The sequence below is a fragment of the Bos mutus genome, chromosome 14 (genome assembly GCF_027580195.1).
Source record: "Bos mutus isolate GX-2022 chromosome 14, NWIPB_WYAK_1.1, whole genome shotgun sequence".
NCBI classification, from domain to species: Eukaryota; Metazoa; Chordata; class Mammalia; order Artiodactyla; family Bovidae; genus Bos; species Bos mutus.
In genome coordinates this window covers 76,489,367-76,624,436 of record NC_091630.1, presented here as the reverse complement: position 1 = coordinate 76,624,436, position 135,070 = coordinate 76,489,367, and the positions used below count along the sequence as shown (strand labels likewise).

Sequence of the window (135,070 nt, the reverse complement as noted above, 5' to 3'; positions counted from 1 at the left end):
CAATCTTTCCCCACGGCCTCCCAGCTCCATCCTGCAATGCCCCATGGACATTAGTTGTTTCTGGACCCTCTCCAGCCTCAGTGGGAGAAGATTAAGTCTTCCAGATTCTTCTGAGTAAAGCATCTCTAACACAGAGTAGAATCTTGCTCCCAACTGTCACTTATAACCTTATGTTTGAAGTGGACATTTGTTTTGTCTCCATATTTATTCCTCTGGATCTTGTTGGAGGGTAATTTAAGGTGCCAGCTTCCTGATATAGAAGCCAGAGTTACTCACACTACCCTTTTGTTCTATTGCCAGGGTCAGTTTTCATTACTGTCAACAAAGAACCCTAACTGATACAACTTTGATGATTATGATGCTAATAGATACCCTTCCACTAATTGGGATAATGAGCAGAAACCAAAAGGTAAAGAAGATAGAGGGTTCAATCCTGCCTCTGTTACCATCCAAAGAGTGCAAACCATCAATACATATGTCCGTAGAAGGAAGAAACATTGATCTCAGAAAGCTGGTGACCAAAGTTTTTCCCTGATTAGTTTATTTATTTGCTTCAAGCTCAGGAATTCTGTCATTTTCTAGTACCTTCTGGAAGACATGCACTAGCAAGGGGTGAAGGCCTAAAAGATTGTATACAAGAGGAAAATAAAAAATTGTATCCACTTATTTAATTTTCTCTGAGAACTGGCTAAGCAGCAGCTTTGTTCAGGTTTGTGTTAGCACACCTGGGTTCAGCTTATAGAAGTCCCAAGATGAATAAGACTTTTATTTGAGAACCACTGAGCTCTATTAGCTATGGACAGGGATATGAAAAAATCGAAATCCACAAAAATTAAAACTGTATCCCAAAAAAACATTAATCCTCCCTTAATGTAATCTACAAAGATAAACTTGAAATGAGGCCCCTGGGGAAACTGCAAGTAACTGCCAATTTTGCTAATGATAATAAGTTTATTTTAATTGCTAATATATTCCTAATTACTCTAGTTCTAAAATGTTTACTTCACTGTCAGTCATCTCCTTTGATGTATGTTCTTTGAAAAGACTTTGTCATATCAATCAACCCTTTTCAAGTTGGGTGGCAGCTGCTGGAAATGATCTCACCTTCCTTATCACACAAGCACCATTTGTCCTAAGGCAGAAAGAGGCCTTGCCCACAAAATCTTCTAGAATTCATAACCTCCCATTTCAACTTAGAGAAAAGTATATGTTCAAAGGCCTTGATTACATGAACAGAGGACTGACCCTGTCTGTTCCAAATTCTGATCTTAATATAATCTTTTATTTGCTCTGTCTCCTTTTGCCTACCTGAATGTGTGTTTGTGTTGTGTGTGTGTGTGTGTGCATGCCTGTGTGTACTCAAATAATTGTTTCAAGAATACTATGTAGTTGGTGAAAAAATTTTTCATCTGGGTGGGCATTAAAGGGTCCTATTAACTCATTTATTTATCTTTTAACAAGCATGTACTGAATCCCTAGGGCTGGGGATACAGTGATGACTGAGATTTAAAAGTTTTGGCCATTCGGAAAATTATATACACATAGGGGAAGACAGCCAGTAAGCAAGTAAACAAAGACTACATAAGACATTTTGATATGATAAGGTGGATTATGAAGGAAAAATGGAAGATGGAATGAGTTCGGAGGAGGGCTACTTGGGCAGTCACATAGGTCACATTTAGGGAGAGACCTGAATATGAGAAGGAGTTGGTTACATGAAGAACTAAGAGAAGATTTTTCCCAGGGAGAGAGAAGAGGTCAAGCTCTCAGATGGCGAGAACCCTGCCCTGCTAAAGGGGTGGAGAAAGGTGACTGGCGTGTTGGAACAGATGAGCAAAGAACAAGGGCTAAGGGGCAGGAAGGAGGCTGACAATCATGCAGGACCTTGCAAGGCTTTTATTACAAATATGATGGACATAGACACAAATAGAAACCACGTGAAGACCCAAGGATGAGATGGCTGTCTACAAGCTAGGGTCAGATCCTTCCCTCCCTGCCCTTAGAAGAAACCAAGCCTACTGACATTTGATTTTGGACTTCTAGCCTCCAGAACAATTGAGAAGATACTTTTCTGTCCTTTAAGCCTCCTAGTTTGTGACACGTCATTACATCAACCCCAGCAAAGTAATATAGGAGTCAAGGAGGACTGTTGGACTTTTTATTGGGAAAGCCAAAAAATGGAATTACCATGAACTGACATGGTGAAGTCAGTGGATAGGGAAGATCTGGAGGAGGTAGGATTTGGAAGCTCTGTTTTGCACATGTTAAAATTGAGGTGTATTTTAGACATCTGGGTGGAAATTGTGAGAGGTCAACTGAGTATGTGAATGTGGAGCAGAGCTCCAAGCTGGAGACAGAGTTGGAGAGGTCACGGTTTGTAGAGGTGCTTACACTCGCATGCATGGATGAGACACTCTGGAAAGGAGTTTAGACAGAGAAGAGGTCCAAGGACAAAGCCGAAGATATTCTAAAATTTGAAAGTTGGTGTATGTGGAAGAGTTAGCAAAGGAGCTGTGGAGTCCTGCCCCAAGGCCACAGGTGCGAGGCCTGGTACTAAGGCCACAGAAGCAGAGCCCAGAATCAAGGTCACTCCGAAGCTGACTGAGCCCCTTTGCAACCATTGCCAAAAGACCCCCTGATCATCACCAGCCAGCTTCTTGACCCCAAATTAGGCAAGAATGCCCACCTCAGTAGTCACCCTATAGCACCCTAACCGATTACCTAACGTCAACCTTCTGGCAGAAATTTTCTCTCTCTTGAGGTTATAAAAATTGGCTACTAACCCATGAAAAGCATCAGCTCTCCCTGGCCTGTCAGGAGGTGCCACCCTCCTGTGCTCACAGTGCCCACATTATCTCTGCTCTTTGCTCTTAATAAATTCACTGCCTTCTGAAATGATCTGTCTCTGGAAATTCTCTTCCAACCCATGCTCAGACTGCCTCAATGGGAGAGACAAAACCAGTGAGGTAGGAGGTAAAGCCAAGTAAGAAACGTGCTTTGAGAAGGAGGGAGCGACTATGTGAAATGCTGCTATAGCTCAAGTCAAATGAGACCCACACTGGATTTAGCAACATTCAAAGTCCTTGCAGCTTTGACAGGGGCTGCTATGATGGATGGTTAGAGTGAAATCTTGATTGAGTTCAAGAAAGACTTGGAGGAGGTGAATTAGAGACAAATAAGTACAGAAGACAAGCCTACTAAGGAATTGTTCTACAACTAGGAGCAGAGAAACGGAAGAAGAGAGTTTTAAGGGGTGTGGAGTCAATCAAAGGCTTAATTAAGGCAGGAGTTATGACAGCATAATCAAGGCTGCAACTGCAGAAGGGAGAAAAATTCCTGGAGCCTTTTCTATGAATAGATAAGAGGGGGTGGGTTTCAGTGCATGAGCAGTGAGTTGGTCTTAGATAGCAGCAAGGACTTTCCATCCAGAGAACAGGAAGGAAGAAAGCAGGAACAGATGCTGGTAGGTGGATAGATATGGTTAGTTGTGTCTTCATAATTGTTTCTATTTTCTCAGCAAAATAGGAAGCAAGGACATCAGCTAAGAATGAGACTCAGAAAGATATCCTAAAGATTTGAGGGAAAGGACAAGGTATGAAATAGTCACCTATAGAGTAGGAGAGTCCGTACATAGGATGGGGTATGGTGCTTGCCAGGCAACACCAAGCACACTTTGAGGGTTGTGGTCATGAATTTAAAGAAAGGCCTGGTTGCATGGTCTTTCTCAAGTCATGTTCAGTGTGTGGGCAAAGATGCATAACAGATGTCGCCTTGGATATAACCAAAGATGCAGTTTTACCAGGAAAGCACAATGAACATAAATAACTGCAAATGAATGTCTGTAATGACAACTCAAGGAATCTTGGCCTTACCAGGTGGTTCAGTGGTAAAGAATCTGCCTGCCAATGCAGAACACACAGGACACGTGGGTTTGATCCCTGGTTTGGAAAGATCCGTTGGAGGAGGAATTGAAAACCTACTCCAGTATGCTTGCCTGGGAAATCCCATGGACAGAGGAACCTGGTGGGCTACAGTCCATGGGATCACAAAGAGCCAGACATGACTGAGTATGTACACATGGAACCCCAGGTGGAGAAGAACAAAAATGACATGATAGAAGATGGGAGACAGACAGACTGTCAGGACTGATATAATTTGACTCTGATAGCACTAAAGGAGGTAGAAAGATAGTGAGCCGGAAAGATGATTAATGTGATTTATTTTACATTTGTGAATTTCATCTCAATTGAAATTTTTAAAGAAAAAAAGACTATACTAGGTTTTTTTTTGCTACCAAGCAAGATAAATGTACTTGGACTAACTTCAGCTAAAAGGAAGTCTCTACTGGAAAAACACTGAGGTTTCTCAGAGACTCTAGGAAAGAACTGGGCAACCGGAGTGGGGAGACCCAGCCACAGGATGAGTGCAGCCCTCCTTCCAGGCTCTCTCACAGCCTGCTTCTAATCACCTCTGTCCCTGGGAGAAAAAGAATCTGATTGGCCAAGCTGTGTCCTGTACCTCCACCTCCTCCAGGGCTTGGGATTACAGCCCCAGTGAAACCCATGGGTTGGGGTAGGGGTGACTAAGAAAGGTGCTATAGGAACCAGACAGGGGGAAGAAGGGATACTGGACAGAACAAGACAGCTGGTGCCCACTATAGACACCCCTAGGACACGTGTTCTTTCAACAGCATCTGTCTTTCCAGTATTCACTGAGCACCTCCCTAGTCGCCCTGGCTGGGCACTGGGGAAAGAAGTGGTCCCTGCACTACTGGAGCTTATACTCATGAGGAACGACAGATGCTGGACTTACGCCAGTGAGACTGAGTGCTATGCAGGGGGTGTAGAGGACACCTGGGAGACTATGATACAGGCGGAGGTGGGAGCACCCCACCCTCTTCAGGTCCCCATGGCTACCTGGAGTCCCCTCTGTCTTATTGCCCATCAGGTTGATGATGTCACTGGCTCTGTGTCTGCCTCACCCATTAAACTGTGAGCCCTGAGCTGTGTGGAGCTCAGAGCTGCCACTGGGGTTAAGATTTGAAAACAGGGAGGGAGAAAGGGAGTGAGGGCACAGTGGCGTCCCAAATGCACTAGATTTTCATTTATTCCTGCTTCCCTTTTGATAAAGGCTCTTCAAAACTCACTTCCATTATGTGGCCATCTTGGCCCCCCATGTTGGGGGAGGGGAGAGATAACTTTCCTGCGGGGTGACAGCTGATGGCATGGCCCTTACACTAAAGCACAGCAGGGGTCTGGGCCTGTCATCGCTGGAGCTCCCTGCTTCCATCAGGGCAATGGCCGCACGACTGACCCCAGATGGTAGCTGCTTCCATGTCCAAAGTCCTCCTCTCTGGGGGGCCTGATTCCATGTCTCATCAACCTTGCCATCAAGACAGTTTTCTTGGCTGAACACCAAGATGTTGGCGGTGGCTGTCTTTGGGTTGAGGAATCCCGGGTTGCCTTTTCTCTTTTGCATATTTGAGTTTTCTCTTTTTTTATTTAAATGAAATGAGGGTGAAGCGCTTACAAAATGAAGAAAATTTAGCCGGTTATTTTTAAAGTGAATCCCTTCTCATGCCAAGATATAAGCTCATTTTCTCTTCTGTCTCCTCTTTGTCATTAAAGTGATACCACCACCACCACCCACCCCTATACTGTACAACCATGAGACGTGAACGTATCTGTTTTACGGCTGGAGTTCAGAGAAGCTGAAGTACAGGCCCAACGTCACAAGGTCATAAATGACAGTAGCCAAGTCCAACCTATCTCTGTCTAACTGCAAAACCCAATTGTTGGGGCTTCCTGGTGGTCCAGAGGCTAAGAGTCTTGCTTCCAAAGCAAGTGGGGCCAGGTTCGATCCCTGGTCAGGGTACTAGATCCTGAATGCTGCAACTAAGACCCAGCACAGTCAAATAAAGAAAAATAAATATTTAAAAAAAAAATATAAGGCTTATTGGCTTTATAATCACTCCACCTTGTGTTAAATATTGGAAGAAGTATTTATTCAGCCAGATTGACATGTCCTTGGCCAAGCTTCAGCCCACATCTCACCCGATTCTTATACCATCTCATCTACTAACTGAAAAACTCACATGGTCCCAGAAATCAGAAAAACTGTTACCACCCCCCAACTACTAATGTTACTACTTCTGTTGCTAACAATGGCAGATCCCATTTTGGAAGAGCTTGGCACGTACCTAAGCTCTGTGTCAAATTTTAAGTGCCTTGCTGGCATGCAATCATTTACTTCTCATACAAATACTAGGAATTAAATAATACTTTATCCTGTTTTATGGATGAGGAAATTCAGCCTTAGAAAGATTAAACACCTTGTCCAAAGTGACATAACAGTTAAGCAGCCCGGTCAGAACTCAGCCCCAGGTCCAGCCTGACTCCAGAGCAGGAATATCGTGCTATTAACTATTTTGCTGATTTTCAAAGGATGTGACTCAGCAGAGGAAGAAACAATGAAATGGGGAAGGTGGAAAGATCTAGAATGTGGTCCTTGATTTTTCCTTTCCCTGAAAAAAAAAGTGGGGGGAGAAAAAGGGAGTCCCTGGCATAGAGCTTCCACCACCTCCCTCACAGCAGATCATTTACAGCCTGAATGTCAGTTTCACCCACACAGAAATATGCTAGTGCAATTCAGGTTAGGGTGGTGGGCGGGTCACTCTCTCTTCACCACACCAATTGCATTGAAAATCAAAATCCTGGGGTACCAGCCTTTATCTCTCATCCTGCCTTGCATTTTCTTTGTTTTTCTTTCTTTTAAGGCTACAAAAGGGTGGTAGAAAATTTTGGTAGAGTGTTTGCCAGCTCTTAGCATCCACCTGCTAAATTGCACCCCCAACCCCCGAGGTACCCCGTCTGGTTCTCTAGCAGGTGTCGCTTACAGCTGTAGCAGATTTTACCCAGCATGGGACAGATGGAGGGGATACAACCATCACTGCGGGATAGATATTTTTTAATACATGATCAGACCTTCATCAAAGCTTGGTAGGGAAATGTGGCATTGAGGCAAAGAATGCCAACTTAGCAGGTGTCCGCTCTGCTGTATTGTATGAGCAATAGTGGGATTCCTTTTGGCGAGGAGGGGGAGATGGTTGGCATCCACTATAGCATATGCAGATCGTTTTGAGTTGCTCTGAAGTAACTACAGTAGATTTTTACTTGGCAGGAGAGTTTATACAGGAGCCTTAAAGACCTGGGGTGCACAAGTCATGCATTCTCTGTGAAATTTACCTGCCTCTTCTTTAAAATGAAGATCTCACAGGGTCTGCTTGAGCTCACCAAAGATCCAAATGCTTCCCTGCATTTCCCAGCCACCCCCACTAGTGGGATCATATGACTGTCCCTCACTTCTGGCACGTGTCCCTCGTCAGCCCGAGGCAGGTAAGCAGAAAAGCTTGGAGGTCAGAGATAGCCAATGGCATGGTTACAAGCAGAAAGAGAGCTGCCTGGACCACATTAGGAATTACATGGATTTGCCTATTGTAACAATTGAAACCCAACTATGGACTATGGTAAGGATTACAGGTAACCTAGATAGCATGTTGAAAAGCAGAGACATTACTTTGCCAACAAGTCCGTCTAGTCAAGGCTATGGTTTTTCCAGTGGTCATGTATGGATGTGAGAGTTGGACTGTAAAGAAAGCTGAGCACCGAAGAATTGATGCTTTTGAACTGTGGTGTTGGAGAAGACTCCTGAGAGTCCCTTGGACTGCAAGGAGATCCAACCAGTCCATTCGAAGGAGATCAGCCCTGGCATTTCTTTGGAAGGAATGATGCTAAAGCTGAAACTCCAGTACTTTGGCCACCTCATGCGAAGAGTTGACTCACTGGAAAAGACTCTGATGCTGGGAGGGATTGGGGGCAGGAGGAGAAGGGGACGACAGAGGATGAGATGGCTGGATGGCATCACTGACTCGATGGACATGAGTCTGAGTGAACTCCGGGAGGTGGTGATGGACAGGGAGGCCAGGTGTGCTGCGATTCATGGGGTCGCAAAGAGTTGGACACGACTGAGCAACTGAACTGAACTGAAGATAAGACATCTAGCACAAAGTAAAGGCTCCAATGTGAGCTGAATGCAGCTAAAGAAACCTCTACAAGCAGAGGTCCTAAAGCAAACCAGACAGCATTAGATGATTTCTCTGTCATCTCATTCACAACAAATCTTTGCAGGACTAGATTTGAGATATAAGATCCAAACAGAAACACACACACACACACACAAAGAGAGAGCAGATATACATATGGGTGATTAACTTTGTTATACTGCAGAAACTAACACAGCATTGTAAAGCAACTATACCCTTAATTTTTAAAAAAGTAAATCAAGAGGTTGAATAATTCTGAAAAATTGTAAATAAAATACTGTACAAACCATATCATGTGGGGGAAAAAAGGTAAAGGTCACGGGTGTCCCTGAAAGATAACTCTTTCCACTTAATCTTTCGACTCATGGAAAATATTTCCTGGGTTGGAATTTCCAGAGAGAGTGATTCAGGCAATGTTTGATCCTCAAGGTGCATGTCTCTCCCCTATAACCCTTCTCAGCAGCAATCAGCGGCGGGAAGAGTAAGGGTTGTGAAATCACACAGACCCGAGTTTGCCCTACCCTTTGGGTGCTTGGGGAAAGTTACCAAACTTTACTAAGGTTATCGATCAAATGCTGGTTATAACACCTGCTGTATTAGTCAAGATTCTCCAGAGAAACAGAACCAGTATGGCATATTAATACATATGGTATGATATCTATAGATATATTTAGACATATCTATCTATCTAGAGAGCTTTTAAGGAATTATCTTATGCAGTTGTGGGGGCTGACAAGTCCAGAATTTATAAGCAAGCCAGCAAACTTGAAATTCAAGTAAAAGTTGATATTGTGGTCCTGAGTCTATAGGCTGGAAATGCAGGCAGCATTTGTTTGTTGCAATCTGTAGGCGGAATTCCTTTTTCCTCAGGAAACTCCAGTCTTTTCTCTTAAAGCCTTCAATTGATTGCACAAGGCCCACCTACATGATGAAGGGTAATTTACTTTGCTGTTGCTGCTGCTAAGTCGCTTCAGCCGTGTCCGACTCTGTGCGACCCCATAGACGGCAGCCCACCAGGCTCCCCCGTCCCTGGGATTCTCCAGGCAAGAACACTGGATCTGGTTGCCATTTCCTTCTCCAATGCATGAAAGTGAAAAGTGAAAGTGAAGTTGCTCAGTCGTGTCCGACTCTTATCGACCCCACAGACTGCAGCCTACCAGGCTCCTCTGTCCATGGGATTTTCCAGGCAAGAGTACTGGAGTGGGGTGCCATTGCCTTCTCCGAATTTACTTTACCTAAAATTAATTGATTGTAAATGTTAATTACATCCAAAAAACACCTTCAGAGCAATATATCAACCAGTATTTGATCAAAACAAGTCAGTGATGATTGCTTTTATTTATTAGTATAATACTTTTCCACAAAAGAATACACTAAGTACAATCAATAGAAAAAGTGATACTTTGACCTTACCATTTTAAACACAGGCAATTTTCTCCATACAAATTTCTAGTTAAAGGATACCATACAAAGTAAGTCTGAATTGCAGGCCACGTTTGCTTTGGGAATATATATGAAGCAAGAGGAATGGAGAGGGAACATCTCCTATAATGCATGTGTAACCATACCATTTTCTACATATTTTAAAGCACTATGGTGTTTTGCCTTTATTTTGCCCCTAAAGGATTTTGTTGTTGTTGTATCTTTGCTTGAATTTCAATTTGAGTGAAAAGTAGTCATGAGTCCCAAGATGATTGAAAACTTGGTAAAGAAATTGGTTCAAAAGAAGAACTGTCTAAAAAATGGCTCTCTCCTGCCCGTTTTCCATCAACCATTATCTACTGTCACCACCTTCAATTACAAGGTTTCCTTGGGGAGAACCAAGGATAAAAAAGAAAAAGCAAACTTTTTCTACGTTGTATTTTATGTGCAGACCACATTTATTTACTTTCGAGTCAGTGTTGATTATGTAAATTCCCTTTCTTTGTTCAACTGCAGCAGTTCATCAAAGGATAGGTATAGACAGGCAGGCCCAGGAACCTGCATTGTTATAAGCTCCTCATAGACTTCTCTAACAAAAACTAATGTTTGAGAACCATTGCCTTAAGGTATAAGGTATAATAGGAGACCATTCATCCAGGTGGTTTGTTCTCTGTCACATTTCCCAGTCCTTTCCCTTCCAACTGCTAGTGTTTGCAAAGGAAAGACAAATTAATGCTATTTTCATGAGCATACTATCATTGTGAGGGCAAAACAGATTTTTTGAAAAAACCGACATAACCAAATAAAAATCCTTTTTTCCCTCAATTATCCAATTGTTCACTCTCTCCAATAAACAGTTGATTCCAAGCAGACCACAAATCAGACAATTTCTGGATATTCAGATTGAAGACATTCATCAGAGGCCCTCATGAATGGTTGTCAGATTTTGGCAAACCTGATCAGAGAAAGGAGAAAACAAATTCATCATTTATCCACATACACAAGAAATGTAGTATCTACTTGAATTACTGCATGAGTGAGTGTGTGTATGTGTAGGCACACACAGACACACACACACACACACACACACAAACACAGCTACCTTAAATAATCAAAACTAGGACAGGAGAGCCCCAGGTCTTTCCTTCCTACTCCCAGTTCTCAGTTCTCTCTCTTTCCTGGGACAGGCTACAGGGCTTTTTGTCCCTAAACCCAGCTTGGTACTTAGTTAACTACTATTTTATATTGTCCTTCTTTTCTCCCCATCCCTTCTAGGATAGAAATCCCTACAGAGTAACAAGTGAGTTTTCCCTGTATTTCTACTCCCTAAAGTTGATTGGAGGCTTCCCAGGTAGCTCAGTGGTAGAGTCCCCCTGCCAATGCAGGGGATGTGGGTTCTATCCCTGGGTAGGGAAGATCCCCTGGAGTAGGAAATGGCAACCCACTCCAGTAGTCTTGCCTGGAGAATCCCATGGACAGACAAGCCTGGAGAGCTGCAGTCCATGGGGTCGCAAAGAACTTAGCAACTAAACAATAACAAAATTGATTCACTCATTCACCAACTATATAAACATCCATTCCTGCATGGGAAAGTAGGAAAAGAGATGTTACCCATTTTGCTACTATGACGTCATAAATGCAAAATGGACCCTTCTGATGCTAACTTGTTTTTGGTGACATGGGTACCTCTGATGACCTTCATTGGAAAGGAGGCCTTTGAGCCAATGGTGAGCAGTACAGACAGTCCCCAAACTCAAAGACTTTAAACAAGAAGGCAGTTGAGTAAGAACTGCATAATGTTATGAAGAGAGATGTGACTTGAGAAGTATAAAATGTTAAAAAAAAAAAAACGCATGCTATCTATCTAACTATGTGCAGTGCAGGACAGGTATGGAAGGGCTGCTCCAGGATGTTGGACCAAGTACAGCACTTGTCCTCACCTCCCTCAGATTCTTATCCTTGGTTCTTAGAGGAAACTTATGAGTCACTCTTGACTCTCGATGCTAATAATCATGTCTTTGGCTGATTGGTTTCTGGATATGTTTATATGTAAGGAAGAGAGTTGCAAAATCTTTAATGTACAGGCTCAGAGCTCTTGGCTCTAAAGGAAGTACTTTAAGAAATGATGCAGCAAATACATTCAATGAATATTTATGGAGTACAGTACCTACTCTTTTCAAGGCATCAGATACGGAAATGAAGTCAATAGTCCTTGTTTTCAGATCTTGACTGCAAGAGTGTGTGGATATGAGGTCGGAAGGGTGGGAAACAGGGTAAAAAAAAACAGAGAGGGAAGGGGAGAAAAACAAGTTGAAGTGTGTATACAAGTAATCAAAGAAGTGATCTTGTTCCATAAATGAAACTATGGATGAGAATGTTTAAAATGGAAATATCATCCTGGTCTTGATATAATTTCTTTTAGGAGGAGCACAGAACAGTGGGCGATGTCCTTAAAGCAACAGATGACAACCCCTGCAGCTCAGACACTGGCTGATCCATCCATCCTTCCCTGCCCACCCTCCTCATCTCTCCTGGTCTGGCCAAACATCGCCCCAGGTAGTCCCACAGCCTCTGTGCTAACTCTACACTTGCACTCATTCACTTAAAAACACAACTTCACCTTGCCCTTCACAAGTCCTTCTAACTAGACTCAAATCTTGAGGCCTTGGCATCGTAACCCTGGCACTCAGCAACGGTGTCTGACCCTTGGCAGAGGCTCCGTAAACATCTGCTGAGCACCTAGCTCAGCGCAGAACACATTGTGAGTTCTAAATGAAGATAATGTCAGGTTAAGCAATGCCACTTTAGAAATCAAGGGATAAAGGTTTTTACAGACCATCTTTCCAAAACTTTCTTAGTTAATGTGCAAAGAAGTATCTGAAGAGGTGATTAAAAATAAAGAGCCCCTCCCCCACAAATTTGGATTCAGAAGTCTGGAATTGGAATCCATACAACTGGTTTCAAATAAACTACCCAGCTGATTCTAGAGCAGATGTCCCCAGTGCTGTGCTTTGAGAAACTCTGCCCTCATTACAGAGCTTTCTAATAAGATGACACTTGTTCTGATTAATTGTACATATTCATCTTGAAACCCAAAGAAAATGGATTTATACAATGTACACCATCTGACATTTCTGTGAGCTGGGTTACAAAACAACTCTGCCGTTGAGTCTTTTGTTCAGACATTATATGTTAGTCCAGTCCAGCCTGCACCAAAAGCTGAGCACCCATGCACATTGACAGTTAACCTTGTGTGAGGTGGGCCTGTGTGCAGCCCCATAGCTAGAAGGAGAAAATTGGGTATCTCAGGAAGGTTTTATTTTATTTTACTTCTTTTAAATTTTTGCCCATGCCATGTGGCATGTGAGATCTTAATTCCCCAACTGGACCGCCAGGTAAGTCCCTCTTAGGAAGATTTCAAACAAATGTCACTAATTTAATGAATTTGAGCCAATTCTGGGAGATAGTGGAGGACAGAGGAGCCCTGTGTGCTTCAGTCCATGGGATTGCAGAGAGTCAGACACAACTTAGTGACTGAACAGCAACAACATTAATTTTCAAGGGCTAAAGAATAAGGATTTCTCTGGTGACCTCAGGACCCAATTTTCTACCTATCAGGTTAGACAAAACTTAGCTCTACCAACGCCTGTCCCTAGAAACCTGGAATGCCAGGAAATGAAGGAAAACATTGCTCAGGGTGTCAGTAAATCAATATTGGCTGGAGTCCAAAACAAAATAAATCTTTGCTAAGCCCCGCTGTGATTTCAGAGTTAAATACAAGGATTTCATAAATAGGGCAACAGAGTGTCAAGAGCGAAGGCCAGTAAACTAATTTGAATTACAGACCTCAGCCTCCAAGCTCTGGGACTTTGCCTCTGAGAGCCATATTGAAATGAAGGTAATTAAGACAATCCGTCTTGCAAGGGGAGGGCGCTTTGGAGACTGTTTGAGATTCTGTGAGCGTCTCACCCAGACCCCAGTAACCTTTTGAAATATGCTGAACCATGCAGTCAGTATACAGGGGGATCGTTAAGTGGGTGAGAGATGGTGGAGAAATCAGTTTGTAACTGAGATCATTTCATGGGCAGTTTGCCAGCTCTTTAGGAAACTTTAAGATAAAGCCCTTTTAATATGAGGTATTTGTGAAGTACAGAGCTATATAATCTATAAAATCCCTTCAAAGACTATTTAAAAAAATTCAAAACTCATATTATTTCCTAAGTTTTGTTGCCTTAAAAATTAATTCTATCTATTTTGGTATAAATATTTAGGAGACAAGTTGGTAATAGAAATTATTCTTCAGGACAGAGTCAGGACTTTTCCTGCATGTAGTCATTGCCATCCGTTGCTCAGCAGAAAGCTTTCTCAGATGTCAGATTATGGTTATCTTTGTACAAACAAAGATAACACAAGAAATACTTACCAAGTGCCCGTGGTGGCTTTGAAATAGTTGGCAAGGCTGAAAAAGGATGACTTGACAACATCTTGGAGGAGAAAGAGAAAATATTTTTATTATTATTTTTTCAATTTTGAGAAAATATTTTTAAATGCCTCAAACTGGAATAAAATACGGGAATCAGAGCAGTGATGTGGGAAATGGTTACTTACAAGCAATGATTATCACCAAGGAACACGAGAAGACACTGGCTATGATTCCTCCCAGAAACCACCTGAAACAGCAGGATTGCTCAGGCTTAACAAACTGATTATATATTTCCAACACATGAGATGTTCTTTTAGACTCGCTATAGACGAATGAATTTAGGATATACTATAGAACGACAGTAATTGAAACAGTGCAGCATTGGCAAAAGGATAGAAATATAGCTGAATGGACAAGAATAGAAAGCCCAGAAATAGATACAAGTTAAGTGATTTTTTTTTAATGTTTAAAAATTGTATTTATCTATTTTTGGCTGTGTTGGGTCTTCATGGCCCTGTGGGTTTTTCTGTAGCTGTGACGAGTGGGGTCTGCTCTTCATCGTGGTTTGTGGGTTTCTCGGTGCTGTAGGTTTCTTGCTGTGGAGTGTGGGCTCTAGTGTGCAGGGGGGCTTTGGGAGTTGTGGCACATGGGCTCAAGAGTTGCGGTTCCTCGGCTCTAGAACACAGACTCGGTAGCTGTGGCTCAGGGGCTTAGTTGCTCCGAGGCATGTGGGACCTTCTTGGACCAGGGATGAAACTTGTGTTTCCTGCATTGGCAGGTGGCTCCTTTACCACCAAATCACCGGAAAAGCCCAAGTTAAGTGATTTTTAACACAAGTGCAAAAGCAATGCAATGGAGAAAGGAGACTCTTTTCAACAAATGCTGCCGAGTTGTTTGGACATGCAGAAGCATGAAACTCCACATAGACATCACACCTTAACATAAAACTCCACTCAAAATGAGTCATAGACCGAAATGTAAGCCACAAAAGTGTGAAACTTCTAGAAAAAAACAAAGGAGAGAATTTGTATGCTTAAGCTTTCATAACCTTGACAAATGAGGGTGTTACACTTTCAGGTTTTTGTCAATCTAATGGATGATGGTATCACGGAGTGGATTTTTTTCCTTTTAAAGAATAATATCTTCATAGTTTTGTGCTCAAAATATGAATATTGAAAGATATTACAAATAAGTACAAAGGCAAAAGGAAAATATCATGAAAAAAATCCCACCACCCTGAAGCATTATTAAAATCTGACAAATATCCTTTCAGACATCTCTTTATAGGCATTTTAAAAACTTCAAAAATTGAGCTTTCTACATATAAACTGCCAAAATCTCCAAACTCCAACACTGCTGACCTGCTACCAAAACATATGTGGGGAAACTTCAGGCACTCAAATTAAGGCTAAAATAATTCATCAAAGATTTTTAATTGCTGCCTGCCTATGCAAGAGAAATAGTTTAGAGTTTGAATTCAGGCAAATTAACTGCCTGCTTAAAAAAAAAAAATCAGTACAGGTGTACCTTGAAGATATTGCCGTTTCAAAGACCACTGAAATAAAGTGAATATCATAATAAAGCAAATCATGTGTATATTTTGGTTTCCCAGTGCATATAAAAATTATGTTTACACTATACTGTAAACTGTTAAGTATTCAATAACATTGTATCTTAAAAAAATGTATATACCTTAATCATTTTTTATGGAGAGACACTGCCTTTTATTTATTTATTTATTTTTCTAGATGAGTTTGTGTTTATTTATTTATTTATTTTACTTTATAATATTGTATTGGTTTTGCCATACATCAACATGAATCTGCCACGGGTGTACACGTGTTCCCAATCCTGAACCCCCCCTCCCTCTTCCCTCCCCATACCATCCCTCTGGGTCATTCCAGTGCACCAGTCCCAAGCTTCCTTATACCTTAATTTAAAAAGACTTTATTGCTGAAAAAAAAAATGAGCTTTAACAAATGTACATTAAAGCATATAAAGGCTTTTTAGTGTTATTTTTAAAACAAAAACCCTGTAATCACTCAAATCAAGAAATAAAATATTTCTAACACCTCATAATTTTTCCTGTATTGATCCTTCCTACTTTACCCTCCCAAATTAACTACTATGCCTACATCTATAGGAACTGATTGGTTTTGCCTTTTCTTGAATTTTTTGTGTATATACTTGTGTCTGTCATCTTTCACTTACATCATATTTCTGAGGTTCATCCATGCTATTGCCCATAGGAAGAGTGCTTTTTTGAAAAAAAAAAAAAACAAAATCACTTAACTAAACTTTTTACTTTAGAATAACTAGATACGCAGAGAAGTTGCAAAAAAATAATATAGGGGGTCCTCAAATATCCCTTATCCATCTTCCCCTGTCATTAGCATCTTGCAATACATGGTACCTTTGTCATAATCAAAAGGAACCAACACTGGTACCTCCCTAATAACTCAACTCCACACTTCATTTGAACTTTACGGCTTTTCCCTAATTGATCCATTTTCCAGCATCTTACATAGGATATCACATGAGATTTAGTCATATGTCTCCTTAGTTTGGGCTGTGACAATTTCTCAGACTCTCCACAGTTTTGATGACTTTGACAGTTTTGAGGAGTACTGGTCAGATAATGTGGAGTGTCCCTCAAGGTGGGTTTTTCCTGTGATTGGGATTCCCTGGTGGCTCAATGGGAAAGCATCCACCTGCAGTGCAGGAGACACAGGTTAGATATCTGGGTTGGGAAGATCCCCTGGAGAAGGGAATGGCAACTCACTCCAGAATTCTTGCCTGGAACATTACACGCATAGTGGAGCCTGGCAGGCTACAGTCCCTGGGGTCGAAAGGGTCAGACGTGACTTAGCTTCTAGACTACCACAACCTCCATGTTCAGACTGGGGTTTAGAAGACCCTAGAGGTGAAATGCCATTCTTACCATATCAAGGTAGTGTTTGTCAGGCTTCTCAACTGTCAAGTTTCCTTTTCCTCCTCTATCCAAACACTATTCTTTGGAATCAAGTTTCCAAAGGCAGTCAAGTTCTCCTCTTAAGGGGGAAGTTTCTACATAAATTAACCTAAGAGGAACATTCCATTAATAGTCCTGTGAAATAAAGAAAAGTCTCCATGATCAGCTAAGTTTGGGAAAAGCTAGGTTAAGCAAAGCTGAACAGGTTTCTTCACCATGTTATTTCACTGAGCCTTTATTATGCTAATGTACACCGTGATTTCCCCCAACTTGGGATATATAATACAGAATTCTGCAACATTATTTTTAACTACAGGACTGCCCCCCACCCCTTTTTGTTCATTTGGTCCCATTATAATCTAAAAATACTTTCCAAACCTCATAATTATCTGGGAAGCTGTTTTAAAGTATGGATTCTCACTAGATCTAAATTGGTATCTCCAGGGATGGGATCCAGGACTTCGTATTTAAAAATATAACTCTCCCAAGTGATGTGAGGCACTTGACCATCAAGAGGAAGGACTTGAGGAGAAGCAGCACGCACTAACCGGAGCGCAAGGACCACAAGACCCCAGGGTGTATCATTCATTCCCGTTTCATTGGTTCAACAAGTATCGATGAGGCCCTAGCACAATATCTCTGTTCTCAAGGGAACTTACAATCTTGTAGGGAGAGATAGAGCATTAACTTTTAAATCCGCAAACATAGACTAGGTCAGGTCATGATAAATGCTCTGGAGAAAAGCCAAGCGAGATGTGCGTGATAGAGAATGGTATTCTGTCTATATACGGTTGTCAGGGAAGGGCTCTCTGCCGATGTGACATTTGAACAGATAACCAGAAAGAAGTAAGGGCACAAGTTATTGTTTCTCCAGGGAAAAAAGACTGTAGTAGGCAGAATATATAGCAAGTGCAAAGGCCTTGAGGCCCAAGTGGGCTTAGCACAGAAGGGACTTGATGACTGCCCTGGAGACTTGGGTAAGAAAAGAATAGGAAGGACACGCTGGACAGAGGGTAGAACAGAAACATGCCTATAATCAGCCAAGAGCATTATGTCCTCTGAGATGCTGAGAAGACATTTTATGTGAGGTTATGAAAATATAATGGGAAAGATGGAGTCCCAGTGGGAACTCCAAGTGCCCTAGTGGGGATGTCATATGCCCTTGAACTCCATGTAGGGTGACTTAGATTATATCTGTAACAAGGGGTCACTGAGGATTTAAGCAAAGGATAATGCATGGTACAAATCCAATTTCTAGCAAGATCCACTGCCGTTGGTGTGTTTTGTGAGATAATGGGAAGAGGGAGGTAGTAGATAAAAAGCCAATGGACAGAAAAATGGACAAATCTTAACCGCAGAGCTACCTAAAATGCTTTGTGGAATAAGGCAAGGAAATCATCAATCAATTACAGCTTCATTAATTATGAAACACCACTGCATGAACATAAAAAGCTAAATTACCTTGCACAGGCAGAAATGATTAAGCATGCAGCAAGCAGAATTGCTTGAAAGGAGACCTCTCGTAACAAACCGGTTTCTAACAGGAAAAATAAAAAATAAATGAATTAGAAATCATTGTTGATTAAGTAGTCTTGGAACAACAAAATCATACTAAAACTTTTTTTTGATACACCAAAAAAAAAAATGTTTTTAAATGTGTGTCAGTTCAAGTAATTTGTCCTAAGTAATATGATTAAGAGCTTCCCTGGTGCTCAGCAGAAAAGAATCTGCGTACAATGTGGGAGCTGTAGGAGATGTAGGTTTGAACCCTGGTTCAGGAAGATCCCCTGGAGAAGGTCATGGCAACCCACTCCAATATTCTTGCCTGGAAAATCCCATGGACAGAGGAGCCTGGTGGGCTGCAGTCCACAGGGTCACAAAGAGTTGGACACCATTGAAGTGACATGGCACGGCATGGCAATAAGATCAAATTATCAAATGCTGTCTAGGGCCTTTCATTAGAAATTTTCTGAAAATTATCAGTTTTTCCCTAACACTTAAAACATAAGCGATTGTACTACATAGACAGTTTGGAGCTTGCCTTTTACCTCAGTGTTGGCAAAAGGCTTTGTAGACTTGATGCTAATGTCAGAAATCTAACTGGGATGATGATTATAATATTAAAGTCTAAATTTTGTAGAGTGCCTTATAACTCACAAAGAGGTTTCATACATCAGTTCATTTCATCACCATGACCAGACTGGGAGGCAGGAACCATGATCACAGTTCTGCAAATGAGAAGACCAAATTTCAAGTGATGAAATTCAACCAAGGTCACAGAGCTATGTGCTGCCAGAGCCAAGATTGAAAAACCACGTCCAGCCAGAACATCATGTTTTGTCCGAAATAGGGTGGGTAAAAGAATGGCAACTTGGCATACTGGGAGTCTCTAAAGGGCTAAACAAGAGAATAAATAGTCTGAACTATTTGTCCTTGCAAAACTCTTTGCTGTCTTAAAATACTTCAGCGCTACTGAGCCATGGTGGAAATGACTGCAAATCATCCAGCAGTTATAAAAAGGAAGAGTTAAACCAATTGTGACTCTGAGTCTTATTTTAACCGCCTAAAAGGAATCGGAGCTGCTTTAAGGATGACCACGTAAAGATCTAAAGGAAAATAGAACAGATCTCAGCTTCATTTTTGCCAAATGCTTCAAAAGCTCAATTTTGCAAGTTGTTTAAAACTTGTAAGGACTTTGAGCTCTGCATGTATTTATTTTTGCTATTTACGTTCTGAATTGAGATTGAGTCAGCTAACAAGAACCTGCTTAGTCCATAATATGGGTGAAACATTGAAGATGGGCAAATGCAAAATATAGCAGTTGTGAATGACATCACTGCACATATACAGTATTTCATATTAATATATACAGAGATTTAAATAAGTTATTGTGGGTTCAATCGAACACTCAACCATCTTTTAAAGTGTTTCTATTCTTAGCCTTCTCTGATTTCATGTGGAATTTGAAACATATTTTCTCCCAGAAATAAGTGTAGGTTGACAAACTGCAAAGATCCCTAGACTTGAATACTGAAGGAAGACTGGGTTTAAACTCAAGTTCTGTAAAGACATGCGTTGTGATTGTGGACAAGGTGGTCATTGCTTCATTCCATCAGTAGCCATTCACTTAGCATGAATTTTGGCTTGGCTCAAGTGTAAACTCCTTCAGGAAGTCTTGGATGTCTTCACCTCCCCCTTGGCCCTTAGCTGCTCTGTCTTTGAAATCCCATTATACCTCATGCATGTCTCCATCAACAAAGTTTCCACACTGAATTAAAATTATTGTTTTATTTCTCTATGTTTCCCCGTCAGACTATTGACAATAGCTGGCATCTATTTGCTGTTCTTCAGCAGCAGTGCCCATATTTTCCTTGAGAAGTCCCCTCTCCCTTCCTCCTAGTGTGTGGTTCCAGTGAACAGACTGATTTCCCTCCCAGCCTTTGATGCGCTCCAATCCACTTGGAGCTTCACATGCATGCATGTGTGCTATGTCACTCCAGTCATGTCCGACTCTTTGCAGCCCTATGGACCATAGATAGGCCTGCCAGGCTCCTCTGTCCACGGGATTCTCCAGGCAAGAATACTGGAGTGGGTTGCCATGCCCTCCTCCAGGGGATCTTCCCAACCCACGGATCTAATCCACATCTCTTACATCTCCTGCACTGGCAGGCAGGTTTTTTACCACTAGCATCACCTGGCAATCCCCTGGATCTTCATATACTTAGTGACAAAGGGATAGGTTTTGTTGTGTAATTGGGACCCTTCCAGAACCAAGGTAGCCAGCCCTCTTGTCCTAAGTCTAGAGTTTGTTTCTGCTGACTTTGACTGGGGGAAGTTGCAGGCACAGAGCCAGCAGAACTACCATGGAGTAATAAAGAGCATTTCAAAAAATAAAGTGGACAGAGGAAAAGAGACTTGAAGAGACTGACAGAGACCTGGAATCTTTGCCTGGAATGTTTATTAATATGAACCAATACATTCAATGACTGATCAATCCATTTTGAGTTGGGTTCTCCTCTGCCGGAACTCAAAAAACCCTGACTGATAAAATGATGCCAGGCACACTTATACCTTTAGCATATGGATCAGTACCTCAAACAATCTGCACACTCAAAACCTACATGAAGGAGATAAAACAGCATCATCTCCATCAGATGGAGACCTCATCCCCTCAGGGCTTTATAGCCAAGTGAAGCAAAGGAAGATGGCCCCAAGAGAGAGATACATGGTGCCGGGTGCTACAGCATCTTGGGGAAACCAAGTGCTACCTCCACCCACCAGCATGGGGCAGAGAAGGCCCCACAGAGGCAGTCTCCTCTAACAGGACCTTAAAGGAAGAGTAGGGGTCTTCCAGGCATATAGCCCGTGGGAGACATTCCAGACACAACAAAGAACTCGTGCAAAGGCTGACTTGGCCTACCGGAACTTGAGTATTCTATTCTGTAAAATGAAGACAGCTCATTTAACTGGCCCACCACTGTCTTGGAGCCCCTGTTCTGTGCCAGGCACTACATGGGCAGTTGGGATTCTACAGATGCCTGAGGTATGGTCACCATCATCCTGAAAGAGCTGACGGCCTGATGGAGGAGATACAAAAGTAAACATTCAAGAACAGTACAAGAAATGGGCAAGAGAGAGGGGAGTCCTGAGAGCTGGAGGAATACAAAAAGGGGTCACTGAAGATCTCTTCCCCAGAAAACAGGGTGGACTCCTTGGAGGAGGTGGGACATGAAACTGTCAGCTGGAAACTGTTTAAACAATAAACACTGCTGTCCCGGTCATCCTGACCCCTGGAAAGGGAATTAAAAAAATCCTCAAGACCTATCTAATAGCTGCAATGGGAACAAAATGAAGCAGGGCACGTTGGTCTTTGGGAGTAGAAGTGGTCAGTTAGATAAATATTCAGGATTTGAGGAAGGCGAAGAAAGAGAAGACATTATTTTTTCGTTTCACCTTCCATCTTAGGTAATCGTAACATCACATTTTTGGAGCGCTTAGTATACATGGCACATGATGCTAAGTGCTCGATGAGGATTATTTCAATCATTTATCGATACAGGGTGGGAATTATGATTATCTCCCTTTACAGATGAAAATGTGATGTTTTGGAGTGTTGGGTAAACTGAAGTGGGAACTGGGCTTTGAAACTTGGCAAGCTGGGGACAAGACAGCGCCTTGAGGCAACACTGTGCAAACCTGGTCCACCCGTATTAGCATAGAGATTAAGGGAGATGCTTGCTGAATTTATTTAAGATTTACTACTGACAGCAAGCATCAAGGCTTTGGTATCTTTTGACTTTCCTTGCCAGGGGCATATCATGAAAGAATGTTCTTTCTCCTGTTTATTTTCTTCTTCTAGCATATATCAAACACACAGCTAGATATGAAGACGATGATCACGGACAGCTATGTATGAGCACGACTCAGCTTTAGTCACACTTAGCATTTTCCCAAATGTCTTCAGGGTTTTTAAAAAACAAAGAAAACACCGCAAATCCAGTCCTTCTAGTACCTCTGAGATGACTCCTCCAGGTCAGTCACCTCCTCTGTGGATGCATCACCTGGCTGCAGGCTGATGCCAGCTCCTAAGGGGACATTAGTCACTTCCGGGCCCTGAAAGGAGGAATTATGTGGGTGCAGCAAAGGTTTAAAAAAACTCACTTGGATGATCCAACGCCTCTTCCTGGAAACGTTCAGAAGCCGTCCACTGGGACTGAGGAGACAAGCCGTAGGAGTTTTCTCTGGGTCTCTGAGAGGCAACAGGGCCAGAAAAGGAGGCTTTCACAGACTCTGCATTCAGCTTCTGTGACTCCCAGTCATCAGTCAGAGAACAGTCAAAATCACCTCCTGGAAGAGCAGAGGGGTTCAGTGTGTGTGTGTGTGTGTGTGTGTGTGTGTGTGTGTGTGTGTGTGTGCGTGATTTCCATGACTCTAATGATCATAGCAATAGTCTCAAGAAGCACAGAGAATTGGAACTGAATGAGCAGAAACATTTTTTTCTAACCTCTATTTCCATGGAGCATAAAGTGACGAAGGGGAAATGACAGCAGAGAGGAGAGCCAGAGGCAGCCCACGGGTGACTGAGCCCCCCAAGAAGGTGCCAAGCCCGAGACATTTGGGAAGGGGAGCCAGCATTGAGGGGAAGGCCAAAGCTTCATGGGCCTGGGGCAGGCAGATCTGTGGAGTCATTCAGCGCAGAATTATTGTATAACTGCATACGAGACACAGTTCGGGAGGCTGGGCGTCAGAAGTCAGAGTAGACAAGTGCTGTGTGCCATCCATGGCTGGGGAGGGACAGGCACACCGGATCACAGTTAGGAGGCAAAGAGGTCATCACTGCACGGAAACCTGGCAGAAGGTGTCCAGATGGAGCCTGGGAGGGAGTGTCTGAGTGCTTGAGCGGAAATCTGAAGGCCTAGGAGGAGGACTTGCAGAGAGACAGAAGGAAGAGCAAAGGCCAGGAAGAGACAGACAGAGGGCGAGGGGAGGGGGGAGGGGGAGAGGGAGGAGGGGGAGGAGGGGGAGGGGAAGAAAGAAGGGAAAGAAGAAAGAAAGACATCAGCCCCCGCACAGAATATGGTGGGCTCCCAGAAGAACAAGCCGTCCTATGTGGCCAGACAGGAGCCCCTGATCGTGGGCAGTCCTGGAAGATGGTTCTGGCTGGATTGCTAGTGCTGTGCTTAGTCGCTCAGTCATGTCCAATTCTTTGCAACCCCATGAACTGTAGCCTGCCAGGCTCTTCGGTCCATGGGATTCTCCAGGGAAGAATACTGGAGTGGGAAGCCTATCCCATCTCCAGAGGATCTTCCCAACTCAGGAATCAAACTGGAGTCTCCTGCATTGCAGGCAGATTCTTTATCAGCTGAGTTACTTGGGATTGCTCAATGGGGATCAAAATCATGAAGGGCCTCATGGGTCATGCTCACTCAGGAGCTCAGATTTATCCTGTGGGCAACTTGGAGGATGGGAGTACTGAGAGGTGCTTTGTGTGTTGAGGTGCTCACTCAGCGGTGTGAGTGGTGGAGAGAGTCCCAGCCCTGTTCTAGAAGCTGGGAGTGACTGAGGAGCTCCAAGAACTCTTGGGGTCTTCATATAGCAGTGCTTCTTAACCAGAAGTCATTTCTCTCCCCAGAGGACATCTGACAATGTCTGGAGTCATTTTGGATGGTCACAGCTTCAGCAGGGAAAAAGGGATAGGGTATCACTGGTATCTGAAGGAATAAAGCCCAGGGATGTTGTGATACCATATACACAGGACAGGCCTGGATACTGAAGCAATGAACTGATGCTTTTGGACATGGGAATTCCACCAACCCTGCAGGCTCCTTCCTACCCTCCCGCCCACAACTTGCTGCCTCTTGATAAAGCAGTCTGCAGAAGCATCTTTGCTGGTTGTCACAGAAAAAGGAAGTGGTAGGAAGTGAACCATGCCGAGCATCCAATAATGCCCAGACTGCAGAGGAGGTCCTGGACCTTGTTTACTGCAGCACTAATCACAATGGCTAAGACACGGAAAGAACCCATGTTCATCAATAGGCAAATGAATAAAGAAAATCCTGCCATTTGCATCATCACGGATGAACTAGGAGGTTCATCTAAGTGAAATAAGCCAGTCGTAGAAAGACAAATACCACATGATTACACTTATACACGAGGTATCTAAAATAGTCAAAATCAGAGAAGCAGAGAATAAAAGGGTGGCTGCTGGGGGAGAAGGGGCAGGGGGCTAAGGGGAATTGTTCAACAGATATAAGGTTTCAGTGATGCTAGATGAATAAGTTCTAGAGCTCTGCCACACATGTGGCTATAGATATCAATGTGGTATTTTATGTACTTCAAAATGTGTTGAGAAGGTAGATTTTTTTTTTTTTCTTAGCGTGCACACACACACACACACACACACACAGACACAAAAGACCAAAAAAAAAACCACCCAAAACTTAGTCACTCAGTCATGTCTGACTCTTTGCAACCCCATGGACTGTACTACTCTTACTCTGAATCTTGCAGTATTGGGGGGACGCTGGGCTCTGATATCTTGAGTAAAGATCATAGACAGCCAATGTTGACCTTAAAAACCTCCTGTAAATGTCCAATTGGCACAATCGTATAGAATGTGTGTGGTGTGGCATGTTAGTCGCTCAGTCATGTCTGACTCTTTGTGACCCCCTGGACTGTAGCCTTCTAGGCTCCTCAGTCCTTGGGATTCTCCAGGCAACAATACTGGAGTGGGTTGTCAATTCCTTCTCCAGGGGATCTTCCCCACCCAGAGATCAAATTCAGGTCTCCTGCTTTGCAATCGGATTCTTTACCATCTGAGCCACCAGGGAAGTTATTTATATATATATATATATATATATATATATATATATATATATCAACTATATCTCCATAAAGCTGTTTTTAAAAAAAAGAGAGGAAGCTATGTGGTCATATTCACATGGAAGTAAGAAGGAACTGGTACCTTTGTGGCTGATTATGTATTCAAGCGTGGCATTGAACTAAGATCTGGGGAGACGTGATGAGGATGTGACAACAGTAAAAATATTCCTGAGCTGTTGCCCAAAGCTACTCTGTTGAACTTATGCTTTGCTGCTGAGAGTTAGATGAGATAAAAATGTATCTCATGTAGAATTCTGGAAATATTGCACAGAAATTTCTAAAAGAAAATTCTAAAAGAAGAGATGGCATTAAAAAGAGAAAAAAAGATAAAAAAATTTTTACAGACAAAAGAGTCTTAACAAAAAATGATCAAGGAATTTTCATCTCTGAAAAGACATGGTTTTCCCCCAATTCACACTTCACTGACATTTTTTCCCCCTCTAACCTTAATAATAAATGAAAGGGGCTTTCCTGGGGGGCTCAGTAGTGAAGAATCCACCTGTCAATGCAGGAGACGCAGGTTTGATCCCTGACCCGGGACGATCCCACGCTCTGCAGAGCAACTAAGCCAGTGTGCCTCAACTATTGAGACTGTGCTCTGGAGTCCAGAAGCTGCAACTATGGAGCACACATGCCATAGCTGCTGAAGCCCTCATACTCTAGAGCCCGTGCTCCGAAACAAGACAAGTCACCACAGTGAGAAGCCCACGCACTGCCGCTAGGGTAGCCCCCAGCTTGCTGCAACTAGAGGAGAGCCCATGGGCAGCAACAAAGACACAGCACAGCCAAAATTAAATAGAAAACATGTTAAAAATAATAAATGAAAGAATCATCATGCAGTAAGTAAGTGAAAGTTGCTCAGCCACGTCTGATTCTGTGGGACCCTATGAATTGTAGCCCAGTAGGCTCCTCTGTCCATGGGATTCTCCAGGCAAGAATACTGGAGTGGGTTGCCATTTTTTCCCCAGAGGATCTTCCCAACCCAGGGATCAAACCTGAGTCTCCTGCACTGTAGGCAGGTTCTTCACCATCTGAGTTATGAAGGAAGCCCTGCATAATCCAGAGAACATATCAATAAATAATTCTTTGGGATTATATTTGAAGATATTAATTTTATTCTGTTTCTCTTGGTTTATTTAAATTGTGTGGTTGGCTTCTGATTTTTTTTTTTTTTTGGCTTCTGTTTTACAAGGATGAATCTAATTCTTTCGAGCAAGTTCCCTATCCTTACATACAAAATAGGCATTATCATTTGCTATAGAGGGAAACGCAAAGCCATGTACAGATGTTGCCATCAAAGACATTTATGGAGAAGGCACTAGATTAAGAGAAAACTGTAGACCTCAGACGGGGGTGCCTTGTCTGAGGTCATCGTGTCTTTCTTTCTTGGGACTGGCAGAAACAGAGCTGGAAGCCCTGATGAGTCCTCCCTGTCTAGATCCTGGATCCTCTATCAGTATGACTCATGGACTCTGAGGATGCAGTCCAAATTGCAGCATTGGATCTGGGCAGCCACGAAACATCAGAGCTAAAAGATGAATTGCAGCTAATGAGGAAAGGTGTCTGGATGCAGCTGTGGAAGGGGTGAGCTGAGGATAAACAAAATAGGCAACAACACCAACACCACAAAAAAAGCCCATTTTAGCCTGAAAAATTAAGGAAAAGAAAATCAGAGGAAGTAAGTTTTGATTGCATCCATTTCCCAGAGAGAAAACGGCAGAACAATTTAATTTTGAATTCTTCTCTCGAGTCTTCTAACTCGGCGATGTTTCCAGAGAAAAAGGATTTGCTGATAAAAGTCAGGGGGCTTTGGGTAAATCTGGAAAACAAGAAGTCTGGGGAAGATTTGATTACAGTTGACAGCAGAGATGAGCGCTTTCAAAGCCCCATGTGTACCCGGGTTGACTAATTACTGATTGGGGGTGGGGGTACTTGATTTTGTTATATTTAGAAGACATTCTGAAACCATGAGAGTTTTAACAAGATACCTCATGCACGTGCAGCACTGCTGCGGTCCAATTGCTTTCGGATTGTTTGGACATATTTTGAAGAGGCAGCAATGGGAAAAACAACATGTGAATTTCCAAATATGTGAAACTCTGCCTTTAGAGTGGTGATTCCCAAACTTTAAACATCCACGGATAGTTCACCTGATTTTTGCCACCTCCCAGGGCCTTCTTACAGAGAAGGCGATGGCACCCCACTCCAGTACTCTTGCCTGGAAAATCCCATGGACGGAGGAGCCTGATAGGCTGCAGTCCATGGGGTCGCTAAGAGTCGGACCTGACTGAGCGACTTCACTTTCACTTTTCACTTTCCTGCATTGGAGAAGGAAATGGCAACCCACTCCAGTGTTCTTGCCTGGAGAATCCCAGGGATGGGGGAGCCTGGTGGGCTGCCATCTGTGGGGTCGCACAGAGTTGGACACGACTGAAGCGACTTAGCAGCAGCAGCAGCAGCAGCAGCAGCAGAGCCTTCTTAACTCCTAGCCACTTCAAATTTTCTTAGACTGTTTCACCTTAGTCTTTTACTTTAAAGGAAACTTTATATCACTCATTTAAATGCCCTAAAGAAAAAGTAAATGTAAGAACAAGTACAATGAACATGAGACCTTATTTAATTTGCACTAAATACTTTTGTAGGGGAAAGCTCTGAGCCTGTTCTTTGTTAAAAGAGAGTAATGTAACTCCCAGTGGTTCGGGCTCTGTGCTCCCACTGCTGTGCAGCAGAGTTAATCAGCTATGTGTATACATATATTCCTTTTCTCTGAGCGATAAGAAAGCCTTCTTCAGTGATCAATGCAAAGAAATAGAGGAAAACAACAGAATGGGAAAGACTTGAGATCTCTTCAAGAAAATTAGAGATACCAAGGGAACATTTCATGCAAAGATGGGTTCAATAAAGGACAGAAATGGTATGGACCTAACAGAAGCAGAAGATATTAAGAAGAGGTGGCAAGAATACACAGAAGAACTATACAAAAAAGATCTTCACGACCCAGATAATCACGATGGTGTAATCACTCACCTAGAGCCAGACATCCTGGAATGTGAAGTCAAGTGGGCCTTAGAAAGCATCACTACAAACAAAGCTAGTGGAGGTGATGGAATTCCGGTTGAGGTATTTCAAATCCTGAAAGATGATGCTGTGAGAATGCTGCACTCAATATGCCAGCAAATTTGGAAAACTCAGCAGTGGCTACAGGACTGCAAAGGTCAGTTTTCATTCCAATCCCAAAGAAAGGCAATGTCAAAGAATGCTCAAACTACCGCACAATTGCACTCATCTCACACGCTAGTAAAGTAATGCTCACAATTCTCCAAGCCAGGCTTCAGCAATACGTGAACCGTGAACGTCCAGATGTTCAAGCTGGTTTTAGAAAAGGCAGAAGAACCAGAGATCAAATTGCCAACATCCGCTGGATCATAGAAAAAGCAAGAGAGTTCCAGAAAAACATCTATTTCTGCTTTGTTGACTATGCCAAAGCCTTTGACTGTGTGGATCACAATAAACTGTGGAAAATTCTGAAAGAGATGGGAATACCAGACCACCTGACCTGCCTCTTGAGAAACCTATATGCAGGTCAGGAAGCAACAGTTAGAACTGGACATGGAACAACAGACTGGTTCCAAATAGGAAAAGGAGTACGTCAAGGCTGTATACTGTCACCCTGCTTATTTAACTTCTATGCAGAGTACATCATGAGAAACACTGGGCTGGAAGAAGCACAAGCTAGAATCAAGATTGCCACGAGAAATATCAATAACCTCAGATATGCAGATGACACCACCATTATGGCAGAAAGTGAAGAGGAACTAAAAAGCCTCTTGATGAAAGTGAAAGAGAGTGAAAAAGTTGGCGTAAAGCTCAACGTTCAGAAAACTAAGATCATGGCATCTGGTCCCATCACTTCATGGGAAATAGTTGGGGAAACAGTGGAAACAGTGTCAGACTTTATTTTTGGGGGGCTCCAAAATCACTGCAGATGGTGACTGAAGCCATGAAATTAAAAGACGCTTACTCCTTGGAAGGAAAGTTATGTCCAACCTAGATAGCATCTTCAAAAGCAGAGACCTTACTTTGCCAACAAAGGTCCGTCTAGTCAAGGCTATGGTTTTTCCTGTGGTCATGTATGAATGTGAGAGTTGGACTATGAAGAAAGCTTAGCACCGAAGAATTGATGCTTTTGAACTGTGGTGTTGGAGAAGACTCCTGAGAGTCCCTTGGACTGCAAGGAGGGCCAACCAGTCCATTGTAAAGGAGATCAGCCCTGGGTGTTCTTTGGAAGGAATGATGCTAAAGCTGAAACTCCATACTTTGGCCACCTCATGCAAAGAGTTGACTCATTGGAAAAGACCCTGATGCTGTGAGGGATTGGGGGCAGGAGGAGAAGGGGACGACAGAGGATGAGATGGCTGGATGGCATTACCGACTTCATGGATCTGAGTTTGAGTGAACTCTGGGAGTTGATGATGGACAGGGAGGCCTGGTGTGCTGCGATTCATGGGGTCGCAAAGAGTCGGACATGACCAAGTGACTGAACTGAGCTGAACTGAGCCTTCCTCTCACCTTCCCACTGCCCCCATCTAGATCATCACAGGGCAGCAAGCTGAGCCCCTTGTGTAACACAGCAGCTTCCTCCTAGCCATTCCCATTTTCTTCAGTCCATTGCCACTCTTTAATATGCTGTGTAAAATGGTTTTTGTCTGTATTCATTTTCTGAACTGGGTCTTCAGAAAATCATTTTAAGTTTATCTTACTTTTCTTTTTCCCTTTTCTGATTAGTGCTTTCTGGGTCCTATCCAAAAAAAAAATCTGCTTGGTAAAGGTTGTGATGATAGTCTCCTAAGTTTTCTTCAAGAAGATTTATAGACCCTGTTTTTGCAGTTAGGTCTAATATCCACCCCAAATTGGGTTTTGTATATGGTGTGAGTTAGTATTAAAAATACTTGTATGTGTATGTAAGTACACATACAAGTACATTTATTATATTTCTTGATTAAATAAAAATATATAACCATAAAAAAGATGTGCTTTGAGTTCCTATCACTATATTTATATATGTATCTACACATACATATTTAGATGTATTAATATCATATAATGTGTACTATATAATATGTATACCCACTCCAGTGTTCTTGCCTGGAGAATCCCAGGGACGGGGGAGCCTGATGGGCTGCCGTCTATGGGGTCACACAGAGTCGGACACGACTGAAGTGACTTAGCAGCAGCAGCAGCATATAATATGTATATATTATATATCTAATTATGCATATAGCATAAATTTCGATAGGAGTATGTATATGTGTTACACTATGTATACATATCGGAGAAGGCGATGGCACCCCACTCCAGTACTCTTGCCTGGAAAATCCCATGGGCGGAGGAGCCTGGTAGGCTGCAGTCCATGGGGTCGCTAAGAGTCGGACCTGACTGAGCGACTTCACTTTCACTTTTTACTTTCCTGCATTGGAGAAGGAAATGGCAACCCACTCCAGTGTTCTTGCCTGGAGAATCCCAGGGACAGGGGAGCCTGGTGGGCTGCCGTCTGTGGGGTCATACAGAGTTGGACACGACTGAAGCGACTTAGCAGCAGCAGCAGCAGCATGTATACATATCTTATTTTTAAAATGAGGAAATTGAGACTTAGCAAAGTTAAGTAACTATCACAGTGTGCCCAAACTAGGACTTGAATTCTGATTCCAGTAACCTTTGTCTATCCATGTCCTGTACAGAAAAGATCCATTGGAGACATGCAGATATGTTCCAGGTATTATTGGCTTAATAATTTGCATATTTAAATTAGGTTATTTTGCATGAGATGCAGATGAATACATTTGGATCACATGAGTAGTGTGGAGAGGACTTCAGGTGATTATTTAAAAGTTGCTACTGCCCATTTGGAAATGCTACCTCACCATGGAAAAAAGAGGTTCAACTCACCATTTTCTTTGCAGTGGTTTGTTTCCAGCCTCCTGACCCCCTCCAACCAGACATCCTCACTGGGGGAGGAGTCAACATCATCAAAGATACTTCCACGCAGCCAGGATTCAGAGGCACTGAGGTTGAAGAGAGAAGAAAAAGAACGGCGGATTCTCCTTTTCTTTCTAAATATTCTGGAGAGAAATGAAAGTAGTAAGGTGAATAACAAGTAGCAGTCAACTCACGGGCAAAGCAGAGAATTCAGTGAAAGCAGACACATGGGACCCGTGTCTGTCGCCCAGGTCCATGAAGCGCATTTCTTTTTTTTCCTCCATTAATTCCAGAGAAGTTTCTTAGATTCCTGTATGTGCCAGGCGTTTGCATCAATGTCAAGGATATTGAGATAAAAGACAAAACCTTGGGTCGAAAGACAAAAGTAATGCAGATATAGCAAACACTTTCATTGACCTCATCCTGTGTTTGGTGTCTTTCTTAGTGATTTATGCCCAGTAACTCACATTATCCTTGGAACAGCCTCACAGGTAGGTACTACTGCTACCCCATATCTCACATCAGGAAACTGAGGCACAAAGAAGTTAAATAACTTGTCTGAAGTCTTACAGCTAGTAGCTGACACAGCTGGGATGCACACCCAGGCAGTCTGGCTCCATCGTTTCTGCCCTTGGTGAGTGCTGTGTGCACGTGTGTTCTGGCAGTGTCAACTAGGGCTGCTTTGAGAGCACCAGGAGAGGTATTGCTAATCTGGAGACAAGGAAGACTTTCTGGGGTAAACAAACAAACAGTCTCATATTGAGTCATGCTAGGAACTGAGGCAGGAAAGGTAAAAAGAGGGCCAATAATAACCTTGACTATTATGTGAAGGAGTTAGAATTTAACATAAAGGGCTCTGAAGTATGGCAAGGAGAAGCAGATGGTGGTGACCTGATTGGGTTTGCATTTCCAAAGATTTTGGTTCTCCATGTGTCCCCACTCCCCACAATCCAACAATCCATCCTCTACCTTATAAGCAGTGTTATCTTGCTAAGGATGAATCTGACAGTTTGTCAAGGGCTCCTGTCAATCTACAGAATAAAGCCCAGATTCCTCAGGCTGGAACGTAACCCCCTCCATCCAGCCCTGCTTCTGGGTTTAGTCTCCTCTCGTGGAGAGCAGTCTTTCCACCGTAAACTGTGTTTCTTCCAAACGACTTGCCATTCCTCACACTGTATCAGGGTCTCTTAGGCCTCCATACCTGTACCCTCTCTCAGGTAGTCCTCTTTTCTACATCCCTCTTAATTAACATCCAATCAACCGTCTTCATCTCAAGGAAGCTCGTTTTAATTTATCCCGCCAAAGAAAATGGGCCTCTTCCTTCTCCTTCTCCCCTCCATCCAGGCTTCTATCCCAGCACTTCTATTGCTTCATTACTTTTTAAAAAAAACTAGTTCATTCTTTTAATTGATTTTTTTTATTTTTGGTTGTGCGGGGTCTTCAGTGCTGTGCGGGCTTTTCTCTAGTTGCTGTGCAAGGGCTTCTCATGGTGGTGGGTTCTCTTGTTTCAGAGCATGGCCTCTAGGGCCTGTAGGCTCAGGAGTTGCAGCTCCCAGGCTCTAAAGCACAGGCTTAATAGTTGTGGCACCTGAACTTAGTTGCATGTGGAATCTCCTGGGATCAGATATCAAACCCATGTCTCCTGCATTTGCAGGCTGATGCTTTACCACTGAGCCACCAGGGAAGCCCATCTTCATTACTTTAAACACCAGCCCCCCCCAAAAAAAGGTTTTTTTTTTTAATCACACGTTACAGCATGCAAGATCTTAGTTCCCTGGCCAGAGATCAAACCTGCACCCTCTGCCATGGAAGCGGGGAGTCTTAACCACTGGACCATCAGGGACATCCCAGTTCATAACTTTTGTTCGTTTTCATGAGTCAGCCACCCCTGCTTCTTATGAGCCCGTGTACTTCCATGATCTGGAGCAGAAATAGGCTGCTTATACACAATGTTCAATGAACCAGTGAATGAATAATTGACAGATGGGTTGGAATGCAGATCCTTTGACCTAACCTCCTCTACTTACCTGACTAAGTTCTCCTTGTAGAGAACCCTGGTCTGGGAGGGGCTCAGGGTTATGTTTCCATCTTCGTCGCAGAGAAAACTGTCTTCTGTCCAGATGTAGTAGCCGTTGGTGAGAAGTCTGGGACTTCGTCGACAGGTGAATGGGGAGTCCATCAGGGGATCTCCGGAGTGGCCTCAAAGGGACTGTCACCATTGAGGAAATCACAGACAGAGCTACAGGGGGATGATTAAGCCCTTTCAGCCTGTATCCGGGTTCATCCAGCCACACATAAACCACACATGTAGTCACCATGAAGGAAAACCACCTCTTTGCCTTCCTGATGACCAACTACTTCTGCACTTCTGATGGTGTCTCTTTTAATCTTCTGAGCTTCATCTCTTCACCTGTGAGACCACTGAACTACAGCACGTTTAGTGCTTCTTCCTGTTTTAAACACTTTGATGAAAACTTAGGGTGAATTGGTTTCTTTGAGATATGATGCCCCCTCCACCCCGTCCTTGACATGGTCCATTTTCTTGGATGTAAGAAATTGCAAAACAGCCTACCTGGGATGCTGGAAGCTCCAAGCATCTTTCACTCCCCACCCTTTCTTTGAAGAGCCCTCCAACTGCTACATCCTTACTCTTGTCACTGTAGTAGGGGAATTGCAACTACACAGACCAGACACTAATGAGTTATAGGAGAACATGCAGTCAAAGAGATCTTTTGGGAGATTTCTCTGTGGTCCAGTGGTTAAGAATCTGCTTTGCAAAAGAGAAAAAAAAATCTGCCTTGTGAGGCAAGGGGTATGGGTTCCATCCCTGGTTGGGGAACTAAGATCCCACATGCTACACAGAGCAACTAAGCATGCGTGCTGCAATAGAGAGTCTGACCACCACAAGGAAAGATCTGGCAGCTGCGACTAAGACCTGATGCAGCCAAATAAATACACAAATATTTTTTAAAGAGTTTTTTGTGTTTTTTTTTTTTTTGGCTTTTGCCAATTTCCCTCAAATCAGCTGCATACGTGATCACACAGTTACCTTCCCTGATCTGCTATCCAGGGAAGTCCTCTACTTGGTCAGGCTCATCTGTAACTGCCTTAGGTTTGAAAAACAATCACATGCCTATATGGTTGAAATGCAACCTTGTGCCTCACCCTTTACTGAAATTCTGAAAAAAATTTTAAGTTTAAAGCTTATTTATGTTATATGTAAGATAGATAACCAAAAATCTGTGTACTATAGTACACAGATAGTGTACTGTGTAATATACTGAGCAATATATATATTGTAATAACCTCTAAGGGAAAAAATCTGAAAAAGAATATATATATATATATTCTGAATATTCACTCTGAATATACACATATCTATATATTCAAAATATATATAACTCAATCACTTTCTTGTACATCTGAAATTATCACAACATTGTAAATCAACTATACGTCAATAAAAAAATTTAAAAACTTAGAAAAATAACTGGTGCCATCAAAGAAAAAAGACTACTCACACTTACATGCACTAAAGTTAGCAAAACACTATTTTAAATGGATGTTATTTATGGAAAACTTACTATGAGCTTGGCCCCTACTTCACACTTTATCTGCTTTTCACAAACCTCCCTAAAAGTTAAAGATTGGTATCTTCATAGTACAGCAGGAAAAAAAAAAAAGAGAGAGAGAGATGGAGAATGGTAAATATATCAGGTATTTGACACATCTAGTAAGTGTCAGAGTTAAGATTTTGAATCTGGGTTTATCTGATTCTAAGGCATGCGCTCTTTCCATAAAAGCTGCTTGTTCCTCTGGCTGATTCATTTGATTGTAGCAGGAGGCCCGAAATTTATAAGAGGGGGCGGGTTCTAATATCACTGCATGATTCCTTTATACTACTGGCATGATTCACAAAATGTTAAAGGAAACATCAACTGATGCCTGTGTAAGGAATAAAAGACAGAGAGACCAGGGAAAAAAGAAAAGCAAAGGAAGGAAAAGATAGAGACTTCTTTGCAGAACTTGAACAAAATGGCAGATTCAGCATGTCTTCATGGAACATGATATTTGGCTGGCTTGTGCTTTGGTATAGACTCTCATGGCTCTTATAAAATAAGGCAGTAAAAGTATATTTAAGAGAATATCAATTTAAGAGAAAAAGTAACAATACATCAGTATTTGGTATGCACCAAACAAGAGCAATTCACATTTGCCCACACACTCCTCTTCCTTCCAATCTCCATTGTTAGGTTAGGCAAGTTTTCAGTTCATATGTGCATGAGACTGGAAATATATTTCCATATCAAAATTGGATGAAAGCTAAAACCAGTATATATATATATTGGTTGCACCACATGGTTTGTGGAATCTTAGTTCCCTGACCAGGGATTGAACCCAAGGCCATGGCAGTGAGAGCACAGTGTCCTAACCACTAAACTGAGAGGGAATTTCCAGTATTTTAAAGTATTTATTTGTTTACTTATTTATTTGGCTGTGCCAAGTCTTAGTTGCCATATGCAGGATCTTTCAGCTGTGGCATATGGTATCTACTTCCCCTACCACGGATGTAACCCGGGCCCCCTGCATTGGGAGCACAGAGTCTTAGCTACTGGATCACCAAGTCAAGAATACAACAAAATAATGCATACAGAAAAAAAAATCTGACTGATGTTTCACAAGAGAGGTCCCCTAGAATACCTTGGGAGAATGCATGGGGGAGACGGCTCTACAGCATACTCTTTCTCCGACTGGGAAGAATCTGCATAAACAAATGAGAGAGAAATACAAATTTATCACACTGCATCAACATGCATGATTGCACACAGTGGAGGGTGTGACTAGCTGATGTCCCAGCCTCGGCAGATTTCAACAGGTGCAACCCTCCAGTGACTCATGACTAACATAACTTGTTCTCAGGACTCTACGGGAGCAAGACCTAATCCAGGGGTTTCTATATTCTGTCTCATCTCTCCTTCAACACTCCTTGAGAGACTCCTTAGTTTGGACGAGGCAATAATAAACCAGGCTTCCCTTGTGACTCAGCGGTAAAGAATCCACCTGCCAATGCAGGAAACTCAGGGTTCAGTCCCTGGGTTGAGAAGATCCCCTGGAGAAGGAAATGATAACCCACTCCAGTATTCTTGCCTGGAAAATCTCAGGGACAGAGGAGCCTGGGGGGCTACAGGCCATGAGGTTGCAGAGTCAGACATGACTTACCAACTGAACAACAACAAAAATAATAAACCATTAGCATCAAACTGACCCATGAAAAGGAGGAAGAAAACATCTTGTGGGAAGCTGTCGAAAACCCAAATCAATTACCCAATGTGCTGTTTCGTTTAGCTTACTCATTTGAGGAATTCAATCATCTGCCTAGATTCTCTCTCATTAGTGCATCTGAAGGCACTTCTATTACAAAATAACGAGCAGAAGACATTGTTGGAGGAAAAAAATGTCTGTTTTCTAGAAATGATTTTCCAGTGTATGACACCTGTGAACATTCTTAATTTTTTAAAAAGATTGTGCATTCATTCATTCCGGTTTAACCAAAGGTCTGGCAACAGATTTCAGTTGGGAAAAGTTGCAGTTGATTAATATTCTAAATGCTATTGCAGCATTTTATATTGTATAGAAATGGTGTGAATACTTGTGATAGACAGCCTCAGTGAAACTTGGTTCCATTACTGATAATTAATATCTAAGACAAAGAAAGGAGCTTAGACTTTCAGACTGAGTTGGCTGATTTGAAGGAGAAAATTGTAGGTGTGTGAAGGAAGGTTAGAAGCAGGGTTTGGGGAAAAAACAAATGACAAGAGGAAGGAAGAAATTTGAAACCACTACCGTTTTAACAACGCCCATATTTTCTGTAAGTAGCTATCAAAATCATTCAGTATTTTTTTATAGACAAACCGTTTTGCATCTTAATAGTAGCTGATAAACAATCTTTCACGTTTATGCACAGGCATCTAAAAAAGTGATTTTTTTTCCTACTAAAAGGAAAAATACCACATTTCTCTCAAGGAAAGAAATGAAGTCAAAATCATTGCCAAAGTGAACGCTGGCATTTAAGAAGCACAAGCTACTGACAGATGGTTAATGGTATGAGTATCAGCAAAATCAAAGCAGGGAAATTGCTAAAAGGAATCTAATCGTTCAAAAGATAATTGCGTAGAGCAGTTCTCTTACATTTACTTGCTACTGGTGTTGACATCAGTTGAGATATTTGGTACATCTTGGGACGGCTGCTTGTTCAAACTTCACAGATTTTCTGCACAAGACATTAAAAAAAAAGGTGGATTATGTATTAAAAATAGAAAGATGATGCCAAAACAGATGGCATCTACTCATTGCACTAGTCAGATTTGTTTACTGAAAGAATACAGAGATAAATGGAAATGAAGGCAGAGTTGAAGGACCACTGAGTTTGTGTCTGCCTCGATGATTTTATATTTCATTTTCCATTGTCTCAGTGCATCTAAATCATCTTTTTCTGTAAATAAAGATAACATTTTATTTGGGAAAGCAAAACTTACAAAGGTTGACTTGTATTCAAAATAAAATAACGAAAATTAATTATTTGGTCAAGAAATCCGAAAAAAAAAAAAAGATTGGTTTTAGAATTCTCTAAATAGATGTATTTGTATTTTTATCATCCACCACACTTCAACCTCATTATCAAGTTCAAACAATGCTAGAAGATTGGGGACCGTCTTTTGCCTAACACCTCAAACCACTGACAGGTAGCTACAGAGAGGGCTGGTGGTCTTTATCATTACTATCAGCCTGGACATTTCCAAGTAGCATAAGAAGCATTGCACTAAAAATAGTATATTGCTGGGCAGATTTCAAAACTCACCTTTTATGAACATATAATTTACTTTCTCAGTTACAAATTAAACACATATACAAGTGTGTATATTATGTAAACTTTCATCACTTACCACTCATCGCATGGATCTGCTTTCCACTGATCATTCAATTTTGTATACATTATTATCCTAGCAGCAGAGTAAGGTAAGACAAAATTCTTCTCTGATTCATCATCTCTATTCACATTTTTTTCAAATGTGGTAACTACTAATGGATTGTTTCTGTAGCTGTCACACAATTAAAACAAACCCGAATAATTCTATATATTCAAATTGATTCTTTCAATAAACTAGACACAAAACCTGCCAGATAATATAGATCCTGCCTTATAGGGACCTTAAGAGAAATCAGGAGAACTTTCTGCCATCCCCTGAAAGATCTCTAAATCAAAGCATACGCATAGATTTCAATGGTTTGGAATATAAAATAATACTGTTTGCTCTACAATACTGTACAATGTCACTAGTCCTTTCCATTTTTGTTCAGCCCAAGTTACCCTATGTTAATTTCCCCCAATCATCAAGTTCAATTTTAAGCCAACAAGTTGCACAGCAGAAAGTAAGGTCTTACTGCTACATCTTATTAATGGAAATACAACAGGCTACGGTTAGCTAACAGTTAATCAAATCTTAGTAACATTGAAAAAGACTTCCGGTGCAGCTCTAAGACTTTTCAAGAAAACAGACCCTATCTATCAGTTCTACGAAAGCAACTCCTCTGTCCTGTAAAGCAATTTGCCCATGCGTCCGTCCATCTTCCTTCCAAAGAAAGTTCCCAACCTCTTCTTCTAATTGATAAATGAAAAATAGTTACTGAAATATGATGCTTCCTGTGGTTGAGAGTCAGCAGAGAGATCCAGGACTTAGCAGGTCTTCAGCTGAAAATAATGCCAGCATATCAACAGGTGCAGAAGTCTCTTAAGAAAGAGAAACCCCGTCTTTCCCTCCTCCTAATAGATAGCTGCACACATCTCCCTGTGCAGGCTTTTGCAGGGAACTTTTGTCTTCAGTAGCCACTTGTTCTTTTGGCTGTTTCCGAGAATAGAAGGGCATGTAGTTCTCTGGAAAGCAGCCTACAACTGCTCTTGTTTTCTTTTAAAAACAGCCTGCGTAACCAGAGGCTGAGAGGCACAATGAGGTCACACTTCCTGTGCAACTCACATCAGTGGCGCTCACGCTGAGGAACATGGTGAAGATTAAAGTGGTCTCCTAGACCGGCAGTGGGGGATGAATCAGACCAGCTGGACGCATCACAGGCACACCAGGGATGCTCTTCTGCACCAACTCATCACCCCAGCTGCAAGAAAAAAAGAAAAACTTTCAGAGAAGCAGCACCTCTCACTTATCATCTTCTGGCCATTTTCAGTATGAGTCGTGTGTGGTTGGGAAAACTCCCTGGAGCAGGGCACGGCAACCCACTCCAAGATTCTTGCCTGGAGAATCTCAAGGACAGAGGAGCCTGGTGGGCTACAGCCCACAGGGTTGCAAAGGGTTGGACACAACTGAAGCAACTTAGTATGCATGCATTTAGTGCATTGTAATGCTTTGCCCAAATCGTTATTGGTGACCAGGCATTGATGCTATTCAATTCAGAAGACTATCAAATTCCAGAGCTTGATCTTCTGAAAGTGTCTGCAGTGCCAATATGTTTATCCAACAAAGGTTGGACTTTTCAAGAAACTGTGAGTGGCATTTTAAATTTTATATTTAAATGTTTCTAGAGCTGAAAACTCTTCAGCTATTATAAAACTTCTTATGCTATTGTAAATGAAACTGTTAGTCACTCAGTCATGTCTAACTCTCTGCAACTCCATGGACTGTACCCCCCCGCCCCCTGCCCCCCAGGCTCCTCTGTCCATGGAATTCTCCAGGCAAGAATACTGGAGTGGGTTGCCATTCCCTTCTCCAGGGGATCTTCCTGGCCCAGGGATGGAACCCAGGTCTCCTGTCCTGCAGGCACATTCTCTACCATTGGAACTACCAGGGAAACACCAGATGCTATTGTAGGGTCTCTACAAAGCCTGCAGTTGTCGGTGATAAAAGAAATAGAACTTCCATCAATACTGAGTTGCATAGGGTAATGGAGAGTCACCCAGACAGACATATAAACTCTGTCTGCCATACTAGCTGTGCCCCCAGTTTATGACTTAACCTCTGAGTTGTAACTTTCTCATTACGTTTATAAATGTAATAATATGTATGTTACTGGATGGCCTGGAACATTAAATGAGGTTTAAAAAAATGAGACTTAAGTGAGTCCTCAGCTCATATGTCCAAGATGGATTCCTTGTTTGTTTTCTGTAAATCAGCTTCCCTTCTGAGGCACCAGTCACCAGGCTGCAGAAAAGTTAATCTCATTCTTTCTTGGGGGTTTCCTTTCCCCCTGAGGTTATGCCAAAGGCAGAGTCTTCTGTAGAACACCCCCAGGCAGGAAAAGCTATTAGGAGGCAAGTCCATCTAGTCCGTGGTCAGCAGCTTTCAAAGCTGTCCCCTAAGAATCCTTTGCAAAATCCCCTCCCCTTCAGTGGGGGCCGAGACGAATAATTTGCCTCTTCTAAATAGAACAAGACAAAACTGATGGGTTGCCACTACTGTGCTTGGGTTACAAAAGTTGGAGGCATCTGTCTTACCACTTTGTCTTACACACTTGGATGGAGCAAGCTGTCATGTTGGAGAAGGATCTGAAAGTTGTCTCAAAAGTTGTCCTGAATCCATGAGCCAAGAATGCAGCCAACAACCAGGTCAGTGAGCTTTATGAAAGTGGAATGGTGGTTGCCCGAGACTGGGAGGAGGAGAAAACAGGGGAGTGTTAGTCAAAAGATGCAAAGTTTATGCAAAGATAAATAAGTCCTAGAGATCTACTGAACAGCATAATATCTACAATTAAGAATACTACATCGCATACTTAAAAACTTGCTAAGAAGGCAGATCTTATGTTAAGTGACCTATCACAGATAGTAGATAAATAGAGCAGGAGGAAATTTTTGAAGGTGATGGATATATATTTATTGGCATTGATTTTAGTGGTGGTTTCGTGGGTGTATATTTATCTCTAAACTTAGATTGTGTACATTAAATATGTTCAGCTTTTTCTATGTCAATCATGCCTCAGTATGGTTGTAAAGTAATTTTTTTAAAGTAGTTTTAAAAAAAGCTTCTGGAAAATATAAGTTTTCAAAATAGAAATCATTATAAATTCTTTAAGCAATAATGGGCTTTGAAACTACTCAAAAAACACCTGTTCTCATCATTTATGAAAATAATATTCCTTGGAAACCTTTTGGTCACATAACATTTCATAAAACTTGGTCCTAAGTCTGTGTCTCAGAAACTTTAATGTACTGTGAATCACTTGGGGATTTTGTAGAAGTGAGTAGGTCTAAAGTAGCAACAGAGATTCTGTATTTGTAAGCAGTTCCTGGGCTTCCCTGGTGGTTCAGACAGTGAAGAACCTGCCTGCAATGTGGGAGACCTGGGTTTGATCCTGGGTTGGGAAGATGCCCTGGAGAAGGGCATGGCAACCCACTCCAGTATTCTTGCCTAGAGAATCACCACTGACAAAAGAGCTTCACAGGCTACGTTCATGGGGTTGCGAAGAGTCAGACATGACTGAGTGACCAAGCACACACACACACACAACCAGCTCCTGGGAAAACACTGTAGTTCATACACTGTTTTTTGGTGAGCAGGATGCTAGTGAGTACACTTTGGGAAATGCTAATAGTACTTGGTGCATGTCATGAATTAAATTTAAAATACTATAAGCAATAAATAAACATGCCTGCATGCTTGCTTAACTCCTTCAAGTACTCATGATTTCCCTTCCTACCTAAGCCTCACCCGCCTCTGGATTTCTGTGTCTCATTGAATGGCATCACCTTCCATTCAACTGCTCAGGTCAGGGGACTAGGAGCAGTCAACAGTATTCCCTCTGTAGCCCTTGAATGAGACTCTCTCCATCTCCACTGTCAGTTCTGGCGCTCCAGAGGCCACCTTCTCTCATCTGGACTTCAGTACCAACTTTCTGTCATCTGCCTCTTCCGAACACATCCGGGTCCCCAACCTTTGGGATGTAATGCCTGATGATCTGAGGCTGGAGCTGATGTTATAACAATAGAAATGAAGTGCACAATAAATAGAATGTGCTGGAATCATCTGGAAAACACCCCCCACCCCACCGTTACATGTGGAAAAATTTTCTTCCACAAAACCAGTCCCTGGTGCCAAAAAGGTTGGGGACTGCTGCTCTAAGCCACAGCCAGAATGATCTCTGCAATGTAAATATCTGATTACGTTGTTCCTCTGATTAAATACTTCAGTGGTTTGTCATTACTCCTCTCTCAGATCCAGTTCAAAGTCCCTTCCAGTATCTACAAGGCCCTGGGAGGTCCAGTACTGCCTATTTTCCAGCCTCTCTTTCCCTCACCACACCCCATCTTTCTAGAATTCAATCATGGTGGCTTTTTGTTTTTTCAGGTTCTCCAGCTTAGTTCCCGAGAAGGCAATGGCACCCCACTCCGGTACTCTTGCCTGGAAAATCCCATGGATGGAGGAGCCTGGTAGGCTGCAGTCCATGGGGTAGCTAAGAGTCCGACACGACTGCACGACTTCACTTTCACTTTTCACTTTCATGCATTGGAGAAGGAAATGGCAACCCACTCCAGTGTTCTTGCCTGGAGAATCCCAGGGACAGGGGAGCCTGGTGGGCTGCCATCTCTCGGGTCGAACAGAGTTGGACGCGACTGAAACGACTTAGCAGCAGCAGCAGCTTAGTTCCACCTCAAACTCTTTGAACACGCTATTTCCTTTGCCCCTGGCCATCTCCTTCCCCAGCCACTGTCTCTCCTACTCATCTTTTAGATGCAAATAGTTCTTTCTTCAGAGCAGAGCTATAGCTTTCCAGGTGGCACAGTGGTAAAGAATCCACCTACCAATGCAGGAGACACAAGAGATGCGGTTTGATCCCTGGGCTGGGAATATCACCTGGAGTAGGAAATGGCAACCCACTCCAGTACTCTTGCCTGGAGAATCCCTGTTCAGAAGAGCATGGTGGGTTATAGTCCATGGGGTCTCAAAGAGTTGGACACAGTGGAGCAACTGAGCATACATAGTAAAAGTCAAAGCCCAAATCTTAGTGGCTTGTAGTAATTATCACATATTGTCCCACATAGTGGCTTTATGTGTCAATATGGTTAAACTGACCGTATGTCTCAGAGTTCTTTCTCTGTATGTCCCTAGCTAGGATGGGCCAGAATTGCAATCAGTACAAGAGTTGGAAGGTGGGTATTCAGCAGGATCCATGGTATTCCTTGGAAGGTCCATGTGGCTCAGGCCTCATTGTTGCTCATGCAAAATTTCACAGACCTACCTACTGGCTCACTGCATGCACTGGACCCATAGCTCTGATCCCTGATGGATGGTTTCCTTCAGCTTCCCAAATCCTGGTCCAGGAGTGAGAGTGGCTCTATAGCAGGGCAATCATGGCAATAAAGTTAGAGGCTTAGAGATGGGAAGAGGCCAACGTGGGTTTCAGTGATAGATGGAGTCATGTTCCAGCTGGTTCTCCAGGGATTCCAGTGGTCCCCACTCACCCTACTTCCTGGCAACTGTTTGATCCTGACCAATCTTCTTATAACTTCTGGTTCAGCATCCCTGCAACAAAAAAAATAAACTGAAACTTTTTTACTAGTGTCTGAAATTGTTCCCTTCTCCCTCAAAAACCTAACGCAAAGAAACTGTATAAACAGAGCATGTATACCTAACATAATCTCAGATTGTCTGGACCACACTCTTGGTTCACAACCTGGCCCCCATACACAGAAAGCAAGGACACACCAAAGAAGGAGACAGAGAACTCCAGACTGGTAGTTGGCAGGCTGAATAAACCATGGAACCTACTTCCAAGACTTGTCCTGAGCACCACAAGATGAGTAGATCTCTGTACCCACCCGACTGAATCTCCAAAGTTTACATAGATGTTTTAACCTGATTTAGTCATGTATTCAGTCCAGGTTGTCCCAATAACAACTTACTCTCTCAAAGCTGCATCACTGAAAGTGACTCGCTTGGCAGAAACAGTGGGCAGAACAAATATTCCAAAGACAGAGGGTGGGGGTTTGGGGGTAGGAAGGGTGAGTAACCTTCCACTGGCTGGATCCAGCCCACAGGTCACCCTTTGGTCACATTCTGTCCATGACCTCCTCCAATAACCACACGTTTCCTTGTAGCATCTTTATAAGCAAACGGTAAGGAGCCCAATTTTTCTTCCTATTGTGTGGATGATCGATCACACATGTTTACACTGTTCATTTCAGTAACTCACATCTTTCTACCAGCCAACTGTTGTGATTAGTGGTAAACAAGGGCAACAGATTTTTTTTTTCAATGTATTTAAGTACCTTGCATTTTCACAGACTTTGTATTGTCACCAAAAGAAAATTCTCTTCTAAAAGCAAGTCTCTTAAATAGTAATAATAATCATATCTGCAAAAATAACATAAAATTGTCTAAGAGTCAATGCTTATTCAAAAAAATCATACTTTTCATCATTCCTGATGATTCTGCCTCTTAGCTTAAATCTGACCAACATGTCTTGCCCTATATTGGCTGCAAGTTGGCTGTAGTTCTGCCCCTCAGGCCTTTATTCCAGGAACCAGGCTGGTGGATCAGCCCCTGGGGCTGGGGTGGGGAGGACATGTCTTGAGTTGGCACTTGAAATTTCCACTTGTATTTTATTGGTCAAAGCAGATCATGCAGTCAGCCTCAGTGTCAGTGGGGCAAGTACACGTCTCCAGGGAAAGCACTGCAAGTCACAAGGCAATGAATGGGGATTGGAGTAGATGTATGTAGGGAAGAAAGGGAATAGCTTGAAATGATTATGTAATTTATAGCCCTCCATCTCGGTCACAAATATTTACCTCCTCTCTAACTTTCAAAAATGCTAAGAGGATGCATCTCCACAGAGAACACCCCCAAATCCCATTCAGTCATGACCACAGATTTCAAGTCTAGAATCTTCTAATATTTCTATATTGGTTGCTTTTTATATGGAGATTTCTGAACCGTCTTGCCCCCTATGCCCAACATTCAATACTTGAAGAAGGACAGGATATTTCCCCCCTAAACCTTCCCCTTTAGAAAGGGGATTAATGGCAGACACACAGCAATGGCTGTTCCATAGAAATTCTGTAACTGAATAGTCAAGACACTGCAAGAGCCCTACACCCAGCAAATGGAAGACGCTCCTGATAAGACCCTAATTCTACTCCCGAGGTGTGGCAACCCAGGCAATTATTTGTGGCTCTTGGTTATACCCTCTGGAAAGTAAGTCATTCCTTTTCCTTACTCTCCTTGACCACCTCTGAAGATGAGGGGACATACCTTCTTTGGGAACAGAGCAACTTTCTCAGTCCATTTTCTGTTCCTAGGAGTAGGAAAGTGGGAGAAGTCCTCTGAAATCTTGAATTGTTATAATGTCTTTGATACCAAGCCAGTACCTCTTTGTCTGTGCATTCTGTCAAAAACATAGTCAACCATTTTAAGAAATGTATTTATTTTTGGCTGTGCTGGGTCTTCATTGCAGCTTGGGCTTTTCTCTAGTTGCAACAAGTGGGGCTGCTTTCTAGTTGCTGTGAGTGGGCTTCTCGTTGGGTGCCTGCTCTTGTCGCAGAGCACAGGGCTCGAGGGCACTCAGGCTTCAGTAGGTGTGCTCCTGGGCTCTCGAGTGCAGGCTCAGTAGTCGTGGCGCGTGGCTGAGTTTCCCCACAACATGTGGACTCTTCCCGGACCAGGGATCGAATTCACATACCCTGCATTGGCAGGCAAATTCTTAACCACTGAACCATCAGGGAAGTCCTACATTAGATTTTCTTAAAACTGATGTTCTCAAACTGCCTTTGTTACTAATGCGTCTTTTTAAAATTTACATAATACTTCTTGCAGTTCTAATTGTCATGGGAGTACTTTTTAAAGGGAGAGTTGGAGAGAGACAAGAAGCAGACTGAGAAACTGGGGGGTGGGGAGTTTGTCGAGGAGGAAGATAGAGAGAGACTGATTCGTTAGTGAAAGGCCTGTAATAAAGTCTTAATAAAAGCTTGCATTCTTGGCAGCGAGAACAGTGCCTTACTCATCTCCATGATCTCCAGCAGCAAATAGAGGACTTGAAGCAAAGTGAGTCTTCAGAAAATGTGTGTTTTCATAGAATCACAGAGAGGGAACTAGAGAACCCCCAGAGATGACAGTGATCAGATATAAGGGTCCGCATGAAAGGTGAGAAAGGAACATTTGGAAACATCTGGCATTTATGTATCAATTTTCATTTGGAAAACATATAAGGCTGCTTCCTTCTAATTTAATCCTCATTACAACTCCGTGAAGTAGACTTAAGATTCTCATGCACCTGTGAGGAAAGGAAAATCAGAGAAGTGTCTAGACCCCAGCCACTCTGGTAACAGCGTCAGGTCTAACATACAATTTGTGGTATTCTTAATCTCTGCTTTTCATACGCTTTCTTATTTTAAGTTGCCATTAAAAGACAACAGCAAGAAATACATTCATGGATTGATTTCCTTCAAATATATAGTCTCCTATGATCTTCATGGTACTCATAGTTCTCAAAAATAGATACATAAAAAGGAAAGCACATAAAGGAAATCAAAGGATGTTTACCTTTTTCTTGGGGACACTGACTCTGTTGAATGTTTTGCACACTGCAAAAGAGGAAGTAATCTAATACCTGACCACAAGGTTGGATTGCCTCAGCGCTTTTTCTCTAAGACAAAACTGTGGACTGTGGCAACACATGTCCTAACAAGTTCTCTGCCCTGGTCCAGCCCTCTCCCATCCCCCACAGGTAGAACTCTCTTTCATCTGAGTGTCTGGACAATTACCTTGGAGATATTGATATTGTTTTCTGGTCCTGACCAACAGGACAGATACTTAGTCAAATTGCAAGTGACCAGTTAGAGCACATATTTTGACCCTGAATATGCCTTCACGCTGTATCAAGATGACCTGTTAGTGTGTTGGTCTACTGGACTACACTGTTAACGCCTTTGATCAAGGATTAAGCTTATTCATCCTCATGCTTCTTGGGCCTAGCGCTGAACTTGGCACATTGCCAATGGTCAACAGCAGCTGTGGAAGAACTGGAAGTAGCATGCTGTTTTTGATTTGTCAGAGTTTGAATCAAAACTAGAAAGAGTATGCATCAACAGACGAGTGGATAAAGATGATGTGGTATATGGGGAACGGAATATAATGGAATACCCACTCAGCCATAAAGAAAGGATGAAAATTTTGCCATCTGCAGCAACACGGATGGACTTGGCATGATGCTAAGTGAAACAAGTTAGACAGAAAGACAAATACTGTATGAGATCACTTATATGTGGAATCCAAAAAATACAAGAGACTAGTGAACAATAACAACAAAGCAGACTACTCACAGATGTAGAGAACAAGTTAGTGGCTGTAAACTGTCGTTTGGAGTTAGAATCAGTATAAGTCAGTGGCGATGAATATCAGTTGTTTTTGTTGTCCGTTTCCCTTCTTCTTTCCAGTAACAGCACCTCTATTTTCTTTTAAGGACCTGCTTATCCCCATCTCTCAGTCCTTGGGGTTGGGGCTGGGCTCCATTCCCACTGGCTCGGTTGGGGACTGGACCCAGGTTCATGACAAAGCAGTGTAAGTCATTTCCAAGGCCACTACATTTGGCTCAGAATTGGGCACTTGATTCAATTTAGACCAATGAGAGAATGATGTCCAGGACACATTTGTATGTTCTTTAAGATGTTTCAGTGATAAGTCGGAAGCTGTTGGGGACCTGGAGGATGCGGATCCCAAGAATCAAGCTAATCCATAGGAAGCAGAGTGCAAGGTATTATCATTTGATCCCTAATTCAAACCACCCCAGAAGGCAAAATATCCCATCTCCCTTTTTAATTCCACAAACAGAAATTCCATTTATGCTTAGGTCTGTTTGTATTGAATTTCTGTCTCATGCAACCACAAGACCCTTAACATACTGCAGGTATGAAACTTCCATGTACATAAGAATCATTTAGGAAGGCTTTTAAAATGCAGATTTTCAGTCTCTATTGCCAAGATACAGGTTAGGGCCCATGAACTTGCATTTTAACAAACAGCCTGAGTGGATCTAATGCCAGTGACTGATGGACCAATACTAGAGAAACACAGAGTGCATGAAAGTGAAACAGTAAACAACAATAATCAGAATCAGAGGAGCTTCAAAGTATTAGCACGTGCATGCATGGCAAGTCACTTCAGTCACGTCAGACTCTGCGACTCCATCGACTGTAGCCCGCCAGGCTCCTCTGTCCATGGGATTCTCCAGGCAGGAATAGTGGGGTGAGTTGCCATGCTCTCCTCCAGGGGATCTTCCCGACCCAGGGACTGAACCCACAGCTCTTATGTCTCCGGCATTGGCTGACAGGTTCTTTACCACTAGCGCCACCTGGGAAGCCCATTGACATCGTACCTGGAAGTAAGGAGCTCATCCTCATTTAGTTATCAAAAATGGGAAAATTCATCGAGGAATCAGGAGTTGATTTCATATTCAATTCTTTTCCATTTAGGAAATCTCTGATTTCTCTCCTTCTTTTCCCCCTGCTTTACGTAGCACGATCATATGTCTCAGTTTGTCCAGGACTGCCCAGATATCCACCTGTTGTTCTGGTATAATTATTAATCACACTTCTTCCCATTCTTAAAATTGCCCCTGGTTTGGATGATAAATTTTATGGTCACTCCATTGCTTCAGGGCAATCTACACAAGTTCTTTGTCATTCAGGCCGCTTACTGTGTTTTTCCAAGTTTTTTTCTGAGCCAAACTTTTATTTTTTTCTATTTTATGACCTTTACTAGCAGAGACTGAAATCATTAATTACTGCCAAGTCTAAAATCCTCAAAAATCTCAGGAACCCAGGTAGCTTTGGAATAGCATATAAACTTCGAGTAATATAAATAAAGTTGTCTAGAATGTCTCATCGTTCTCAGGGCTGACTCACTCTAGGAAAGCAGCTTATGAACCCAGAATCCCAATGGGAAATGCATTAGGAATGTGAGTAGAACTCCGTGTGTGAATATACAGGAGAGATATCGGTCTGGCAGGTTCATACTGGGTCTAGGGGCCAAACTGCCAGAGATTAATTCAGAAACAACTATCACTTCTGGTCAATTGATTAAAGGATACAGTGCTAGAGAGACAAGAGAACCAAATTCTTTGGCAGGTGAAGAATGTGACATTAGTGCCATTTTCAAAGATTTGTAAGTGGAATAGATAATGTGCAAAGGATGTTTCCTTCAGTAGGTTAAGTTTCTACCAGTCTATTTTTTAAAAATTTAAATTGCTTCAATTTTCTTCACTGATGCTAATTATACGTATTAAAGCAATACACACAAAATAGCTTTCTTGTGTTTTATATGTAATTAAGGAATACCTGGTGTTTAGTAATGACTTCTTCTCTTAAGTTAGGTATAGACAGTTCTTGACTATTCCAGGAGATGTTATGGTTCCATATGCATATTTTTAATGTTGGAGGAATTTAGTTCAGTGATTTCTATCTAAAGACCCTTGTTTCAAGATAATTTGCCCACTGCTTGTTTGGTTCCACTCAAACACAGCTGTAAATTCTTTCTATCTAAATTTGGAGATGAAGTGACTGATGGCTAACATTTACCATCTGGATGAGGGGTGTGTTGGGTGGGAGAGAACAGAGAGGACAGGGCGATGCATAGCTTCACTGTATAGCTGGGGAGTCAGCTCTAGACTTTTCTATATCTCGCATCCCTTTCGGTTCTGACCTTTGACTTTCTAGAGTCAAAAGCAGCAATGATAGCCTATATGAGCTTTCTATCAATCTTATAGGACTTAATGTCCCCTTTTTAGAGCTAATACTATGTTAAGACCCACTGTACTTCTCTGAAATTAAATCCATAAATAAAAATAATCAAACTCCACATAGAAAAACTCCACATTGATTTTTTGTAAAAAAAATCAGTACAATGTCATATGACAAATTAAAAATACATTATTTATGAAAATAACTCAATAAAAATAATATACATCTCAGTACACAGGTGTTCAGCCTCGACTCACAGAGCCACAATAAAGTGGTCAAGTGCCAGCGTAGAAATTTAGGTTTATCCTGAATGTAACAGCTGTAAAATGCAGAGTGACAGGTGTGTTCTATCAGTGCTTCAGCTACTATGAGTGGCCCTGCCACTGGCGACACGATTTTAAAGGTGCAGTAAACTCTTGGTAATATACAAAGAGGAGAGCCTTCTGTCATGTTACACAGTGGTTTCAGTCCTTGAAAATGGAGTGTATATTAAAACCTTGCAAAAATATTGCGTGCTTACAAGACTGAGTTCTATGCTGTGAAAATGGTGAACAGTTTCTTTTTTTTAATTAAAAAAATTTTTTTACCTATATGAATGTTTGGAGGAGCATTCAAAAGTCATGTATGACCAATGGAAATTCTTCAAGGTATGGGAGTAACTTATGCATTCCTGGAGGTTGGTTGCTCTCCCCACTAAGGTGGGGTCCCTCTCCACTCAGTTTCCACAGTGCCTTACCCCAGTCATGTGACAACTAAAATTACACACACTCACATTCCGCACCCCCGCAAGCCCCCTGCCAATCCAGCCCTGTCCATTTCTACAGAGCCCTTTAAAGGAAGGTATTGACTCCATTGAGAAGACTCACCCATGCAATCCACTCAAGCCAGGAATCATTTATGTTAGACCTAGTTTCCATTTATTTTCTTTCAAATTACATTATTGGAGGGATCTCTTGCTAAATTCCAATTAAAAAGGAAGAATCATCTGTTCAGGGTAGATTGGTAGATTGTCAGCCAACTGTGGAGATTGGATAGAATCTCTGCTATCCTTCATGTATGTATTCTATTTAAATTACAACCTCAAATTTTCAGTGATGTAAAACAACAACTATACATATTTTTTCTCACCTACTGGTTTGTGGGTCAATAGGGATTTTGCCAGGGTTCAGTTAGTTAGCTCTGGACTGAAATCAGAAATGTGATTACTGGTATTTCCAGTGCTGCTGGAAATTTTTTTTTTCTCATTTTGAGCATCACTAGCAGTTTCTGATACAGAGTTCTCAGTGAGAGAGGCTAATTGGTATAGCTGAGAACAGAACTTTAGCTGCAAGGGAAACTGAGAACATGAGTTTCTTATATTTTCATCTTATTTAGTGCAAGGTTGAAAGTTTTTGCCCTGCGACTCATAAGGTGGGTGTATATGTCAGTTTTATTAGGTAACAAACAACTTTCAAAATTTCAATAGCTTAAACCAACAATTATTTTTTCCTTATACTATATGTCAGTTGTGGATTAGCGCCATCATAATCTTATTAGAATATGAGTTGTTAGAACAGTAACCATCTCAGAAATTGCATTTCACTGTGCCAGACACAGATAGCTTGGTGAACTGGCTTTTTAAATTACCAACTGGCTGTGACAAAACTTCCAATTTCATTTTATGAGCCAGAGCAAATCGAATGGTCACACATAATTCTAAGGAAGGTGCAAAATATAAACCTGCTATGTGTACAGAAGATTCTGGAAATATATGGTGTACTGTTCTAATGACAACCACAATGGGAAATTTCCCAAATATGGAAAGGGATTTCATATACTGGTCAACAGAAAAACCAAGAAGACAAATGTCCACAGAGATTGTCTTATATCTTTTCTGTATATTACTATCTTTCAGTGTAATTCAGTAGCTATAAGTAACATAGTAAGAGCTGATTGAATGTCTGTTGAATAAAGGATATGGATGTAATTATTTAAGTTACTGAATCTCACTATACTGGAAGCTTAAAGAGTGATACTTTGCTATTTTAACTCCACTATGTAAAGTGTTATCAGAGTATTGTGTTGTTTGTATGCAATGTTGCATTTAGAAAGCTTGAGAATCAAAGTGGCAACCTGGAAAGAGAAAAAAGATGTTTATCTCAAAATTCTTTCAATGTGTTCACTTGTTGGTTTCCCTTACAATAGGGACGCTTTGTTCTATGACTAGTACAGAGTTTGGGTTATGGTAGGTGTTCAAGTGGAGAAGGCAATGTCAACCCACTCTAGTACTCTTGCCTGGAAAATCCCATGGACAGAGGAGCCTGGTAGGCTGCAGTCCATGAGGGTCACAAAGAGTCGGACATGACTGAGCAACTTCACTTTCACTTTTCACTTTCATGCATTGGAGAAGGAAATGGCAACCCACTCCAGTGTTTTTGCCTGGAGAGTCCCAGGGACGGGGGAGCCTGATGGGTGCTGTCTATGGGGTCGCAGAGTCGGACACGACTGAGGTGACTTAGTAGCAGCAGCAGCAGGTGTTCAAGAAAAGTAGTTCTGCTATCATTCTTCGTTTATTCTTAGGCTGTCATGCCCTCTCCAAGGGATCTTCCAGACCAGGGATTGAACCTGGGTTTCCCGCATTGCAGGCAGATTCTTTAGCGTCTGAGCCATCAAGGATGGCTTATTCTTAGAAAAGTCACTTCGGTTTAGTCATAGGTTCTTCAGCTGCACCCGTCCCTTACAGGCAGTTCAGTTCAGTCGCTCAGTCATGTCCAACTCTTTGCAACCCCATGAATCGCAGCACACCTGGCTTCCCTGTCCATCACCAACTCCCAGAGTTCACTATCCAGCCATCTCATCCTCTGTCGTCCCCTTCTCCTCCTGCCCCCAATCCCTCCCAGCATCAGGATCTTTTCCAATGAGTCAACTCTTCGCATGAGGTGGCCAAAGTATTGGAGTTTCAGCCTCAGCATCAGTCCTTCCAATGAACACCCAGGGCTGATCTCCTTCAGAATGGACTGGTTGGATCTCCTTGCAGTCCAAGAGACTCTCAAGAGTCTTCTCCAACACCACAGTTCAAAAGCATCAATTCTTCGTCGCTCAGCCTTCTTCACAGTCCAACTCTCACATCCATACATGACCACAGGAAAAACCATAGCCTTGACTAGACGAACCTTTGTTGGCAAAGTAATGTCTTTGCTTTTCAATATGCTATCTAGGTTGGTCATAACTTTCCTTCCAAGGAGTAAGCGTCTTTTAATTTCATGGCTGCAATCACCATCTGCAGTGATTTTGGAGCCCCCCAGAATAAAGTCTGACACTGTTTCCACTGTTTTCCCATCTATTTCCCATGAAGTGATGGGACTGGATGCCATGATCTTCGTTTTCTGAATGTTGAGCTTTAAGCCAACTTTTTCACTCTCCTCTTTCACTTTCATCAAGAGGCTTTTGAGTTCCTCTTCACTTTCTGCCATAAGGGTGGTGTCATCTGCATATCTGAGGTTATTGATATTTCTCCCGGCAATCTTGATTCCAGCTTGTGCTTCTTCCAGCCCAGCGTTTCTCATGATGTACTCTGCATAGAAGTTAAATAAGCAGGGTGACAATATACAGCCTTGATGGACTCCTTTTCCTATTTGGAACCAGTCTCTTGTTCCACGTCCAGTTCTACTATTGCAACCCCACACAAAATGTCTTAGTAATATTTGCCTTTTGTGTTGTAAGGATCTCCTATGCTGCTGCTACTGCTACTGCTGCTGCTAAGTCGCTTCAGTCGTGTCCGACTCTGTGCGACCCCATAGACGGCAGCCCACCAGGCTTCCCGGTCCCCGGGATTCTCCAGGCAAGAACACTGGAGTGGGTTGCCATTTCCTTCTCCAATGAATGAAAGTGAAAAGTGAAAGTGAAGTTGCTCAGTCGTGTCTGACCCTTAGCGACCCCATGGACTGCAGCCTACCAGGCTCCTCCGTCCATGGTTTTCTAGGCAAGAGTACTAGAGTGGGGTGCCATTGCCTTCTCCAAGGATCTCCTATAAAGGAATACAATTGTGCGATTGTAGTTGTCATGTGATGCACTCACAGTACACTGCCTGCTATAAAGGAGGTATTCAATAGACGTTTATTCACTTTTACAACAGTAACCACTTGCTCTCCTTTATGTGGAATGGGGGTGCAGTGTGCATACATCAATACAAAAGTTTGCCCAGGATGCAGCGATTAAGGAAATTTTGAGAGTCCGGTTAACAACAAATGAACAGCATTAAAATTCAGTGGGCTTAGGCCTCATCTCCCAAAGGTTAAACACTTCACAACTGCCAATGAGGTGCCTGGGCCCGCGTTCCTCAGTTGCTAACCAGGGTCCCTGCAGCCAGCGGTCAGCCAACTGCCGCAAAGCCCCGCCTCCCAGGGCGGCCCTCCAATCGGCCGCGCGGCCCGCGCCCAACCCTCTTGCGTCACGTGATGCGCCCAGGCCCGCTTCCGGCGCGTCGCGGGTGGCTGACGTCGCTGGGCCCGGCGTCGCGTCAGGGCTGGCCGGCGGCGGCGACGGCTGAGGAGGCGATGGCAGCGGACACCGAGCGGGCTTGAGCGCTCTGACCTGCTCCCTACCCGGCGCGACCTCGGGACCGACCCAGCGCTGCGGCCTCGGCTCGCTCTGATCCTGCTCCCTCCGCGACCGCTGCCTGGGCGGAGGCCGGTGGCGGAGGCCCGGGCTGGCCGTCCTGTTCGCGCCCCGGCTCGGCCCCGGACAGCCCGACAACTGTGCAAAAAAGAGGAGGCCGAGTCGGTAAGAGACAGCGGCGGCAGCAGAGCCTGGAGCCCGCCGAGCCCCCCGCCTGGCCGACCGGGACACCCCCGCGCTGGTGTCTTGTCTCTGGCCCGCGTCCCTCACCGTAACTCGCCGCCCCTATTGTCTGGGCGCCGCCGCTCCGTCTCCCCCTCCCTTCCTTCCCCCGCCGCCTCTCGCCGGGGGCCGGACGGCTGTCAAACCCGGAGGCGTCTCCTACACCCTGCGAGCCGGGTCTGAGCCTTTCCTGTCGGTCTCTGGTCACCTCCCTCCCGCCCCGCATCACCAACCACCCCCGCTCCTTCCAACCACCACCGTTTCTTTGGCCCCGCGGCCATTCCCTGACCCCGGCTTCACTCTCCAGTGTTGTGTGTCTTCTCGCTAAATTTTCTCTTACTGCCGTTTGTCAGGTCCACACGTTTCACAGTCCTTATATATTTTTGCTTTCTTGTTCGTTTCCTTTCCAATTTTTTTTTACCCTCTTGGTTCTTTCTGTCCCCCTTTCTCTTTTGCTTCAAGTTTTACCCCTCATTAGAACTGTTTACTTGGTCTTTACTTTTCCTTAATTCACATCCCTCCCCATCTGCCCCTCTGCACTCAAGAAAAGGAAATCTTGCTTTTTCTGAAACCTCATCCAGAAGCACCTCTGAGAGGATTGTATGTCCTAACTTTGTCACTTCTTGAGGGTTCTAAGTTTGATCCTAGAAAATGTTAGTGTAACTGGTCGGTTACCCTTCCTAAGTTTTCCTTGTGAAGAACAGCAGGAAAAGTGGATTCGATTTCTTCGCAAAACGTTTAAGTAAACCGCCTTGGATGTTGCGGCACTGACCAGACCGTTATTAAAAATATTCATACTATTGTTTCTCTTATACCGAATGCCCTCTGGCTGAGCTTGCTGTTAACTTTAATGCACTAATCTTCGCTGCTGCCATGGCCGGCGGGAGGATATCACCCCCGCCTCCTTCTCCCCACTGCTCGCCACTCCATGAGTATTTATGTTTGATTTTTACATATTTTTTTATGGCATGTACTTTCCCTTACCTAGCAGATTCTTTCTAAGAGAAAAGGGCAGTTGGTTTTTATGCTTGCTGTTATGTCTTGTCCCTTTTCAGTTGTGACAAAACCATTGAAAAAGCATGGTACCGTTGTGTGTTTTCTTCTTTAAACTGGGAGGGAGCATAGTCATATTTGTAATTCTTAATTTCAAAAAGGTTTTAAGGATTTCTCCTTTCCCACATTAGCAGTAGGTTTCTATTCCTGATTAAATATATTTTGATTTAAGCTGTCTCAAAATGCATCCATCTTCCTCAGGTGCTAGTTTGTGAAAAAGAGACTACCAAGTGTGCTGAACATCCACTGGCTAAAATGATAGTGAATATTCTATATGTCCATGGTCTAGAGAGGAATAGGTATTCCTTTGTAGTTTTTTGTTTGAACTACAGCCACTTTTATTGCCAATGTGGGTACTGTCTATATAGAAATACAGTAGAAGTTCTCAGAGTTAAAACTCTGTGTCATTGTTGCTTATTGAATATGAAGAAAATGAGGTTTCCTCTGCAACTTTATGTTAGTTAAAATTATTGAATCATGTGCTACCAGGTGGGAGATCATAAGTGGTGAAAAATCCTAATCACTAGAGGAATTACTAAAATTTTTACTATAAGTGTGTGTACTGTTTCTTTCATCTTTATGTTCTTTAGTGTCTTATCAAGTGCTTTATATTATAAGGCACTCAATAAATATTAGTTGAAAAACTTGGTTAATTTATTCTCTTAAGAATTTCAGTAGTCATGTGCCAGATCACTCAGTTGTCTTGATTTTTCAAAGATGCAAAACATTTTCAACTGTTATCTTGAAGAATTTTCTTGGATATTTTCAAGTTAAAATTTAAAGCACTTCAACCATTAGTGTTAATCCTCATTTGTTCATTCTTTTAAAGTAGTTACCTTTTTAATGTCCTTTTTCTTAATTTATTAGTAAGATTGCCTGCAAGTTGCACAGTACTTTTATTGGCAGTCATCATTCAAATTTCTTAAAAATTTGGTGGTTATTTTAACTTCTCACTTAATGTTTAAAAAAATTGTTTAATCACTTGTGCCTTTTATGTATCAGAACCTAACATTTTTTTTTTTCTCTCTTGAGGTAGTGAAAAGAGAATCCTGAAGAATAGGATCTCAAGATGAGTAAAAAGCCCCCAAATCGTCCTGGAATCACTTTTGAGATCGGTGCTCGTTTGGAGGCACTGGACTACTTACAAAAATGGTATGGAAAATACAGGAGAGCCCCTAAAGTAAAGCCCAGTGTCTGTAGTCTACATGGGTTGGTTAATTGCTCTTTTCCTGACAGTGGCAGAAACATTACCTTGTTCACATTTTGAATAAGCATATTCATTGTTTTTTAGTTTTCCTACTCTTCAACAGATTTTGCAGTTATCAGCACTCTTGTGTACTTAATATGAGCTCTATGGGTGGTGGGAGAGAGAGTGGGTTAATCTAAATAACTAGGTTCCCAAGTTTTGTATAAAACTTGATATAAATCTGTTTTGGGGGGCCCTGTTTCATAGCTGTTTTTTCAAACTATAGAATTTGTTGATGATTAGCATAGTTGTCATTGACTATTCCACCTGAAACCAAAACCCAGTATCTCTCTTTCCTCCTCAGAATGTGGTGACCTAAAGGCGAGTTTTCACTGTTTCCAGTTTTAAATGAGTAATCCTTTCAGGCCTTCTCTTATTTCTTCTCCTCTATCTGCCATTTCTACCTCTGCCTGTGATAAGTGGTGAATTCAGATAGTCCCAGCAAACCCCTGCATACGGTGTAGGAGAAATTGGTTACCTGGCATAAAGTCACTGCCCAGAAAGGAGAGAAAGAAAAATAGCATACACCCGGATGGCTGCACCACAGTAGGAATAAGAATTCTCTCTTTCTGCTCGGGAATGCCTTCCTCATTCTCATTAGCTGGTCTCTAGCTCTGCTGTCTGGGTGGATGTCTCTTGGTGCCATTCTCAGCCCCCTACACAGAGATGGGCATTGGAGAGCTTCCTCTCCTGGTAGTGGTTCAGGCTCAGCTCCACTTGAAGCCCATTTATTCTAATGAAGGGTCTAGCAGTTCAGCAACTCGCCAGACTTTTGGACATTTTTTACAATTCTCTTAAAAATGTAGTGGGCATGTTGTAGATTTGTCTTTGATTGATTTGTATTAAGTCAACTTCCTGAGTTGGCAGTGGCAGGCAAAGAAATCTTGTTTAGTCATGATGTTTGACTTTAGACCAGCCTGGGGTTTTTGTCTGTTAGCATCCGGCATTGGAACTCTGCACACGTCTGTGAACCCCCAGCTTAATGGGTCTTTTTGGGTTGGTTTGAGGTGGGAAGGCAGTTATTTGGCCTCATGCCACCAAGCTGCATCTCAGTGAGTGTTTCTTTTTAGGGGGCTTACTTACTCTCATAAGGTGGAAAATATACACAGTGTTTTTAGGAGGGGCTTGGAAAATACCTGGGAACCAGGCAGTTTAGCATCCCCTCCTAGTCGTGATGGTAAACATTGTCGGTAGGTGTTGCCGGTTGTTCTGGGGTTGAGGGGCTCTCTGTGCCCCAAATGGAGAGCCTCTGCATTAGACTGTACAAGGAAAGATGCTATTTTAGTCCATAATTAACTCTCTTTGGTTTTGATTTTGACCAAAGGAAACTTTTTACTTTGAAGGCACTCACAGTTGAATCTCTCTGTGATAGAAGAGGATGAGAGATGCTACTTCTTTGATGTTAATCTTTACTTTTTTTTCTTTTGTTAAAGTTACTAACTTTTTGAATTTCTAGTTTAATTCATGAGATTCTTTTCTTAGGCTTCCAAACTGACAAAGTTGCAATTGAATTAGCTTCCAGTTTTGAAAAAGTAGATAGTTTATTAGTCCTTCAGTGGCCTTCAGAGATATTGACATACTTAATTTTGGTATTTGTAAGAAATTCACTTATGGTGAAATGCTTCCTAATTCATTAGCTGTTAAATCAATGATTCAATAGTTAAAAAGATTATAAAAAAGGACTACTTTAAAAATTAAGTCTGAGTTTGCTTTTAGAGTATGTGGAATTTCAGAGAACAAAGTTATAGCTTAGGGTTTTCACTGTCTTATGCTTCTCATCAAAAAATTTCAAGTGCTTAGATAGAGTGATATCATGCAGATGTACTGATTCATAACATTTAGATTTAATTTAAATGACCCCAGTAATAATGGTCTCTCTAAAGTGAGTAAAACATTAACCAAAATAATCACATATGATAATCACTGACACTTGTCAGTTTGATTTTTATGCATTCATTTATATGAAGATTTTAGCATTCTGCTATAGTGGTGCTATAATTAAAAACAAATAGTAGTATTATATATACATATTCTAGGTAATTGAAAGAAATAATTTTCTTGTTGTGACTTTATTAATGTCAGTAGTCTCAAGAACTGTTTAGGCTTCAGTGACCCTTTAATTTGTAGGACAACTAATTAACTGCTAAGATTTATTGAATTTTATGTGGGGCAGAAAGAAGTCATGTGAGACATGGTGCTCTTAACAGATTTTATTTCTAAATGGGATAAACTTTATTCTTTATGTTTTGTTAAGGACCATTCTGTATTCCATATAAATTCTATACATTTTTGCTTTAATATCAAGTAAAACTATTGAAGGGTTATTTAAGTGTTGAAAAACTTTGATATTGTTATGAGGGCAAAGCAGTTAATCACTGAAAATACACTGAACTTTCGTCCTTCCCACTCTCCTTTCTTTCATATTCTCTTTGGGTTGCATCCATATTGAATGCATCCATAGTTAGTCTTCTACATTTATTCGTTAAACTGGAATAGTAGTGAAGACCTACTTGACATAGAAGTCTTTTGAATTGTAGGCATTAGACAGGGAGGGACATGCAGGAATGCAAATATTACTTACTCTCTTTGTACTCAAGACATTTATAATAAGCATTGTAGCTATTATTAAGAAATGACTTCTCACAGGTTGATACATTAGCTCTTAAAGAGAAACACAGAGGAAAAAATCGTGATAGTGAGGCACCTGAATACCAATTTGTCTTATATGTAGCAGGTTTTTCCTATATAAGAAAAGGTAAAGGAAAATATGTTTTTAGTATATGCCCTATAAATAAAAGGATAAACTCTAAATTTAGTGGGCAGAAATAAAGTTAAGTGCCTACATTTAGGCTTGGGGTAGAGTTGATTTAATAGGAAGACTATTTTTCTTTGGTAAAATACATTATTGTTCCTTGAGCAAATCATATCACATGCTCTTAGGAGTTCAGAAAGATATTTCATCCTTGGAAATACGTTTCACATTTTCAAGTAGCAAATTATTACTTTTTTTGCTTTCAGAGTAGTTTTCCAGCTACATCAGAAAATCCTGGTGGTTTGATTTTACCAGCACTAATGAATGCAGGGTCTGAGAAGCCAGAGAGAGGCCACTCGCCTTCTATCCCTGGTGTGCTTTTAGATACCTGGATCTGTTCTCTGAGGACTAAACCTAATTCTTACTGAAAAGTGTGGGTTGCTTTAATTTTTAAAAAATTTATAGTCTGACTCAAAACATTTTGTTTTTTTCCTCAACAATCTTTTAATTTAAAAGTCTTTAAAAATGCTAATGTTTACAGTTAAGACAATCAACCATTTTCTCTTATCTTTATATCCTAACCTAAACATATTGGCTGTATAATCTCTTGGATGCAGTAACATCATAAGGATGAAAATAGATACAGGTTGTTGATACAGGTTGTGTTTGGGAAAAGAAAAAGTTCAGAGTTGAAGTTATGACACACCATCAGTGAATTCTAAAGAGGAAAGAGTCAGGTTGTCACTTTCTGATCTTGTAAATACGGGTAAGTCCTTGAATTTGGTTGGTTTAGCAGTAAAATGAAAGCAGTGTTACTTACTTTTACTTACTTTAAGGATCAAATAAAATAATGTATTTAAACTTGCTTCAAATTATATGAAATAATAGATAATTATAAAGCACTGAGGTAAATGCAAGGAAAGAGGAAGAGTTGAAAAATCTTCGGGGATCTGAAGACTCAGGTGTGTAAGTTTTTAAATGTAGCCTTAGTGTTGACATGAGAATGATCTAAGATGTAGAAGGAATATCATGTCATTGCAACATGCATAAACCATCTTTTTTGAGGTGATAATAAAAATCTTTGTTTTTGCAGAGTTTCATAATTTACAAAGCACCCTTAAGATATTCAAGTATCTAATCGTTCTGAGTATTATTCAATAAGAAAAGTGATAAAATCATACCAGTTTTGACTACTGATTTAACTTTAAGATTGAAATTAAAATATTCTATAGCAAATGATTTAGTTATGAAAACACAACAAGTAAAGTAAGTGTGCTCTGGTGTTACTCTTAAAATTGAAATTATAAAGTTAGTTTAAAACATTCAGATGAGTTATGCTCTTCTGACCTTTTTTGGAATATTTCTATTTAATTCTCTTCTAGATCTAAAGGAAAGGAAAATGAAAGATTAAAAAAAAGTGGAGATGTCTCCAAGTGTCAGAGTTTGATAGAACAGTATAAATTTGAATTGGCAAATGCTGTTTCCACACATTTGGAGTTTTTTGAACTGTATGGAACATTTGCAAATGTGAGTTTTTAAAATGTTCATGAACAGAATTTTGTAGAGTGGGAAAATTGAATAAATTCAGATTGTAGCAAGTACACATACTTTATAATTTAAATTAAAATTTTGTATTATCTGAATTAAAAGAGTTGTCTTTTTCTAATCGGATTTGCTATTCAAAGGAAAACACTAGTAGAGGGAAGCTGTGTGGTCTGTATTTGAAACAGAAGAGGAATGTTCCTGAAAAGGAGTGTGTAGATCAAATTTTGCTGGGAGAAATTGAGGGCAAGACGAGAAGGGGGCGACAGAGGATGAGATGGTTGGATGGCATCACTGACTCAATGGACATGAGTTTGAGCAAACTCAGGGAGATAGTGATGGACAGAGAAGCCTAGCGTGCTGCAGTTCTTGGGGTCACCAAGAGTTGGACACAACTTAGCGACTGAACAATGACAAGATCAAATTTAAAAACTGAAAACATACTTAAATTACATTAGGTGAGTTTGGAATTTGTAGAAACCATGGATGAATACTTTTAAAATATTCTTTTGCTAATGTAAATAAAGTATGTCCTTTTGTACATGGAACTTCCCTAAATCTATTTGTGCTTAGAAGATATTGATTCTAGTTTTGGGTCACTAACTACCTTTGAAAACTAATTTCAGTTGTAGACTCAGAAGAATGTACAATCATATTTACACAACAAAATAATTGAATAATCTATTATGGGTGGTGGTAGTAAGCTTAACGGGGAACTCCAGACTAAGGACCCTGTTTGTAGAGAATTTCAAATTGAATTTTGTAAGACTTACAAATTCTGAGATTCCTTACAGTAAGAAAGTTAAAAGTTTTGAATCCTAAGATCTAAGTGAACCCTAGTTTAATAATCATCAAACAGGTCTACACCAGTGTACAATCATTTTAGTTCTTTAATTTTTAACATTTCCACTTAGAAAGCTCTGAACTTTTTTTTTAATAGTTTTTTGATGTGGAGTATTTTTTTTAAAGTCTTATATTGAGTTTGTTGCGATATTTCTTTTGTTTTATGTTTTGGATTTTTGGCTGTGAGGCGTGTGGGAGCTTAGCTCCTGGACCAGGACTGGAACCCGGGTCTCCTGCACTGGAAGGTGGAGTCCTAACCACTAGACTGTAAGGGCAGTCCCTCTGTGAGCTTTCAAAGATAAAGTTCTCCCTTTCTCTCCCCTGTTCCTCCCCACAAAAAAATGTTGAAAGCAATATTAGAAATAGGTGTAGAGTAGACATATTTATTTTAAAATACGCCTACTTTATTCTTGTGGTCTTTTCTCTTATATTCTTTCATTATGTTAGTTCATTTTTTTTTTTTAGCTTTTTCTTGCTCAATTTTTTAAAAATTTATTTATTTTAATTGGAGGCTAATTACTTTACAATATTGTATTGGTTTTACCATACATCAACATGAATCCGCCACGGGTGTACACGTGTTCCCAATCCTGAACCCCCTCCCACCTCCCTCCCCGTACCATCCCTCTGGGTCATCCCAGTGCACCAGCCCCAAGCATCCTGTATCCTGCATCGAACCTGGACTGGTGATTCGTTTCTTATATGATATTTTACATTTTTTTTGTTTATCCTAGTTTTCTTGAAAGGCAGGAGAAAAGGAGTATTGAAAAAGGTAGATATAACTAAAGTCAGAAAACGTGGCTTTAGGTGCTGTTCTGCCATGAACTATGGGACTTTGGAGAGTTCTTTGCTTTAATGTCCCTAAAATGAAGGTGTGACATATTCAGTGATCTTTCAGGTCCGCTGAACTGGAAACAGATTCTTTTATCTACTTTTTACCTGTTGAGCAGGGACAGGTATTTTAGTCTCACTTTTAGATGGGTAATAAATGACTTGAGGCAGGAGTAAAGTAGGTAAAGGCTGGAAGTCACATGCAGTGTGCTCAAAACTGCCAGACTCTAGAAGAAGAGAAAATTAATTGAAAAAGATGGAGAACAGTGAATGTAATTGGAAAAAATATTTAGAATTTTATAGTACTTGTGTTATAGTGGTGTTGGGAAGGTAGTTACTCTTTCTCCATCCTGCTGTTCTGCTCATTTAAATGCTTTCTTATTAACTTTAATTTTGAAATTACTTAGAATTAAAACTAAAGGCTTTAAGAAGCCAGTAGTTATTCAGTACAAGACTTTAACTTCCTGTATGGTACCTATTTACTAACGAATTGATTCTCTTACTAAGTTCACTGATGCTAGTAACTATATTTTAAAAGTGATTCAGGTGAAGTCCAAAAGAGTGGTTCTCAAACTTGAGCCTGCGTCAGAGTCACCGGACGGGCCCCGGTGCTTTGGTATTTTTATATGACTGTGTATTGAAGAGCTACTAACCATTCCTCCTACTGCCTCATGCAGATCATTAATCAGCATATAAAAATTGTCTTTGTATTAAAGTAGAAGCTGGTACATAAGGTACATTATTTCTGTCATTAAAATTAACTCAACTTGGAGAGAATTATTGCAATAAAATTGAGGAAAGAATGTGGATGTTTAGTATTCAGTGTATATTAAAAGTCTCTTCTCATTGCCAAAAACCCAACCCTCTTCAGTGAAAAATGAGTATGTTTCTAGTATATCATGGGTAGGTAAGGTACTAAAGAATAAGCTACTAATGTGAAGTAATTATATGCAAGCCCTACCCCTTTTACTTATAAAAAGGTGCCCAGGAAATTTCATTGAATTTTAGTGGGTTAGTCAAGAATGAACCTGAAAGTTTTGGAAAGTGAAAGTGAAGTCGCTCAGTCGTGTCCCACTCTTTGTGACCCTATGGACTGTAGCCTACCAGGCTCCTCCCTCCATGGGATTCTCCAGGCAAGAGTACTGGAGTGGGTTGCCATTGCCTTCTCCAGGGGATCTTCCTGACCCAGGGATCGAACCTGGGTCTCCCGCATTCCAGGCAGACGCTTTAATCTCTGAGCCACCAGGGAAAGTTTTGGGGATATCTTGAAATTTGGTTACCACTGTAAAACACTACTGCAAATGAATTGTGACTTACTTGTTGAAAACTAAGCATAGAATAATAAGAACGATATTTATCAAACTATTAAGAAATTTCATATGTTTTCATTTTTAAAGTCACCTAGTGTTTTTCTTAGTTCCCTAACAACTCATATCCCAACTTTCCTATCTTAACTTTTAAATGTAAGTTATGACATAATCAAGCATGTAAGTTAAGCTACTTTTCCCCCTTACATTCTTTTATCATCATAATGTAATGTTTCATACTTAAACATAGTTGAGAGATGCAGTTTGCCTTTTTTTTTTTTGAGAATTTTTAATAATAAAACAGAAGAGTCTGTTTGCTTAGTCTTTTTATATGGGGTGAGAGGAATGTTTATTTTGTACAATATAATAAAAGCTATTTTCCATGCTTTCTGGCTAACAAAAACTTTTTGCATTTTATTTGTATCAGAAACAGAAGATTAAAATTAAATTTGCAAGAAAAAATAAACATATAACTTGATTTCATATTGTTTTTGTATCTCTTGAGAAAGAGCCCCCTGTATTTTAAGTACTGCAGTAAGGTTGACAGGAGCTGAAAATGATCAGTTGTAAGATGCAGAATATATGATAATCAAAAGCATATTCTTTAAGGATAGACAGACCTCCATTCAGGGATCTACCACTTACTGTTTCGACTTGAGGAAGTTACTTGACTTCCAGAGGTTCTATGACCTCCTTAAATAACTGGAAATAATAGTAGTACCTAACTCAAAGGGCTGTTTGAATATTTAGCAAGAGAGTGCACTTTAAGAACTTTTCATGGTCTCTGCCACATGGTAAATAAGTGCTAGCTTTAATGATAATAGCAGAATGAACATTAGTTATTCTAAGAAAATAGAATCTAATAGAGAAGTCACTGTAAATTCCTAAAATTTTAATCTTAGATGTATAAGCATATATGACTACGTGTAGTATATTAAATTAATTTTTAAGTGCTAAATATTAAGAAATAGAAACGGTCAACTGCAACCTGGTAAGGTTAGTGTTTGGAGTTTTGTAACAACAAAGTTTGATCATGTTGGTTTGAACAAATTATATGAAGCACATAAACTTGGAGTAGAATATTGGTGGCATTTTTAGTGGAGTGGGAAAGGAATTTTTGATAGTCTAATTGATTCTTACGGTAGGAGATGGTAATGGGCATAGAGATTGTGTTGTAAGCATTTTGATTTGGTCAGAACCGATGGCATGAGTGAATGCAGGCACAGAGGAGATTCAGATACTGAGGAGGTAGAGCAGCAGGAGTTTAAATTGAGTCATCTGAAATGAAACCTTGATTTGAAAAGTGGCTGCTACAAGTCACTAGGGGAAAATACACAGCTAACTCTGGTCTTACCGGTCTTTGCTGCAAAGATTATGAACAGGTAGGAAGCAGGGTGATCTGTTTTATGTCATGTGTGTGTCTTCGTGATGAATGGCTCTGAATAGACCTAAGGGATAATGTGAGACCCTTGGAATTCAGTGTTGGAACGGATGCAGTTTTGATGTATATAACCATCCTCTGAGTGTTCTTAAAATTTAGATTCTTTGGATTTATGCTTCATTTTGGAACATCAAGTTTGAATTAATCAAAAGGGTTTTGTTTTCAGCATGTTGTTAAGTGTGAAACAAACTAAGCGTGCAGTGCCTAGAAGCATGTTATCTAAAAATGCTGCTCTAGCAGGTGACGTATTGTAGTTGTGATCAGTTAATGCATGAGGAAACACCTGAAAATTACAAAGCATGATTGAATTTAAAGTGTTTCCAAGAAACTAAAAATTTTAAAAGGTTAGCAGGTTATAAGAATCTTAGGTTTGCGTTCGACTTCATTCTACATTAATTTTTATTATCTGGCAGATAAACCTCTTCTGACAATTATATGTAAGGAAGGTCTCTATTTCTATATCTTATAATATGTTTTAGTCATTTTTTATGATACATTGAGAGTTTCTTGCTAATGCAGTTCCTATCCACAAGACTGTTCTGAATTGTTAATTCTAACTCCTGGAGATCCTGCTAACATTTAAATTACATTGAAGTCATTTTTCAAGTGTATTTCATCCTTTAAAAATTGAAGAACTGCTTTATCCAAGAGAACATCTAATTTAGGTATTCTCTCTGTGTGCTACTGCAGTGTACCTTTACTAGCTATTACATCATGTTGTAATTGTATTACCTTATTTGATTCCCTTTTCTTCTCCTCTCCCTCCTAAATTTGTTGATTGTTTGTAGCTTTATTCCTACTTTAGTGTCTGACATTCAGTGAATTAGAGACTCAGTGCCGAGTTAAATGAAATGGATGAGGAACTGTCAATTTTTTAATTTGTGTAAATTAGAAATTTTACTGTTTTACCAATATAAACAAGGATTATTATTTAAAATACATAATTTGAATAATTTATTGGGTCAGTTGCCTTTTTGATTAACACAGTCCTTGTTCATATGATGGGTGAAATCTCGGAGTGAATTCTGATGGTCTTTGGGATATTTGGTAGTGCTCAGTGGGTGGTAACCTACTGATGAGTAGTTAACAGCCATGTCCTTTGGCTTACATGCTTTAATCTGTCAGGTTATAGTCCTGGCATAGCTGCATGCCCATCATCGTTTCCTTGCTCCCAGGAATATGGAGCACCTATGGTCTGAGGGCTAACAGATGGTCTTGCTTTCCAGAGGACTTTTTTTTTTGAATCGTGAACCCCTTGGAAATCTGATCAAAGTGGGGAACCCTTCTCTCAAGAGAATACTTGTATACTTCTGGGCCAGATGGTTTTTTTACATACATTCTCAGGGAATCTTGGTCTCCTGATCTAGCTGTCAGTCAGTACTTGTCATGTAAAACAGTTAATAACATGAGCCAGTGTAGTAATTCGTCTGTAATGGTAATTCCCATTGTAGGTTTCTTATTTCCTTTATGTTTTGACAATAGACTTGAGTTGATGTTATAGGGAACCAATACAGTTTATTCAGTGTGTACCTAGTCTCTTTGCTCAGTGTCTGGTTTTTAATGAATTACAGAGTTAGTTCAGAATCCATAAAGCTTGCTACTCTCTGACCCGTCTTGTGTAAGTGGGAGGCACCAGTGACAGTGTTAAAATGCTGGTATTATCGGATGAGGCAATAAAGTGGAAGGTGAAAGTAATTTTTGTTTTTAATAATGGTCTTGCTTTAGTCGGGCTTCCCTTGTGACTCAGCCAGTAAAGAATCCGCCTGCAATGCTGAGACCTGTGTTCGATCCCTGGGTTGGGAAGATCCGCTGGAGAAGAAAAAGGCTACCCACTCCAGTATTCTGGTCTGGAGAATTCCATGGACTGTATAGTCCATGGGGTCACAAAGAGTCGGACATGACTGAGCGACTTTTCACTTCACTTTACCCTGCTGTTACAGCCACGGTTGAACTGGACCATTAGAGAATTTGACCACACTGATTCAGAAAGAGTCCTAAGAAATCAGTTGCGAGATTGTGTGCTTAGTCAAGTCACTTCAGTTGTGTCTGAATCTCTGCAACCCCATGGACCATGGCCTGCCAGCCTTCTCTGCCCATGGGATTCTCCAGGCAGGAACACTGGAGTGGATTGCCATTTCCTTCTCAGAAGTAGAATTGCACATATGAAAATTTTGTTAAATTCAGCAAGAATCATTCGCAGCGTTTCTGAATGCTGTTTGTTTCCATTAAACCTAATAAACAATTTAGGATGGATTATTTTTTCTTGCTAAGTTTGCCCAGAGTAAACTCTGTTCTCTTAAGATTCAAGGGGAAAAGACATACAAGGGCGAGATAGGCCCAGAGCAATGGAGGCAGTCCCTTTATTTCTACACTGGTTAATACCATTTAAACAGTGCAAGTAGTTTAAAGTGGGATATGATAGGGAAGACAGATGTGGAAATTTTATGATATTTTGTTGTATCGTCATAAGGAATAGTAGAGCTCTATAGAATTTTGGCATCGAAGAATCATAGCCCAAGTTGCCTTCTCTCCATCTGTTTCTTTTGAACCCTGAAGAGGTGCCAACTATGTTATTTGTTTTTGTTTTCTTCTTATCCCTAATTGTTTTAAGTGCCAACTATGTTATTTGTTTTTGTTTTCTTCTTATCCCTAATTGTTTTAACTCTGAAATTCCAGTCTCCCACTTTTCAGATTTTTTTTCCCAATCATTTGCAAACATTTGGGACTCAGCCTAGTCACTGTTCTTTACTCTTAACAGCTTTCCATGATTCATCCTTTGAAAAGCAAAAACAAAAACATTATCACTGCATCTTCCAAATTCAGTAAGAAAAATTTTACATTCCATTCATACTCAGTTATAATAAAACATACATTGTGCATCAAAATAATTGCTGTGGTTCAAGATGTAGAGGCATTTGTGAATACATTTGTTCAGAAATATTTTTTATTCACTGAGTATCAAGGCATTACTATGGGCCATCTTGAATAGGGAAACATTTCACTGTATAGAATAAAATAATAATAGGGCTATATGTTAAATTACCCTTTTGTGTATTTTAAATGGATAGCAAATATCTTGATGTTAGGGTTTTTTTCTAAGGTTGACTGATAACCAAATTAAGTACAGACTTTACAGGATTCCCTGTTTAAATATAATGAATGAAGAGGCGTTTCACTGGTTCACTATTTCAGGGCCCTTTAGTTTGAACCTAGCTGATCAGTCCAGTCTGAGCTCCCACTCTTTTTTACTCACCTTACTACTTACCATATAGTCTAGCCAAAGGGAACTGTTTCCTGGAAGTGCCCCTCCAGTCTCTGGTCCTGAGGTCCTTGAAGACAGAAACCACATTCTGTTTGTCTGAATCCTCCTTGTCCAGCTGATGCTCAACCCTGAATCACATGATGGTTTTAAGTAAATGAACATTGACTGAATAAATGAGTAATGCTTTGTATACACTTTACCTTTGTACCATGTTGATTAAGTCTGAATCCCTAAAGTCCCCCACCAAGACCAACGTAGGTAACTTCTCCCAAGAATGGTCACCAGGACGCCAGTTTTCTCTGAAATATTAACTGTTGCATCTTATGTAGGATTTTTGTAAAGTCAACTATACTTCAATGAAAAAAGCAAATTATATTCAAATTAAAAAAAAATAAAGACAAAGAGAAATCAAAGTTGAAATTAGTATTATACTACTGCTCATTATCTTCAGGGAAAACTAACTTGTGAGGAAATGTGTTAGTGAGCGATTTAACTCTGAAAAATTCATGGTTGTTCAGAACTAAAAGCTTGATGCAAAGGAGAAAAAAAATGTTTTATTAACAGTTTACCATGTGTGGTATAATTACTTTGATATAGGCCTTACCGCATTTCTCCTGTAGGCTCTTTGTACCAGTTAGCTCTTACTTTGACTACTCTTACATGTGTGTCCTTGGACAGTCTTCATCTGTTAAATGGTGACTGTGTTATCTGTACCTTGGATGGTTACCAGGCTCTGATGAGATAAGGTATATAAAAATCAGCTGATGCTCAATAGAGGAAGAATATAGGGCCTGACGGATTTATGACTCTCAGAAATAACATGCAGCTTCTCTGTCTCCTCATCTGACTCTAAGTGAAGCTCCTTGAAGATAAGGGTTAGTTATGTTTCCTTTTAACCTGCCATTTATTTGTATACATTTGATTGTATACATTTAGAATTTGAAGGAACCTATAGAATAAACCTCTTATTTTCTTGTTCAAAATCAAAAATATATAAACACATAAATTAGAAACTTAGTTTTTATAATTGATAGAACACCTTTTATAGTAGTTAAATGGCTAGTGAATGTTGAAAAATAAAGAAGAACCTTATCTCTAGGCTTCCCTTAATGCTATTGGCATTGTTTGTTTTGATTTGAAAACCAGAGCAGCAGAAACAAATCAGCAAAACTACAGAAGACAAGCATTTTTGATTCTAAATGGGGAATCGGCATGCCCACCTCAGGGAGTGTGTGTTGATCCCCTAGGTTTTCCTGTGTTTGTGCTTCTCTTTAACAGAATGTTTCCTTACTCACACCTATGCCCTCTAAAGAGTGAAACTGCTATCTCAGCTCTGAAGAAATGCACAGATTTTCTTTCTTTAACATCACTTGTTCACCCTGAGCATTCCCACAGTAGCCAGTGTGTGTCTCTCACTGTGAAAGTGCTGGGGGTACAAAGGTGACTGTGACTCAGTCCCCGAAACTCACAGGCCCTTGTAATTGCTAACATCCTGTTTCTGAGATGTCTCCTGTCTTGCCAAGTGTTAGTAAATACTTTGTGATGAAAGGGGTTACATGCTTTGGTCGTAGTGAATGCCTTATTCCTGTCTTGTTGACAGAACCAAGAAGTCTTCAATAAAGAAAGTGGTTTATTTAATCTAGTATTTTCCTACCTTATTTGACCATAGGACCCCTTTTTTTGTGTCATATGTTTAATGTCTCAAGGGCTGTAAATGCTCCACAGCCCACAGTTTAGGATCCTGCGCAGATGATTGTGACGAGATGGGTGCACTGAGAGTACCAGGGGGTGGAGAGTTGGGGGTCTTCACACAGGTCATTCCATGTTAAATCAGGTCTTGAATGATGAGTGTACAGAGGAATAGAAGGGCAGCTTAGGTCTAGGCAGAAGGAACAGAACAGACAAAAGCATAGGTATGTTTAAGGAAATTCCAAATAGTTCAGTGTCATTAGACTGAAGAGAGGAAAGAATCTATAGCAGAGAACGATTCGGGGCCCTTGAAATGTATAAAAAGCCTTGAATAGCGTGAATGTGTGAAGCAGGTAGTACTCAGTTTTTAATTTAAAAGTTAATGTGAGGGCTGTTTTGTTTTTATATTTAAATTTATGTTAATATAAATTTATATTCTACAGGGGAAATAAAAACTGATATAACTAGTAAAAGTATAAGATAAACCACAGGGCTAAATAATCTACTGTGTGCTGCTGTTGAAGATTACATATTGTATACATTAAGAATTATGAAGCTTTTTTTTGTTTAAAGTTTCAGGTTAACTAATTTTTATTTTGGAATTAATCCTGGGAGAATCAGTACATGTGAAGACAGAACAATGTGATACTGTTTCTATATTCTTAAATTGAAGTTTTAACTAAGATTTTCATACCATCATTAATACTTATTATAAAATATTGATAGTGTGAAAAATAGAAAAGAGAAAGTAGACAAATGTATGTCATTTTTTGCTCGACCAATATTACTATTTAACATCATATATTTATAATAGAAATATATATTTATAATTCTAGTGATCACAATACTGCTTTTTTACATTTTCCTACATTATAAATTCTTTGTAAGCATTACATTTAAAATCTGTATGATACTCCATTCAGTAGATATACCATAGTTTATATAGTTATGGACAGTTTTCAGGTTTTTTTTTAACCATATGGTTTTTATTTTTTTGTTATACAAGTTTTGTGTGTATAGTTCCAAAATTGGAATTTTTGAGTCAAAAGTAAGAATATGTTTAAAGCTTTTGACGCATGTTATCAAATTATTTCCCAAGATAGCATAATTTATATTATAAATAATATAATTTATATGTCCACTGGGATTGAACTGTTAATATTTCAGTAGGTCTTGAGAGCAATCATTAAAAAGAAAAGACAAAGACTAAAGCAAACTTTGTTGGTCAGTAGTTTAAAAATATGGGTCCATATTGTTTATGGGTATAATAGTAAGCAGTATTCAGTTCATACTTTATGTAAACAAATGTAAGAATTTTCTCCTGATATGGCTTTTTTTATTTTTGAGGTATCCATCACGAATTGAAAAAATTGACTATGAGGAGGGCAAGATGTTGGTCCATTTTGAGCGCTGGAGTCATCGTTATGATGAGTGGATTTACTGGGATAGCAATAGGTTGCGCCCCCTTGAGAGACCTGCATTAAGAAAAGAAGGGCTAAAAGATGAGGAAGATTTCTTTGTAAGTAGCAAGGCTTTCTGTTTGTTAGATATGTAATGATGTATTTTTTAAAGGAATTCTGTTAAATTTTACAAAAGCTTGTTTTTTTTTTTAATTAAGGAAATGCTTGTTTATTATACATGGTATTGATCTTAAAAGTTGTTTAAAATAGGATTTTAAAGCTGGAGAAGAGGTTCTGGCTCGTTGGACAGACTGTCGCTATTACCCTGCCAAGATTGAGGCGATTAACAAAGAAGGTACGTATTTGAAATGATCTGAGAATTAAAATGGGATTTATAGTAAAATTTAACTATATTTCTAATTTTAATTAATGCATGTAGTTGTTACATGTAGCTGTTACTTCTCTTTGATTTATACTTAGTCTTCTAATACTTTTTAGGATAAAAATTTAATTTGTTATGTATTTAATTCGTTATGTATTATATAGAATAAGATGATATGTAATATGCTGCCTAAGTAGAGTATTTGGGTTAGTAGTTGGTTAAAATTTTTCAGCTTTTTCAGCTTTCAGTTGACAGGCTTATATTATACACATTTTATTTCTGCTTCTCTGTTTCCAGTTTGCTGGCTAAATAATTTTTTGAACATCTTTACCTGAGTGCTAAAGATACAGGAAAATTCAAATCAGTTCAGGTTGGAAGTAAAACACAGTACAATATTTTCTGAGGAAAGAGTATGGAACTTTATCAATATGAGGATTTCCTTTCTTGCATCTTTTTCCCTGCCCCCTTTTAATTAATTTTTGTAGATAATTAATTTTCCTATCAGCCTTTTGTGATATCTAACATTAATACAGAGGAAAAGTTACTGAATTTACCAGATATACAGAAAATAACACAGAAATTAGGTGTGCTAGTGTGGCATAAAACAAGAGAATCTGTTGCACAGATAATTAATTTTGAAACTTGTAGACCGACTAATTTGGAAATGGATTATAATTAATATTTAAATTATTATTGGAAGTATACTTAAATATTTCACATTTCTGACTTCAAATCTCATTTAAATAATAATTGTGAAATACTTATATTTTCCAAATCAGTAGTACGTTGTTCTCCTATTACAGTGATTTCTCAAACTCTACCACTCATTTATTCTTTTTACTAAAGAAACACATTGAGAGAATTCCCTGGCAGTCCAGTGGCGAGGACCTGGCACTTTCACTGCTGAGAGCCTGAGTCCAGTCCCTGGTGGGGAATTTTAAGATCCCATAAGCCATGCAGCAGGACCAAAAACAAAAAACCCACATTGATACGTTTTTTGTAAGACGAGCATCTAACTTAAGTAAGGGAATACTTACTTTACGTTGTATCTTGAAAGCCAAACAAATTAGCTAGAAAAGGAGGGTTGAAGAGGTTTTCTGGCAGAAGAAATGGCATATGCAAAAGAATAGAAGAGAGACATGCCGTTTTTAAGGAACTGCAAGTCTTTGATGTGACTGGAGTGAAGGATTCCTTTCAGGTTTGTAGAATAACAGAAGAGGTGGAGGAAAGAAACAAAATTGGTACATGAAGTGTCTTGTAGTCTTGCTAAAGAATTTAGCTAAGGATTTAAGCTGAAAATTTAACAAAAAACTTGAGAAAAATTACGAGGTAAGAGAAGATAGAAGAAGAAAAAAAGAAAACATTTAAAAAGAAATACAGTAAAAAATGTTAAGTGTGAAAAAGTAAGTTACAGTTGTCTGGCTAGAATTGATGATGTAACTTTACAAAAGCCTTAGTCTAATTTATTGTTTTAGTTAATTGAAATAACAGATATGGCTGTGAGCTTATTACTAGTCACCTGAGGGACATCTCAGTTGTTAAGTTTTCAGGTTACTTCTTTCCTAGTGGGGCCTTTAAATCACTGTTTACTTAAACTTCTGGAAAGCTGTATTTCAGAGCTCACATTCCCATGTCCTATATTGGCTCCTCAGGCGTCTAGTTCAGAGCCTAGCACAGAGTTAGGGAGTCAGTAACAATTTTTGGAAGGAGAAGAAGTAATGAATCCATTTCGTTAGATAATAGGATCTTCCCCAAACAGAAAAAAAAACCATGACTAATTCCTTGCTCCTTGGAAGAAAAGCTATGACAGACCTAGACAGTGTATTAAAAAGTGGAGACATCATTTTGATGACAAAAGGTCCATCTAGTCAAAGCTGTAGTTTTCCAGTAGTCATGTATGGATGTAAGAGTTCAACTCTAAAGAAAGCTGAGCACTGAATAATAGATGCTTTCAAATTGTGGTGTTGGAGAAGACTCTTAAGAGTCCCTTGGACTGCAAGGAGATCAAACCAGTCAGTCCTAAAGGAAATCAGCCCTAAATGTTCATTAGAAGGATGGATGCTGAAGCTAAAGCTGCGGTTCTTTGGCCACCTGATGCGAAGAACTGACTCACTGGATAAGATCCTGTTGCTGGGAAGGATTGAGGGCAAAAAGAGAAGGGGGAGACAGAGGCTGAGATGGTTGGATTGCATCACCTCCTCAGTGGACATGAGCTTGAGTAAGCACTGGGAGATCATGAAGGACTGCGAAGCCTGGCGTGCTGCAGTCCATGGGGTTGCAAAGAGTCAGACTTGACCTTGGTGACTGAATGACAACAACCCAAACAGAACAGAATTAAACAGTGCTCTCTGTTTTCATTATGAGAAATTTCTTTAAATGTGCAGAGCTTTGAGACCTTTCTTATAAGTGTGAAGCTTCTTTTACAAAGCACATGCATATGCACACGTACGACATACTCAGAAACAAGCCACCCTCCTTTTTTATCCTATCCCATTTGTCCATAGGCATGTAATACAGAAATTTAAGCTTACATCAGTGGAAGAATGATGTTACTCATTGCAACCTCTGCCATTTCAAGAGCAGTTTGAGGAAGCCCTTAGTGAAATATTGGCAGATATAACTTGTTTTTAAACATTTTCTATGGGAGGTATTAATTTAGTGATTTTCCTGTGTGGCCCACAGGCTGAATGAGTCTCCCTTGGTCTCCTGCCACCATCCTTCCCCTCCCCCCTTAAAAAAGGAAGCCCTCAGAGCACTTTGTTCACTGCAAAAGCTAAACAAAACTAACAAATGTGGACATTTAGGTATACATAATATGTCTTGGAGGAGTTGAAGAGAAGGGGCAAATCACTTTAGACTGGAGTGATCAGGGAGGTTTTCATATGATGGGTGGGATTTGAAGAGCTGATCCTTGAAGAGTGGGTTGGAGTTGAGAAAGGAAAAGGCGTCACAGCGGGGAGACTGTCCTCAGAGGCGGTGGGTGAGTGCATGGTCAGTGTGGCGCAGAGTTTGCCCTCATCTGCAGTGCCACGTGAGGAAGGAGAAGGGAGGGGCACAAACGGTGGTAGTGTAAGGGGCACAAGTGGTTTTTCAGTCTCACAGTCTTCCTGAATTCTTCACATTTTTGCTCTTCAGCTGCTCCGTTTCTTTCGTAATTTGGGTTTAGTTCTTTATGTCCATGATTTGTATGTAATGGTAATAATAGAAAGATATGAAATCAATGGTATTATTCATATTACAAAGAAAAGAAAATCTTTGTACATTGATTTATTGGCTTTGATGCCAATTGTTTATACCTCTTTTGTAAAGATCAAATATCTGTTTACATCAAGTGTCACTCAGCCCACATTGGTTTGGTACAGGAAATGATAGAAGAACACTGGGATTTCCATAAATATAAAATCTGTGTAATTTATATATTTTCTGATGGTACTGACAAGCATGAAAGCATGGAGTCTGTAACGAAAAGTGAGTGTCCTTTGAAATAGTCATGTAAATAGAATCATGAATCCCAACAGCAGGATGGTTTAGTGGGAAAGACACGGGAATCAGGGTTTCGGGGAATGGCTGTGCTGCTGGTAAACTGCCATTGGATGCAGCGTTCCGTTTCACTGGAGGTCAGTGTTTATTGGCACAGGAAGATTGTCATGCCAATGATACGTAAAATGGTGTGTAGCTTAAAAGCCCAGGAATCTGTAATTCTTGTTTGCCAGTTAACTAATATTGCAAAGAAATAATCCTTCCCTGAGAAAAGGAATAATCCTTTCCTGAAATTTTTCTCCCAGATTTTTCTGTTATTTAGAAAGAAACTTTCAAAGACAGCAAATGCTGATTCTTAGAAATATTATTCACTTTTGTAAATAATAATTTATTTTCTTCAGGTATATTATAACATAACTTGATATGTTATTTAAACATATATTTGTTATACATTTTAAAATCCTCCAGTAAAAATCAGAGTTATATGCAGCTAACTTATCAAGATGGAATTTGTGCACTCCTTAAGGGAAATCAGAGTTATTTTTACAGTGAAACAGACTGTAAACTCTGTACACTTGATGTGTGTTTGCAGTTACTGCAGTCACAGGGTGTTTATTTGTGTCAGGGCATTACTTGTTTGATATCAGGTGTTGCTGTAAGACTGAATTATATTGTCTAATGATCCTGACTTGCTCCTATTTCAGGAACGTTCACAGTTCAATTTTATGATGGAGTAATTCGTTGTTTAAAACGAATGCACATTAAAGCTATGCCCGAGGATGCTAAGGGGCAGGTAAGAGTGTTCAGCATTCCTAGATTCCCAAAGGGATGTCTTCTTGAATGGTGACTGATAAAATATATATATACTTTCACATATATATATATTTTAAAGTGAACTAATTGTAGGATTATGTGCTGATAGCCCCAAATAGCAGCAAGAAAGAGAAGCTTAGAATGTAAAATCAGTTATACACTTGATTTTTGCTTCTTTGGTTTTAGACCTGCCCAAGTTACAGGTCACTAGTTTCTGTTCCAGGTGAAAGCCCAGCATCCACTAAGCTGGTGTTGTCCTAGCGACCCAGCTGGATCGTGTAACCAGTCTATGGGAAGTGAGGTGAGTGCCTTTTTTGTTAATTCTGTTTCATTTTTCCTGGTGTATAGTTATCATTTAGAAAGTTAATTTTTAATATAAAATTTTATATTGAGTTTCTTATCTTCTTCTTTTCTTCTGTAAATCATAGTCATTAATTTTCTTTCAAAAGGCGCTTACCTGACACTCTGTAGGCTGTTTCAGGTAGGGCTTTCTGAGTTATATGATGTAAGCAGTGTATTACATGCTGTCACTGCTCAAAGCAAGAATGAACGGTAAGCATTTGAAAGAGAATCTGGGATGAAGTTAAAACCATAATTCTATTGATTGAATATGTTTCCTGAAATACTGGAAAGAAAAGGTGCCAGTAGAAATTTAAAATGTTTTCTTTTATGTTCTGCTGTTATTTGGGATTTTCAGCACCTGGACCTACAATTAATTTTAAGAAATTGAAAGTGATCTGTAAAAATGTCTAATATGGAAATATGCTACATATTTGTTGCATACCATGTGGTGAAAAATGTCATCTTAAACTGTGTTGAAATCACGTGGTCATTTCCAGTCAAGTGTATGCATTTAACAGACTACCTACTGCTGATTTGGGATGTAGACTACCACAGTTGAAACATTATTTTTGTTTTCTGAGAAGTTGGAATGTTTTAAATTACCTGGTTTTCAAAAATGTGGTTTTGACATCAAGTATCAGAGTTTTTTTCTTCAATTAATATGGAAATGCAATTTAAAATGGAAACACTTTTGATCAGGAAATTGCTTTGTGTTTTTCTACTTGTATATATAAATAAAATGTTCTCAAGCATTCAGTGATGTGATTCCTTGGTTACTACACAGAAAGATTGATTGAGACATTGGCAACTTAGTTTAATATATACTGTTTAAAATTCTCAATTTTTCTTTATTTTTTTTGCTTTAAAACTGTTATTTTGTTCGTTCAGATATTTATGTGATGGCACTAACTTTAAAACTCTATTCTTTCTGAAGTGACACTGAACCAGTTTGGTTTGTGGTAAAATAAGTTATAAAAACTAATTTTTTGGACATAGTGGATGTTTATTTTTAATGAGTATTCTAGTCACACCATGATGTGTGGTAACATTAAAATCAGTATCAAAATACAGACTCCTAAAAGAAAATATTAGTATATTTCTTTTAATTTTGTTTTTTCATAGTTTTTAATTACAAGCACATTAAAGACATGTATGGGATTGTTTTTTATAAAATATCCTTATATTTTGAGTATCTTTTTCCTCACAAGTTTTTGATTTGTTTTCACCTAGGTCATATAATAAATCAGGTGTTGTTTGAACAGTAATAAGAGAATCCAACTTTGCATACTATCTTCTAAGTTTTGAGTCCTTTGAGAATTTCTTTGTAAAGATATACAGTAAAATTTCTTTTGCTTAACCAGCAAAGGATAAGGAATCAAATAAATGCACTATGGGAATGTTTTTCTCTAAACTTTGTGTAGTTTTTTCTCACCTATTCTTTTTCTTTTTGAGGGTGTGCTGATATAAAATTTACACCGTAACTCACTAGTGTTAAGAGACTGGCCAGGTGGCGCTAGTAGTAAAGAACCCCCCTGCAATGCAGGAGACTTAAGAGATGGGGGTTTGATACCTGGGTCAGGAAGATCCCCTGGAGAAGGAAAGGCAACCACTGTAGTATTCTTGCCTGGAGAATCCCATGGACTCAGGAGCCTGGTGGGCTACAGTCCATGGGGTCGCAAAGAGTCGAACACGACTGAGCAACTTGGCATGTTCATAAGGTCCTTTACTATTGTTAGAACTTTTTTTTAATACATTGCTGTATTGGATTCTCATAGCAAATCATTTGACATAGGTATAGCTGGTATTTCTATTTCGCCGTTGAGGAATTCAGAACTGAGAGAATTCAGCAACTCACCTAAAATTTCACTCAACCATAGTGTGCAGAGCAGCTCTGAACTCATACCTGATTTCAGGCAGTGTTCATTCTAGTACAGTGCTCTGTGTTCTCATCTTTAGTTCTCATTCATGGAAGGAGCACACCAGTTATTTTTGATATTGAATCTTTCCAGTTAAAAAATGGAAGCATGAAATAATTGAAGAATTCTTTACTCACACAACTACAGTGATCCCCATGATTAACATGTCCTATGATCAAGAACTGTTTTATCTGATTTCACTTTTGAAGAGTACAACATTAATCTCTTCTATTTTTCTTTTTATTGGAGAGAGAAAACATTTGGGCATGGAATTTTTGCCCTTAGCATCTTTTGGCATTTCTCTTAACAACTTAAAGATTTCCCCACAGTGCAAAACCTAGAATTAAATGCCCTGTTCTTAGTAAGACTGAATTTAGCACTTTGCTTTGCTTGTCTGTTGTATATAATCTTGTTTTTTCTTTCTGCTTTGTTGATGGAGCTCTATAAGTCATTTGCGTTGGTGGTGTTTTTTTCCTTCTACTTAAATGTTAGTCTCAAGGCTCAACTTAGCCATAATACTTAAGTCACCCAGATTGCTCCTTGACCTTAAACCTCTCTTTTCTATTTGTATACACTTTGCCTTTGTTTAATGGTTTTCCTTTTGCTTGGAGAGTCCATTTCTCTTTCTTTGACTTTTTCCCCAGCAGATTCCTCTTTCAGGGTTCAAATCATCTATCATTTCCCCAGAAGCCTGTGTTTTGTTTATTCTCTACTATCTGTCCTGTTACATTGTCTTATAGTTAATTTTATCTGCCTGTCAATTCCTTATGGGAAGGACTAAAGAGGTGGTTCTGAGTAAAACTTGGGCTGGATAGTACTGGTGTATCTGGTTTTCTTTGTTAGTTTGTTTTTACAAACTAGAGATATAACATTTTGTTTCACAACCTTGTCATAATTTGCTTTCTAATAAGACATTTGGGGACATTGTTTAAAATATGGGGAAGTTACATATTGGGTGTCTTCCAGGCAGGAGCAAAAATGTGGTCACTCCAGGCCAGTGGGTTCCTGAGGTTTTCAGCTAGCATCTTCTATCAACTTAGCATGTTTCCTGGCACATCAATAGGGTATTCAATAGGAAACTGGTCAGTGGGAATGTGTTAGGTGCAATCGCATGGTGTTTTCAGTTCATTTCAGTCATGGGGGAGAGAGAGGCTTTTATTTTGTTTGTTTCCCTTTAATGGCTTGTTGTCTTTATCATATATTCTCAGTACTGAACAGCCATCAACTTGATTTGCTTAATGGCCTGTGTTTGTTAATACAACCCATGAATTAACATATAGTTGATGTTGTGAAATTGTTTTTAGTTGCTTGGACTAAGAATACGTGTTTTTAGTTCAAAGTAAAAGAGTAGAAATTATTTAGTCACAAACTAAAAAAAACCTCAACACAGGAACATAAATATTTGCATCTCAGAAGAATGACAGCTAATACAGATTCAGAAAGTTGTAAAGGGAGGGAAATTAAACTAGAGTCTGACAGTGTATACTTTACCTTGGTCAAGTAGCTTTTTTTTTCCTTTACTGGTAATATGGCAAGCTCTTGTGATTAATTGTTATGCAAACTTTAAAAACTTTGAAAAATAATAAAATCATACTTTGACCTTTGTGAAATTGACCTTACTTTGAGTGATACATTCTTCCTAATGAAGAGTAGTCATTTGCTCTGTGGGAACACAGTCATTTCTCATTATCTGCAGGGAATTGTTTCCAGGACCCTCATGGATACCAAAATCTGTAGATGCTCAAGTCTCTTGTATAAAATGGCATCATATTGCATATAACCTGCTCACATCCTCCCAAATCATCTCTGGGTTACTTATAGCGCCTACCACAATGTAAAAGCTATGTACATAGTGGCCGGAGCATGGCAAATTCAAGTTCTACACTTTGAAACTTTGGAAATTTTTTTCCCCTAAGTATTTTTGTTTTGCAGTTGGTTGAATCCCTGGATGCAGAACCCAAAGATAATGCTGACTGACCGTACATTTCTTTTAATATTTTCAGAATTGAAACATAAGCATTTTTTTCATATTATTTTTGTAATATGTTGCATCACAGAAAAGAAACAGACATTTAAACCCTAAAGTACTAAGGTAGAATGTCATGAGATATTTCCACATTTATCATAGGTTTTCTTATATTTTAAATTTTATTCCATCAAAAGATATTTGTTATTGAATATCAATATAAAATTAAGTATTTTCCCATTTTATGTGAGGTCATATAACTGATTAGATTATTAAATTTGATAATCTAACACATTGATGATCTACCTTGTAAATGTAGTTAATCTGATTTTCATATTTGTGTGCCTGTGAAAGTAGCTTTGAAAATATGATACATGTTTTTATTCATTAGTGTAATTTTAATTAAGTTTTTAATGCTTCACATGTTTTGTGTTTTTCCTTTGGAGGATTGGATAGCTTTAGTCAAAGCAGCTGCTGCAGCTGCAGCCAAGAATAAAACAGGGAACAAACCTCGAACCAGCGCTAACAGCAATAAAGATAAAGAGAAAGATGAAAGAAAATGGTTTAAAGTACCTTCAAAAAAGGAAGAAACTTCAACTTCTATAACCACACCAGAAGTTGAGAAGAAGGAAGATCTGCCTACATCTAGTGAAACTTTTGGTACAAAATATGTTTTTATGTTCACTCCCCATGGCAGTGGTAAACTCACATAGTGAATTTTCAGATCTTTTGGCTACCTGTAGTTTGAACATACAGTTGAATTATTGGGCTTTTTTCCCTAGCATCATAATGACGGTTAACTTTTCTATCAGCTCTGAAGGTTAATGGTCTAATACGGGTACTTGACAATGGATACCCTCAGTATTCTGAAATAGAAATGAGTTGTGATTTTGAAATTTAACTTCTTGGTAGTGGGTATTGAGATTCTTTTTGTGTGGGATTTTTTGTTTTGTTTTCTTTAACTTTTAAAATGCTTTTGCATGTATTTCAATATATAATACAGAAAAAGCAGTAAGTCATTCCCGAAGCACAACTGCCTTTAGTAGTTAGTTGTTTTTTTTTTTTTTTTTCCCCTAATACATTTGTCTGGAGAAATTTGTGTCTTTTAAAGTTCTGTGTCTAAGCACTAGATTAAAAACACTTAAGTGCAAAGCTTATCTTAGTGTTTTGCTACTTAAAATAATTCATGTGTTTTAACTTTGGATTCTAGATAAACTCTCATATATGTATTCTATTAAAAGTAGGACTTCATGTAGAGAACGTTCCAAAGATGGTCTTTCCACAGCCAGAGAGCACATTAACAAACAAGAGGAAAAATAATCAAGGCAACTCATTTCAGGCAAAGAGAGCTCGGCTTAACAAGATTACTGGTAAACTACAATGATTCTTTTTGTGGGGGGGAATGGAGGGTTTGATTTTATAGTAGTTTGTTTTTAATAAAGGAAAATATATCTTTTGGTTTAATGTAGCTAACTGATTAATAAGAAAAACAGTTGCTTTGTTTCTTTAAGGTCATCACCTTTGGACACCATGGGTTTTTTCTCTCGTGAAATGGAAACAGTATCACCTGTCTTCTGCCTACCTCACAGGGATGTTGTGAGGATGCACGGGGTCATATGTTGTAAAATTCCATAGTTTTAAAATCACTTTGGTGGCAGGATTAGTTCTATAAAAATTGAATCATCTGCTTTTGTCAACTTGTGGAGACATACTGTCCAAGGTTCTAAATATTATACAAACATTCTTATTCTTGACTGGTCTCATTAGGGATCATCGGAAAGAAAAGTACTGACTTGAATTCAGCTCCTGAATCTGTTAATTCCCAATATAAAAATACTTCTGTAACTTTTTAAAATTTCTATCCTGACCTTCAGGTTGGTCTCTAGAATTTGGGCTTATTTCTCTCTGCCGTGTTGTAGTTTAGGAAGTAGAATACTAGAATGATGAAAAACACAGGAAATTCCAGCCTGGTTAGTGTTCACAGAAGAAGGGACCAGTCATATTTAAGTCCCACACTTCCAAGGCCTAATGATTCTAATCTTTAAAAGAGATTGTTAATATATTTAATTTTTTGCGTGTTCTATTATAAAGTGTTAGTGGCTCAGTCATATCTGATTCTTTGTGACCCCATGGACTGTAGCTCGCCAGGCTCGTCTGTCCATGAAATCCTCCAGGCAAGAATACTGGAGTGGGTAGCCGTTCCCTTCTCTAGGAGATCTTCCCAATCCAGGGGGTCAAACTGGGGTCTCCCACATTGTAGGCAGATTCTTTACTGCCAGAGGCACCAGGGAAGCACATATATTATGAAGGGGCTGCTAAAATATTTTAATTAATAATCAGTCACATGCTCTTAATTTTAAGGATAATGATTTTAGTCCCTTTGGCCTAATGAAGCTATGTAAATCTTCGTTGACATTCTTTTAAATAATTTGAAAAAGTTGGTTTCATCATCAGATCCAAGAATAAATGTAAATTAAACATTTTGACCATTATCTAAAGAGTGTAAGCCCACTCATCTAAGTAATTATAATTGGTTTCAACAGGTGAGAGTATTTAATCTTCCCATTTGTTAATATCACTTTTGTGCCTTTCTCTGATAAGGGATATATTTGGCCCCAGGACAGGAAATATTTCAAATCAATCTACCCATTCCCATTCCACCTTTTCCTTAGAAACTATTAATGTTGGAGAAAGCTAATGAATGTTATTCTAGTGATTATTATGCTGGCAGCTTGAGACCCTAGTTTTGTCTTAGAATAATGGGACCCAGAGCTGTGTCCTGTGGGATAGTACTTCTCACTGCTGTTGATACCCAGATTGAAACGCCTTATTGGGAGAGCCAAGATCAAGGAAGATGGAAGTGACATTGATGGCTCAGCTGTCAGCTTACCAGCATCGTGTTTTTCCCTAAAATCTGGATACTTTTAGTTTCAGTCAGTATACACTTAACATGTGTATTTACTAAGAAATTCAAGTTCACTGTTTAAAGAAGTAAAGTAAGAAAGCAGCTTAATTCACAGTGATGCAGTATCTCCGATGGCCTTGAAAAGATAGTAGTGGGGGAACTTTTTCTTCACTTCCTCTTGGGAATCTTAAATCAACAAGTAATAGTTCTGGCAGCAGTAGAAAGGCATAAGTTTTACAAGTGTGAAGCTGTTCTGATCTTTTCCCTTTATTTAGTCAAGTTATGTGTTAATTTAATAGTTTTTCATCTCAGTCTACTTCTGATTTCATGTTACAACTGTATCATGCAAAAAGATAATAGATGTTTTAAGATTGTTTCTGATGATTGAGACGCAGGCTTGCCTCTGTACAGTAAATTTTGTTTGTAGACCATAAAAGAGAGATGAGAACTAATAGGAAGTAGCAGTTTTGTTATGGAATTATGGTATATTTTAAATTTATCAAGCTCACTTATATGTGTCTTTTTGTCCATCTACTGATGAGAGAAATAGCCGGGTAACATGGCAGCATCTCAGACTGCTCTATTTCCCTACCACACTTTTTAATTTATTTTTTAAGTAGTTCTTACAGCAAATAAGTGAACCAGCTGCTGGATAAATTTAGTTCATGTATTTATTCACTCTCTGTTTCTTAACCATATATACACCCTACAGAGATTCCAAATCTGATTTCTATATAGGGAATGGTATAGGATGGCTTCAAAATTTTTAAATAAGTAGACATGGAAATTATTGTTGCAGAGAGTATGTGTGTTTGTGTGTGTATGTGTATATATATTCTTCCAGAATCTTAGTTTTCATTATGTCATAAACTTATTGATAATTACATACTTTGTGCATGCTGATTTAGAAAAAACAATGTTACAAAGATGCTCAGGAGTTTATACTTTGGGACAGAATTGCAAGCGAACTGCAAGCAAATTTGAGTAGATTTTAAAATACATATTGGTAGAGAGTAAAAGAAGAAACATTAGCAGTTGGTGCGTGGCATGTGTGTAATAGTTCTAGGAGTTTCTAGACCTTAAGCCAGTTTAGATACATTTGTACAGCTTAAGGAATGTAAAATATAATTTTAAAATTCAGAGGTTTGAATTGGCCAGTAATGTTATTGATAATAATATTCAGGATGTTTGATTCTTAATCTCAACAATAATATTGTATTTTGGAATCCCTGACTGAAAAGCAGAGCGTGAATTTAACTGCTCTGTTCTTTCTTTCCTCCCCGTTACCATTCTAAGATGCTTTGTCTCTGTTCTGTTGGTTCCTATTGGCAGTGAGAGACCAACTGTGTACTTTAGAGCTGAAGTAGGATATTGAGAAAGTATCACTTTGTAGATGGGACTCATAAAAATCTGTATTCTACTTCTACCTGATAAATAATTTCTTGAAACTGCATAATGCATTCTGTTAAGATATTTACTCTATGCTAAGCTAAGTCGCTTCAGTCATGTCCGACTCTGTGGGACCCATAGACGGCAGCCCACCAGGCTTCCCGTCCCTGGGATTCTCCAGGCATAGATATCTTATTTGGATGATGACTTGTTAGTAATATATTGATAATTAATACATATTTGCAAATAACTAAAAATCAATTCTGTTTTTTATTTCCCTCCAATTCGTGTCATTTTGGAAGGTTATTGCATTTCTCCCCAGAATGTTAGTTGGTCATGATGACAGACTTTAGACTGCTTCTTAAGGCAGCAGTAGTCAGCGTCTTCCTCAAGGGCATTTAAAAGTTTCTTGTCCCTTGTGTATATTTGATAACTCTTGTATAAGATGGTTTGCATGTAAAGTATGAAAGCCTTTTTATTGATCATATTTGAAGCTTTTGAATTAATTGGCTACCAAGTATTACATCTTCTAACCTAATTTTAAGTAGTTTTTATTAAATGCCCCATTGCTTTTATAAGAACATTACAAAGCTTTATTTTGCTTTCACAAACCATTAAGTGACAATTGCTTTTAATTATTTGGGTCTGTAATATCCAAATGTAAATTCAGTTAGTAAGACTAAATTATTTTGTTTCTTTTAAACTTCTAGTACTTAAGTTTTAATTTTAGTTTGTGATCTATTTTATCTATTATGTGATTTGAAAGTATTTCCACCACCTTTATGAAGGGAAACAAAAAAAGTATAGTCAGTAGATTGAATAGCAAATATTTGTTCTCCTTGAATACCCATAGAAGTAGGGCCTCTACTCAGTTCCCTACAAAAGAAGAAGCTAATTTTCCTAATTATTTTTTGTTTTACTTTCAGTAGTAGTTAATGTAAAAAATATTAGCTAGAGAAGAAATACCCAGTGAATGCAGTTTTGTTAAATAAATTCTGTGCTTACATCTTTTTTAGTCATCTAAAAATGTGTTCAGAAGTTACTTTAATACAGATAGAATTGAATTTATGATATATAAGCTATTTTTATGAAACTACTTATACATTGAGTCTTTTTCCCTTCATTTGAATATACACTTAAAACTGTATGGGACTTGAACAATATGGATTATGTCAAACTGCACCAATAGCAGTTTTAATACCAGTCATTGCTGTATCAAAATCATTATTTTATACTCAGCGTTTCCTATTTTGAATTACAATTCTGAGTGATAGATATTCGGCTTCATTATCTAACAATAGAAAGGTGCTTTTTGCCTGATTGAACACTTGATTCTACTATTACCTTGAGAATGCAATTTTAATATTTGAATTTCTACCTACATTACTTAACATCTTAGAGATTGTTACCTGAAAGAGTCAAGGGGCGTTGGCACAGGAATAACTCAAAGTTATGTGGCATTTTGGGGCCCTTTTTTCCTCCTGTTAAAAATGGTATGCTGCTGCTGCTGCTAAGTCACTTCAGTCGTGTCCGACTCTGTGTGACCCCATAGACGGCAGCCCACCAGGCTCCCCTGTCCCTGGGATAGATAGCTTTAATACTACAAGTAGTATAATTGCTGAAGTAAATTTATTGTTAAGTTGTTGATTGTTAAACGTACTTCCTTTGAAGCCAGAGTTTTGTGTGCCTGACTTTTGAAGTGATGCAGAAATGGTTTTGGGTGACCTTTTATGTGTGTGGTGGCCATAACAAATAAACAAGGGTTATGTTAATAAATTTGCCTCCATTGAGGGCACCTATCTGGTGTTTACCAAAGACTCTTGACTGAGTAAATGCCTTTAATTTCTAAATTAAAGCCAGGTTTTAGTGTCTCTTAATGTTAACTATACTCTGGATAAATATTCTGTCTTCTAAAATTGAAAATTAAAGGTATACATGGGAAAAAACTGGAACTCCCAGTTTATTTCATCAATTGTATAATGAGGCTATCATATGAAGTCCAAATGTAGGCAGGATCTGTACTCTTTTTCCATTAACATAAAAGGAATCCATCCATGTTCTCACCACTTTTGTAAGTGATCGGGTACAACTGGGTATAGAAACATACTTGTGAAGCTTAGGTTAAAGAATCCAAGTGAAATAAAAAATTGGGAGTATATAAAAAGCTAATAATATAACAACAACAATCATTTTATATTCTAGATGTTTGAAAGGATTTCTTATATCTTAATATTACTTCCATATCTTATTTCAGTTGTATGGACAAAGCCTAAGGTATTAATGATTTAAGCAGTCTTAGATTTTTGGATATTAATCCATAGAAATTTAAATTTGTACAGAATAAATGTGTATGTGTGTGATTTTTTTTTTAAAGGATATTTTAAGGTAACTTTTATTTTGAAGACTGTTATGTTAGCTACTCTCAAGTTCTAATTTAGCCCTTTGAGTCATTATTAAAGATGTTTGTCTATTTGACAACCGTCTGAGAGTATACTTCCTATAAAAAAAGTATAGGGGATTCAGCGGCTAAAATTTTGGAGAATTCATGTGAAAGCCAATATCTTTTCTAATAAGCAATTTCTGTACGATTTTCCTCAAGGTTTGTTGGCATCCAAAGCTGTTGGGGTGGATGGTGCTGAAAAAAAGGAAGACTACAATGAAACGGCTCCAATGCTGGAGCAGGTATGAAACGGTAGCATTTGATTGTTTTCAAGGTTCCCCGCTGGAGTTATCACGGAGCTATAGTATCCACATAATTGAAATCACCCTTTTGATCAGATATGGGGATAGGAAAATAATGGGTGATACATTTTTAACTCTGCCTTCTCCAGGGTATGCAGATAAACTACATACTTAGTGTTTATTTTCAGTAGGCTAGCATTAAAGCCTTTGTCTCCCAATGGTGAAAAGCCAGGAGACGGGCCTCCCAGGGTGCATACAGGCTTCCAGCTGGATCACCTTTGACTAGCTTACGAAAAGACCCTTACACAAATACTTTTCATTTGTGAGTTAAAACAGGGTTTTTTGACATCTTATAAAGCTTCTTTTGTAAGAAGTTTCTTTTATATTGTAACAATTGGTGTTGTTAGACTGACTATGTGTTTTATGAATTGATCAATGAGCCATACATTTTTGCTAGGATGTATATTTTAATAACTACAAAAATAATTTAAAAAGCTATTAAGGGTCTGTCTTTAAACCACCTAATAGAGGAATTTGAAAATGAAGGTTGCAGTTGCTAGATTTTGCCTTGGCTACCTTCAGATTCCCACAATACCTGTATATAATGGACTGTGCATGCTTTTCCATTCTCTAAGGGCTTACCTTTTGGGGCACTGTAAGACTATAAGAACACAGTAATAGCCATAACTGGATTTCCTTGGTTCTCCTGTTTTAAAATCTGAGCCTTAATGTAGTTTTACTATATCCTTTTTGTATTATTTTAATTTTCTTTATTAGTAGCCTAATAAAGAAGACTTTAAAATGAGTACCTTTTGGTCTTCTCCATATGCGTTTTAAAAAACAGTCCAAATTTAATTGATATTGTATTGAGTTTTTCAGGGTTATTTTAGGCCTGATTTGATAATAGTGCATTGTTTGGTGCCTCCATTAATGTTGTATTAAATCAGTGATCTTTTAAATTGATTAATATGTCAGTGAATCATGCCTTCTGATTTTCTGTGGTCATCAAACGGTTAAGTCTTTGCCGTTATTGTCAGTATATCAACCAAATTTTAAATGACTTTTTTTTTACTGTGTATTATTATATTCAACATCCCAGATATAACAATATTTTGTATTTTCACCACTGTTTATGGTATTCTCAGAATGCAATAAGTCAGGGACTTGGGTAATAAAATGTTTCTGGAAAATTCATTACAATGTCAATCTTTCATTATGCACAATCCTACTGAGATGAATGTGATTGTGAAAATTATTATGTGTGGAAGTTAGTGTAGAGGGCAGTGCCCTTTTCAGAGACAAGTATAGAAAACAACATTTTGAAACTGAGCTTAAAAAGGAGAAAAATTGAGTAACTCGGCTGTTTTTATTCACATAATTAAGAAAATTTTGAGAGTCCTTGCCAGTTTTGTAACAAAGAGACCAGCGATTAATAATGAAAATTTTGTAAATTATTTTAGATTTTTAAGAACATAATACTGTTGCCCCCTTTTTTGTCATTCAGGATGATTTCAATGTGAACTGTTTTGTAACCAAACTCTTAATTCTTATACTGTTTGCCCTGCTTCAGAGTTAAAAAGCCGAGTTATAAAATTCTTAATTACATCTCAGTTGGTATGACTTGAAGAAGAGGTATTGTCACTAACCTATGTTGCCCTAATGAGTAAAATAATTTCACTCACGACATAGATTTATAACAGGCCTAAGGCCCAAACTTACTGTGCTAAGGAATTTATTTATTTACTTTAAGAAAGTTCAAACTCTGTGGTCTTGAACCCCAGTTCTCAGATTATTAATTATAGATTACTTAATTGTATTAGGGAATTGTTATGTTATATTTTACTTTTGGATAAAACCTGCATTAGATGCATAATTCAGTAAGTTTTAAAGAATGTTAATTTGTCCTTGTTTAGAAGTTAAGCACCTTATCAAGATATTAATTTAAGTATTAAAATCTTGTTTTATAACTTTGTAACTTGAGAGTAATGGATGCTGTAGTGATGTCTCACATATGTGAAGATGAACAATAAAATTGTTTATTTACAAGTAATGGCTCTAATTACTTTTCTGGCAACACTTTTTATAATAAGCTTAGGAATCCTTTCTATATATGGAGTTTTTTTTTTTCAAGTGATGAATCTACACTTATACACATGTGTAATGAGTAAATTCAAGAATATAAATGATGACAGTTGAGTAAATGAGATGCTTGACACCCACCTTTTAATGTGGTATGTCTAACATGCCATCTGTAGCACAGTCAAAGGTGCCCTGCTTAATACCAGATATTCGCTGTTTTTCTACCAAAAATGAACGCCTTGGATTTTCAGGGAACAGAAAGCTATTTGGTTCCCAGACAGTGACCTTTCATATTCCAGAAAACTGCAGCCTGCAGACCTGTTAGTCATCCCTCACAAAAGATAGGGAAGTAAAAAAGGTTTCTTGGGGACCAGCATGTTGTTCATAGAGCTAGCAGTTTGATTCTTTATAGAGGCCTATCTTAGTATAGGGTTTTTTTGTTGTTTTTTTTTTAAGTGTATCTCATACTTTGCTCTCAGATACATATGTCAAAAAGAGATACAGTATAGGCATTCCAACACCGTAGAGGGCAAGTCCATCTGATGTGGCTGTTCTCTGTAGTCTTTGGACACATTCACGTATAATTTTACAAATGTAGGACATTTTACTGCCAAATGAATTAAGGTATTCTTTATGAAAGAACTGACAAAGTTCTAATTTTTTTTTAAAAGTATCAGTTGGCAGGAAGAAGGTAAAAACTCTCATCTAAGAATGCGACGTATTTTGTTTTTAAATCCAATGTTTTTAACTTACACTTGGTTTTACTCCTTTTTTTTTTTTTTTTTTTCTGTTGTTGCTTGTTTTGTATTGTTTTTTAGTCTTTTAACTCTCTATTGCTGGTGGCTTCGATTTCATGATGCATTATGCTTATGAAACTCTAGCTTTCAGCACTAAAATGAGTTAAAGATAATGTTTCGTTAATTTGGTCATTGTTTTCCTGTTGAGATCTTTCTTTAAAGGGAAATTGTCTACTTAAACCTCTGCATTGAACTCAAAGACAGTATTATTTTTTTTTAATCTGAAAATCAGAAGCTTACATGTATTCCTTTAATGCTCTAAAACAGAAATTTGTTTATTTACCTAATTATTATTGTCATTGGTAATTATGATTTCCAAAGAGGTATGTTTTAACTTAACACCAAACATATTTGTCCAGTAAGGTAACATTTTATATTCTGAGAATATTATAAATAATACATTAAAAACAAACCCCAGTTTAGACAGGTCGACAGCATCCCTTTAAAGACAGCCTATTCAACTTTTAGTTAATAATTTGTGGGGTTCTTTTTGGTTTTTCATTTGTAATAGAAATGTTATATGTTGCTTAACAATGTTTTTGGATACTAAAGTTGCTTAACAATCAAAAATAGAAAACAAGAACAAAAATGAAGAAACCAAAATAAAAATATCAATTTTTTATTATTTATTCAGGCGATTTCACCTAAACCTCAAAGTCAGAAAAAAAATGAAGCTGACATTAGCAGTTCTGCCAACACTCAGAAACCTGCACTGTTATCCTCAACTTTGTCTTCAGGGAAGGCTCGCAGCAAGAAATGCAAACATGAATCTGGAGATTCTTCTGGGTGTATAAAACCCCCTAAATCACCACTTTCCCCAGAATTAATACAAGTCGAGGATTTGACGCTTGTATCTCAGCTTTCTTCTTCAATGATAAATAAAACTAGTGAGCACAGATTTTTAAAAAATAGTTACTTATCCTATAAGATACATTAAAAACAGTTTGATTGTAGTTATATTGTATTTTTATGAAGTTGCATTTTAAAAATTCAAACTTAAGTGGATATGACAGGGAAGGCTTGAAACTCTCTCAGGGGCAAAATCCATATACATTTCTGACTGATGTATTGTACAGAGGGACAGTGACTATACTACTGGTTAAGAAACGTCAGCATTTAGTAACCATAATTCCACTGTAGTTTGACTCTCCTCAACTAATGATCCAACACAGTTAGAGGCCTGATTCATTACAAAAAAAAAAAAAAATTATGGGATACAGAAAGACCCATGGTGGATATGTGGATATTTTCCTGAACTCCTAAGACTACTCTTACGGATGAATTTAGTCATTGTTCCCACTTGTCTATACCCCACCCCCAATACATTTTATTCAGTTCTTCTAAGATTTAGAGCACAGACTTCAGATTAATTTTACTAATGAAAGAAGAAAACTGCTTCCTTGATCTTATTTTTAAAGATTTTACTGTTTCAATACCGCTAATCTTTGAAGCATTTACTTAGTCTTTTAAACATAACCTTTCAACATGGGTTTGGATATATTTAAGACAAGACTTGTGTTGACCCTATGTTTCTCATATTTTAGTATTCTAAGAGATAATGAAAAATAATTACCTAAATTCACTGGGTAAAAGATAATTTTGTTGTTTGTAACAGCAAATGAATTAGTAACCTGATTTTAAATGAATATGACAGTTTTCCCTATGAACTCCTCCATATCATATCTTCTACAGCAACTAAAAATGGTGGCATTGAGAAGACTTCTATCAGTCAAATATATTAAATTTCTCTTCCATTCAGTTGCTGTATTTTTTTGCTCAACTGTATTTTTCATTTTTCCATTAGGTTTTGGTACTTTTTTGTTTTGATTTGGTTCTGTTTAATAAATGAAAGGATGGGAACAGAAAAACTCAGTTGTTTCATTCTAAGCTTTACTTCTTTATGGCATTTATCATTAAATAATGTCATTAGTAGTCACTAAAATGTCAGATGACATTGATATGTATTTTATTTTGAATTGTTTTATATTTTAGTATTATAAACAATGAATTTTATCCTTTTCTTTCAGTTATCACCATGTCTTTTTCATTTTGATTTTTGTAAAAGTACTTTTAAATACCCAAAGCATCAACTTTTTTAGACCTCGCTTATTTTCTCCTTCTAAATTAACATAAATATATTGGCTTATGTAGTCCTGCCTGTTCTAAATAATCAAAATGTTTATGTGCTGTGTAGAAAGAAAATGAAAGATCATAAAGAATTTCTAAGCTTTTGTGTAATGTATAGCTAGAAGATGCTCAAGTGACTCAGTGAGTTAGTTTTTCCAAACAAAACAAAAAACACATGAGGGTAAGAACTGTCATATTTTTTAAAAATTCTCATTTTTTGCCCATAGTGAGTACTTAAAGTTATTTGTGTTCAGTTTTTTTTTTTTTTTTAATGAATCAGGCCCAAACATATGTTTACAAAAATCCATTTGGGGGAATGAGGGTGGGATAAAATTATTTACATTAGTTTTACTTTAGCAAGTAAAGCACTAACTCTGCAATGCATGTCAGAATTTTGTTACCTATGCCCCCCCTGTTTTTTTTTCCCTTAGAGATTCTAGATTTGTAATATAGCAAAAGGAAATATATATATATATATATATTTTTTTTTTTTTTTAAGAAATCTTTGGCTATACAGAGATAATTTTCCCAAAGGAAGAATGGCAACTAACAACGATCTGCAATTAGAGAATAAACTGTAGTCTTTTCCATGGGAAACTACCTGAAGTGAATGTTCCATGTTATTTTCTTTTGGTTCTAGTAGGCTTTAGATTTGAAAAGTTTTGATTAACCCTTGTGAATGAGGGCAGCTTTTGCCTTTGATTCCTTTTGGAACATGTGCTGTTCCTTGTGGATACCTTAACAACATCAGAGGGCAGAATTTGAATCATTTTTCCCGTTTTTTCTCCTTAAATATGATAAGATGATCCCGGCATGTATCTGCTTCGTGAACATTGAAGATCTTTTTCTAGGTCCTCCACAGCCTGTGAACCCCCCTAGACCTTTCAAGCATAGTGAGCGGAGAAGAAGATCGCAGCGTTTAGCCACCTTGCCCATGCCTGATGATTCTGTAGAAAAGGTTTCTCCTCCCTCTCCAGCCACTGATGGGAAAGTATTCTCCATCAGTTCTCAAAATCAGCAAGAGTCTTCAGGACCAGAGGGTAATGTATATTGATTTCCTATAGATCCAAACATAAAAGAAGACAAAGAAAACGCTTAAGAGATAAAGATTATTAAAATATTAAGAGATTTCTGCTTTTTTCCTTCTTAAGATCTCTGGACTTTGTAGATAAGCACTTCATTTGATTCTACAAATGTTCGTTCAGTGCCTTCTTTGTTGATTACCAGGCACTGTTTAACTTATGTAGCATTTTAATCCACACTGATATTAACTGAGACAGTGTACCTCTGTTAACATATTGCGTTCTTTATTCTGTGTAGTACCTGACGTTGCACATTTGTCATTGGGACCCTGTCTCCCTCTTGACTTAAGTCGTGGTTCGGAAGTCACAACACCGCTAGCCCCAGATCCCTCTTATCATAATGAATGCCTCAGAGCAGAAAAGGAAGATACACAGATGCTTACAAATCTTTCTTCCAAAGCAGTGACTGACGCAAGAGGAGCTCCAGCAGCCTCAGGTAAAAGAGATTCATTTTTACAAAGTTAGCTAGGCTTGCATTTATATGGTAAAACCAGTTTCATGTATAAATTACATTTTTTAATACGTTGTTCCTCTTCATAAATGTTTTATGTAACAGCTGTGGAAGATGGGGCTTAAAGTCATTTTGTGTGACCATTTTCTACCATTTTTCCTGGACATAATTGTTATTTTGTCACTTTACTTGCTTCTCCCTACTTTTTTCTTATATCCCGTTTCTACTAAGTAGGAATTACTAGAGTTAAATATAATCACAGAAGTTCTTGGTTTTGAAGCCAGAAAATACTTAACAGGATCAGTACTTTATAGGTTTAAGAAGTGTAATAGAATTAGAGAAACACTTGGCATAAGTTACTGAATGTTGTTAAGTCGCTACGTCGTGTCCAACTCTTTATGACCCTATGGACTGCAGCACTCCAGTCTTCCCTGTCCTTCACCATCTCCTGGAGTTTGCTGAAATTCCTGTCCATTGAGTCAGTGATACCATCCACCCGTCTCATCCTCTGTCGCCTCCTTCTCCTCCTGCCTTCAATCTCTCCCAGCATTGGGGTCTTTTCCAGTGTTTGTAATAGAACTTAATGTTTAAGAAACACTTAGCTTAAGTTAATGATATACCTTTAACTTAAGTATAGATCCATATTTTGGAACAGAATCTCCCAAATTTAACCATAATTGATTATAATGTTATTTTGGGAGTTTCATGTGTAAAACCAACCATACTCTATAAGACATTTTTTGATTATTTTATGATACTTGTTGTAATAATTTGAAACCTTTCTGAGGTGTCTTATCAAATTGGTGTTTTAATGTGACAGAATATTAATTTGTATTTCCATTATATGTTTACATCCTTTTATTTGGAATTTTATAGGATTTTAACCTCAAGCATAGAGTATGTGCAATTCAAAAATAAAGGCAAATACTAATACCTTTCCACTAAGTTACTAATTTAGAATTAGATGGATGAAGGAGATCTGAACTGAGTCAGTTCTGAAATGGGAAAAAAACATAAAACTGTTTTTGATTTGCAGCCAAAGAGCATTGGGGATAATTGATTTTAATAGCGTCTTCTCTGAAGTCATTTTATCAAATCTTTGGGTGAAGCATAGCCGTTGGTGGATATTAAAATAAAATGAAGTAACTTAAAGAAACATGCTTTTTACATTACTGCTGTTACCTTCTTATTCCTTCTTTGAAAGTAAAAATGTAACTAACAGTAAGTATACAGTGTTCTACAAGTCCATTAATAAAAAAAGATTAAAGTTATTTTATATGCAATAGTGTTTCCATATCTTGATTTTTTAAAAAACTGATGCCCAAATTTGGAGATATGTAGGCTTTGAAACATTTGTTGTCATTTCCCAAATCTTATCCATTGTCTTTGGACACTTTCTAAAAGCCCCTTCCATCTGTGGATAATTGATTTTTCTTTCCCCTGTTTTCACAAGAGTTCTGAATTACCCTTAACCTTTAAGATACTTTTCCTCAAGAAGTAAAGTTCTTAAGAGTGCCTTGACGATATGGAATTTGTTGCTGTACTGAATATATAAAAATATGTTCAAGTTAAAATATATATTCATTGGGGAGATTATTTATAGTTGTGCATTTGAAAATATTTGTATTTTGGTTTATATATGTATTTTTTTCTAATAGTAACAAGACTGAAAGATAAACCAGTGTAAATAGTATGTTATAACTAAGTTATGCTAGCTGGATGATGTATCCTAAAATGTCAAAGTAGTGATTGTGCATGGAAATCCATGATTCCAGTGATTTTGTGTTTAATCAGAGTGCTAGCCTAGTGTTGTTATTGTTGTTTCCAGAATTTCTAGCATATTTGTGGAGATACAGTTAATCATCATTGAAGTGTGGTTCTTGTTTCTCGTAATGGTTAAGATGCACTGGGGTACAGGGAAGGCATGATTTTTTTTTCCCCATTTAAGTGTTAGAAATAACTATTTGAGAAAGTCCAAGTAGCAAGGTAGTGTTTTGGGAAAGTGAAAGGTAGAGACGAGTTGGTTTTATAATGTGATAAATTTGTAAATTCGTTGAAGAGTGACGACCATTTTAAGTATGGTGATGACTGGCAACTTTAATTGCTTAAATCAAGGAAATGTATGGTTTTAAATGTTAATTAACTGAAAATCTTGTTTATTAGGGTTGAACACAGTCACAACATATTTGAATGCATTTGAATGTGGGCTTGGGAGGGATTGTTTCTCTTAACCTCTTTTAATTTTTTATTTTTTGAGGGAAATAATAGAATTCAAGTTGTGTTCTGATCGGACACCTTTTGATTAAAACTTGGTGAACCTGTCTGACTTGCATGGAAATTCTCAGTGGTCTGCGTGCTTTTTTTCTCTTGACATTTTTGTTAGCTACTCTAGAAAATGGTTTGCAGTGTTTGTAGGCCTTCTCTCTGCACTCCAAGTTTTCTTCCATCTGAAGTCAAAGTACCAAGAGTTTTTGTTTTGTTTCATCTTTTTTTTTTTAATGTTTACTTGGTTCATTTCCATCTTAATTATAAAAGTAAGTTTTGTTACTGTTGAATTTTAAAACTTCTGTAGAAAACATTATTTCCCAGAGCTTGTATCAAAGACATTTTTGGGGGTGTTTTTTTCAAATTGAAATTCTTGGAGTATTTAGAATGACTGAGGATATTAGTCCTTAACTGTGGAATAGTTTAACAGAGTTTTAGTTTTTCTTGTGGGAGATTATGTTCTCACTGCTGAGTTTAGCAGTCAAGATAAAGAACTGATAATACTATGCAGATTATACAGTTATTATATACACCTATTCTCAATAGGTTAACACTTGCTTTTAGTTATTTTTCTAGTAGAGATAATAAACTTGCACTAATCCTCTACGTTCTTCTACTGGGAAGCATGCGTGCAATATGACTAAACAAGATTAAGAATACATTGCTGCCCACATTACAACAAAAACAGTCATTGGTGCCCTTGTAAAACTTGGTGCCGTTGTTTTTATTTTATTTTCAGAATGCTTTATCTAACAGAGTCCATCAGTTTTAGGTAAGGATAGAGTCTTAGTTCTATTATTATTAGTTCTGTTGCTAACTGGGAATGTTGGCTGGTTTTCTTATTTATCTCCTGGATGTCTGTATGACAATTACTGAATTACTCTAACCTCTTGTATTCTTGCCTGGAGAATCCCATGGATGGAAGAGCCTGGTGGGCTACAGTCCACGGGGTCGCAAAGAGTCGGACACGACTGAGCGACTTCACTTCACTTCTTTAAGGAGTTTAAATCTGGAAGCTCAATGTATGAAAGAATGGGCCAACAATCAGACTGACTTGTGGCTGAGTCGCCTGTGCCCGGTGCTGTGCAGGCATCTTAAATGTTTGGTGGTTAGTCCATCATCTTACACCAACTTCACATTTATTTTTTGAAAGCCTTTTTGTTTTAGAGTGGCTTTCAATTTTTTTTTTTTCCAGAATTGTACAAAACCAAACCAAACCACAACCAGAGACTCCTTAATCTACTTCCACCCCCACACCAAATGTTCATGGTTTATTCAAAGCCTGGGGTTTCCATGGAGAGTCTCAGGGATAGCCTCTTTTTTTATTGCCAGAAAAATCAGATATTTAACACACTGAAGAAACCATCTGCATTATGGGGCTTTCCGTGACATGAAAGCAGATATGGCTCAGAGATCTGTCTCTCTTGCTTTAATCTGAATAGCTCCATTTGTTTTTTTTTTATTTTTTAATTTTTATTATTTTTTAAAATTTAAATTTATTTATTTTAATTAAAGGCTAATTACTTTACAATATTGTATTGGTTTTGCCATACATCAACATGAATCTGCCATGGGTGTACACGTGTTCCCAATCCTGAACCCCCTCCCACCTCCCTCCCCATACCATCCCTCTGGGTCATCCCAGTGCACCAGCTCCATTTGTTTTTTATCGTGTTTTTTGTTTGGCCAGGGCTAGGGGGTGGGGTTGTAATATATATTGTCCATTATATAGTATTTTGTTTGAAAAAGGTCTGTTGATTAAATTTAGTTACAAATCACTATTCTTTTAACTAATAACCTAGTACTTTGGTTCCCAAATTCTGGTGCATGGTGAAATAAAGACAATGTAGAGAATGTCTCGTAAAATGACATTTGTTCTTTTGTGGAATTCTTAAATAGATCTATTTTTAAATCTATTTGTGCATGAATGTTTTTAAAAGTCCTGTCATTATTGCCTATAGGAATATTTACTTTAATATCCTTGTTTAAATGTTGACAAGCTTTTCTCAGTTCCCTAGTTTTACTTTTGAAATTTAATAGTTAAGAAATATAGAAACCAACATATTGTTGAAATGCAGTTTTCCTCCAATTAAAAAAAAAAGAAATATAAAGGTTTGGGACCCACCAGAACATGTGAAAACAGTCTAGAGTGGATCCTCCTGAAAGCACTCTGATATTATAATTTCTGTATATGTTCTGCTATGCTGACCTGTGTTCCAGAGCTGAGGGTCAAGACCATGTTGTTTGTTTTCCAAGTGCCTGAGGGATCCCACACATTCCAGCCAGAAAAGGTGTCCCTGAAAGGCAGTTCTTTCATTTGAATCACCCCAGGTGCTTCCCAGGTGACTCAGTGGGTAAAGAACATGCCTGCTACACAGGAGACGCAGGAGTCACAGGTTTGATTCCCGGGTCTGGAAGAACCCTTGGAGAAGGGCATGGCAATCCACTCCAGTATTCTTGCCTGGAGAAACCCATGGACAAAAAGGCACCTGGAGGTCTGTGTCCATAGGGCTGCAGAGAGTTGACATGATGAGTGACTGAGCACCCAGGCACAACATGCGGGTGGCGCTAGTGGCAGAGAACCCGCCTGCCAGTGCAGGAGACATAAGAGACGCAGGTTTGATCCCTGGGTCAGGAAGATCCCCTGGAGTAGGAAACGCCAGCCCACTCCAGTATTCCTCTCTGGAGAATAACATGGACAGAGGAGCCTGCGTGCTACTGTCTATGGGGTCGCAAAGAGTCAGACGTGACTGAAGTGGCTTAGCTTGCACGCAGGGGATTCTGGACGTTTTCCACCTTTCACACTGGAGACTCAGTGCTCCCAGAGATTAGGGCCCTACGGGGGCAAAAATCATGGTCAAGGGCTGCTTCTGGTGTATCTCTACCATCACTTAAGATTTAGAATGCAAATCTCTTATTGTTTCTGTCGTAAATGCCTTGTCATTGTCAAGAATGCTGCATTAAATTTTTGAAAATGTCATGGTATGCAGTCATTGTTAGTAAGCAGTGATTAGTGAAAGGAAATGAGGCATTTGTTCAACAGTCTTGATAATAAGGAAGTTTAATCTCATTTCTCTTTGATGTTCTTTTCATTTTTTGGTCATAAGAAATCTTTTTATCAGGGAGATTACCAATATTTTTATTGAATTTGAATAAATTATTAACCTCATTAACATTTAGTTCAAGCTGAGTGGTATTTTTATATTTTTGTTGTGTTTTATTTAATTTATGTAAATTATTTGCAGTAAGGTGAATCAAATGCTAGCTTTTTTGATACTTTATTGGAGTGATTTAAAAGTCAAAGAACTCATAAATGGTGATATTAGAGCATAATTTAATAGACTGAAATTGTATTTAAGTGTGCTAGAGTCTTTTTCTTAGATTAACCCTAGACACAGATAAGATATTAGCATTGGGAATAGCTGAATATGAGTTGAGAAGCTTGGTTTAGTGTGTCTAAACAGCAACACAGTTATTGAGGTGTACTATTGGTTTAAGAATGTATTTTGGACTATTGGATAATAATACCTAAGTGCCATTAAGTTGAATATTTTTTATGTGTTAATAAGCCTTTATATCTTACATTTGGATAAAGACCAAAAATGATTTATAGAATAATTCTGTTTTGGCTTTTCTCATTACCTCATAACACATTCGATGGAGTTCAGAGGTATTCCATTTGTTCTAGGCAACAGAGGTTCAATATTAGTTTAAAAAATTTATGCAGATTGTTGAAAACCAGTATAATTTAATGTGAAATTTGATATTTCATTTGGATGACAGGAATAGCATTTTGTCATAATTGTCACAGGAGCAGAAATGTTACATGGACCTACTGCTGGAGTGCATTCCAACATCTCCTGGGTTGCCAAAGGCTGTGGTGCCAGAGTTGAACTGATGGCCTAGTGCATTCACCCTAACATTTTTTTATGTTTAGACCCACATTTATGCTATTTTTAGAAATGGTGCACTCTCAAATTACTCCACCATAAAGGAGAAAAGTTAAAAAAACCACTCATTATTTATCAGACACTAATCATTTTATATATTTTGACTCACGTAGTGCTGATAACAGCAGTAGGTAGATACTCTTGTTCCTATTTGGCAGATAAGGAAACTGAAGCACAGAGAGATTAAATGATTTCCTCGAGACTGTGCAGCTAATAGATGGTGGAACTAGGAATCTAATCTGAATAGTGTGAAGGACCAAACATCATCCTTATTTCTTTGAAGTAAGAAATGCCACTTCTTTGTTACTAGTTGAGGCAATAATGTAGACCTTTATGGGAAAAGAGTCTTGGGTAGAGTTTTGTGAGCAATTGTAATTTAAAACATTGTCTCATACTCTTAACCTTTTCTGACTAAACTTAAATATTTTTCCCCTAAACCTGCAGGAATATCGAAAATGGAAAAAAAAGTGAAATTGGAAGAAAAAAGCTCAACTGCATTTGGTATGAACAGAAAGTAATCTTTAAGCAAAAGACTGTAGATGGCTTGGCAGTGGGAGGACGTAGTCTATCCCTTACTTTTTACCTGTTAGTGCTCCTGTAGGTGTAAGTGATCCTCTGTTTTAGTGTTTATTAGTTTATTCACCTCCAAATATGTTGTTTCCTAATACATGTCTTGTAGTAGTATGTGTATTTTTTGTCAAGGAACCTTAAGGCTTTCTCTGAGAACTTGATGTTTTTGAACATCTTTGAAATTATGACTGTTTAAAAATATGGTGCCATTTAATATTGTTGATCCTTAGAGAATGGATGGTAAAATAAAATAGCCTTTTTTTCCCAGCCTTTTTTCTTTTTTTTTTTACTTTCTTTATAAAAAGATACTAAATTTTCTGCTGTCTTTTCTGTCTTCTGTGCTGTCATGACTATAAGTTTTGGAATAATGGATAATAGTCTTAAATATTCTACAAATTAGCTCCCTGGAGCTTGAGTTACTCAAAGTTGGTTCAGTGTGGTTGGTAAGCTGTGGGCTAAACCTTTCTGAGTTGGACAATAGTTGAATATGTGTGATGAGTTAGTTTTAAATAAAGTATTCTAGGATACTGTTTTAACATCTGTACATTTTCTTTAAAGTGCATATGATTGGGAAAAAAGAAATATTTTAAAATTTTTAAGAAAAAAATTAGTTTAATGAGTTAAATTTTTACTTCTTTGTGCTTTTTATCTTCATTCTTATATACGTGGAAACTATTGAAAGACTGAAGGAATTATTTGTGGATTTGACTTAGTTTTTTTTAATATTTTTCCCAAAGAAAAAAGTTCAAGTCTTCTTAATCTTCTAATACATTTTCTTGTTAAATTTTGTATGGAAATTCTGAGTCTCCTCGGTCAAGTTTTTCTTAAATTGTGGAGTATATTTCTTGCCACATCAGGAAACTGAGTTACATTACTCATTTAAGAATTTTAACTACTGTCTGTGTTAACTTTAAGGTGTCAGGAGTTGGGATTTCTCAACACTGCTAATGAAGATTCCCTCTTATAGCCCAGTAAGCTAATCAGGAGTTCCAGACTCATGACAGGAACAGTTTAATTGAATCCATCCACTCTGGGCAGGTGACTGGAATAGCTGATTAAACCATAAATGCTGCTTTTAGGTTAACCCAAGGGAACAACTCGGGATCAGTCATGATTACTAACTGACTCACTTTTTGTCATTTAGGTAAGAGAAAAGAAAAGGATAAAGAAAGAAAAGAGAAGAGGGACAAAGATCACTACAAACCAAAGCAGAAGAAGAAGAAGAAAAAGAAAAAGAAATCTAAGCAGCATGGTAAGTACAGTCCTTCCTCAGTATCTGGGGTATTAGTTCCCGGCAGTTACCAAAATCCACAGATGCTCCAGTTTCTTGTATCAAATGGCATGGTATAGTCAGCCTTTGATACTTGTGGGCTCTGCATAGATCTGTGGAAATAAAAACTGATCTGCAGTTGGCTAAATCCACAGTTGCAAAACCTGTGGATACAGAAGGCTGCCTGTACGCTAAAATGGTGATTCCCATTTTTTAATATCTAAGGTTCTTTTAGCTATCCTCTTTTACAAAGTGGAGGTAAGATAGTATTCCCATGTTCTTGAGAGCTGAGCAGTTCGTCTAGTAACCTTCCTTTATCTTGCCTGTTTAGCTACAGTTAGTAAGTTAAGTGGTCTGTAAATTAGTCCTTGCAATGACTAGAGTCTTTCATTGCCAGCGTTATGGTGGACTAGGTACCCTGAACAAGGACCCCTCTGTGTACTGTGAAGGAATTTCTGTCAATCTCGTGGACTAGGTACCCTGAACAAGGACCCCTCTGTGTACTGTGAAGGAATTTCTGTCAATCTCGAATTTAAAGTCCTTTGAATTAGCTTTCCAGAAGTGAGAGAAAATAATTTTAGAAAAGCTTGGAGAAAAAACAAATGATTTTTCTAACAATAGCTTGTCACTAAATAGTCATTAAAGCAAAAATCATTCTTAGAGATAGGAAGTTACCATAATAAATAGTCATTAAAGCAAAAATCATTCTTAGAGATAGGAGGTTACCATATAGTGATAAAGGTTGAGTTCACTTTACATCTTTCTAAGTTTTATCACTGAATAACATCATCATATCTTTCTTAGTGATTAATAAATTCACAAAACCCAGAAGTGTCTGTAAGGATAAGAAATGGTAGCTGCATAGTTGATCCAACAGACCTGTCCAGGACACTGAACTCAGCAGCTGCAGAGTAGACAGCTTTTTCAAATAGACTCAGACATTTATTAAAATGGACCATGGGATGCAACTTTAAGCAAACCTCAACATATTTTAAGGGTTTTCCTGGTGGCTCAGACAGTGAAGAGTCTCCCTGTAATGCAGCAGACCCAGGTTTGATCCCTGGGTTGGGAAGATCCCCTGGAGAAGGGAATGGCTGCCAACTCCAGTATTATTGCCTGTAGAGTTATCTTAAAATCACTATTGAGAAGACAAAAAGCCCCATATGTTTAGAAATCAAGCAGAATATTTTTAAATAATTCATGGATGAAAGACAATGCCAAAGGGAAAATAAGATGTTAAGAACCTGGCAGGTGATGAAAATATTATACATGTAACTTGAAAATGTAGTTAAGATTGCACTTGTGAGAAGAATATTGCCATACATGCTTACAAAAGAAAAGAAGGCTCAAAGTCAGCTAAGCCTCCAGCTTAAGAGGTTAGAAAAGATTAAGCCCAGAAAAAGTAGAAGTGAACATGAATGATAAACATATGAACAGAAATTAAGGAACTAAAAAAAAAAAGTAGCAAAAAATGAAAAATGCCAAAATTAAATGATGACACCTAATTTTAGACTTCTGGCCCCTAGAACTGAGAGAATAAACTTCTGTTGTTTCTGTCCACCAGTTTTGTGGTAATTTGTTGGGGGCAGCTCTGGGAAACTCATACAACTCCAAATTCAGTTTGTTATTATTGTTGTTTAGGCGCTCAGTTGTATCCAACTCTCTTGGGACCCCATGCATGGACTGTAGCCCACCAAGCTCCTCTGTCCATAGGATTTCCCAGGCAAGAATATTGGAGTGGGTTGCCATTTCTTCCTTTAGGAGGTCTTCCCGATCCAGGGATTGAACCCAGGTCTTCTGCATTGGCAAGTGGGTTCTTTACCGCTGAACCACCTGGGAAGCCCCAAAATTTATTTTAATTGGTTTAAATAGCTTTGCTCTCAAAATCAGAAGAGAACAGTATGGGAAAGGGCAGTCACAGGCTGTTCTTATTTGTGGACAAAGAGGCAAAACACAGGGAATTAAATCTAGCAGGATGTTTAAAAATAGGACCATATAGGATTGGAATGCAAAGTTGGTTTGACATTAGAAAATGAATTAATGAAATTCACCACAGTAACATAGTTTGAATAAATGTAGAAAAACCATTTGATGAATTCCTGTGTACTTATATTAAAAAAAAAAAACTTTGAATAGCAGAGTGTAAAACTTTACTTAAAAACATAAAGAAAGCCTAAATAATGGGGAAATGATTCATATTCATGGGGTAGTAGATTACTGTTGAAAAGGTGCCGCTTGAAATAAATCTATAGATTCATTGCTGATTCTGAACTTAACATGGAAGAGTAAAGAGCCAAGAATGAGATAGTCACTCTTGAAGAAGAATAAGGAGAGTTACTATTCAGTTATCAAAGCCGGGAGGTATTTTGAAGGAATAGAATACGTTAAGAACAGAATAATCCAAAGCAGATCATACATATTTCAAAACTTAGTTTATTCAAAGCTGACATCTTAGTTTGGTAGGTAAGTAATTGGTATTAGAATAATTTATAATGCATATAGTGACAATAAAACTGGGCTCCAACCTTATACCATGTACAACAATCAGACTGATATTGATGAGACTTCCTACGTGAAAGACGAAACTATAGAACTTCGAAAGTATAGAAAGTCATCTTTGTGCTTTTTGGGCAGAGATTTGAAAATGAAAAATGCTAACCCAAAAGAAAAGGTTGAAAATGTGACTAGACTTAAATGAACTTTGGTTCATCAAAAGCATTATGGAGAGAGTGAAAAAACAACACAAACCATAAGAAAATAATGATAACATAAATACCTGACAGAGTATTAGTATTCAGAATGTATTTCAAGCCCTTACAGATCAAAAAGAGAAAGAAAACCCAGTAGGAAAATGGACGAAGGAGTTTAATAGGTATTTCACAGAAGTGGAAACCTGAAAGTGATTATACAAGACAATGCACACTCTTAGGTGAAGCTGCCTAATGTAACTTTTAGAACCTAGTGAAATCTATTTCCCCTCTGCCGTATTGGCAGAGAGTATGAGGTGAATGGTACCAGAAGTGCTGAGGAGGTGCAGATAGCGGCACAGCCACCATGGGGAAGCCGTGATGTTTTTCTGATGAGAGTAGAGTTGACCCCAGATTCCGAACTAAACTCACATGGTCTGTCAGGAGACATGTGCAGGAATGTTCATGGCAGCACTGGCGTTGGCCTGTGTCCACCTGTCCTTCAGTGGAATCTGTGTCACTGTGTAAAATAAATGGATTATACCCATTGGAATCTCATGAACAAAGCTAAAAATCAAGTCACAGAGGAAAACATGTACAGTTTTACAATTTCATTTATGTAAACATCGAAAAGTTGTAAAACTAAGCAGTATATTTTTAGAGATTCCAATGTATGTAGCAAAAGCATAAAGGAAAGCAAGAGAATGATGAATAGAAATTCAGAATTAGTGTTGCCTCTGAGGTAGAGAAAGGACTTTTTAGTTCACATTGAAAGGTGGCACAAAGGAACCTTCCAAAAGTGACAGTGATACTCTCTCAGAGTACATGGTGGGTATCTAAGTATTTTGTAGTATTTACCTGCTTTATGTCATACCCATTTCTCCCCCATATGCATCAAATACTTAAAAAACAGTTTCAGAAACTATGACGCCAATGAGGTACTTTCAGAATTTGTAATCATTGTTGGTAAATTCTTCAGATTTTAACTCTCTCTATAGGTCAAAAATAGCATCTAATCTTCCCACAGAATATAAAGTTTCTGTATTCTTTAACTCTAAAGAAGGCAATGACACCGCACTCCAGTACTCTTGCCTGGAAAATCCCATGGATGGAGGTGCCTGGAAGGCTGCAGTCCATGGGGTCGCTAAGGGTCAGACACGACTGAGCAACTTCACTTTCACTTTTTCACTTGCATGCACTGGAGAAGAAAATGGCAACCCACTCCAGTGTTCTTGCCTGGAGAATCCCAGGGACGGGGGAGCCTGGTGGGCTGCTGTCTATGGGGTCGCACAGAGTCGGACACGACTGAAGTGACTTAGCAAAGTAAATTTGAAGACATGGGATCAAAATGGCATTGAAAAACTTGGACCCACTTCCCAAGAAAAACTTGGACCAATCTGCCTTGCTCCTCAGCTTTTCTGTCTGACCCCACCCCTTCATAGACAGCTCTGTGGAAGCCATACCGGAGAGAACCATAAGTTAGGTAAACAGAAACCAGGAACCACAGATTCCTGTTTAGTGACTTCTCTCCCATGATGATACATCAGAATGCAGAAATGACAAGTGTCACACTGCAGGACAGATGCCAGATGAACTAGCTGAGGGTATTTGGCTGCCTTGGGTATTCCAGTGGAGACACCGAAGCATCTGGGCAGGAAGGGCATGCTTTTTTTAAGTCACCTTAACGTTGCATCCTATAAGTTAAATAAATAAGCAGGGTGACAATATACAGCCTTGACGGACTCCTTTTCCTATTTGGAAGCAGTCTGTTGTTCCATGTCCAGTTCTAACTGTTGCTTCCTGACCTGCATATAGGTTTCTCAAGAGGCAGGTCAGGTGGTCTGGTATTCCCATCTCTTTCAGAATTTTCCAGTTTATTGTGATCCACACAGTCAAAGGCTTTGGCATAGTCAATAAAGCAGAAATAGATGTTTTTCTGGAACTCTCTTGCTTTTTCAATGATCCAGCAGATGTTGGCAATTTGATCTCTGGTTCCTCTTCTAAAACCAGTTTGAACATCTGGAAATTCACGGTTCATGTATTGCTGAAGCCTGGCTTGGAGAGTTTTGAGCATTACTTTACTAGCGTGTGAGATGAGTGCAATTGTGCAGTAGTTGAGCATTCTTTGGCATTGCCTTTCTTTGGGATTGGAATGAAAACTAACCTTTTCCAGTCCTGTGGCCACTGCTGAGTTCTCCAAATTTGCTGACATATTGAGTGCAGCACTTTCACAGCATCATCTTTCAGGATTTGAAATAGCTCAACTGGAATTCCATCACCTCCACCAGCTTTGTTTGTAGTGATGCTTTCTAAGGCCCACTTGACTTCACATTCCAGGATGTCTGGCTCTAGGTGAGTGATCACACCATCGTGATTATCTGGGTCATGAAGATCTTTTTTGTATAGTTCTTCTGTGTATTCTTGCCATCTCTTCTTAATATCTTCTGCTTCTGTTAGGTCCATACCATTTCTGTCCTTTATCGAGCCCATCTTTGCATGAAATGTTCCCTTGGTATCTCTAATTTTCTTGAAGAGATCTCTAGTCTTTCCCATTCTGTTGTTTTCCTCTATTTCTTTGCATTGATCACTGAGGAAGGCTTTCTTATCTCTTCTTGCTATTCTTTGGAACTCTGCATTCAGATGCTTATATCTTTCCTTTTCTCCTTTGCTTTTCGCTTCTCTTCTTTTCACAGCTATTTGTAAGGCCTCCTCATACAGCCATTTTGCTTTTTTGCATTTCTTTTCCATGGGGATGGTCTTGATCCCTGTCTCCTGTACAATGTCACAAACCTCCATCCATAGTTCTTTATGCACTCTATTTATCAGATCTAGTCCCTTAAATCTATTTCTAACTTCCACTGTATCCCTGGGCTGGGAGAAGCACAAGCTGGAATCAAGACTGCCGAGAGAAATACCAATAACCTCAGATATGCAGATGACACCACCCTTATGGCACAGAGTGAAGAGAAACTAAAAAGCCTCTTGATGAAAGTGAAAAAGGAGAGTGAAAAAGTTGGCTTAAAGCTCAACATTCAGAAAACGAAGATCATGGCATCTGGTCCCATCACTTCATGGGAAGTAGATGGGCAAACAGTGGAAACAGTGTCAGACTTTATTTTTGGGGCTCCAAAATCACTGCAGATGGTAACTGCAGCCATGAAATTAAAAGACGCTTATTCCTTGGAAGAAAAGTTATGACCAACCTAGATAGCATATTAAAAAGCAGAGACAGTACTTTGCCAACATAGGTCCATCTAGTCAAGGCTATGGTTTTTCCAGTGGTCATGTATAGATGTGAGAGTTGGACTGTGAAGAAAGCTGAGTGCTGAAGACTTGATGCTTTTGAACTGTGGTGTTGGAGAAGACTCTTGAGAGTCCCTTGGACTGCAAGGAGATCCAACCAGTCCATTCTGAAGGAGATCAGTCCTGGGATTTCTTTGGAAGGAATGATGCTAAAGCTGAAACTCCAGTACTTTGGCCACCTCATGCAAAGAGTTGACTCATTGGAAAAAACTCTGATGCTGGGAGGGATTGGGGGCAGGAGGAGAAGGGGATGACAGAGGATGAGATGGCTGGATGGCATCACTGACTCGATGGACATGACTGTCAGTGAACTCCAGGAGTTGGTGTTGGACAGGGAGGCCTGGCGTGCTGCAATTCATGGGGTTGCAAAGAGTCGGACATGACTGAGCGACTGAACTGAACGTCGCATCAGCAAACAGGACTGTTCCAATATGCTGTAGCAGATGCAGAATCTCCTGTTCTGAAGCACCTGTGACAGTGGGGAACAGACAGGGAGCGGCTGATGAAGAACAAAGTAAGAAGCAGGCCATACTTGGTAGCAGAGTGAGGGACAGTGACCGCAAGTGAGATTGCAGGAGCGAAAAAAGAGAATTGACTTAAAGAAAGGAGAATGATTAGGATGAGTAAGTGAAAGTCACTTAGTCATGTTTGACTTTTCCACTCCATGGACTGCAGCCTTCCAGGCTCCCCTGTCCATATAATTCTCCAGGCAAGAATATTGGAGTGGTTTGCCATTTCCTTCTCCAGGGATGACTAAGTCTTGGACAAGTTCAGAGTAAATTTGCACCTCAGACTTGTAGCCTACCATGACCTATGGCGCCACTATTTATAAAGAGCTGTGGAGTTTCCCTGATGGTTCAGTGGTATAGAATTCACCTACTATGCAGGAGACACAGGAGACATGGGTTTGATCCCTGGGTTGGGAAGATCCCCTAGAGGAAGAAATGGCAACCCACTACAGTATTCTTGCCTGGCGAATCCCCATGGACAGAGGAGCCTAGTGACCTACAGCCCATAAAGAGGCAGACATGACTGATCAACTAAGCACATATTAAAGAAATAAACCTTTTAAAAAAAAGTTGCATGTTTTTAAATTAAAAAGAACCTTATATCTTTGCATTGTAAAATCAGGTCTATAAATGAAAATCTTAACTTTGAAAACAGAGTCCTGGTATAGACTAGCGATGCATAGGAGCATTGCTCTTTGTACACAGCAGGTGTTAGATCGGGTAATCACTAGCATCTTTGCAATTAATTATTACATTTGAGGAAAATTTATTCTGGGCTGTTTAATTCATCTTGGAAATGACACTTTCCCCCAGGTGATTAAATTAGAAGAGTGTTCTTTAAACTTAAATAGGGGGTTTTAAATAAGTTTGAAATTTTAAGGACATCTTAAATTTTAAAGAATTCACATTATTACTGCATGCGTTCCTAATAGAAGATGTATTTTAGTCTGCAATTACTACCAACAAGGAGTTTAAAAAATTCTTTTCCTTTTACCACTCAGTGCAATTTTGCATATCTTGTGATGCTTATTATGTACCAAATACTAGGTGTTTTACATATACTAGTTCATTTAATCCCCACATTAACCTTTCATGGTGGGGCCTGTTATCCCCATTTTATAAACAGTTAACTAAAACAGAAGGATAAAGAGAGCTGTCCAAGCTCACATGGCTAGTAAGTGGAGAAAAGCAGATTTAAACCGAGGCAATCTAGCTTCTGAGTCTTAATTTTCATGCTGTGTTGTTAATTTTTACCTCCTTGCCTTAAATATTGTTTTCTAGGCTGTGCATCCTTCCTTTGTTGTGTCTGTTAACATACTAAGTCCTTAGTAGTTATCTGTTAGTTTAAATGAAGCTATGGAAAATAGTAGTTAAACGATCCTTTATAATTATTCCATACAACTGTGGGTTGACAGATGTTTTGATTACCAGATTTAGTTTACATAATATAAAGTTAACTTTGTGTTCAGTCCGTGTGTGTGAGAAAATGCTGTGTTGGGATTTTAAGAGTGACATCTTTGCCAGTGTTTAACTTTGTTATTTTAAGCAAATTGCTTCATCTCCTTGTCTTTTATGTGTCTGTAAATATGGGGAAATGAAGACATACAGAGGTTTAAGAGAACTAGAATGAGAAATGCAAAGAGAATCCAAAGTATTGTATAGTAAAAACAAAGATTCCTTTCTAAGTGTTTGTAAGCAAGCATGTATGTTAGGAGTGGTAAGGAGTATGCATAAATGTCTACCATGATGTGTTGTGTGTGTGGTAAAACTGATACAAAATAAATTCTACTTGGTGAAGCTTTATGAAGAAGATGACATTTGCTCTAACCCTGAAACACAGCAGTAGACTTCTATTTGTAATAGCCATAGGGCATGAGTTTGGGGAATACAGGTTCGGTGTAGAAGGCTAGGGCTTCCCAAGTGGCACCTAGTGGTAAAGAACCCACTTGCTGGAGACTTAAGGAGACATAAGAAACATGGGTCCGATCTCTGGGTTGGAAAGATCACCTTGGAGGAGCGCATGGCAGCCTGCTCTGGAATTCTTGCTTGGAGAATCCTGTGGACAGAGGAGCTCAGTAAGTTACAGTGCACAGAGTCACAAAGAGTCAGACATAACTGAAGTGACTTAACATGAATGCGTGTAGAGTGCTAGGAAATTGTGTTCAATGCTAATATACTGTACAGAGATTAAATGTCCTCCATGTTTTGTTTTTAATAACAAATTGAGATTTCTAACATTTTTGTACTGAACCAATACTTCCACTTTCTCTGAGAGGGCATTGTAACATGTAGTCAGTAAAGGGCAGCTTTTAAGAGCCGAGTGTGCAAGTTCACATCCCGATTGCGACACTTAGAGCTTAAGTTATTTAAATTCTATACACTTCAGTTTCCTTGTGTATAAAATGGTGATAGTTTTTGCTACGTAGATTCATTGTTAGGATGTCATAAGGATATTGTTATGAAGTACTCAGTACCTGGCTAGCATTTAGTAGATCCCCTTCGCATTTCCACACCTGTGCTCAAGTAATGCGATGCTGACAATTTTGCAGTTCCAGGGAGGCTCTGAGGGATGACTCAGGTCTGGCAGTGTGAGCATCGTCTGGGAGCATCCCACTGCTGAATGATGTGGGCGTGAGGCCTGGGAAAAGTGGTTTTAACAAGCTTCCCAGTGTGTATCAGATGCAAAATCCACTAATAATGCTTTTTTGGTTAAGAGTAAGGCTTCTGTAGTCAGACTGTCTGGGTTCGAATGTTGGCTTTGCCATTGATAGCTGTGTCTTCTTGGGCAGCTTAACCTTTTCTGCCTGTTTTTTCATTTGTATAACAGCATTGACAGTAGTAGTTTTTTGTTGGAGAGCTGTGAGGATTAAGAGTAGTTGGTACCTGTAATACACTTAGGGTCCTGTTTGGCACCTAGAGAGCCCTTGATGAACATGGCCCATGCCATGGTGTTTAGGATGACCACTGCTGCTGCCACACACCACTACCTAACAGTGAGTCAGAAACAACACACATTGATGATCTTAAGGTTCTGCAGGTCATAAGTCCAAAATGGGTCTTACTGGGCTAAAATCAAGGTGTCAGGACTGCACTCCTCTCTGGAGGCTCTAGAGAGAATCCGTTTTCTTGCCTTTCCCAGATTCCGGAGGCCACCGCATGTCCTGGCTCATGTCCCGCCCCATCTTCAAAGCCAGCGGTGGCGGCTCAGGTCTTGTCTTAGTTTACATCCCTCTGGCACTGACTCTTTTGCCTCCCTCTTTCTTTTAGGGACCCTTGTGATTATGCTGGGCCAACCCAGATAGTTCAGGATATTCTCTTATTTAAAAGTCATCTGATGACCAGCTTGATTCCATCAGCAGCCTTATTCCCCTTAATTCCCCATATGATTCAGCATATCCACTGGTTCTAGGGATTGGGCCTTGGACATTTTAGGGGACCATTGTTCTTTCTCCCATAACCACCAGCTGCAAATGGCTGAGACTCAGTGTGCACCAGCATTGGACTGTTCTTGTAAACATTGCTTTCCATTCTCTATGATTCTTCAGCCTTTTCTACCTCTCATTTATTCCCTCATCTGCATTAGTTTACATCCTTTGCCTCACACTCAGTTGAGGAAATGGAAGCCATCAGATGAACACTGGCTCATCTCTTCTCCACCACATCTTTGTACTTACCTGAATATGTCCTCTCTTTTACCTCTGCCAAATGGAAGAACTGCCTGTCCTTTTATTCTTGAGTCCTGGCATGTCTCCCGTGTCCACCCCACCCCCACCCCCATCACCACCCCTACCACATGTTTAGATTTGTATGGACAATGTGTAGGATCTTCCTTCTTTCAAAAGCCCTCTGCTGAACTCACATTTCGTTTCTGATTTCTCCATCTCCTATTTATGCTTCCGCCTCATCTCAGAACCCCAGTTTCAGCACCAAGTTGTTCAAGCAGAAACCTGGATATTGCCCATGATGGCGGCTCACAGCCCTCCGTCTCCAGTCTGCAGATCACTGCGTCTGCTTTCAAATGTCACCTCAGCCGCCATCCTCCCAGCCCAGCCTGCCAGCATTTCTTGTCTGGTCTGTACCACTGCCTCTGAACTGTGTCCCCACTTCTGTTTGTGCTCCCCAGACTCCCCCCTCCATTCCACAGCTATAAAACACAGGTGTCACATCCTGCTCCTCCTTACAAACTTTGACTTTTGTTCCTTTAAAACAAAAAAAAAAAAACCTTACCTTCAGTGTGATCTGGCTCCTGTCGCTCTGGCCTCATTTCTTACCTCCCTCCCTCCCTCACCGTGCTCTGGCCACGGGCTTGTCCCGTCGTTCAGGTGTGCCCAGGGTTCTGCTTGGTGGCCGCCCCATGTGCCTAGACTCACACCCTCTCCTGTCTTTGCCCCCTGACCGCACCCAACTCAGCCAGTCCTTCTGCACGACTCAGTCTAAGCTGAGGAAGACAGAACTTTGACTAATTTCTTTCTGGACCATTTAATGTAGTTCAGAGGTTTTCTGCTGAAGAATTGATTGATTGAATTATCACTATGATAATTGACATGCTAGACATCATGAGAATCTCTTTACTAAAAAGAAAAGCAAACAGTTAATTTCCATCTTCCACATCTTAGCTTCAGACATAGCTGTGATTATGATGAAGAGAAAATGTAGCTATAATCCTTGTTCACTTCTGGACTACTTAATAAGAGTTTGTGGATACCAGTTAAAACCTGGTGCTCCCTGCTGGGTAGACACTGCCTGGGGTGTATCTTCCAATGTTCTTGCCAAAGCCAGTTCATCAGATGCATGATGATCTAGCTGCTCGTGGATGAGAAGAGAAAGTGGTGGCATGCTTGTTTATTTGTCATAAAACATGACCTTCTCATTATTTTTGTAGTGACTCTTCTTGATTACTTGATACTTTATTAATATTTCTCTATGTATCTTATGTTGCAGACTATTCAGACTATGAAGACAGTTCCCTAGAATTTTTGGAAAGGTGCTCTTCTCCACTAACTCGATCTTCTGGGAGTTCTCTGGCTCTGCGAAGCATGTTTACGGAGAAAAATACAACATATCAGTACCCAAGGGCAATCTTGTCAGTTGATCTTAGTGGTGAAAGTATGTGTAACCATGTAATGCTTAAAACAAAGTCTTAACGATTCTTAAATGTGGAACTGAGACCAGCGCATACTTGATCAGGTCCTGTCTGAGCAGGGCCCACAATTTAAAAAGTTACTCCATAAACCAATATGAAAACTTCAACGTTAGAAATTTAGCTACTTTTAAAATTTATATGAAGTAAAATGAGCATTTCTACTTAATTGTAGGACAGGTGGTAAGGAAACAATTAGTGTCCACCATGTACTGGTCTTCTGTGGCTGTTTTTACATGTATTTTCATATTCTTCACTACCAGCTTATAAAATAGATATTGTTACCCACACTGTGTAAACAAGCAGAGGCTTATAGGTTAAGTAACTTATAGGGCTAATTAGCATTAGAATTAAAATTCAAACCAAGGTCTATCTTAACTCCTAAGAAAATGCTTTTTCTGCCAGATTTTTATCCTAGTTTAAAAAGACACTTTGAATTCGGATCACAGATATTTCTGTAACCAAAAGTCTGGAAATGTGGTCCAGGCGGTGATCTGAACACATTCAGGTGTTAGGCATGTTGACAGAAAGCCAGTTAGGCGATGACACGAGCCCTGGAGTTGGAATGGTTCAGGTTTTCCTGCAAGTCGAGTCCCGATGGTGGAGGGGTTGAGGACTCTCCTGCCAGTGTTCTAAGCAATGGGAAGAGAGACTCTTAACTATAGACATTGATAGCAGTGGCTTGAGACCAGAGCTCCAGCACAGTCAGGGAATGGAAGGTAAAGGACGGGGCTCCATCCTGTGTGAAATCCCAGGACTGTTTAGGGGGTGCCCTGTCTTATTGAGTGCCCTGCATGGTGGATGCCAGGTCATGTTTTCTCTTTGGCACTGTTACCGCCTGCTCTCTTCCAGGCCCAACTCCCCTCTAGCTCACGATAGAGAAAAGTATATTCTTCCCTTGACCCTAAAATAAGCACATAGCACTTGTGAGATATTTTAAATCTCAAATCTAAGAAAAACAGGGGAGGGAGGACTAGGGAAAAGGTCCATGCCCTTTTCCCTTTTGGGCCAGTGGTTCTTAACCTCAGGTGTACATTATATTCACTGATGTGAGGCTAAAATACCAGGTATTTTAGGTGCTGCAGCAGGGTACAGGTCTGGGGGTTTGGGGAGGGCAGATCCTGGCAAGATAGCCCTGGTAGCCGGTGTTGAAAATCAGGTAACCCCCATCCTGTGAGTCATCAAGGTCTGACGGTTGCCTGTTTATGCAGAGTGATGGAGAGTGGGGGATGGGCAAGTGGTGTGGCCAGAACTAGAACAGGTGAGCGTGGCTGAAAAGAGTGTCCTGAGCGTGTGCCCTCCAGTCAGTTGGCTTCCCTTGCCCTTCACATGTTCAAGTGCTGAGCCCTGAGAAGGAAAGTGGGGAGGTTCTCAAATGTGAGGGTACATCAGAACCAGCTAGAGAACTTCTTATACCCGATCTCTGGGCCTTACCCAGAGAATTTCTGGGTTCTGACAAGTTCCCAGGCAGTGCTGACCTGGACAGCGCACTTGGGGAATATTGTCTGGAAACAGGAGTGATAGTTCTGGGGGCAGCAGTGTGCTGGGGCCGCTTGGTTGGAGCTGTCAACAGGTGGTGGTCCAGTGCGAGAGGGAACCTGTACCTGCTTTTCTTATTTAACTTTCAACCCTGTGACCCATTTACTTAGCCTCCAGAATTCAGCCAAATATTGCTTTGATGTGAGTTAGTCAGACTGGATTTTCTGGCCAATATATCAAATTTGCCTTCTAACACCATAAAGCCTGGCTGTTTTGGTTATACAAGCCCATGTAAGATACACCCTAATTCCTTTTAAGGGTAATAGTTTTTAAATTAAATTCATTACTGTTATGATTGTCATCCGTTTAATACCATGTATGTGTGCAGCAGTGTTTGAAACTGTTTATCTGTGTTCTAGTCTGTCATTTTGAAACATGAACTTGTGTTCAGGAAAGCCCAAGAGAAAAATACAGATTTTGGATTTAAGTTAGGAAGAGTATGAATAAATGAAATTTCTTACTCAGATTGTTAATATTGAAATATTTTATAATAGCTAATTGATTTACTTCTTGCTGCTTGAGTATTTTCTTGTATTTCTTTACCATTATCCTCATTTCTACTGACTTCACTCTCCAAGATGTCCCAAGATTCTAAGGAGAAAAAAACATGTGTTTTTCTATAAAACATTAACTTTTTATAAATCAGAAACAAAACATTCAAAAACATTGAGTCAGGGAGAAAATAGCCAAGATTGGAAGCTGATAAGGAAACTCTAAAGCGTGTGAAATATTTAGAATACAAATAGCATGAATTACGTGGTTTGAGTTCAGGCAGCTTACATCTGATCTGATTAAGTCTGAAAAGGAAATTTTCTGTATATCACGACTCCGTCCTCCCCACTTCCAGAAACATTCTGGAGTGGCTGTCGTATATATCAGGCTTCACTCTGAGCACTGGCTGCAGAGCAGTCAGCAGTGCAAAAGCCCTTGTTCTCCTGCACGCTTGACATTCTAGAAAGGGGAGGTGAATAAACAGCAGTGGAGGAATGTCTGAGCACATGACTGCAAGTTAGGGAGGTGAGGTAGAGAGGAAGGAACCCTCTCTGCTCTGAGGGTGGCCCCCATTTAGCAGCTTCCGGGCAGTGGGATGACTCGGGTTCCCCAGCATTTCTCCACTCACACTCCAGCACACCTCTAGTGTCCTGCCGTCATTTCTTTCCCTTTGTCATCACTCAAGTATTTCCTTATATTTGCCTCAGTTGTTTTTCCTGAGTAGCCTGAGCTAAATGGTAGTCTTTGATTTGACCCTGTTACAAGAACAAACCTAAAACCTAGCACTTAAATAGAGTCTTTGTAGTGGTCATCCATATAATCTAACTTCTGGGATGTACTTTTTTTTTTTTTTTTTGAGGATTTTTATCAAAAAGAAATTTAGAATGTTATTAAATTCCTCAGGGAACTCATAATCCCAGTTTAAGAAATCCCGGTGAGGTCCATGAGTGCACAGGCTCTAGAATCAGGCAGTCCTGGCACGCAGTTGGCTTTACCACACGCTGGCTACACTGCCAGGCAGGTTGTGTCTTACATATAAAGTGCTTCATGTGGTCTGTCTCTGAAGTGCAGTGGTGGTTACTGTTCCTGAGATTGTTAAAGAGTCGTATTGCTGTTAGCTCCTAGGCACGCTCCTTCACTTCCCTGAAGTACTGTGTATCTGTATGGTGCAAATAATAAAACCTCTTTCTGTGACCCATTGTTGTGAGGATCAGAAGGGATAATGTTTGTGAAAGCATTTGAAGACTGCCTATTTTAGTTATTAATATCCACTTTGGCCATCACTTCTATAAGCACCTGGACTAGAGGATACTTTCTGAGTCACTTATAATGGTATTAACATAAGATGTAAAACAATCACAGTCACCCAAGCTTCAAAAATCATATGTTTCTTTGGCAACAAATACTCTGTTCCCATTCATCCGTCCTCCCTGTCTAAATACTTAATAGCTTATACACACTTCCCATAGCGCCCTTCTTTCTAGAAAATGACATAAAAATGGAAAAAGCAGTGCTGAGCGCACTTTTATGTATGTTCTAGACTTATCGGACATGGAATTCCTGGACGATTCTTCCACGGAGAGTTTGCTCCTCAGTGGGGATGAGTACAATCAGGACTTTGATTCAACGAATTTCGAAGAGTCTCAGGATGAAGACGATGCCCTTAATGAAATTGTGCGATGCATCTGTGAGCTGGACGAGGAGAATGGCTTTATGATTCAGGTGACCTGTGTTCCCTTCACACGGAATCAGTCGGTCCAGGTGCTCGGCATGTGCGTGGGGGCATCTGTGTTCTTTTTCCTCCCCGTCCTTTGGAAGATGGAGGTTTCTAGCTTGTCATCACGTTTAAAGTACCAGTTTTAACGACTGGCAGGTCTCATCTTCAGTTGAAGTGTAGTTTTCTTACCCGAAGACCTGTCTCCAGGGTGTTTATTTTGAGGTTTACGAGCTAAAATTCTTTCCAAGAGCCATTAAAATGGCTAAGCTTCCACACTAAAGGGGAAACCATAGAACTGTTCTGCTGGTCTGGATCCTGTTGTCTAGTGATTTATGTTGTCTAGTCACCCTTCAAGGGAGATACTGAAACAGAGTTTCCGGAATATCGAAGATTAAAGGAAAGCTTTGTTTCAAGGATTACCCTTACATATCACCTCTCCCTGTAGAAAAGGGATCTTTGAGACAAAAGGAAAGCATAACCCATGTTTTGTGATGACGTTTGGAAGATCTGAAGGTGTTAGTTCTAGAAGTGAAGAAAGAGTAACTTCCCTCTTACTCTTCTTTTCCCCGATTTCCAATGGTTTTCTCAAATAAGGGAACTACAAGTTTGTAGGTTCACCACACAAGTAGTACTTCATGAGGTTGTTGCCTCACACACTGCTTCAAAGTTGCTTTTTTCTTTTTTTAATTTCTCTAATAAGTAATTTTTAAGTTTTAAGAATGTGGGAAATAGGAGACATAGTTTTTGACTGACTTGTGATTAAACCCGTTTACTAAAGCACATGTTAATGGGTGCAACAAGAGGAAGTTCCTGAAATAGTCTACTTTAAGTAAAGTAAAGCTCATGGTAAGTCATGACTCACTTTTGTGACGTGGATTAAGAAGTGAGCGGGCCGAAGCTGCAGGAGGACTCAGCCAGCTAGCTGAAGAGAAGGGGCTTGTCTCTGTTCCCGGCAAGTAAAGCGCGGTTGTCTTCCGGCAGTGTGAAGAGTGCCTGTGCTGGCAGCACAGCGTGTGCATGGGGCTGCTGGAGGAGAGCATCCCGGAGCAGTACCTCTGCTACATCTGCCGGGACCCCCCGGGTAAGCCTCCATCCCTCCTGCGCTTACAGGTCCCACTGTACGTCCACCGCCTGACATCCCACCTTCCGTGTCAGCTAGACACTGCTTCCTTGTTAAAACTTAAAAGTGTTTTTTGCTGTTAAGTTTTATTTTCCACATCAATTACTTAAAACATTAGCATAAATTCATCAGCATAATTTAACACCTTACAGGAAGGACCGGGTTGTGGCTTTTTCCTGGAGAAGAACTATCTCTTTAATGTACTCCTGTGTGTTGATTTCTAAATAGGCTAATACATGGTTATTTGAATGCATTCATAGCCTGAACTCAGGCTCCTCCTGACGGGATTTTGAATGCGCTTCTGGGAGTGCTGCATGATGTTGCAGTATTAGAGCAGGTGGGATGCCCAGGGACCATGGCCGGCCCCTTTGTTTCACTGATGAGGCAAGTAGGACCCTGGGTATCACGTGCCTTGTGCTCAAGACAGTTAGACTGGCAGCGCCGGGAGGAACTCCTGCACCTGCCTCTCCTGCACCTGGGCCTTCCTCGCCACAGGGGCTCTGAGCAGCAGTGTCCTGCATGTGGTGTGTGCTTCCAGCTCCCCGGCGGAACCCATGGAGGCATCTCAGATAAAGGCTGCTGCCTTTTCTTGTGTCTATCAGATGAATAACACGAAGAAGCAGGAGAGTTATTTAAACCTTCATGAATGTAGGCATTTGTTCATTCATTCATCTAGCAGCACTTATGGGATTCCTCCTGTTTGCCAGTCTCTGTGGTTAGAGGTAAGATGAGGTAAGAGGTAACTGTGCCATCCACTCGCTCACTGTATAGTAGGGGACACAGACATAGAAGCAGCTAGTTGTAACTGGATATAGTCACTGTTGATAGTGAAGATATAGGATTATATCAGATTCTATAGATACAGAGCTCTTAGACATGAAGGAGGGGTCCCTATTTACTTAACTAGAATTCTGTTTCATCCAGTTCAACTAGTTTCTGTCTACCCCTTTCAACCTTTTTTAGAGAACAGAAGACAGATACATAAAAAATAGAAAGCAACACTCAAGGTTCCTCTGCAGGTGTGACCTGCCACTGACCACATCCTTAATGGAGTTTGTCTTCCTTAGTGGACAGGAAATCTGACTGTGGGAAGAACTCTAAACAGCGCCAACTGCTCGAAACACTAGCCTTGCTCGTCTTTGGAATTTGTTCTTAGTCCTAGAGCTTGCCTCGTTTACTGAGTGATATTGGTCTGGTAGCAGTTGAAGGGAAGTCTCGAGTGAATGGACTCCTTTGTCACTGTAATCTCAATTTCATCTACAGGTCAGAGATGGAGTGCAAAGTATCGCTACGATAAGGATTGGTTGAATAATGGGAGAATGTGTGGGTTATCATTTTTAAAAGAAAATTACTCTCACCTCAATGCCAAAAAGATAGTTTCCACACACCACCTGCTTGCTGACGTCTGTGGTGTTACAGAAGTCCTGCACGGGTTACAGCTGAAGATCGGAATACTCAAGTAAGTGAAGGGCGGCCAAGGGAGGGGTTCAGTTAGGTGTAAGTTTTAATTCAAGCTAAGTCAGTTGTTTTTTGTTTCTAACTAATTTTTACTGGAGTGTAGTTGCTTTACTGGCCAACTGGAACTGATCATGTCCTTGGTAGACTCCATGCATCCTGGTATCAGGCACTTTGGTGTACCTTGTTTATGTCTGTCTTCCCTTACTAAGCCTTGAGTTCCTGGAAGGTTGGGATTGTGTCTTACTCATCATTTTATTCCTAGAGCTTAGTGGAGGGATGAGTTCTCAGTAACAAATGAAATTCGCTTCTGTTGGATGTCATAAACCTGAAGATGAATTTCTTCATAAAAAAGTCACACAAATGCTAAAACTCAAGAGAGAAACTAATTTATAAAGTTAGGCTTTAAAAAAAAAATGTGGTTGTCCTTGATATCAATATGAATTTCTGAACATTTGTAATTTCAGTAAAGATTTCAACTGGACAAATTTTGCCTCATGCCTATAGGTTCTGTTTATGTTAATGTTTCTACTAATAGTAGTTATTATCACTAGCTAGAAGGCAATGGCACTCCACTCCAGTACTCTTGCCTGGAAAATCCCATGGATGGAGGAGCCTGGTAGGCAGCAGTCCATGGGGTCGCTAGGAGTTGGACACGACTGAGCGACTTCACTTTCACTTTTCACTTTCATGCACTGGAGAAGGAAATGGCAACCCACTCCAGTGTTCTTGCCTGGAGAATCCCAGGGACGGGGGAGCCTGGTGGGCTGCCGTCTACGGGGTTGCACAGAGTCGGACATGACTGGAGCGACTTGGCAGCAGCAGCAGCAGTATTTATTGAAAGTCTACTTGGTCCCTGAAATTGTTGGTTTCTTATGATATTTCATTTAATCCTTACAATAATGACCTTACTTTGATAGCTGGGTGATCAAAGACAGAGGTTCTGGAAGTCGTCCAAGCTCCTCCTATGAGGCAGAGCAAGACTCTACCCATTGGACTATTGAGTTACAAGTCTAGCTGTCCTTCTACTGCACCTTCTACTGTTGAAGAATTATAGTATTTTCTGGATATTAAATAATGAGGGGTCTAAAAGATAAAATTTATAGCTTCAGAAACAAGATTTGGGTTTATGTCTCCAGATTGTCCTTCTTTTCCTCGCTATAGAATTTGAGGAAAGGATTCCTCTTTTACTTACTGCAGAATTTTAATTATTACAGAATCAATTGTGCAGTATCATGCTTGAGGGTTCAGTGAGGATGGTGGTAAAGACACATTATCTTGGACTGTTAGCATGTAATTAGTACAAGCTCTTTGGAGGCCACTTTGGCAGTACTTGTCAGAATTAAAATGTGCAGACATTTTCTAGCAATTCCATATCTAGAAATTGATCTAACTGATATCCCCACTTGTGTGCCAACGTTGTTGTTGTTTAGTTGCTAAGTTGCGTTCAACTCTTGTGACTCCATGGACTGCAGCATGCCAGGCTTCTCTGTCCTTCACTCTCCCGAAGTTTGCTCAGACTCATATCCATTGACTCAGTGATACCATCCATCCATCTCATCCTCTGTTGCCCCCTTCTCCTCTTGCCCTCAGTCTTTCCCAACATCAGGTCTTTTCCAGTGAGTTGGCTCTTCGAGTCAGGTGCAAAGGTCCACATAAAAAAAAAAAAAAACCTAAAACAACAGCAACAACAAAAAACTTATTACTACACTTTTTTTTCCCTCTGAGCTGTTTCTCCCACTTTGTTTTAAGGAATAAACATCATCCCGACCTTCGTCTCTGGGCTTGTTCCGGGAAGAAGAAAGATCAAGATCAAGTGGTTGCTGGGGTGGAGAAAAAAATAACGGTGCAAAACATAGTTAATGTGGAAGAAAAGAAGTATCATGTACAGAACCACAAAGAACCACCTCGTTTACCCCTAAAAATGGAAGGAACTTATATAACAAGTGAGCACAGCTACCAAAAGCCACAAAGTTTTGGTCCAGATTGCAAATCTCTCGCAGAGCCTGGGAGCTCAGATGATGATGATGTTAGTAGTTTTGAAGAAGAACAAGAATTTCACACGAGAGATAAAAACCGTTTACGATATCCAGTAAAAGAAGATGGAAGGCCCGGAAAGGTATAAGTAGTTCATTTGTCTTTGCTTAGAAATACGATAGAACAAAAGAAAATTTCGTGAAATAAGGCGTACTGAATTCCCAGGTTTTACTTATATTTCCAAATTCATAAGTACCTTGTTAGGGTAAAGACATTCTTTGCTGTCTCTCCAAGAACACACTGACCTTTTGAACACTTAATTATCCCCTAATTCAGAAATACAGTAATTCATTAAACTTTTGCCTTAACGAAAGTTCTAATTTTATAAGTACACTTAGATGTCTCTAAAAACCATGAACCGCATTTTTTCCCAGAGAACATCTATGTGTTAAAAACATGAGAGTGCATATGGGTGTGTGTATATTAATACAACTTGTGTTCTTTTGTACATGTTTCAGATAAGAAGTGTCAGTCCGGTTGTCTTTTTAAACTTTAGCATATTTGTATATCAATCCTATTATGCCATAAGCTGAATTCCTGTAGCTCTGTATACATTGAATATTTATAAATTTATTTCCTATTCATGACTTAGAGATGTCATGCCTTCATTTTTTATTGATTTTCAATTAGCAATACTGCTTTAAAATCAGTTCTTTATTTTTCTGGCCTCTTTTATCAAGTAAGTTCTATAAGTAAATACTTAACTGAATTTGAATAGCTTGTATTACATGAAATTTTGTGGTAAATTAATTGTCAAATTAATATTCATCTTATGAAGTGAGTTATCGCTGGTGAATCTGAGCTCAGATTTTGTGTGTGTGTTAAGCAGTCTGCACTTGTTAAATTTTTAAAGGATTTTTATCTTCCCCTCATCTCATTGACTTAGCTGCAGTAATAAATTCTAGTGTGCAGCTAAGGACACTATACTGGCTTCTGCTACCTTCCGTAATTTTTTTTCATATTGCTTTTTGCCTTCACTCCACTTAAACACAGTTTAGATTAATTGAGAAAGGAGTCAGTCTAAATTATCTGGGCTTCCTAGTTACATATATAACTAGCTCCTTCATTTCTTTAGCAGGTTTGATTGAAGGCCTTCTACCCTGTGTAGCACTGGGCTAGGCATTGGGAAGAGACACAGCAGGCATGTCTGCTTTTTTAGGGCCATCAGGTGTAATTTAATTACGTGCTTGTACTTCCTTTAAGAATATTCTGGGGGTCAGATTGGATTTTAACCTATCCTCTTGGGTAATGAGGTTTTTAATGTATCTTTCCCTGTGTGACATGACATTACATTTCATCCAATTCTTTGTTTCCGTTGGTTCTTTGGAGAAGAATCCAGCTGAAAGGAATACAGTATTTGTTTATAATGATAAAAAGAGCACTGAAGACCCGGGAGACTCGCATCTTCAGTGGCAGCTCAATCTCCTTACGCACATAGAGAACGTGCAGAAAGAAGTCACCAGCAGGATGGACCTCATAGAAAAGGAAGTTGACGGTAATTTATGAAGGATCTGTAACACAGTTGCTGTAGTCTGTAAAGTGTTTTTATTGTGCTTATGAATAACATGACGTTCCTTAAAGTCTTTTAAATTATGGAACAAAAACTGCAGACAGTGACCACACTGATGGAGCTTTATTGCTTCCTTTACATTGTATTTAGCATATCTGGCATTTAGGGTATTTTAGTCTCGAGTCCGGAGAAGGCAATGGCACCCCACTCCAGTACTCTTGCCTGGAAAATCCCATGGGCAGAGGAGCCTGGTAGGCTGCAGTCCATGGGGTCGCTAAGAGTTGGACACAACTGAGCGACTTCACTTTAACTTTTCACTTTCATACATTGGAGAAGGAAATGGCAACCCACTCCAGTGTTCTTGCCTGGAGAATCCCAGGGACGGGGGAGCCTGGTAGGCTGCCGTCTATGGGGTCACACAGAGTCGGACGCGACTGAAGCGACTTAGCAGCAGCAGCAGCAGTCTCGAGACAGTATGACTGGATGGCTATTTTAGGGATTTTTCTTTTTTAAGATAGGTACTTAGGAAATACTCTCCATCTGCCAGGCTCAGTGTATACCACATGTAGGATATTTATTAGTTTCATTGAACTGTGTTTTCTTTGAAAGTCAGCATAAGGACTTGAAGCATATTTGAAATATTGGGGAAAACATTTTGTTTTCACTGTGGTCAGTGTTTGTTAAGTGAAATTAACAACAAAAAAGAACTCCTGCTAGGTTAAGTGGGTAAACTTTTAGTTCACATATACAATTTCAGATGTTTTTCTTCTGTATTTTTAATTTTATTACACAGGAACCCTAAGGAGTAGACAGGGAAAATATTATCCCCATTTTATAGTTGAGAAAATAAGAGTCATTGAGATTCACTTCAGTTCAGGTGAGTCGCTCAGTTGTGTCCAACTCTTTGCGACCCCATGAATCGCAGTACGCCAGGCCTCCCTGTCCATCACCAACTCCCAGAGTTCACTCAGACTCACATCCATCGAGTCAGTGATGCCATCCAGCCATCTCATCCTCTGTCGTCCCCTTCTCCTCTTGCCCCCAATCCCTCCCAGCATCAGCTTTTCCAGTGAGTCAACTCTTCGCATGAGGTGGCCAAAGTACTGCAGTTTCAGCTTTAGCATCATTCCTTCCAAAGAAATCCCAGGGCTGATCTTCAGAATGGACTGGTTGGATCTCCTTGCAGTCCAAGGGACTCAAGAGTCTTCTCCAGCACCACAGTTCAAAAGCATCAATTCTTCAGCACTCACCTTTCTTCACAGTCCAACTCTCGAGATTACCCGATTTCAAACCTAGTGCTTTTCCTGTGGTTTTTGACTCCATCTTTAAACTCATAGATTGTTTTTCCCACCCCCACTTTTTATTTGCAAAAGCATGCACTACTTTCACCCCCCACTAAGTTAGGGTTCCTACTCCTTTGTTTTTCCCTGTGAAAAGAGGAAATGGAAACCCACTTCAGAAGCATCCTCCATTTGGTTATCAGCTAGCTGTAGAGTTAGTAGTTTTCAGAGAAGGCAATGGCACCCCACTCCAGCACTCTTGCCTGGAAAATCCTATGGACGGAGGGCCTGGTAGGCTGCAGTCCATGGGGTCGCTAAGAGTCGGATACGACTGAGCGACTTCACTTTCACTTTTCACTTTCATGCATTGGAGAAGGAAATGGCAACCCACTCTAGTGTTCTTGCCTGGAGAATCCCAGGGACGGGGGAGCCTGGTGGGCTGCCGTCTCTGGGGTCGCACAGAGTCGGACACAACTGAAGCGACTTAGCAGCAGTAGCAGCAGCAGAGTTAGTTTAGTTTTAAGTAGATTTTTAAAGAAGAAAAAAAATGCAGCTTGATGCCATTTTCTATTATTAATAAAAAGGATAAAATGTAACTAATTGCATTCTGCCTAGATTTCTAGTATGTTTGCATTTTTTTAAAGTAGTGGTTCAAGAGGACACTAAGAAGTTGCCACCTTCTTTGTTAAAAAGAACTTATGGACTAAAAAAGGTTAGGGTAGCTGAGTTTCATTTAAAATGGAAATGATTTAAGCCTAAATTAATAATAATCTTGAGCAGGAACAGGGGACGTTGTTTTCTGTTCTAGAAGCGAGTAAAAGGAGACACTCAAAATGAAGTTACTTTATAAAGGGGAAAATTACCTAAAATAATGACAGATAAAACAACAGATAAAGGTTACCAAGATGGGCTGAGGGATAGAGGATGCTTAACGGCTCAGAGGTGGCTTGCAGCTTTCTAGAGAAAGGGAAGTGAACTCTTTCTGCATCACTTTTCAACCTTCTCATTATACCATTTTCTGACTGTGTTTTCAGTTGCCGTGTAAATGTGTGTGTTCTCTTCTCTCTCGTAGTTCTGGAAAGCTGGCTTGATTTCACAGGGGAGTTGGAGCCACCCGATCCTCTTGCAAGGCTGCCCCAGCTTAAACGCCACATCAAACAGCTCCTAATTGACATGGGAAAAGTACAGCAGATAGCCACTCTCTGCTCTGTATGACGGCAGTGAACACATGATGCAAAGAATGGGGCTCTGTTCAGTCGACTCGCTTTTATTATCCACATGGCTGCTAAGTGGATAGTTTAAAAGCTTAGTGATGTTTGGTCATTTACTGATTTGTGCCATCAATAGGATGGCACCTTGGAAAGGAAAGTGAAGAACAACTTTATCAGGGAAGCTAATATTAAAAAGCATTCATGAGCTAGATACAAATGATAATGTGCCATATGCCCAGGGTCAGTGGAGGTAGATTAGAATCTATGCTGAGGGAATCAGATTGGCAGGATTTTTGAGTAGTTGCTAACATGAAACACGAGATACCTGTAGGAAGAAATATGGTGCATTCATATAGTTCTTAGTGAAAGATCTAAGTTTATAAACCAGCATTTGGCCAAAACGAAAATTGTAGAGGAGATTTAAATTGTGGAGAGTTCTGTAAGGTTGTTGTAAGAACTGTCTTCTCTGCAGTTGATCCAGCTGCACTGAAGTCCAGAGTATTTAAACTTTTATGGGATCATGAACTGTTTCTTAGGTGATGAATGTCCTTAACCAGAAAACTGACAGTAGAAGTCTCACTTCTGAGGAAAACAGTTGTGGCATCCTTACTTCATTATGAATATATTTTAAAAACAGTGAAATAATTGGAATCCATTGCTGGCATTAGAAGCTCATTGTAAAAACAGAATGGCTCGCAGAATTGTCAGTGTGCCAAATAACGATACTGCTGGAAAGAGAGATTTAAATTCTGTGGGAGTTCTCTCACCCAAGTCTTACATAATGCCATCAGTCCATCAGAGACGCGTCTATCCCATATACTATATATAGAATATATATAGTCAGAGTTCAGCATTCAGGTTTCAACGTACAGTTTGATCCTGAATGTGCTTGATATTTGCCTTCAGAAAAAAAAAATGTAAATAACCTCAGCTGGGATGAGGAGTGACAAAAATAACGAAATAGTTTGTGGCTGTGGATTTTTTTTTTTAAACTGCTGGTAGTGGAATACTGGAAAAGCTTCATTTCTGAAGATGAATTTTATTTTTAAAAAATACATGAGGCACTCAAAACTTGTAGCTTTGATCACAAATGGACAGATTTCTGAAACCAAAGGCAACTGAGTTGCTGCGTTAGCTCTTGCTGGGCCTCGGCCTGGCCTCCGTCTGCCAGTGCTCTTGCGCGCCGTGTGCCGCCCCCGCGCTCGCGCAGGTGTGCGTTCCGTGTGTGTGCTTGTTTGAAACAAACACTCAGCGTACACGTGTACATAATCGACATATTTATATCTACACATATCTAGTTTTATTACTATAGTCTATAAGAGTTGGTGGTTAACATGAAATGTTACCTTTTAACAGACTGTTTTTAAAATATTAAAAATGTTATGTATAGGTTTTGAAACTTTTTTAAAAAGGGGGGAGAAAAGACTGTTAAGAGGAGGCTATTTGATGACATGTTAACACTTGAATATTTTATGCCTCATCCTGTTTATCAGTTCTAGCAATCTGTATAAATGCATTTTAGAACTGATAGACAGTCAACTTGAATTTATCTTTGATAAGAATACATGCCACTGTACATTCAGATATTATTTAAAACTGCAAACACACTGTTCTATATGTAAGGTACTGTATGTAAAACTCTTTATTAAAACAATTCCACATATCATAAAATTTCAGCTTGCCTTTTTGCAGCCTTATATTTTGATGTAAAGATGATTAAAAGAATGTGCAAAGCAGTAATTAGAAATTTTTATTGCCTTTTGAGATTCTCCAACTTGACACATGTGCCAAAGATCACAGACATAAAATACAGCCCTATGGATTTACTTATGATGCATTAACATTGTCAGAAATCTTACTGAGAAATGAAAAGCTTTAGTAGAGGAGATACAAGGTAGTTATTAAATTTGAATATTAAAGTAAAAAAAGATAGTGCCTGTATTTCATGTGTGGAGTAAACTTTCTAATGTCTCTTTTTCAAGATTGATACTTTATCTTTTCATTTGTGTTTTAAAATAATGACCCTAATCTTTTCCCTATTATGGTTAAATTCTAGACATTTATCTGTTTTTCAAAAATGGAACAAATAACATTCTTAATAGGCTGTAAACACCAGTGTTGCCCAGATTCTTGTCACATGCTCGAGGGACCTTTTGTGCCCAGTAACACTCATATTCTCAGCCCCTGATGACCACAGTTAAATTAATGTGCATTTTTTCTTGGGACATCTTAAAATTAGATCACTTTGATAGCCAGCTAGCTAAAAGTTTCATTAATAATTAGAATATTGAATTCTTGTTCTGCTTCAATGCATATGAATTGGGAGTCTGAAGTTTTTGATTTATGTTTTAAAGTAAATCTGTATTGAATTACTTGTACGCACATCTCCATTTATTAGTAATACAGAGTGTATCAACAGTTGGTTGAAGCATTTTAGCAACTATAGGCTGCTGACTCCTTCCGTATTTAGGTGAGTAAATTTGTTTTTGAGAAGTCAGTCCAGTATGAGAGGTTTCAGAGTTGGTTTTCTTTCCACTTAGTCTTACTTTAAAAAAATATGAGAGTATATATCTAAATATAAGCAGTAAACTAGGGAGGGTGTTTCTTGAAAAGGTGACTTTTCATTGCCACCCAGACAGAGTAGACAGACGTTGTAGGGAGAGATCCTTCTTAGTATGCTACTGATAAGTACAGTTTGTACTTCTTTATACTCATTGTGTGGTTCTGCTGACTTTCAAACTTAGAGTAGTGTACACTTTCCTTAAAGGAAATTGATTATTCTCATTATTTAAGGTGAAATCCTTTTTCCCACATTCACCTTGTTTCCACTGACTTACATCCTCTCAGATGTTCATATTCTATATTTTCAAGATGAAGGACCCCATTTCCCCTCCAGCCAACAGGATCTCCTGCCAGCTTCATTCTCTCTGCTGTCGCATCTTCTAAGAGCCCTGGGTGGAAACTCACAGCCCCCTCCCCAACTCCACCCCAGTTCATTCCTTCACTGGTTGTGCTGGTTCCTCAAAGTGGATGGTGTCATCTTCCTTCTGAGTCCCACGTAGTAGGACACCATTTTTTATAAAATCACATCATGACGGTAATACTGTGGGCTTCTGAAGTTTTAATTTTCATTCTGATTCATCAAAATGATCACTGTCAGGCTAGGGGATTAACACTGAGTGACAGCTCTGTGCCAGGTATTATACGTGTTACCTGTAGCATCTGATTTGGTTCTTTTGTGGAGAGGTGGAACAGGATCATTTTCAAGCTGAGGAGGAGGACAGGAAGCTGAGGGTTAAAAACATTGAGAGACTTGGCAGGTTCAAGATGCAAGCCCAGTTTTGTTCCAGCTTGTGTTCTCCTCGAAGGTGTGTTTCACATATTCTTGTCATTTCTTTTCTGAAATCCTTAGTGACTCCCTATTTCAAACCAAGTTAGATCTGTGTAATCTGGATCTTTTGTACTTTGCCTAATCAGTTCTCAAATTCATTTAAGTATATAGCCTCATGATTTCCATAGATGGGTTCCATCTCTTGCCTTCATATTATTTTCTTCTTCTGGAAAATTCTCCTTTGTGTCTCTTCAAATGCATACAGTACTTCAGGCTTTGATTTCTCGTCCTAAGAGAAGCAGTCCATCACTGGAGATGTCTTAATAGCGTCATTGTACCAAGCTATGGAGGGACCATGTCAGTGGACAATATATTTCCTATGGTGGAACAGAAAGGAGCTCTGTAATTCTCAGATTTTCTGCTCTGGCAATTTACTAGCAATAACCTCTCTGAGCTTTGGTTTTCTTATGTGTTAAAAGGAATAATACCTAGCTTATAACCTGGTTTTTGAGGGTTTGATGAAGCAAATACAGTAAATTGTAAAGTTGAAAGTGAAATATAGTAGACACATTGAATGTCATCTGTTTGCCAGCCATTAAGTTACATGGTTGGACATGAAATTAATGTTAATAGAATCACAGTCTATATAGCCTAATGGAAACATTAAAAAAATATTTTTTCAACAAGATACGTGATGTCAGAGAGTACAAGGAACCATGGAGGTGAAAGAAAAGATAAATAGACTTGTAGGTGGAGAAGTTTGGGGGAAATAGAATCTATATGTTAATTAAAATAGGGTGTGTGCGCTCAGTCACTTAGTCATGTCTTGACTGTTTACAGCCCCATGAACTGTAAGGCTCCTTTGTCCATGGAATTCTCCAGGCAAAGATACTGAAGGGGTTTGCCATTTTCTACTCCAAGGGATCTTCCCGACTTAGGGATCAAACCCACATCTCTTGCTGCTTCTGCATTGGCAGGTGGATTCTTTACCACTAGCGCCACCTGGGAAACCTTCAATTAAAACAGTCGTTTTGAATGTTTTTTGACTGTGAACTCTCCATAGGAATTTCAAAACGTTCTCATCCGTTTCTGGTACCTGTTGTCTTTGGGTAACCCTGAAAGTACATCCAGAGACAAAACTGGAGTGTACTTAGTCAGCTAAGGAATTGTACTTAGATCATCTAAGGAAGTTTGAAGTGAGGAAGAGAGAAAATGAGGGAAGAGGGAGGAAAAAGCCCAAGTAAATAAGCACAACTGGGGGCACTGCTGTGGGCAGCGGGGCTTTGAGTCTGCCATTTGAAATTGCTCATCATAAATTTAAACAGTTGCAGAGTGTGATTTCTAATTTTTAAATATTGGGCAATTAAAATCAACCTCTTATCAGTGTTGGAATAGAATCAATACTGTTTTTGTTAGTTACCAACATCTGTTTTAAAAGTACACAGGCAAGCTCTTTTGTAACATTTGGAAATTTTTCAGTTTTTATATTTTTTGCCTTTTTATTTTACTTCCAAATAGAATGTTGTCTTCTTTTATACTTACAAGTCTTTATCATACTTTTGTCCATAAACACAAAAGAATTGCAATTTAAAATTGTATTTATAGGCTTCTTAATAGAGTATCAAAATACTTGGCGAACTAATCACTAATCACTGAATATAAAATAGAGAAGTCTGTAATTATAGTTGAAGATTTCAGCCCTCCTTTAACACTAATTGATGGAACAAGTAGCCAGAATATCAGGACAGAAGACTGGAACAAAAATGAATACTCAACCTAATTGATGTTGAGAGGATATTCCACCCAACAACATGAGAATATGAATTTCCTTTTTAATACACATGGAACACTCAAAGAGATGGACTACATACTAGGCTATAAAATAGGTCTCAACTCATTTAAAATTGAAATGTATAACATGTTCTCCAACAATAATGAAATTATACTGGAAACTGGTATTAAATATCTTAAAAAACTCCAAAGTATTTGGAAATTATCAACATACTTGTAAACAATCCATGACTCAAAAAAGTTATGTTAAATTAGAAAATGGGTGAATGAAAAGGAAACCACATAATGTTAAATTTTGGGGGATGCGGCTTGATATTAGAAGGAAATTTACCATTTTAAATGATTATAATAAAAAGCAAGGTACAGATTTTAACGACTTACTGTGGTGATCATTTTGCAATATATGCAAATTTTGAATCATTGTACTCTTGAAACTAATGTCAATTATACCTCAGTTTTTTAAAAAACTAGAAATTTTAAATAAGATACAAAATCATTGGTTTAAGATTTTAAAAATAAAGCAGTTTAAAACCAAAATAAATGGGAAGAAATGTGTGAAATCTATGAAGTATCAAATGGACACACAAAAGGGAAGTATCAATATAAACAAGCTGATTCTTTGCATGGAAAATAAAACTGGTTAACTCCTACATAGACTGATCGAAAATTAGAATGGAAGAGGGAACATTACAATGTATCAAACATACAATTTTTAAAAGGGATATAGTGAAAAAAAATAAATTTAACAGCTTACGTGAAACAAAAAATTCCTCAAAGATAGAAGTTAGCAAATCAACTTAAATAAATTGAATTTGTAATTGAAAATATTCCTTCAAAATTCCAGGCCTAAATGTAAATTATATCAAACATTTAAGGAAGAAGCCTTGATTTTACATAAGCACTGACAAGAAAGAAACACATATTTTTCAAGACCAACTTTTTAACCTCATGCCAGAACCAGAAAAAGACACTACAAAGAAAGGAAATTACAGAGTAACACATATGTAGAATATAGACACAGTCCTCAACAAAATAATTACATGAATACAGTGATATACAGGAAGTGTAATATATCAAGATCAAGTTGGGTATTCCACAGGAATACAAAGGTGGTTTACAGTCAATGAATTATGTTAATTCACTAAACTAAGGGTTTTCATAATTTCAGTGTCCATTCATGATTAAAAACTGCTAGAATAAGAATTTGCGTAACAATATAGAGCATCTATCAGGAGACAAACCTCATAATGGTAAAAGAATACTTTCTCTAAAATAAGGAACAAACCCAGAATATCCAGCATCACCATTATTATCCAAACTTAATGTGTGGGCCCTACTAGTGCAATAGGGCACTGGGCAATAAAGGAGGAAAAATAGAAGGCATAGCACTTAGGAAGAAAAAACATCTGCAGGTGACATGTATTTGCAGAAGCCTAAGGAACCTACCAAAAATGCCACTAGAATTAAGATTTCTTTACATTAGCAAGATGCTGTTGGAGATTAGAATTTTTTTAAATGCCATTTTTGATAATATTAAAAAAAACGTCACAGTGAATCTGAAAACATATGCAGAACCTGTGCACAGAAAACTACAAAACAATGCCTAGAATAACGATGGGATAAATAGAAATACTAAGAACATGGGTAGAAGACACAATGCTATTAAAATGTCAGTTCTCCCAAAACACTAATAGAATGTAATCTCAAGTGAAATCCCAGCAGACTTTTTGAAGCAGAAATTAGCAAACTGATTCAGATTTTATATGGAAATGTGAAGGAACGAGAATATCCTGAGTACTTTTGAAAAAGAAGAACTCAAGTTGAAGGGCATACGGTTTCTGATTTGGAGGTTGTTAAGCTGTGGTAGCCAGGACAGTGTAGACGTAGCATAAAGACAGAGATGTAGATTGGTAGTATGGAATAGGGAATCTAGAAATAGACCTAAAAAATGTGGCCAGCCGAATGAAGGCGGGTACCTGTTGTTCCACATCCTTCCTTGTCAGTGTTTGGTGTTTGCCAGTGTTTTGCATGTTAGCTATTTTAATAGGTGTGCAGTGATACTTCATTTTAATTTGCATGTGGGTATCCAGTTGTTCCAGTACCCTTTGTTGAAAATATTATTTTTCCCTTTGAATTACCTCAGTCTCTTTGTCAAAAATCAATTGACCATAATTATGTAGGTTTATTTCCACACTGTATTCTCTTCTTATTGATCTAGATGTCTGTGCTTAGTCAAATGTCATACTATCTTGATTACTGTAGCTTTAAGGTTTGGAATCAATTAGGTATAATTCCTTTAATTATGTTCTTTTTTCTTGCCTGTATTTTGCCAGTTCTAGTGTTTTTTTTTTTTTTTTTTTGCATTCCTATGGAAGTTCTAGGATCAGGTTTGTTCAGTTCAGTCACTCAGTCGTGTCTGCCTCTTTGCGACCCCTTGGACTGCAGCACGCCAGGCCTCCCTGTCCATCACCAACTCCCAAAGCTTGCTCAAACTCATGTCCTCAAGTCAGTGATGCCATCCAACCATCTCATCCTCTGTCATCCCCTTCTCAGATTTGTTACTTTCTTTTAAAAGCCTGCTGGACTTTTGACAGGAATTGCACTGAGTCTACAGATAAGTTACCATCTTAACACTATTGAGTCTTTTGATCCAAGAGCATGGTGTGTTTTTCCATTTGTTTAGCATTTTTGTTTTTTTCTTTTTTTCCCTAGCAATATTTTGTAGTTTGCAGTGTTCAGATTTTGCACTTATTTTGTTAAATTTGTTTCTGAGTATCTTATTCTTTCTGATGATATTGTAAATGAAATTGTTTCCTCAATTTTGTTTTCAGATGTTTAATTACTAGAATATAAATAAAATTGATTTTTAAAAAATATCTTGTATCTTATGACATTGTTAAATTCACTTATTAATCCTAGAATTTTTTAATATTTCCAAATATTTTCTAAGGAGGAAACTAAGGAGACATTATAGGTAAATAAAATGTAAGATCCTGGATTGGATCCTGGAACAGGAAAAAAAAAAAGAAAAGTTACTGGTGGAAAAGCTGGTGGAAACCTGTAAAAGTCTGTAGTTTTGTTAATAGTATTGTATTGATAGTTTCTTAGTTTTGGTAATTACGATATGGTTATGTAAGATGTTAATATTAGGTGAAATTGGTTAAAGAGTATTGGGAACTCTACTACTATTTTAACTTTGGAACAAGTTGACAAATTATTTCAAAATGAAAAGTAAAAAAAAAATGAAACAATGTAAACTGTGGACTTCAGTTAAAAATGATGTATAAGTA

General features: G+C 39.2%; 2 protein-coding genes across 11 annotated transcripts; one reads left to right on the top strand and one right to left on the bottom strand.

Moving 5' to 3' along the window:
- Positions 1-8,626: 8,626 nt before the first annotated feature.
- On the bottom strand, positions 8,627-38,951 carry TMEM71 (transmembrane protein 71). The gene is given in 12 exon segments (XM_070382768.1): positions 8,627-10,478; positions 11,695-11,752; positions 13,947-14,007; positions 14,132-14,193; positions 18,379-18,454; positions 22,579-22,764; positions 31,246-31,418; positions 33,303-33,471; positions 33,474-33,514; positions 35,977-36,037; positions 37,465-37,546; positions 38,220-38,951. Coding segments are annotated over 11 exon segments (972 nt in total). The 5' UTR covers positions 37,511-37,546; positions 38,220-38,951; the 3' UTR covers positions 8,627-10,439.
- A 15,495-nt stretch (positions 38,952-54,446) lies between these two features.
- PHF20L1 (PHD finger protein 20 like 1) lies at positions 54,447-134,645 on the top strand. Of its 10 annotated transcripts, none has more exons than XM_070382761.1 (21): positions 54,454-54,769; positions 56,912-57,031; positions 72,140-72,311; positions 72,463-72,547; positions 76,759-76,847; positions 77,091-77,168; positions 81,538-81,751; positions 82,336-82,461; positions 87,985-88,067; positions 91,578-91,830; positions 93,922-94,110; positions 94,391-94,588; positions 101,263-101,319; positions 102,533-102,640; positions 114,099-114,263; positions 117,869-118,050; positions 119,027-119,126; positions 120,429-120,624; positions 122,373-122,739; positions 123,987-124,152; positions 126,520-134,645. In XM_070382761.1, exons 2-21 carry the CDS (start codon positions 56,949-56,951, stop codon positions 126,660-126,662), a joined length of 3,054 nt encoding a protein of 1,017 aa, XP_070238862.1. In that variant the 5' UTR covers positions 54,454-54,769; positions 56,912-56,948; the 3' UTR covers positions 126,663-134,645. The 10 variants fall into 10 exon arrangements, with proteins under 10 accessions (XP_070238868.1, XP_070238867.1, XP_070238862.1 ...); XM_070382759.1 differs by having other exon boundaries at positions 54,455-54,769; positions 56,916-57,031; positions 82,333-82,461; positions 126,520-134,644; XM_070382758.1 differs by having other exon boundaries at positions 54,455-54,769; positions 82,333-82,461; positions 126,520-134,644.
- Positions 134,646-135,070: the final 425 nt, after the last annotated feature.

What these genes read in the sequence shown, in the direction of transcription:
- PHF20L1 (XM_070382759.1), top strand. Translation starts at nt 56,949, where the DNA reads ATGAGTAAAAAGCCCCCAAATCGTCCTGGAATCACTTTTGAGATCGGT. An exon ending in CTGGACTACTTACAAAAATG is followed by an intron (nt 57,032 to 72,139) that starts GTATGGAAAATA and finishes TTTATTTTTGAG; the next exon opens with GTATCCATCACGAATTGAAA. An exon ending in CGGCTCCAATGCTGGAGCAG is followed by an intron (nt 88,068 to 91,577) that starts GTATGAAACGGT and finishes TTATTTATTCAG; the next exon opens with GCGATTTCACCTAAACCTCA.